Genomic DNA, 144,179 nt, shown 5'->3' on the forward strand with positions numbered 1-144,179 from the left:
AGTAAAATGTCCAAGAGGACGAGCAGCATCACTTTCGCATCCCACAGGTCTGACACGCACAGCATCACTTTCCATGATAGGGGTAGGGGTACTAAAGTTCCCATGATGCTTTACGGCATCGCTCAGGTCACAAGGTACAGCATCGTATCCATCGCAAGGCTCACAATCGCACTCGTCTGCAAACTCCGTTACGCAATTACAATGGTAACCACATGGACAATCGCAGTTTCCTTCCGGACATTTTCCGTCGCAATGCATGGGTCTTATCCATCCAGTATTAGTCACACTAGAGGAAGATACAACTTTTTTACAATCCCCAAACTGGAACGATGTCTTTTTCAAAGTATTCATCTTGTTCGCTCGGTCTTGGTAGTCACAATGAACTATCGATCTTGACCATAGCCCCCTTTTTATACTAGTCGCAATGCAGTCTCCAGCTTGTACATCTTTCCTTTTTTACGTTTTTTATGTCTTGTTTCGGAAGGTACCGTCTCTAAGGTACCGTCAACATTGTACCGTAGTGTAATGGGTGGAAAGGCCATAGAAAGGTAAGGGCAGTGCGGAGACCATCGAGTATGTTCCAGAATAGCTGAATCTTTATAGATACATAGATCCATTCGTAACTTCAGTCCACAAGCGAAACACTGTACCTCGTATCCCAATCCTGACTCAGGTCCCAAGTAGACAAATCCTGTTCTAGCTAAAACATGCGAAGAAGGTAATCCTTCCCTATCCGCAGACCATTTCTGAAACGTGTCCAATCGACGGGCACAATCACAATAGTCAGGTAAGAAGACTGAAAAATAGTAGGGTTTGAACTTGGAGTTCTCATCGGGTTTCTCACTCGATTCTTGCTGTGGCGAAGTCATCTTTCTGGTGAGTGGCTATCCTCTTACAACCAATGTTTTATACCAACGTGTCCATACGGTAAGGTGAAATGATTGGGAAGTCGAACTCGCTTCTGGTATACGATTTGATAAACTTTTTCCAAAGGTCGACTGACGATGTGGTGAGTGGGTAAACGTACAATCTTGTTCGGTTGGTAGGTGGTCACTTTAAAGTTTCCATCCTCTCCCGATTGCAAGGCTTCTTTCAATACCCCAAAGTTGACCACTCGACTGGTACGATAATTCAGAGTCAGTCCTTTCACTTTGCACGTCGTGTGCACTTCTCCTTGTTTGTCCCGGTATTCGTAGCCGTAATTTTTGGGACCACCACTGACGAAACTTAGAATCTTGTCGTCGGGATGCTCGTCTGTCCAGGCTCCTAAACGGTCTCCTTCGATGTTAGGGTGATGTTGAATCGGGGGATGGATGTAAATGCAACTGTCCGTGTCAAAGTACAGGACGCGTTCTTCTAACAGTTCTAAAGCTTCGTACAATTTTAAGCGAGCATGGGCTGTCACGTAAGCCGCAATGATGACATTTCCAAAAGGGTCGTCTTGTACAAAGTCCAGATCTTCTTCGTAATTGACCAAGATCAAATTCTCTCGAACGACGTCCACGTGTTTCATGTATTTGGTTTTGTCGTGAATCATCTGGAAGTAGCGAGAAGGTTCTGTCAAATATTCCGTCTTGGGTAAACACGGTCGTTGTGCCATTTTACCCCACAAGCAATTTAACATCACTTTGGCAAACGATCGCCTGCCTTCGTTTTTCTCGATGTGGTCTAAAGTGATGCCCTCTTGTTCGTAGTATTTCTCTTTGAATTTTATTTGGTCTTCGGGAGTGTGACACCAGGACGGATAGCCGCTGGCTTCTTGCTTCAGTTTCAAAAAGGCATCCACGTAGTCTGCGAAAATGCCTTTCTGCGTGGGGTCACCCTTGCGGTATTGTTGTGTCTTTGGAAAGTGGCAAATTTCGTACACTTCTAACAGTTGGTATCCCATGTCCAGAGCTTTGAACAATTCCACGCTGACCCAGGTTCCCGTCAAGGCCCGTTCTTCTTGGGTGTGCTGACAAGGTTGGTCTTGGTTGCACGTTTCGGCACAAGTACGGCACAAGGGAAACATCAGTTTGCCTTGACAATGGTGAGGTAAGACGGGATGGTACAGGTTCGTGGGAGGCAAAACTTTGCACTTGATCAAGCCTTCGTATTGTCGAATGTTTTTCAGGTCGATGTGTTCCGTTAACAATTGCGGGTGCCCTACAGGAAAGCGACAATATTTGCACACGTAGGGATACAGCGAACACACGTCCAAGTATTTGATTTCTTCTCCTTTCTCTTCGTCGGCTTGGTACAGCAAACAGGTGGCATTGGTCCTTCCTCCGTACAAACTATCCCTCGGGTTCAGCGGGTCCATGAACTGGTAACTTTCCACGAGGCGTTTAAACTCGGGATCGGTTTTCATACGGTGATCGTACTCGTGTTCCCACATTTCCACCACTTGGTATCCTTGCTGTTCTAACTTTAGGCGCCGCTGACAAGTGTCCTGGTACAAGTCTTCCATGGTTCGTTGTAAAAACTGATTTTTAGTGCCACGGTCAGGGTAACAGACGGGACATCCGTGAAATAAGCAACCGTTAAACTCGTACACGATCTTGGGGTTTTCTAAGTCCCAGCCATCGACCGAATACGTTCCGATGGTCTTTTCGCCCCCTCCGTTGCGGGCATGCTGAATCCACTTGTCTTCCTTGTCGCACAAGTAATGTAACCAACGTAGGGCTTTGACCGAGTACTGACGTTTGACAAAGTGGGTCGTTTGAGGGCTGATGACAGCCACGGTGTTTTCAGGCATGAATCGTTGTCGATACACTAAGGAACACGCTTTGGCAATGGTGCAAGCTTCTTTCAAAGGATCGACCCCTCCGTGTTCCATGAACAGTTCTCGAAATTTTCCACAGCAACGCCGTAAAATGTCCACGTCGGAACGACAATACTTTAACATTTCTTCCTGAAAGTCGAAAGGGTCCGAAGCGTGAGCCTGGTACCAAGCGTAGAAAGCTTCTCGTTGTTCGGTACGCATGTTGTCGGGGTCGTAATAGTGAGCCTCAGGTAAATGGGGTAGAACGGCGTGTTGATTGGCTTCCGTATTGAAAAAGTGTGGAAAGTACCCTTTAGCCATTTCTGTCATTCCAAACGTTTTAGGCATTCGACTCAAAGGCATGGCCAAATAGCTCATCGAATCTTTAAACTGCACTTGTCCCACTTGCATGAAAATGATTTTGGCTCCGTTCAAAGTCACTTTAGGACGCTCGGTGCCATGTTCCGTATAGTATCTGAGAAGAAACTGTCCATCGTATCCGGAGAAATTGTGAGCCATCACCGTGGCATGACGATGACAATCTCCGTAACGTTCGATGTCCTCTTGGCTCCACGTCTTGTCGACGGGGTCTAAGACCCATTGGGCAAAATCGGCTAACGTGTTCGGTCCCCGAAAGATTTTTTCACGCCCTCCGGGAATCTTGCTGCAGTGAGGGCAATGACTGAAGATAGGTTCTTGAATGCACTTCTCGCACGCTCGATGAGCCACGCAAAAATTAGGAATGTGAATGCCGGTTTCTTGCATGCATTCGAAATCGAAAAAGATGAAATTGCCTTTCTTCTTGTGACCATCCTCTTTCTCTGGTGGGGGTTGGTATTTTTGCACGTAACATTGGTGTTCCAAGTCCACGATGTGGTGACAAATGTGACATTTTTTCTTTCCTCGACATACGTGTGCCTTGGCAGCATTGGTACATATGACTTGTTCACACGTAGGGCACAATCTCAGGAGTTGACAAGCACATTTCTTCTGTGAACCTTGCGTTTTCAGATGTTGTTGGTAACAGGTAGGGCTGACAAACGTGCGCAGACAAGTGGAACAAGGCACTGGTTCTTCGCTCAGACAGGGTGAAGAGGCCAAACATCCTGAGCATTTCAATCCACAATGCTTGTGTTGCTCTCGATTATTATAACCATGGTCACATTTCTCACAGTAATAACCGTATACTAGGAATCCGGTGATACTGGTAATGGTATCGAAATGGTCATCGTGATGATAAACATGAATGTATTTTCCGTCCTTAAAATCTTGGCCTCGAAACAATAGAGGTCCGCGCATTTCTTGAGGGTGCACTTTCAAGGTGTATCGTGGAGCTAGGACATCTTGCAATTTTTGCATCTCAGGAATGCCACAGGGTGTGTCTTTGGGCAGTCCGGCTTGTTGTAACAGGAGTTCTGCTTCGTTTCGTTGTTTGGCTCGGTCGGAACGTTGAATAGTGTCCCAGGTTCTTTTCCATTCTACCGTGTCGTTCTTGTTGGCATAGGTTCGTCCCACCACGATGGCACGGGCTAAGCACATCTGGTCATGAGGGTTGTCAATTCGGACGAGACTCTTTTTGGTGTTGCGAAGGTCGTCCACCAATAACATCTTTTTGCGTCCTGTCCCTTGAGGAGGAGAGACGTGGGTCATGTCCAGTGTGGCTTTACCATCGGTGATGTCAAACTGATCATTAGATTGTTGTACGTGTTGAATCTTGTCCATGACTTTGGAAGCAGTCAATTCTGCAGGGGTGCTAAACTCGATCCAAACAGGGGATTTCAAACCGTCGTGTTGTATGGAAAGTCTCAAGCGATCGTCTTCTTTGGGTTGACATTGTCGCTTGAGTGCGGTGAGCAAAGAATCCCACACTCCGGTGATGAACCCTTCTGCTTTCTCTAACGGTACTTCGGACTTGAAATCTTTAAACTTCACCGTGTATTTGTAAGCCGTGGTTCTAAATTTTCTAGAGGAGCGCTTTTCCGTCTCTCGAATGGAATAGTATTTTTCAGGGTTGACTAAGGGTGGTGAACTTGGTTTAGAGGTTTCAAATTCTGGTTCACTCATGTCCTCTTCAAAATCACTGGCATGAATTTGTGCCAAGATTTCAGCCCTGGTTCGAGGCGATAGATCACGTTTCTGCCTCTTACTTTCTTCTTTCTTCTCGAATGAATGGGATCGTTTCATCTTGAAAGCAAAAAGTCAAATGACTCAAGTTCAAACACCATGAGCTACTTTATAGTCATAGCAGACCAGCGTATATAAAAGGGTGTGTGTCTTGTCCTTTCACTATTCATTTCACTCTCAAGCCGAGCACAACGATGGAAGAGACTAACCAGATGGAACGTTTCGTCAGAGCTTTGCGAGGGGTCATTAGAAAATTCTCTTCAGACCAGCCGACAGACTACTCTCCTTCCTTTCGAGATAAAAGTCAAGATACTTGCTATATCTGTCAGAAGAAAGGGCATTGGTCTTCAGAGTGTCCAGACCGTGAAAAAAGAACAAAAACAGGGACTAAAAAAGACAAAAGTCAAGATACCTGTTATTATTGTCAAGAAAAAGGACATTGGTCTCCAGATTGCCCAAAAAAGAAACAAGAGGAGTCAGAAGAAAAGAGGGATTCTTCAGAAGAAGAGAGGGATTCTTCGAAAGAAGAGAGGGATTCTTTAGAGGAAGAAAAAAGACAATTCTATTTACAAGAGGCAAAGAAAGAGGAGAAGAAGAAAAGAAGAAGGGAAGAAAATGAGGAAAAGACAGTGAAGAAATTCAAGAAACAGAGAGACTAAACAAGGAGAAAGAAGAAGTCAATGAACTTTTTATTAAAGTGATGTGTTGTGAATTGTGAATTGGATTGTAAAAAATGGAGAAAAGAATAAATGAATGATAAAAGGTAAGTGTCTTTGAGTTGTGATTTTAAAATAAGAAGCTACACTCACGCACTCATACACAGACACGTACTATAAGGGTAAAATGGGTGGGGTTTATTTTTTTTTTGAGTTATTGGCAAATTGAAATTGTATTTCTTTTCGAGAAATGTGGGTGGCCCTGAAAAGGGCCTTTTTTTCTTCATGGTGAAAGGGTGAGTTTAAGCAATCAACTTTAACTGCCTTATGCCTTTGCCACGGCCAAGGCCTACTTCTGGACTGCGTAATGTTGATGATGATTGGGTTGAAATCACTAAGGGTGGTACGGTAGGCTTAGTCACAGGGTTGACGTGTTTAGCTCGGGAAGGTCGTATTCTCTTCGGTCGTGATAAAGAAGTCTGATACATTTGTTTCAGACTTCTTAACTCCGCTAAAATGTCCAACAGTACCGTGACCGTTTGATTTTCACCCTCTTGTTTCTTTGCTGCTACTTCTTCTTGCTGTTGCTGCTGTTGTTTTTTTCTTACCTCTTCTTCTTGTTGCTGTTGCTGTAGGAGAAAAACCTGTTCCGCTTCCTTTTGTCGTTGTATAAATTTCTCCAATTCTTCTTTCTGTCTCTGTCTAAAATTTTCCACTTGCATTAATGAAGAAGGTAACGAAGGTTCCGGAACAAATTCTTGCGAGGAGAGAAAATCCACAAAATCCCAATTCACCTCTTCTGAAAGTAAGTCCGAGTTCCCTTGGGCAGTCTCCCCTGCTGGTGCACCCCAATGGATCGTTTTCTGAGTTTCCGTCATGTTGAATCACTGTCGCATAGATTGACTGCACACAAGCGCTAGCGAATTTATATAGACTACGTGACGTCACAGACTACTCTCTTCGGATTGGATGCGGGCTGACTGAATTCTGTAACGCGTGTTCGGATTGGTGAATGAACTCAATCCGTTTCAATCCTTCCTGTCCCTATAAATAAGCGCCGTTCACTGCATTGATTCACCTATTCTCGGAGCCTCAACATGTGGACAGACGTTGAATCTTCAACCCTTGTGTCGACAATGATGTTCAGGACGGACATGCTCATGTATGTCCGATCCAAGTGGACCGTTGTCCACAGGACCAACAGCAGCCTGTGGATAAGAAGAGTCTATATAGAGAGACAAGGTTGCCTCAAGAGGACTCTGATGTATGGCCCTGCTGTAAGACGAAGTTTGAGGAAAAGAAGATGTCGCAAATGCCCTTTATGTTAAGGGCATATTAACATAAACCAAAGGCCCTTTTCAGGGCCAGCCATATTTCTCGAAAAGAGATAGCCTTTCTATTGCCTACCCCTTTTTTAAAAAAAAAATCCCATGTTAAATTCCCCTTGTCCGTAGAGTGTCCCACGATTTATTCCCCATGTTAATTCCCCTTGTCCGTAAAGTGTCCCACGATTTTTCGCCATGTTAAATTTCCATTGTCCGTAAAGTGTCCCAGGGGTGTTTTGACTGGAATTTCCATTGTCCGTAAAGTATCCCTATTCACTACTCACGTGGTTTCAGATTTATTATAACACTTATAAAAGCATCTAGATTGATAGCAGTTGCTAACCATGATTACGAGCTGGAGCACATTCGTCTCTTGTATGGTACGATTAGTTCAGAATAAATTGCCTGAGCGATAAATGAAAACAATGGAAACAATTGCTTTCATTTATGACTCTATTACAAGCGAGAGAGCGAGAGAGAGAGAGAGAGAGAGAGAGAGAGAGTGGAGAAAAGGTTCATGAAAAGTTGTACAACTAGGCAATATAAAAAATACGAACCACTTTCGAAGGTCTACAAAATACAGCTCATTCTTAAGGTGTTTAATTGTGAAAACAAAAATCTGCAAAGTATTTCCTAAATGGGTAACAAAAGCACACATGAGTTAGTTGCCTAAGAGTTAACAATTTTTCATTAATTACCAATTTATCTAACTTTATTTGAAAAGCGTACATCTTAATTAATTGCATGGCAATGGTTATAAAAATCTGCATAAGTGCAAATAGGTATCCACCTGCTGATCCACATGTAGGTATCCACCTTTAGATCCACATATTAGTATCCTGGTGCAAATCCACATATAAATATGCACCTGCAGATCAACATATAAGTATCCAGCTGCATATCCACATATAACTTTGCACCTGCAGATCCACATATAAGTATGCACCTGCAGATCCACATATAAGTATGCACCTGCTGATCCAAATATAGGTATCCACCTGCAGATCGAAATATAAGTATCCAGCCACAGATCAGCATATATGTATCCACCTGCAGATCAACATAAAAGTATCCACCTGTATATCAATAGTCAAGACAATATTCATGCCCACGATATGAATATTTATTTCGAATCTGGTGATCGGGTATTTTTGTAATTTGAAACTCGGCTAAAATGATGCAATACATGCAATTTAAAGATCGTGATAACATGACGATATATGGAGTTAGAAAGCGTGACAAAGTAGTGTTTGCACAAAAATATGTTAGAAACTGCATACAAATCTTCTTTTATAAAGTTAATATTCAAGGCTGGGAATATGATTTTGATAGAACCCGATGATACTTAGAATTTTTCATTTCACATTTATCAAGAAACTGATGCCCTATTTATAATTGATGACGTCACAATTTTGACCATGTAAAACAGAAAACAGATAACCAAGCTAACGTTTAGTACTTGACGTTTTGACATATTAGTATGGGTGACTAAATAACTGTACAGAAGTACAACTGAATCAAATGTTTCAAGGAAAATACACTTTTGCTTTTTCTTGTGCTTTCACTAAGGAGAACACATACTGGAAATTCTGTTTCATAAAGACGAAATGAAAGGAGAAATTGTAAATGTTCAGAGGCAGATTTGAAAACTGTTTACGGTTTACTTTTTAGTACAAGATCCTCCCTCTACTTCCGGTACGTGTGACCTCTGACGTGTTTACATATCCGTAGAGTAATATAGTTATGTTGTCAAAACAAAATACTGTTATCGTTATGTATAGGTAAAGCAATTCAATTGATTTAGATGATATTTATCTGATGATTGACAGATCAGAGTTGATTCATTTCACGTTTAGTTGATTATTGACAGATCTGAGTTGATTAATTTCATGCTAATTTGATTATAAACAGATCTGAGTTGGTTCATTTCATGCTAAGTTGATTACAGACAGATCTGAGTTGATTCATTTCACTGCTGATTTGATGATTTAAAGGTGTGAGTTGATTCATATCGTTGTAAGTTGCTGACTGACACATCTGAGTTGATTCGTTTCATGGTAAGTTGATTGACAGATCTGAATCGATTCATTTCATTTATAAATTGATGAATGAAAGATCTGAATGAAAGATCTGAGCTGATTCATATCATTGCAAGTTGATGATTCACCTATCTGGGTTTATTCATTTCATGGAAAGTTGATGATTGACAAATCTGAGTAAATTCATTTCATGGTAAGTTTCATTTTTGTTAAGAAGGCAGTCTTAGTAGTTTTTCTTCAAATTTAAAATCTCTTTGGATCGCACGTTTATTTATTTCCTTACAACCCGTTTCTTCTTCTTTGTCAGCTGCAAATGAACAAAGTTGAGACCTCAGAACAAACCTGGTGAATATGTACACTATTGTGAATGTATGTATGTATGTATGTATGTATGTATGTATGTATGTATGTATGTATGTATGTATGTATGTATGTATGTATGTACTATTGTGAATATGTACACCATTCATCACACACTCAGTACATTAGGAACGTCTTTATTCATTTTTGGTAGTGTTATTGATGCCCTGATGTCGCTGTAAAAGTTGTCTTTCTTATGACTCTGAAACAGCCATGAGCACTCTCACACCATGACACTATTTGTTTTTCGACTTGTTGTTGTAACATTTTTATGTTTAATTTACGTAGTTTGTTAGTTTTTTTTAAATACTTTTTTATTTTATTATATGCTCCAGTAACGTAACATTGTATGTTTGACTTGACCTTATCCAAAACTGAATTCATTTCTGCCTGACTTGATTGACTTTTTAATAAAAGAATTATTCTGTATAAACAACTAATACATTGCTAAATTATTCTCTGTGTGTATGGGCTTAATATCATGATCATTATTAATAGAAGAAGTAAATATGTTTATTTGGGTCGAGGTTTCAGAATTTCCTGAGTGTAGTCCAGGTTATGGTTTTTATTTTGTAAACGTTAGGATCATTTTTTAAGGACATTTTCTATTAAGTAATGTTTTTTTAGACAATGCTAATTGTGACCTGAGGTCCAGTAGAGAATTAGATAATCTTACAGCTGAGAGGATTGTTTCATTCGTGCTTTAAGTATTAGCACAAGCAAGTTGTATCATATGTTGTGACCAGTAATTTTGGGCTGAATTTTATTTCTTTAAATTATTGAATTCAGTTGATTATTTTCTCTGGAAATACAAAAGTGCTCTGATAAAATTATTGGATCGGATATTCACTGGAATTGATAGTGAATTAAAACTTGGAATTATATAACTGTGATTAAACAAAAGTCTTATCACATCAACAGTTTATAAGCTACCGCAGGCACATCATCACCTTCAGTTTTTGGATATATTCTGGACTTTGACTCAGTTTTAATCGGGACTTTAAATTACTTGGACTTATGTCTGTAATTCTTGGATTATTTGGGGATTTAATTCGTATTATCGTAAAAAATATTTCTCTTTTCCACTTTGTATTCTAGGGATATTAATTATTTGTTAAATTTTACAAAGCTTGTTGTTTTTCACTCTTTTCTGTTACTTATTTTAAGAGCATAGACTCGCAACAGAAAATTGGGCGCTCGTCCGGGATAAGAATTTCTCTAAAATATGTATTTTATAAAAACTTTGTTTTTGAACTTTTGATTCCCCTTGAAATTTCTGTTACATTTGTCAACGATGACATGGATACAATCATACCGTTGACCGCGTCGAAGACAAGTGTGATAATTGTCTCGTGTATACCCACTCGGATTGTTTTGTTGTAGTTTGTCCACGAGGGGCGGGTAAAATAACAATCCAGCGCGATGATTTCAGCAAACAAATTGATTTGTATTTACGAGGAGAATCAACTAGCGTTGCGATTGGTGTCATCGTCGATGATTTACCAGAGCGTCAACGAGATCCTGATTATATCAAATATTTAATGTTAGCGAAATACCGAAATAATAATTATCCTGGAGTGTTCGTTGGCAGAATCGCAGATCATCATTACACTACAACTCCTGCACATGAAAACTGGCCCGGATGTAAAGTCGTCGTTGACGGAGATTATATTGATGGAGCAGTTGTGGCATGGGAAAATCTAACACTGCAATAAAATCAATAAAACCGCATCAATCAGTGTTGTATATTTCTTACAGAAAAACCTTCACGTGGAAGATAAAATCCGATTACTCGTTTGAATCATATGCCGACATCACCGGGGATATTATTTTGAAACCCGACAGCGGCAGAAACGTTATTGTGCAATGGGAATCATTACACCGTGTGCGGGGAATTCCAAATGTTGTCATCGTTGATGAATGGCATGGAATACGCCGGTAATATTTCTCGTCGGTTAAACACAGCCGAACGCGATGGGAAAAATTTGCTGGGGTTGTTATGGCAGCTTCCCGAGTAATCGTCCTCGATGCTGATGCTGACAATGACGACCTGATATTATTTCGAGATCAATTAGCGCTATCCGATATGAAATTCATCATCAACGATTACAAACCCGATCATGATAAAAAATTAATTGTTGAACAATCCCACAAGGACAACTTTGCTGGATTGTTGGATTGTCTCTCTCGGGGAAATCGCGTGGCAGTGTTCACACACAATACATCTCAAGGGGTTTATTCCGTTGAGAGCTTAGCAGGACAACTACAACATCGACGATATCGTGTGATATATTATCATGCTGATACTGACCTGACTCAAAAAAATAAAGATTTCTCTGACATCGATAACGCTTTCGCTGATATCAATGTTGTAATTTTTAATCTTACCCTGGAGACTGGAGTTAGTATCATTGATGAGCGATTCCAACATTATTTGTGTTTTCGGAAGAATTAGGACCAGTCTCAGCAACAAAGCAAGCGTTGCACAGATTTCGCTGTGTCGCGGAGATCCATTATTCAGCGACGCAACGACGCCGTGATAATCTCCCACTGACCCAGAACGATATCATCACGACGATAATCAACAATAAAAAAAATCTCTCCGCGACGGAGAAATTATCGAGAACTCCTATTCTTGGTGAGATTAATACAGCGTTCGGACACGCATTTATCTGTAATATCATCGACGAGAATAATTCTAAGTGTTATTTTACTCCGCGGTTGATCGCAGTGATGAACAACACCGGATATGAGACAATTTAGATGGTTCCAGATGAATACGAAATCTGGAAAGCAAAAAAAGATTAGAAGAAACCATCCGCGGAAGAAATTAATAACGATCCAGCCGTTGATGAGTTCTTGAAGAAGAATATCGGCGAACGAATAAAATCCTCATCGGGCGAAGAATCATCACTCGCCGACACATTAAAATACTATCGCTGGGATCCTGATGAACAACTGGAACCGTATCAGAAAAAAATTAAATTATCTTAATTGGCTATTTCAGTGCAATGTTAGTAAATTACACGCGGGGTACATTGAGAAACGCCACAAGAAATCACCCCAGATGATAAGAGCTCAGCGAGTTATCGTTGATTAGTTTAACAAAGGCCGTGCCACAGAAACATTATCATTCAGGTCTGATAAAATATCTCCGCGAGAAAAATTAAAAATAATCAGAGATGTGCTAACGATGTTAAAACTCCCTGATATCGTCCCGGATAATCACAGCGAGATCACAACGACGATATTCCGCGATGAGCTTGTGATGAACACCGCTGCGATGTTGCAGAATCCCGATAAACTAGAAAAATATAACACGCTGATGAAGCATTTCATTACGATCTTCACTGAAGCACAAAATAGAACAAAAACACTAACCTTGAAAAATATCATGGAGAAAATTAAATCGATTTATAAAGGATTTGGTGCAGAGCTAAAACCAAATGACAGTAGAAATGCTAGTAGAAACCATTACACGTTATATTATCCTGTCTGGCCCGAGTCAGATTTCATCAGCGATGAGACATGGCGGAATACTTTTGTGACCGATCAAGGATTCTTCGGTGGTGATGATATCATCGCAGCAGATGATCATACTCGTTGGTTAAAATTTCATGTTTGGAGTATTAATAAATGGTTCAGTCGATATGATAACTCAGATTATTGATATGAAACTGTTATCATCGTTGTGGAAACTTACATAAACAATTATTATATATGGTTATGTAAGTTTCCACAAAACTATATTGAAATTTCATATTTGGAGTATTAGTCGACGGTTTAGTCGGTACGATAACTCAGATTATTGATCTGAGACCGTTATCATCGTTGTGGAAACTTACATATATATGATTATGTAAGTTTCCACAAAATTATATTGAAATTTCATATTTGGAGTATTAGTCGACGGTTTAGTCGATACGATAACTCAGATTATTGATCTGAGACCGTTATCATCGTTGTGGAAACTTACATATATATGATTATGTAAGTTTCCACAAAATTATATTGCAATTTCATATTTGGAGTATTAGTCGACGGTTTAGTCGGTACGATAACTCAGATTATTGATCTGAGACCGTTATCATCGTTGTGGAAACTTACATATTCATATATATTTAAGTTGTCCCAAAATTATATGTTTGGAAGCTTCAGTCGATACGATAACTCAGATTATTGATCTAAGACCTGTATCATTGTTGGGACAACTTACATGATCATTATTATGGAAGTTTCGCCAAAATTATATTGAGATTTCATCATTGGAGTATTGTTCAGATTAAACAACCAAACGATAACTCAGTAATCTGAGACATTTATCATCATTGGGGAAAGTATCATATATATGATTCTGATAGTTTCCTCAACGATATTGAGATTTCATGTTTGGAGTATTATTCAGATTTAACAACCAAACGATAACTCAGATTATTGATCTGAGACCTGTATCATCGTTGTTGAAAGTGTCATAATCATATCTTATTAATGTTTATGATACTTTCGCCAAAATTATATTGAGATTTCATCATTGGAGGATTCAGTCGGTATGATGGCTCGGATTAACGTGATCTTGGTTGGGGAAACTATCATGATTATATAAGTTTCATCATTGGAGGGTTAACTCAGAGACCTGTATCATCGCTGTGACAAACTATCACACTATTGCCTAATCAATTACCTTAGCAGTGGCTAAAGTATTTAAATCGCCGAGGAAAAAAGCGAAGATATAGTATTACTTGACAAAAAATAATTTTGTAACTTTGAACAAAATAAATATTTTATTTCTTTTAATTTGCACGGAATAATTATTTTATTTTGACGATATTTACTTTGTTATTAATTTCTTTCGCGGATGGTTTCTTCTTATCATATTTTGCTTTCCAGATTTCGTATTCATCTGGAACCGTCTAAATTATCTCATATCCGGTGTTGTGCATCATTTCGATCAACCGCGGAGTTAAATAACACTTAGAATTATTCTCGTCAATGATATTACAGATAAATGCGTGTCCGAACGCTGTATTAATCTCACCAAGAATAGGAGTTCTCGATAATTTCTCCGTCGCGGAGAGTTTTCATTGTTGATTATCGTCGTGATGATATCGTTTTGGGTCAGTGGGAGATTATCACGGCGTCGTTGTGTCGCTGAATAATGGATCTCCGCGACACAGCGAAATCTGTGCAACGCTTGCTTTGTTGCTGAGACTGGTCCTAATTCTTACGAAAACACAAATAATGTTGGAATCGCTCATCAATGATACTAACTCCAGTCTCCAGGGTAAGATTAAAAATTACAACATTGATATCAGCGAAAGCGTTATCGATGTCAGAGAAATCTTAATTTTTTTGTGTCAGGTCAGTATCAGAGTGATAATATATCACACGATATCGTCGATGTTATAGATGTCGTGCTAAGCTCTCAACGGAATAAACCCTCTAAGATGTATTGTGTGTGAACACTGCCACGCGATTTCCCCGAGAGAGACAATCCAACAATCCAGCAAAGTTGTCCTTGTGGGATTGTTCAACAATTAATTTTTTTATCATGATCGGGTTTGTAATCGTTGATGATGAATTTCATATCGGATAGCGCTAACTGATCTCGAAATAATATCAGATCGTCACTGTCAGCATCAGCATCGAGGACGATTACTCGGGAAGCTGCCATAACAACCCCAGCAAACTTTTCCCATCGCGTTCGGCTGTGTTTCACCGACGAGAAACATTACCGGCGTATTCCATGCCATTCATCAACGATGACAACATTTGGAATTCCCCGCACACGGTGTAATGATTCCCATTGCACAATAACATTTATGCCGCTGTCGGGTTTGAAAATAATATCCCCGGTAATGTCGGAGTATGATTCAAACGAGTAATGGGATTTTATCTTCCACGTGAAGGTTTTTCTGTAAGAAATATACAACACTGATTGATGCGGTTTTATTGATTTTATTGCAGTGTTAGATTTTCCCATGCCACAACTGCTCCATCAATATAATCTCCGTCAACGACGACTTTACATCCGGGCCAGTTTTCATGTGCAGGAGTTGTAGTGTAATGATGATCTGCGATTCTGCCAACGAACACTCCAGGATAATTATTATTTCGGTATTTCGCTAACATTAAATATTTGATATAATCAGGATCTCGTTGACGCTCTGGTAAATCATCGACGATGACACCAATCGCAACGCTAGTTGATTCTCCTCGTAAATACAAATCAATTTGTTCGCTGATATCATCGCGCCTCATTGTTATTTTACCCGCCCCTCGTGGACAAACTACAACAAAACAATCCGAGTCGGTATACACGAAACAATTATCACACTTGTCTTCGACGCGGTCAACGGTATGATTGTATCCATGTCGTCGTTGACAAATGTTACCGAAATGTCCTGGTCGTCGTTGAACCGTTAGTCTGTTCCAGCCTTTGTTAATCACACCGGTGAGTTGATCGGTTTCTCCAGTTAGCGCTTATGATATTGTAGCGATGTCGTAGCTGGTGAGATCACCGTGGATCATAACAACATCGTCGGAGGTTTCTTCGATTTTTATATAACGAGTCTGAATTGATACAGGACAAATTAACAACGCAGACGCGGTGAGATTATCCCGTGAAATTAATTTCTTGCATCGTGAAAAACTATTCGATCTTGTCCCGTTGAGCTTAATACTGTAAAGTCCGGCTTGTTTATCCACGTTCCATGTGGGTGTTTCCTTAGCAGCAATCTTAATTAATTCTCGATGTTGTTCAAAATTAACCGGTGTTGACTTACATAACACATGATATCCGTGAGTTGTTTCCGACAAAAATACACTTTGAGTATCACACAGCGTCGAAAAATAATCGATTATTTCATTCACGGGCACGGATTTCGAATCAATATTAAACACAGGGTATCTTGATCGTTCTTTAGGGATTATTTCTGTTGCGGCTGATTGTCCGCTGAATTCATTCATGATCACATCGAAATCCTCATCGGATGCAAACACATGAAATTTACCGAAGCGCTGAATTATTATTCCCCGTGTCAGGTAACTTTCTGTGGTCAAGTAAAAAGCAATCCTCCACTCTACAGACAAATTCAAGTTTTCATGTTACTAAGAATTTTAAGTTAGTACCCCTTTCTATAGAAAAAAGTAGATAAATATGCAGCTCATTTTGAAAAATAAATTGCTGAAAATTCGAAATGGCCAAGAGCGCATTGAACTCTGTTGTTACATTTTGCACTTTTTGGCAAAACCCGAGAAAGCTACGCTTCCCTGTCAGTACAGCAAAGTACTCATTTGATCTGGTTAAGGAATACATCTATAAGGGTTATGAGTTAGTCCCTGAGGCGTATCGAGAAAAATTCAGAACGTATAAAAATGCTGGACAAACTTATGTCAAATTTGCAAGAGAAAAACATCATGTTTTTGATAGGTGGTGCTTAAACAAGAAGTTGATAAAATAAATGAAAAAATCGGAGACAACTCCTATTTGTCGAAGAGTTCAAGAATTTCGTCCATAGTGACGTTAAGAATGATCTTGATAAGCATAAGGTCGAAACTTGACAATGCTGCTCGTACTGCTGACGAGTATTCCTTAGCTCATAAAATTTCTGTTGTCAGTAAGTCTTCCAATCAGCAGTCGTCTGGTAAAAATATTTCAGCTAATACGAGCCCTTCCAAATCTCAATCTGGCACAACGTTTTGAAATCAGGTTTCTTATAAAATTGATCAGGGATCCTTATCTCTTCCTACGTTTACATATTGTAAGAAGAAAGGACACGTTATTTCTGATTGGTACAGTTGAAAAAATAAGCAACATAATCAAGACCTATTCCAAGTGTTCTTATTTGTAAGAGGTCAAGGACACGGTCATATAGTGAAAGCAATACATTTGTTGGGTCAAATAAATCCCAGTCTGGTTTTGTTATTGAGAATTATGAGCCATTCATGTCGAAGGGTTCTATATCACTCACGGGCGACTTGTCCAATCATATCCTTATTAAAATGTAAAGGGACACAGGAGCAACTCAGAGTTTTTAATTATCAGGTACTTTGTCATTTTCTGAGAAGCCTTCTTCTAATGAGCGTGTTCTTATTCATGGAATAGAGTGCGTCTTTGTTAATGTTTTTCCCCATTGTGTAAATTTGTCATCAGACTTAGTCATAGGTCCCTGTCAGTTAGAACAGTGTCGTCTTTACCCACTGAGGGCATTCATTCATTACTAGGCAACGACCTAGCTGGAGATAAGGTTGTGGTTAATGCACTTGCAACTGACAAGCCTTGTTTGGCTCGGAACGTAGACCCTATTTAAAAAGAAATGCCTGATTTATACGCAGCTTGTGCAGTTACTAGAATTATGGCAAAAAATGCGCCTAATAATGGTGTAGATTAGGAAATTATTACTTTATCTGACACATGTATTGGTCAGGCTTTTGATGAGATCACTTTTACCCCTCGTTTGGATCAATCAAAGTGTATTGATCACATTGATCCTTTTTTAACTACTCATTATCTTTATGCTAATCAGGTTGGCAAAGATAATCACTTGTTGTCGAACAGGAAAAAGAGTCTGAGATCTCCTGTTAGTTTCAAAGGACCATTAGTGAAACTGAAGCCCGCTAGGTGTCTATTTGTTATTTTGTTAAAAATGGGATTTTTATGAGAAACTGGAGACCACCTGAGATACCTGCCGGTGACGAGCTGTCAGTGAACAATCAAACTGTTGTAATAAAACTGTTCAGACAGGGAATTGTTAGTCTGGCCCATAAAACTCTTTTGCCTGTTCATTTAGGGATTGATAAAACTCATCACATTATCTTGAACCACTGTTATTGGCCAAACATTAAAAGTGATGTGTGTAAATACTGCAGATCTTGTCATACTTGCCAAATGGTAGGAAAACCAAATCAGAAGATGCCTAAGGCTCCTCTGCAACCTACCTATTCCTGCTTTTGACAAACCATCTAGTAAAATTATGGTAGACTTGTTGGCCCCTTACCTAAGACCAATTCAGGTAACCAATACTTGTTGACCATAATGTGTGCGTCAACAAGATTCCCAAAGGCAATTCCTTTGAGGAATATTAAAATTAAAACAATGGTAAAGTCTTTGATGCTTATTTTGGCCTTCCCAAATCTGCCCAATCTGATCAAGGTTCAAATCTTTTGTCTGGAAGTTTCCAGCAAGTTATGTACGAATTAGGCATCTAACTTTTCAACTCTTCTGCCTATCACCCTGAGAGTTAAGTGGGTTTAGAAAGATTTCATCAAACTTTGAAAAATATGATTTGGTCATATTGTTTTGATACGGGAAAAGACTGAGATGAAAGCGTTCATTTACTATTGTTTGCTGTTAGGGAATCAGTTCAAGACTCTTTAGGATTCAGTCTCTTCGAACTAGGTTTTGAACATACTGTGCGTGGACCATTCAAGTTCTTAAAATTGAAACTTTCTACTGAAGATACTGAAATTAATCCTCTTGATTATGTTTCCAGTTTTAAGTTTAAGTTGTCAAAGGATTGTGAGGTCGCAAGAACTAAACTGCACTTTGCTCAGTCAAAACTGAAATTAAGTTATGATGAAGATACAAAGGAAAAGAGTTTTCTGCCAAGTTAATCACGCAATTAATTTAGTTGTACCTGTCCCACACATTGAGGATTTGAGTGACGGAATGTAGTCGGACTGTATTGACTTTTGAGTAAAAAATTCTTCGAAATTCAATAATTATGAATAAGTTGGACTAGAAACTTTCCCATTTTCCTAAGTTGGACTAGAAACTTTCCCATTTTCATCAGCAAGAAAAGAATGAACTAAAACAGTTATTGCTTGAATATGAGAACTTATATCATTATTAATAGAAGAAGTAAATATGTTTTTTGGGGTCTAGGTTTTGGAATTTCCTGAGTGTAATCCAGGTTATGGTTTTTATTTTGTAAACATTATGATCATTCTAGAAGGTTATTTTCCTTTAAGTAATTTTGTTTTTAGAAATGCTAGTTGTGACCTGAGGTCAAGTAGAGAATTAGATAATCTTGCCGCTTAAAGGATTATTTCATTCGTGCTTTAAGTCTTAGTACAATCAAGTTGTATTATATATTGTGACCAGTAATTTTTGGTTGAATTTTATTTCTACAAATTATTGAATCTAAGTGATTCTTTTCTCTGGAAATTCAAAAGTGCTCTGATAAAATTATTGGATAGAGTTATTCACTCGAATTTATAGTGAATTAAAACTGGAACTATATAACTGTGATTCAACAAAAGACTTTTGACACATCTTCACTTTATAAGCTACCACAGACACATAATCGCCTTCAGTTTATGCATTTATTCTGGACTTTGACTGAATTTTGTTCAGGACTTTAAATTACTAGGACTTATGTCTGTAATTCTTGGGTTATATGGGGATTTAATTCGCAATACTGTAAGTTCTTTTTTCCACCACATTTTCACTTTGTAATCTAGGGAAATAAATTATTTGTTAAATTTTACAAAGCTTATTGTCTTTCACTCTCTTCTGTTACTTTTAAGAGCATAGACTCGTAAGAAATTGCACGCATTAACCAATTAGCTTTTATTCATTTATCAGTTATGGTGTTCACATACACTCGTATACCTTAAGTCTTTCTAAAACATCAATAATGAAAATGTTGCATCCATAATTGACATTAAAGCATATATCAATCAATCATTACTAAATATATGTTACTGCGTGTCCAGTTTATCTTTTATGGTTGATCTAGCATTTGATTAGTATGTTTAACTCGCTTTAGAGTTTTTACACTTGATCCAGATAAAATCATACCGCTACCGTAGCAGTGGACAGCAAAATATGGGAAATGTGAAAACAAAAAATATGATGAATTAGCAGAGCAATAATTTAATAATTTAAAAACTTGGTCAATGTTTGTAAATAATTTAATTTAACTTGATGTTATGGAAAAAAGGGTTTAACATTATTTCAATTCATTAGAGAATATGAAAATTGCATTACTTGTGATAATTTTAATTAATACTAACTTTACTACACATTGTGTCAAGATAATCCTGCCTCCCTGAGTCATAATGACGAGAAAATGACTATGTTACTTGGTATTTGAAAAAGGTTAATAACAGTGTCACACATACAGATGAGCATTTTTAAGGAGTTCTCACCGACGTCCTTGTGTCGATATTTTAAGAAGTTACCGACTGACCTATTATAAATCCCGATTGGCTTTGAATTCCGTTCAAAATAAAGATCTAAAACGATAATTTTTGTGAAGTTTAATATTATTTATGCATTGTTTTGGTTAACATTTACATTTACATAGATATTAAATTCAGAATCATTAATCGATGTATGGTAATCGCAAAGATTCTTGTTTATAACAGTTGTCGTCTGCCCTCTTTCTGCCGCCTGCGATTGAACATTTATCTTTTGTATATAGCCCAAATCATCGTACGTAGCATCGTCAAAAATGACGTTTTCTGAAGCATCTGAACACGTATTAAAGTCATTGGCATTCTCCCTTGATACAAATGTATGGTTATATTCAGGATCAAGAAAATATGAGTTTTTCGACGTACTATTTTTTGTTGCATTATAGAGTCTTGTTTCCGCTAAAGCACTTGCTGTGTGGTTGTATGTCGGGTCTAGGACGATAGGTTTGTCGGAGAAATATATTCTCTTGTAATCATCGGTGTCTTTGCAACGAATAGTTCCATTATCTGATTTAGAGACAACGTTTTGTCTGTGAAAACCGATTCTAGCTTCACCAGGTATACATACTGTTTCGTTAACAGGACTGTTTATATGCCTGACATTCCCGTAGACTTCTTCCCTTGTATCACTTAGGTACATGTAATTGATATTTTCAACGTTTACCGCCTGAATCTCGATTTTTTTCTGTGCTCTTGCTTGCCTTCTCCTGTGAAGATAAAATCGTTAACATTCTGAGTATATTGTGTACATTTTTAATTTAAAAATAAATTATCTAAGTGTTGAGGTTGTTGTGTTGTTGTAGGGTTTAGCGCCATTTTCAGCACAAGATAGGCTATACATGGCGGCCAGAATAACTGGTGGAGGAAGAACCCTGGAAAACCCCGGGATCCACGAAAAGCTACTGGCAAGATTTCTCACGTACCCACGCTGACAGAGGTGAGATGGCGGTGATCCGAAACGGTGACCACTTTAGACCACTCGGCCACTCGGTGCCCCTAAGTGCAGAGGTACGTGTGTACTTATGTATGTCCGTATGTAAGTGTCCATGAACCAGAACAGTGCATATTAAGCGTTCCACTATGGCTTTTATGGCGCCGCCAACGAGACTCGTAAATAAAATTCACTATTCATTGAACAAGTTGGTTTACAAAGTTAATCTAGCAAAGAGATTGTTATGGTATGATTCACCAATCGTGAAATTTATCACAAAACTTTAAAATTCACACAAATTGGAATATGAACCAACGTTTAAGGCCACTCGACTAGGTGCGCTCTCGACCATTTTCGTCGAATGATAGAAAAAGGTAGTGCAGATGCATCTAGGGTCATTCGGCCAGCTTGAGCTTTAATCGCTATGCAATCGAAAGCCAGGCAAGACCTTATGATAAAAGAAAAGGAACGAAAACTGGGGCTTTTGACGGCGCTGTAACCATTGACACAAGATGATTAAATTAACGATGAAAGCTAAAGCATGCCAAATCATACATTTAAGGTAAGATTTATATCAGCCAGGAAAAATTTGAGATCAAATACTTTGTATGTCAGCTCAAAGTTATTCTTTTTTCTTCTTTTATCTCGTGCGCATTTTGATGGCAAAAGTTCTATAATGTCAACACTTGACTAATTATATGATAAAAGTGGATCAGCTCGCTGTAAAAATAGCCCTTAAGGGTGCGTAGTGTTTGTTGTATTTTCCTCGAATTGGTATCTCAAGATTTTCTATGTCTAAAGAGACTGTATCGAATGTAATTAGAAACCATTTGAACTGCCCTCATGCATATTTATTGTTATTTCATAATAACTTCACTAACGTCATAACAATTGGATCACTTTTTGTCACTAATAACAGCGTAATAATAGTTTGAAGCACGAACATTGAAGGACTTCTCCATTTTCTTTTATATCCAAAATTCAAGGAATTACATTAAAATTTCATGGACGGTTGATACGTCATGTTGTTTATGTTGTTGTTTTTGGTTTAGCGCCATTTTTCAGCATATAATTCATGGCGACCAGTACAATTGGTCAAAGAAGAACCCGGGAAAACCCCAGTTAGAACCACCGACCCACGGGATGCTTTCTCGCATACTCACATTGGGCGAGCCTGAGACTTGGACCCCCGCAGACAGAGGTGAGACGGCAGTGATCGGTAAAGGCGAGCGCTTTAGGACACTCAGCCGTCCAGGGCCCATTGAAATGTAATGGAATTATGTTTTCATTTATAATAATATATTCTACGTATCTAGAAGGGTGTCTGTCTGCAAATAAAGCTTACCAATTTAAGAAGTACAACTACTATTATTTCCGAGTCTCTTTCAGGGAGTCGAGGTCCTTACTCGCATTTGAAGAGGGGAATATTTCCAACGGAAGTTTACTTGCCACTAAAGGGATTGTGGTAGGTGGTTTTAAATAATTAGCATTTTGCTGCTATTGTTGGCGGTAGGTGGTTTTAAATAATTAGCATTTTGCTGCTACTGTTGGCGGTAGGTGGTTTTAAATAATTAGCATTTTGCTGCTACTGTTGGCGAACCTTTGATTCTATGAATAATAAGTACTAAATAGTATTACACTTGGTGTGTGGACTGTTTTATTTCATTCAATCTCTCTTTGATCCTTTACCGAAATATTATGCCGATTCCTCTACCACATATTAAAATGAATCTATATGTAGAGATTACAAGTTTCAATATTCTTGAGCACATTTATTAACCTTACATAATATTCGTTGCATGAGCTTGAAAGATTAGAGCGTATTCAGTCTAAAAGCATTCTATTCATGAACATGACTTACTAGATCAGAGACAGTTTATCGTACTATACAAACCTGAGAAAACAGAGTAACGAGGCAGAAAGGACCACGAGAACTATAACTCCAACAGCAATACCAACGTAGACTGCCAGTGCATCTGTAGTGAAAACAATTAGATACATACAGAATGTGATAAGATAAATGTAACCTCACCCCCAAAAAGTGTCCTGAAAATCATCAACTCATGATTGCGCAAAGTGTGTATTGTGTATCCAGATAAATGAACGTGCTTTTAATGGTGTCTAATTTATTTCTTTTAAAAATCAGTGATAAACAATATTGCAACTGTAACCTATGCAAAATAGGATGCTTTTGAATATTTAAATGAATATATAATATACGATAATTTGCCATGTTTTCCAGTTTATCCTTGAATAAAAATGAACTACTGCACAAGTGCCTGTTTTGTCCCTATTCGATTGGGTTTCAATCTTTTTGTCGGCACTGCAAAAGAAATTCAAACAGAGATAATGCGAACATTACTTAAACTAGGAATTCGGCAATTTATTTAAGTATTTTTCGGCCAAAACTCATTCATTTTATTTTCATAAATAAACAAATCTGAGTTGCTCTGAAATCATGTTACCCTTTTGTCTATGAATCTTTAGGTCCTCATTGCTAAACTTGTTTGAAGAATTGTGAGTTATGTTGTCGTAGCTGCTTCTTGGAGTTGATTTGAATACATCTGGGATGGTCTGTATAGTTTTGGCATTCGAAACTTCTGCATCTTCGATTGGTATTGTTGTCGTTATTGTCGATGTAGATGTCATCGTTGTAGTGGTTGGTTGGATGGTATTTGTCGTCGTTTCTACAAACGAACCATAATTGATTATTAATAAAGTCATGGGATTATATCGTTTTCCACTGCAACTTTATCCCGACTGATACTCTCTCCCTTACTTCTACTAGTACTGCTTCTGCTGCTACTAGTACTACTAGTGTCACTACTACTACAATACTACATAGTACTTTCACTTTTACTAGTCCTAGAGTTGGTGCTGCTGTTGCTGCTGCTACTAATACTACTACTACACTACATAATACTTTCACTTATGACCCAAATTCACCAATGAAGCGTAATTAGACGTATAAATATGGAAGAAAAAAAACGATCTAGAAACAACAACTTTATTCGCCTATTTTACAGAGAAATATCTGAAATTTAACTGTACAAATTTCAACAACACCAATTGACCCATATTATGTTTATGTTTACTCACAAATATGGTCTCAAAATCTTAATTCTCAAGCAAAAACATACAATACAAGAGATCTCGTATTTGAAAGTATTTTTTATGATTTACAAATAAAATTATACCGGGAAAATGGTTGAAAATTGTATAATTAGGTATTTTGCGATAATTTAACATAAATTTAATTCAAAACATTATTGCCTTTTGCTATTATGAGTTATGAAAAAAGACAGATAAATGTGCTTAAAGTAAAATGCATCTTTACCAAAATTTCTCGTATCTTAAATTTCATTTAAAATGACAATAATGAATATTCAAAGCATCAAAAACATTTTAAGTTGTCAAATTAATATCATTCTAACCATAACAGCTTCCGATTCAAAATATAATCACGAACGTTTAAAATGTGTATGCCTTCCCAGTCACTCCAAAAATATAACGTATGTATCAGATACACACGACAAGAGACTGTTCATTAAATTTATAATTGTTTTCATTCAGTTTTCTTGGTTCCCTTTTGGTCATGAAAATATGGCATGAAATTATTACAAATATGTTTGATTAACCATATTAAACACGTACATTCGTCATTTTAGTATAAATACTACTACTAGAATTGCTGCTACTACTACTACTACTAATGTTACAATACTACTATATTACTGATACTATTAGGCTACTACTGCAGCTGCTGCTTTCTTCAAACATGTTTTATAACTATTACAGCAAATTACAAAATTATAAATGCTATCTTTGGTCCAAGTACAACTCAATTCACAAACAACAAAAGCTCGAATTCAAGGTGTATATGGTCAAAATATGAGTGTCAATATGAAATTCCAATATTGCTCTATTGCAATGACCTAGATTGTTGTTTTCGTGACACATTTCAGCGTGGGTCTGACAGACTCAACTAGCGACCGTTTACACTATACACACATTTTGTTCATCTCGATGGTCTAGTAAAAAAAGGACCTAATTTTTGGGTACGATGGTAGACATGTAGTGGTCAGCTATTACCTTTTATGGATGTAAGCCAAAACAAGTTTAGAGGTCAAATCGAGGTTAGAGAGGGAAGTGGGACAAGTCCCCCCCATGCACCTATGAATACTATCTTAAATACGGTCCAGTCAAACTAAAATTCAACTTTTCAGCACAGTTGGCGCTATACGTTGTGCGGCTGCCTTGAAATCAGTCAGCTAACATAAATCTTTGAAATCAACCATCCAGTATTATTATAGCCCATGTTCAGCATATAAAATATGATTTCTACTAATTGCTTTGAGACATAGTCAAATTCTCCCTAAATACCTTATTGCGCTTGTTTCTCGGCGATAACATTTTCGTTTAGAATCTGATAGAAATGCGTCAGAGACAACGATTGTACAGGACAACTACCATCAACGTTTCAAAAAGTCTCCATATTCTTACGATGCAAACTTACGTCGCTGATCGTAGTTTAAAAATGTACAAGGCTAGGCATATGAAAAGCGTTGGATTGCACGTTTAAGTGTCTAAGCTAAAACATTTTAACCAGTTACCTCGCTTTAAGCAGAATATGATCCTCAGCTCACATCCACCCCAAACGACGACACTTCCAGATCCCCCTGTGTACCTTTTCCATCCCATAATATCGCACGAAGACGATTCATAAATTGATTTGTGTGTCACTGCGTGGTCCTCTGGGACAGAACAAGTGACAGTGTTGTATGTCCTTCCTTGCCATGTACTCTTGCAATATATTTCTCTATAGTCAGCTTGAATGCACTGTTGACCTGTGATTTAATTAAAAGCGAAGAAAATTAAATAACATGGACTGAACAACTGAATGTAACTATGGGATTACTATTTCTAGCTTCATTTTAATGTTTTTTTTCCTTCTTCTTCAATTATGTTTGTTAAATCAAGCATTTCAAAGTTAACTAATTTATTTTGTTTTATCATCCTAAACCCCGTAGTGGCAATGGTTGCGTCATTTTTGAAACATGATTGAATTATTTATTTCCAACTCTTCCCAAGTTAGCAACTAATTATCCGAAGAAAACTATTTTATAACCAAAGTACTTCGCCAATGTAATCATACGTTGATCGCCGACTTGTTCTAATTATAGACAAGGCTCAACATTTTTATGATCTTTGTTTTCTTTCAACTTCATATTGTTTCTACTAAATATATTTTTGGAAATCAGCATCTTTAACGTACAGACAGATAATAATTTCTATTTTCAACCTATTTCTGTTGTTATTTTTGCCTCAAATATATAAAATAGGTTTCCACTAGTCACAAAAATAAAAAAGGGCGCACACATACTATCTTTAAATTAAGTTGTTTGTTTCGATTAAATTCTCACCTGTTGTTAGGCCAGAAAAATGAAGGAAAAGAAGTATACTCCATGTAAATCCCATAATTGTGACAAAATTCAATGCTTCTGCATTCGAGATTATTTTGACTTGAATTACAATAAAAGTTGTGTTGCGTAGCTAAACAGCCAGCCTATAAATATGTACGCATATTTCCTATTTATCAATTTCCCGTGCCTTCTTCCTGAACAATGGACATCACTACTGTGATCAGTTGAGTCATACATTTGGATGTGACTTACGGTCAGCCGTCTGTACAAACAGGATCTAATCTGCCTTTATTCCAAAGGAGGGGCAGGACAATTACACAACTGACGACGTATTAGAATGTCACTCGATGGTCCATAGCTCACTTGACACTAATCATGCATGCAAACATATGTATGTACGTACGGTACGTAGGCACATACATACATACATACGTACGTACGTACGTACGTACGTACACACACACACATACACACACACACACACACACACACACATACATACATACATACATACATACATACATACATACATACATACATACATACATACATACATACATAGGGCCAGTGTTTCAGGCATTGACGGACTGCTGTTGAAAACCAAACTCAGACGGTCTGCAACGCCATTAAGATGGAGGAGACCAGAATACAGAGACAGATCTTCTGTGGTGAGCTCAAGCGGGGAAAGGGGAAACGACTGCGCCCAAGGAAAGAGTACAAAGACAACCTTTGACCTGTAACTCGAAATGATGCGGAATCCATCCCAGCGAGCTGGAAGCCTCAGCTATGGACATGTCTACCTGGCGCACGATCATCGCAAATACTGTTGAAGTAGTAGAGGATAACTGCAACCATCACCTCATATATATATATATATATATATATATATATATATATATATATATATATATATATATATATATATATATATATATATATATATATATATATACATATCCGTTGTTTTCACGTGACGTCACAAAACTTGTGTACGTCCATATCAGCTATTTTGAGTCCTTAGCCCCGCAAACCGGCACCTAATAACATTGTTCTTCTAGCATAATTACGAAATGCAAGTCGCAATTTTATGTGTAAAACTATAATAATACATCACATTCTGTTGTGCATGTCAACCGCACGAGACCGAATGCGTGACTTTCTACTTGTTTTCTTCAAGTAAAACATTTAAAATTCAACCATCTTTGTTATTCTTTTATAAAGAAATAGATTGATCGATAAACAAATCCATAAACAAATGGATACAAAAACAAGTAGAAACGTGTAATGATTTTCAGTTTTCGTGGGCTGAAATCAATCATTTGGTTATCTTTCAAGTTAAAAAGCTAATTGTTAATGTATAATTTCATATTTCTAAAAGCATTTCAGGAATAATTCGTTTTGACATTCGACACAAAGTCATGTTCCGTTAGGCAAGTGTTTTGTTTGAATACACTGAAGACGAAACTTCTTTGAACGGTTATCGCTTTCATTCGATAACATCCTACGGCCATCATCTCCACCACAAATACAATATCTGACCATACTAATTAAACTGGGTTGTCAACTGTCTTTTGGCACAAACACCTGTTGTTGCGAAAAGTATTTGTACATAAAAGTTCTGACATAAAACACATGCTATGAAATTTTAATTTAGAACCGATATTTGTATCCCGAAAATCATTGTCCGGAAATGTTTTTTTTCAAGATGACAAGCTTGGGGATATGATACGAAACACTTTTAAAAAATGTCAATATTGTCTGTTTGTAAAAAAAAATGATTGCATTTCTATTTGATAGAAATATACACGCTTACGGTTCAAATTCACTATTCTGTCTTTCGATATAAGCAAGGGAACTTCCAGCTTTATTTTTATTTTCGTGCTATAGGGTACTTAATTTCAAGTATAATCTGTGTATCGTTTCGATGAAGTAAATGTCCTTATCGACAGTTAAATCAGATTATTATCTTGATGACTAATGTTGACAAAGGTTTATCAGGGACTCGAAATGTCGGCACAAGGCTCGCGCGCGTTGCATTGTGAGTATTTGCGTACTCAGTCGTGACGTCTGTGAAAACAACCCTATGATATATATATATATATATATATATATATATATATATATATATATATATATATATATATATATATATATATATATATATATATATATATATAGAGAGAGAGAGAGAGAGAGAGAGAGAGAGAGAGAGAGAGAGAGAGAGAATTATAAATATACACCAGACAGAACGGAAAGTGATACCCATGGATTCTAAATAAGAACACTCAATTGATAATAGTAGGCAGAATTAATAGTTATTAAAAATAATACTATCATACAGGTTAGAGAATTTTAATTCGTACTCTACAGAGATTCGAATCCAGGTGCGCGGGTTTACGGCACCCATTGCCTTGTCTGCACACACCAGCCCATATTCCCTCACGACCAAAGACACATAACCAACAGTTGCTACTTAATCGGTCTTATATCCACTCGTGCGTAGCAGACACACTCGCATGACGAACAGGTAATTAATTCTCATCTATCTCTATAATTAATTCTATATACCTTGATTTCTTTCATAGGAATCTGGAATGACTGTTCCCATGAAATAAATCAAGGTATATAGAATTAATTATAGAAATTTTTTTAATATACACCAGGCAGAACGAAAAGAGCTATCCCTGGATTCTGTAGAAGAAAGCTTGATAATAGTATACATAATTAATATTTAATACAAATAATACTATCATACAGGTTAGATTATTTTTGATTCGTACTCTACGGAGGTTCGAACGAGGTATGCGATTAACACATAACACCGATATATATATATATATATATATATATATATATATATATATATATATATATATATATATATATATATATATATATATTGATGGACAAGTTGTTAAGGGTCCGTGTAAGACTTAATCATAATCCACACCTAGTCGGACAAGCTTGTGGATGGGTCTCATGATAGTATTTCATATTTACACTCATGTTACTGTGATAATTATATGGCTATAAGTGTTGTTTCCACATTAGAAGTTGTAGCATGTGAGTGGATAAAGGCGACATTTCCATCTTTAACCGAGGGATTTTTGGTTCATGGATGAGTTGGGGAACGTCACTTAATGCATATTTAGCAACCTACCACTTATTGTTAAACAATTTATCATGTCAACAAACTCACTAAATCTGGAAACAGTCCACTGCTAAAATTTTTGTGTAATACCAAAACAACGAGAGGTCAAAAATACATCTATACAAAATATATACAAATGGAAAATTGCCAATTAATTATCATGGTGCACTTTATGTTAAATTTCTATCAATGTACCCTTTTATTATACTTGAATCATGGTACGCGTTATGTAAAAATTTGTATCACGGTACACTTTATGTTGAAATTATTTGTCACGGAGTACAGTATAATACATTTTAGAACACTATTAAGTAGATGCCGATTAAAACTTCGGTTTCCGAAAGAAAGAGGTGAGATTATATTCGTTTACCATCGGAATTTCGTTCAAGCTATTGATTCGTGTCAGTTTATTTTCCGGAACCTATATAAGCAAATATAAAATCCTTTGCAACAGTGAAAACGGTAAGTAGATTGTACGGTAAGCTACACAATATATCTGAATGACCCTAATGACCTTGTGAACAAGCCTAAGCCAAAAAGAAACTCCTTTACAAAAGTCTGGGCCACAAATATATATATATATATATATATATATATATATATATATATATATATATATATATATATATATATATATATATATATATATATATATATATATATATATATATATATAATGCCGATTAAAAATCTGGTTTCCGAAAGAAAGATATGAGATTATGTTCGTATAAAATAATAATAATAATAATAATAATAATATGTAAATCATAATTAAAGAACATACAATCTAAATGTCTAATTTAAGCAAAATCTGCTTCAAATTTATAACCCTGTAGTGAGTGTTACCTTTTCAAGCCATGGCCGCTGTTCACACACTGGTTTTCTTTACCTTTTTATTATTCGGAAACCCTCGTTGAAAGATATCTGGGATAGAAAAGGCAAGCTTAAACCTTTTTATATAACATGTACTTCTTTTTGTATGCTGTTAAAATAGATCAAATGGAAAATTTAAAAACTGGATCATTTGATGAAAAAGGTTGAAAAAACCCTTTGAAATCCATCACGGTTCTCTTAGGTTTGATATTTTTGTCCTCATTATTATTATTATTTATTTTTTGTTCACATTTTATTTTATTGTCCCCTTAATATGTTGACTGTTTGGTCGGGGAACTATCAGACTGTCATCTTACAAATGATACAGTCTAGGGACAATAAGTATAGTGCAGGGGAAAAAAAACATACATACACACACAAGCAAGCACACGTGCAGACATTCGTATATTACACAATCTCTTATTTGACAATTATAAATATACAGTATCTAAACTCTGACATGACTCTATTAAACATATAATTTAGTTAAACACACCATTCTACTTATTGTGGAATAACTGTTCCCACTGTTCCTAAATCAACATAAATGCTTATTTCCTTAGATTTTATTGCAATATATTATTCCAGATTATAGTGATCTTTAATTAAAAAAACTTTCAAACCATCCAATCTAGGTATATCTCCTTTCATTTTACATATATAGATCTAGTATTTGTCTAAAAGAAAGCAAACATAAAAATGTTGTTTATAAATTCCATCTCTGTTTGTATTTCCTAATTTAACAATTGTTGCACTTGGCACTGTATATTATTCACTTTATTTTGAATCCAATGGATCACTTCATACCACAGCTTCATGATCACATTACATTCCCAAAATAATTGTAGTATTGTTTCCGGAACCTTTTTTTAAACAAAAAGTACATTTGACCAGTGCTGGACGATTTTATTTTATAAAACCAAATTCATTGGTAAAATTCCATGCGTAATACGAAATTGAAACCATTGTAATTTTGAGTTTCTTGTTATTTTAAAAATTTAGTGTATATGTCAGGCCATATATCCAAAGTCAGATTAAACATTTCATTTCATTTATTTTCCATTTATTTTTCATTTATTTTCCCTAGTTGGTTTAGCATCCTTTTTTAAAAGTAAATTGTAATAGTCTTTACTTCATTTATTGTTATGAAATACAGTTTTTAAATGGAAAGGTATAAATGATCTGACCAGTGTTGATTTACCTAACTGTAATGTTTTACACAATGAATAGACACAATGAATTATCCCTTGAAAGGCAAGGAAATTAGCATTGAAACCATATCTAACTTTAAAGTTTTCCAATTCGATCCAAGTCGATCATAGTTCCCTGATCTGTAAGCATATCATCAATATAGATTACATTATGTTCAAACTATATCCTATTGGAAATGGGCACCTTGTTCACCCTTATAAGGGAGTTCATCCATGAACTTGTTTTCATAACATCTTCCCCTGTCCGAGGAATTTTGGTAAAGACATGACTAGAAAACTTGTCATTTATCTATTTAAATATACATTTGTATTCGATTTGATTCTTTGATTGTAATATGGACATCAGTTAAATTTAGCTTTTTCATACATAGACATCATTCTTTGCTGAGACAGCACCACAGCAACCGATTGTTGAACCTAAAACATTGGCTGAGCATTTTCGGAGTGACGCTTCTTTGGTTTTCCCTATCCTCCTGACACACATCTAGGCTGAACTAATGTTAACTTTGCTAAAAGAAAAATTATGAAACTCGGGAGTGCAGCTATTGACGGTATATTTTTAATACTGTTTGGGACCAGCGCTCCATTTGATAATAGTTAGCTGTATATCATAATATTTAGGGTAAATACCATTCTGGTGTAGCCTTTTGCAAGGCTTGTACGGGTTCCAAAGTGAAACTGTTTAGAAACAAATATACAAAAATCGACGTAATCGTCGGAGAGCTCTATTTGCATAACTATTATTTAAATAACCATTGCTTCTATTCGTAACGCTATTTGTTTTACAATTATCAGACACTTGCTGTCGTTTGCCACCGAAGGTTTCGAGGGGGCATGTCCTTCAAATGATCATGCCCTGTCTTTCCCGATGTCGCTTTCAATATCCAAGCAGGTATTTTAGTCTCCATATTCCATTCTTGATCTGGCATTTCTGATGGCATGATGTCTGTAGTATTGTCGATGCATCATTCCGCTAGGATACTTGCTCTGTGGTCATACGTTGGGTCAGGTAGGACAGGCTTTCCAGAAAAGTCTTCTCAGACATCCGATCCATTTGCCTATTCCAATTTGTAGAGGCTCCTTGAATGACGGGCATGGATACTTGCTTACACTCTTTCGTAAACAGGAATGATAATATGGTTGGTGCCAGTAATTTCCCTTGCATCACAGAAGTAAATGATATTATCCACAGTCTACTTCCGTGTTAGTTTCATGTGCTTTCTTTCGTCATTTCCTGTTTATGAGAAAAATATGGAACAATGTTAATATTATTAAAAACATGCATTTGTTCTGTTTTGGTTAATCTATCCTTAGAAAACGTTATTGTGTAAAAGGCTCTAAACATTATTTTTTCACTTCATTCTTAATTCTCTTTATGCTTTGCCTAAATAAATTTTAAAAAAATGAACGAATACACAAATAATATATATATATATATATATATATATATATATATATATATATATATATATATATATATATATATATATATATATATATATATATATTAAATGAATGAATAAATAAATAAATCAAATAAATAAATACATTCAAAGTATAGTTGACAAAACAATGTTCTTTCCAATTGCTGCTAAATGGAGAAAATCAAAGACAAATTTCACCTTCTTTACATTATCACGAGCAGCTCATACTGCTGTATGTATGTATGTATGTATGTGTGTGTGTGTATGTACGCATGCACGTATGTATGTAATGTACGTATGCATGTACGTACGTACGTACGTATGTACGTATATATGTATGTGTATATATCTATGTATGTATGTATGTATGCATGCATGTACGTACGTACGTACGTACGTATGTATGTATGTATGTATGTATGTATGTACGACTGACTTTATTTCCTCTTCAGAAGAGATTTCATTCAGTTAATTTTTCTTTAGAATATATATATATATATATATATATATATATATATATATATATATATATATATATATATATATATATATATGTCAAAAAAGTAAAGGGCAATATCTAAACACAAGAGTGAGAGAACTCATTGCAAACGAGATATATACACAACATAGATAAAGAGAGGAAAATAAAGGAATTGGAATTATTTACATTGGACTGGAACGATTTAAATGGAAGAGCATGTTCTGTTTCACTTTGGACACCTGTAAATAATGTATAAGATAGAAATGAAATGGGAGCATTTCCCCAATTTACTGAACAAGCATAATATCAGATATCGTTTTCAAGTTCATTTGTTCTTCTGTATATTGTGTCTATTCCATCAACCACCACACACATGAATGGCTACCATGATTGATCATCCATAGAATCAAAGATGTCCACTCTCTTGCCCAATAGGATATGAAGTAATGAGTCATTGTCCTGACATAAAAGCCAGTGCGAGTCTAGAATGTCTATTGCATCTATTATTTTGTCAAACATAGTATTACGTTCGTCGTTTAGGGCTTGGCAGTATAGTAACATATGCTTGGCTCTGTCTGTAGTCAATCTCTTGCAGAGTTTACAGTGATATTCATTCTCTGTTGAAATTGAACACATAGCTAAATAGGCAATGTTAACGAAAGTGCGATTTTTATTAGGAAAAGATTTACCAAGCTTACAGACAGCAAGTGGTGGAAGATTGGTTTGGACACTTGCGTAATGTAAACGTTTAGGTCTCATTTCAAGTTTAGATCTCCACAATGATTCATCGTAGCGGTGAACTGCCGTTTCAGTATTCCTCCTCCAGACTGGTTTCGGGACAGAATATAGGGTGTTCACGTATAGGTTAAAAAAAACCCCGCCAAGCTGGTATTCAAAAGAATAAGATATATATCTTTAACAAAACCAACTCTCTCGCTCCCGTGTATCTGGAAGTCAAGAATTCTTCTGTTGAATATAATTTTCCATGCTAGTGAACCATTAGCTCTGCAGATTTTATTGAAGAAATCTAATTTGATTTTATCTGCATATCCCTCAACTGACCACAGTCCAAGACTGCTAATTGTTGTTTCTGTAGAAGACCTATAATTCTTCTGCAGCTTTTCTTTGACATACTTCTAGATCATACACCTGTGACTGGCCCAAGCTGGACCATAATTCGCATCCATATGTCATTGCAGGTAGTACTATTTTTGATCATATTTTAGTACTATTAATTGGATTCATTCCATCCTTTCCAATACCAGTCCCAACAAGTGAATAAAATACTGATCTTCCTTTATCACAAGCATTTTTCACTCCAGCAGTATTAGAAAGATCTGTGGAGAGAGTAACCCCAGCATAGGTTCTAGAAGAAACTATAGGAATCCGTTTATCTCTGAGCATGAACATAGGTTTGTATGATTTTCGACAATATTGCCTTTATTAGCATTGTATCGGAGTCTCCACTTCGATGCATATTCATGAGGTTGCGAAGTAAAGCACACATACCATTAAATGATGAAGATAGCAAGGACGTGTCATCGCTAGTAGAACACAGGGAATACTTAAGGTACCAATTTGTATTCCAGATTTTTTTGACTCCAGCAAGGATATTAGGTCATTTGTCATGGCTAAGAATAGCCATACTGATAGCGTTCTTCCTTGTCCTACCCCTTGATTGACTGAGTATGGTTTCGAATGATGGCCGTTGAACAGAACAAGAGCCCTAACTTCTCGAAAAGAATTTATAATCAATCTCCATAGTTTTTCGTTAACTCCGAGATAGAACAGCTTATAAAAGAGGCCATCATGCCGTACCGTATTAAAGGCCTTCGCATTGTCCAGGCCATCATGCCGTACCGTATTAAAGGCCTTCTCATTGTCCAGGAATACAGCATACACTTTTGATTGACCTTCTAAATAATGGGCTATTCCCTCTTTTATAATAACGGCTGCAGTGATGCCACTGCATTCGCTTCGAAATCCCTGTTGTAATGGGTGAGGAAAATTGATCCTTTCACTAAAAAGAACTAGCGTCTTCAACAATATTTATCAAATACTTTTTGAAAAACAGGAACGATTGAGATATCACTATAGTTATTCATATCTAGCCTGTCTTTTTTCTCACCTTTAAAGATAGGTATAACATTTACAGTTTTGAAGTAGTCATGATACGTTTCCAAGGAAATTATGCTATTGTACACTTTACACAAAATAGAACAAATCGATTGACAGGCAAAAATTAAATGTTCTGCATATATTTTATCATATCCATATGATTTATTTTTCTTCAACTCTCGTACAGCCTCTTCAATGTCTTTCTGTAATATGGTTTCACACATATCCTTATCTGCTCCGTCTTCAATATTTGAATCCTAAATATTCTTTATTGTGTTTCATAATTTCAGCTGCAAACGATTCGTTAAAATGAATATCTGGTATTTCAGTACCTAAAATTTTAAAATGCTGGCGCCACGCGTCACGAATCAAATCAGGGTCCCGTATTATTTATCCCTCCACTTTTAGTCCAGAAACATCATGTCTCTGTCCCTTCGTATAAAGTCTTAATATTCTGTAGAATTTCCCTACATCCATTTCTGTAGCTTTTTCCAACTCATCAAATTGTTCCTGTCCGTACTGGTCTTTTGCCTTGTTTAATTGGTTTCTGAATTTTCTTTGTGTACCACGTGGCCGTTCTCTTTTATCCATAACGCTCGTTTTCTTCTCATCTCTTTATCTAGTTCAGCCACATTAATAAATTTCCAGTAAGGTTTTAAGTGAGGCAGGAAGGTTTTCTTTGGAAGACTTTTGTCAGCTGTATTGCGTAAAACAGTCGCAACAGTAACAGGGGCGTTATGTACATCTGAAATGTTGTGTAAAAATAGCTCCATTGAGTTTAAGTGCTCGTTGGTTTTACTTCTGTACCGCTCCTGCTGTTCCGAAGTAGCTATTCGCCAGTTGATTGTAACTGGATATCTGGATATCGGGTGGATTGAGATGATGTTCATCTTCAATATTGGCACTACGGACTAAATCTATTTTGGAGGCGGGTATCAAAATGTAGTCAATCAAGGACGAGTGTTTACAGTCATATGAGCAATACGCTTATCCTTGTATTACAGAAGGGAAAATATCACATGTTGACATTAGATACATATTTTTAAGAAAGGATTGTTGTATGTAACCATTACCATTATTACTTTTCGGAATCACTTTTTTTTGGTAGCTCCGCATTAAAGTCACCGCAGATAATCACAAAACCTTTTTGACTGTATTCATCATAAAGGCATTCCACAGTTTCCATGATTTCTTTATAATCATCTAATGAGGCATTTGTGGAAGGAAACCACACACAGAGCAAAAACAATTTGATAGCGCGCAGGCTAATTTCAACTGCAGTAACTCTGATGTTCCCGATGTTATTCATAGGACGAACCGGTAATGATTTCCGATAGAAAATCGCAGTTCCTCCAAATCCAGAGGGACGCTTTCTTTCCTATAGACATGTATCAATTCTGTTATCCGGTCTTGAAAAAGCAGTTAATTTCCTGTCAATGCTTTGAAAAAATTGCAGTTGCTCTGGATATAGTCAATGCTCTTGTATGCATACAATATCTACCTTACGAAGTAATGAACAAAGATAGGGCGGTCCTGTCATAAAGCCCTTCGCATTCCAAGTCATTATGCTTAGAGCAGTCATTCAAAAAGTAAACAAAAGCTTTTCCATATGCAATTTAGGGACACTGGATCATTTATCTCTCGTACCATTCTCTGGCTAATACAAATTCCGGCCAAAATCTCTGCTGTAAAGGTTTGGTAAGCAGATTTTCCGGAACAGTGACACGAACGGTATAAGTTTCTCCATTTATATTTGACCACTTTTTAAGAATCCTAATATTTGTGATCTTTACTCCTCGATTGTATGCATGTCTGCGTATTACATGATTTAGCTCTTCTGGGTCATAGTCTGCTTTAATTCGAGATAACACGGAAGATTTTGTTTTCGAACTCTCTTCCTTCCACTGAATGGCATATTACTGATTCGTACCTGGATTGGTTTCGAATTATTATTATTCATATCATTCATGTCATTGTTTTTCAGTGGAGAATTTCTAGTATTCGATACTTGATTTTGATTAGTTTGATTTTCTTTCTCAACAATTTTCTTTTCACATGTTCTTCCTTTATCTGCTTCACATAGTACAGTAGGTGATATAGTGTTTGGTGTTTATGCTACTTGAGATTGCATCAAACCTACAGTACGAAACTTGTATGTTGGTAGCCTGGAAACGCTTAAGCCGGTATTTCTATATTCCTGTTGATCTGACAAAATCCTATTTCGGGATTCTAGATGATGGCTATCACTTACACTTGTATTCGGAACTGTATTTGTTGTACGTATGTATGTATGCATGTATGTATGTCTTAGGGTTAAGTGCACGTCGGAACTATAATGGCTTTATGAAGCCAATTAAAGGTATAGTTCTAAAAACGTATAATAAAGTACTGATAAAAAGACGATAGAAATATAAACCATTCTTAAAAAAAACGGATAGTGAAGTATACAAGTTAAAAGATGAAAGGTAAATTGATAAATCTAAAGAATTGTCATAAAACTCTATATTCATGAAAAATAGTTTGCAAATAGTTCTGTACTTTTAAATTTTAACACAAAAGTACACTATCTGAAATATTACTTGATACTAACCGAGAAATGTGAACGAAGATGAAAATAATCCAAGTAAACACAAATAATATGACAAGTAAATCTGAGATTTCCCAATGTATTTGTGTATTTGGCAAGGTATTAAACCAGTTTGACAATTGTACTAGTACGTAGTCAGTACTTAGTCTGTTTATTTAATTTCTGTATGTTTCTCTGGAAAAGTTTACATTTCTAAGTGATGCAATCATTTATCAGTTGCACCAGTCTAGTGCGAATTGCCTGCTGTATTAATGTCGTGAGGTACTTTTCCAGTACAAGTACATGTAGGATACGAACTCGGTCCAAACTTGAACGTAATCACAATACAACAGAGCGTAATACAAGTTGCATACTATATTCGCTACCGAAATATTTCACTAAAATCAGAAAATCAGACTTACATAGAATTATCTAATCGAACATTGACTTCATAAGTTAATACGTTTTTCACTGGGTTAGAGGTCAAGCACCGATGTGTTTCGTGCCCACTAGAATTTAAAAACGAATATTCTTTTCTTTTGCAGTGTAATATAGACACGTTTTAATTATTTAATTTAAAAGTTAGTTTGAATACTTAAATAAGGAGCCGTCTTGCCAGGATGTAAATTACAACTCGGCGGCATTGTCAAAAGAAAACAATGAACAGCGCATTAAATGTTCATCATTGAAAATAATATTTAATTTACATCTGTAACGAGAGCAATGATCCGAGAAGCAATAGGTAATGTACTAATGTAATTGTTATAATATGTTAAACGGTTTTCCACACTGGCCATATTACAGTCGCAAAAGTCATATGAGTAGGAATATGATACACTCCAGACCCAGAATAAACACTTGAGCGTCAAGAGGAATTTATCCCTGGAGAGGGACATGAGCCTCAAGGAGTTTTAACATTCGAGAGGAATTTGAGCCTCAAGGAGAATTTAACATTGGAGAGGCACTAGAACCTCAAGGAGAATTTAACACTGGGGAGGCACTTGAACCTCAAGAAAAATTTAACATTGGAGAGTCACTTGAGCCTAAAGGATAATTTAACATTGGGGAGGCACTTGGTAGACAAGGGAAAATGAATATGGGGAGTCACGTGGGTGTATATGGTCAAAAAGGGTTGATTGGGTCCAAGGAGAATGGGTAAGGGTTTTATGGTTGAGTTGAAAATATAAACACACACAAACATAGGCTTATACGTACACAAACACAAAGATACTACAACAACAGAGGAAATTAATATGGGACAGGCACTTAGGGGCAAAAATGAACTAGGCGACCCTTTAGGACAAAAAGCGGTACTTGGCGCAAATATGCACTTGGCGGGGACAAAATTGCACTTGATGATTCTTCAGGACATAAAGCGACACTTGGGGCAAAATGCACTTGGTGACCCATAAGTACGCCTAGAGAGCGACGCATGACGTCACATGCAGAATATGTGTGCAAACCTCTAATACAAATAATCATTAGTAAAAGTATATTCTAGTTTCGGACAATAGTACTAGACAAATGGACTGTACGTAGTAGCAAAACAAACTTATGGTTTCCATTTAGAACACAGACTAAAGATTAACGAATTGGTCTAAAATTAATAGACTAAAACTGATTAGGTCATTCCCTTATATATCCGGAATGCTTCGAAGATATATCTTGTCAACAGTTCATGTTTACAAGTACCCACTTAGAATAACTGGATGTGGTTTTGCTCTGTCGTTGCAGTTTATGATGCAGTTGTATTTGCATTACGTTTACATAAATACGTATATACATATATACAGGAAGGTAAGAGTTATTGTCTAAAATATTAATACCGGAACCACTCTCATCGGACCCGAAACCATCTTCCGTGGATTCGAGATATACCTTCCAATAAGGCGGTTAATTGGTTTCAAGTACCGTTGACATAAATGTACTTATATAAGTGCTTCACTTATGCATTGATGTAAGATTTTCATTATATATATATATATATATATATATATATATATATATATATATATATATATATATATATATATATATATATATATATATATAAGTAAAGGACTATACAAATCTTCACAATAAAGTGATAAAAATTAGAAATGATTTTAATGTTACGTTGACTTTTGTGATTCACTACATTAGATAGAAATTCTAAATGATTGCGTAACACACGTTCAACAGTTACATGATTAAACCATTTTCTCGATCAAGTTTGTTGTTGTGATTCAAATGAATACAGTATAAGCGTGTCCCAAGCTCATAAAATGATCGTAATTGGAATTGGATCACAATTAATACTTCCAGTTCAGCACCCGCGAATGTAGTTCTAGTCTATTTTTAGAACATTTTTTCCTCTCTCATTTTGATTGTGATAGAAGAGTTTTATTTATTCATTTTTGGTAGGGATTTTTATTCTTGATAATATGAGCCCAGGGTGTTGTTGTCTGTGTGTATTTCGGCCACAGTGCACAGTGAGTAATAAAGCCTTGGTGATGATCCGGAAGTGAAATCTGTGATCTGTTTACATACTGCTATGTTGACAGTCCAGCATCTCAAAAAAGAGCAGGTCAACCTTTGACGAGAACTTCACCGTGATGTCATCTTTGAAGGTATTTTAGATTAACATATGATTTGTATTCATTGTCACACAGTGGAAAGGTCAGTACTGAGAAACAAATGTAGAGAACATATAGTAAAAATAACTGTGTTCTATGTCCATTTGAAGCCTGGCGCTCTTCGCTCTTTGTTTAAATTGGATTACAACCCCTTCCCCCACCAAAAAAAAAAAAAAAAAATTCTCGCGCAATCGCTCTCGTCTTTTCAGGCATATGCCTACCAGTTTACCGGTTTCAATAGAACTGATTGGTCTTGAACGTTTTAATTAACATTGAATATCAATACCGGTGCACATATTATTCTGTGTACCGAGATATTTAATGTAAATTTTGTGTTTCTTACGGTACTAGTAACCTCTTTTACGACCCTTTTTTGGTCCTCAGTTTCCATACTGTGTTTGATCGCTGCAATCGCTTCTGTACCTGTCATCGCTTGGTAGAGTTCCTAACAGTCAATCAGTCATCTCTTCGTCTCAGGAATCAGTACCGTTTGGTACCGTTCAAGACAGCTTCACAACTTCTTACCATGTGGAGTTATTGAAATTCGGTTTTCCACCCTGAAAGCATGATTCCTTATAAACTCTGTTAAAGCGAAATAAAGTTCTAAACATTGAAAACTACCGTTGATATCATTTTTTGTACTTTGATCGGAGTTATGATTGTTCCTGGTAGCTGTGTATTGACCGAGTGAATGAACGTCTCACCCAGTGAAGTAACTCAACGTGTCACCCCCATTGAACTCCTTCCTGCATAAAAATTCAAAATTTTTATAGACAGTCATTTTGGTTTAACCCCCTCTGATGGTGTCACCCGGTCCGCAACCCCTCCCCTAATGACACCACTGCTCTCTCTCTCTCTCTCTCTCTCTCTCTCTCTCTCTCTCTCTTCTTTGGACGGTCAGTTAGAATTACTTTAGAACCATAGACCTTTCAAAAAACAGTTCGTACCGCTCCGGCGGACTAAGTAGTTAGAACGTCAGCCTCAGATGTGAGAGGGTGCGGGTTCGAACATCGGCCGAGTCATGCAAAAGACTTATAAAAATATTACAAACAGCCACCTTGCTAGGCGCTCTGCATTAAGAGGTTAGTGTTAGGACATGTCGGCCTGGTGTAAGGATATCGTGACTTGGTGGGAGATGATGCTGCATGTCTGCAGCATGATGCCCCCAGTGCCAGACATCATCATAAACTGCCACACTGCAGACATCGTCAAGATATGATCTTATAATTGTTAAAACTACGTTAAAGATCCAAATCACACCCACCCACCCCCACACACACCGCAAACAGTTCGTTATTTGAGTCCTTGTACTAAAATTCTAGATTCATCGACTACGACATACTCTTGATACCATATTGAATTCACTTCTTGTGTACTCAAGGATGATTCATTGATATGAATTCAAAGAGGTATATTAAGAGATATATAATAGCTCAGAAAATCAAGTGAAGTAACATGTTAAAATTGCTTATAATATTTTGTTTAGTTCTAGTAAATCACACGTGTAATTCCTTATGTAAACTTCAGAATATAAACTGCACATATCAAAATTATATACTGCATTAGGTTGAAGGTTAATATTAAATGGACTGTAATGTTTTTGGTTGGGGAGAAGGGATAAGAAGAATTCACCAGTCGGGATGTTACGAGTCATGTTGCAATTGATCTTTGTTCGTGTATGTCCAGTTTCATAGCATAAAGTGGCGTATTGACATAGACTGTACTATCATCAACTTTTACCCATGAGATCTGCTTAATTAGGTAGACAAAGCATCGCCAGACAAGGTCAAATAAAAGCAAGCTCTATTAAGTATGATATTTACATGAATTTCAATCGGAAGCTTTGATCAGCTCCATTTATACCGTTTGGAAAATGCCATTGCAAATCAGAACTGGTACGTAATTGACGTCATATCCGGCCATGATTAAGGACGAAAAGAATGTGGTTTGAAGCTATAAATTCTAACGATTTATGATGACAGTGTACATTTGTAGTGACTGGACTGCAATCGTACAAATCAGACAAGCTGGAGTGCATTGATGTGTGCATATATGTATCCAGTCTAAATTTACGTACTATTCTGACTAAGAACAACCCTTTTAGTTGCACAAAAGAATTAAACACACAAATAGACGACATAATTGCAAAGAATACGCAGGAGTGTTTATTACCTATTATTCGACAGGGTTAAAACAGTGATTATTACGAGACTATTGGATAAATATATGTAAACTGCAAAATCTGTACATACTTAATATGACGAAGAAAGAAGCCGATGAAAGTAATGCATACGAGGTCACACTGAATAATCAAAAGAATAATTCTAACCACAAATACAACTGTCACAGGTTATATCACGTTTCATATTCTGCACTACTTTTCGTTTACAACAGCGATGTAATGTAGTGTCTTCAGATCACTGTAGTTACCATCTACACTACAAATATCATAAGATCCTTTAACAAGAGTGTGGTCATATGTCGGATCCGGAAATGGTGTTTTGGTTCCGTCATCCGCGACACAGTAGACTTCTTCAAAATATGCTGTCTTAGCTGATCCCGTTTTGAGCAATGGCACAGCATATACTGGACCTGGGCTAGATTCCGTCAACCAGCTACATTCTCCTGTGGAGGGCTTCATATCTCTAAACAGCAGCATTTGTCTGCAACATGCACGTCTATCTTTTCTGACAAAAAGGTAAAGTTGCTATTATTGAAATTCATTTAATTCATTTAATTTGAAAAATGAAGAAACAAATTGAATTTTAAAATCTTATTCCAACTGTTATGTAATGTTTAACATTAAAAAAAAATCAGCTTTACATTAGAATGCATTTCTAACCTTGTAACATTTTCTTCGAGGTTTCAGAAAATACAATCGATCCTACCCAAGCATAAAATTCGTATCGGATTTTTAATACGATGAACAAGACAATGTTGCATGTCTGCAATAACCGAATGACTTGTTAAGGACGTTAAAAGTCACGTACAATTTTAATTCTACTTAAATGTCTTGAAAAATGTGCAATAATGGCAACGGATAGTGGAATAGAAGAAAATGGTTTTAAAATACATCAAGACAGCAAATCGTTAGTTCGGACTATTATAGTCTTTTAAAGATAAACATAATTTAATCCATAATGACCTTCATGCTTAGGAAGGTTATATGATAAATTAGAAAAGTCTGTTTCACCCGATCCCCAGTAAGACGAACGAATGTAAGTCCTAGTGTTATGCACAATGCCGGATTAAGGCCTTTCAGGACATAACTACAGAAAATAGTATGGTGCCTCCCACTCAAAATGTGAAGCGGAAAAGAAAAAAATTTAAAGCTAAAAAGGTGTGAAAATATCAGTGATGCAATCATTGTAAATCAAAATAATCTTACATGCATATCGAAATGGTCATATATAATTAATTCAATTTTATTACCAACAATTAATCTGAGTTTTTCTGGTGTCTCTGTTCGCTGGTGTTATATGCACGTGATCAGTGTCCTTAATGGGTAATCCGGCACTGGTCATACTATTAATCACACATAGATCAGTTTTAACACATAGATGACATTATATGAAGTATGTGATCATAGAAGGTTTTGAAATATCTGTGGCACACGAGACAGTCTTGTAGCTTTGTTTTACTTGATATTTGAAGTTATATATATAGTCCTTCGATCTATTTTAAAACTTGCTGCTTTGAAAACCTGATATGTCTACAAACTCTCTACAGGAGATTGTATGATGATTACCTGTGACAAATGATACATGCGAACACTAGGACAGCCACCAGACACACAAAGAGAATAACGGGTATCAAAATAGCAACTGAAAATAGGAAAACATATGCCACATTTGACACTTTCTCTTCAAATAGAGTATAATAGTTCTGACGATATTCATCGTAGCCGTTATCGCCTCCCTCAATCTCCACTAATTTTCATTCTTCCTTCGTTATCTTTCTCATGGACATTAACATACTGCGTATTAAGCACCATTAAGTCAACAATGTTAACAGTAATATAAGTAGCAATAAATATGAATAATTATAAAAGAAGCGGCAGCAGTAGAATCAGCTGGTATTGTTCTAACAGCTAATAGCAGAAATATTCTGAAGTAATATAAATCAGAAATGCTATCAGTATCTGTCTATATATCAATGTATATATATATATATATATATATATATATATATATATATATATATATATATATATATATATATATATATATATATATATGTTTGTGTGTGTGTGTGTTTGGTTTTTATGTTTTTTTTGAAATAACTTTTAATAGTTTCCATGTCTCATGTATAAGAGACAGACAGACAGACAGACAGACGTCGGGAGGCCGGACCCTCGAACCCTGTTTAGTCTGTTTCCAGATGTGATTATTTTCGTATCAGAAAATAACGAAATGACTTTTTAGAGATATGAAATTTCATTTTTTGAAACATTATAAAACTGACGAATATTACCGGAAACACTCAAACATGTATGTGGATATTTGAGAGAGAGAGAGAGAGAGAGAGAGAGAGAGAGAGAGAGAGAGAGAGAGAGAGATTTATAAAAAAGATATAGTGTCTTTGTACCTGGTTTATATGTTGTGGGACTAGGATCCACAAAAGCAGTCAGATTAGGAGCATTTGCCAATTGGGAAAAGAGTTTGCGATCTGCATTATTATCGAAGAAATATATGTATATAACAAAACTAACATGTGATCATGCGTTGTAGCAATTGTAGCAGTTGCAGCGGCAACAAAAACATCATACACAGGATATCAAAGTCAAATTAAACAGAAAAGAAGACTTAACATCTATCTCGTTACTACAATGTAACACAAAAATTATTTAACTATTTTCAAAATTTTAATGTTATGTGAACTTCCATTGACGATCCTTTGTATATAAGACTGGTTATTTTAGCGTCGGAAGAATGTTACCGTTTATAGAAATGTAGGAGTGAAAATGCGGTCTTAGAGTGAAACTTAATTATTCGCTAAACCAAATTTATCCAAAGTTGTGTCGTTTGAAAAGACTTGGAATAAAAAGCAATGTCAAGTTTGCTAAATGAAGATGCTTTATCAGTCCTAGCTCTAAAAATATTTAGTTGTAAAATGACTCAACAGCAACGAAAGTTAGCATTCAAAGAATGTTTCTTCCTTCCTGTCTGCGTTCAGACTGTATTGTATTTACTCCGACTCGTATGTTTGGTAATGTACCATATATTATCATTTGTCTGGGTCTTGAAAAGAAACCTTATTTATGGTTTGATGAACACTGGGTAGAATTAATTAATAGAAGTTATTTGATACTGTGCATATTAAAGTGAGATTTAAGTTATAAATTGAGGGTAATGTATTTTGATAGAAGGTAAGCATTTGGACGAAATTTGAAACCAGTTAAAATATTATAAGCATTTGAATAAAACATATGGCATTGTAATTACCGTCCCTTTGTGTTATAATTATTTCAAGTCAAAGATAAAAACGGCAAACGTGAACTAATATTTTTTATTTCAAATAAAGTCATTTACATGTGATTTAAATACAAATAGAATCAGTAATGAAATTATAAATTATATTTTTTGTAATAAAATTTATTTTTAAAATTGTAAAGACACAGAAGATTTTGCAAAATAAAAAAGAAGTTAAGCTTTAAATTTAGTATTTGAAAAATCAAATTAAAAGGTTCTGTTAGAAGTGAACTTGTAAATTTATTTAAGTTAGAGACTTCAAACGTGACCCGTGACCTATCAAACGATCTGTCTGATGTGAGGTTATAATTAAACAAATTTAAATTTTATATAAATCATTTAAATTCTTTTTCTTTATGTTGCTAAAACTATTCCAATAATTGTACAAATGAGTATTATCATTTTACATGATTTTGCTTGAAACTTGATGGTATCTTCTTTTAAGCGTCGTTACTAATGAGTTACATATTTTGCTCAAAGGATTCAGATAGCGTAAGTTATTGAAGATTTCAATTTTGTATACAGCATTGAAGATATAGTTTAACAAATTAAGATAGCATGAATAATAATGAGTTTGGGAAAAGTTATCTTTCGTGAATTTGAATGAAAATAGATATATCTCGGAAAGTCCCTATGAGATTTTGAAGAAACGTTTCACTGTAATTAACGTGAAGACGTCCCCATTTTTTGAAACATGTCTGATTACAAACTTCTTTCAATTTACTACTTACTATTGTCGACCGCTCCGGTGGAGTAGTGGTTAGAGCGTCTGCCTCGGATGCGTGAGGTCGTGGGTTCGATCCCCGATCGAGTCATACGGCTGTCAATGGTCAACTGACAGTAGCCAACCAAGCTTACGATTGAAAAGGTACTATCTGATTAAAATCAGATTTCCGCTGTCCTACTTGCCAGATTGAAAAAGGCAGGAAGTATTATTGTTTCTAGTTCCGGACAACAGCACGGATTACTAACACTGTACAATAATTGTATTAACTTAACAGACAGATGTGTAAATTACGCGACATCATTCAATTATACTATTTATTTTTCCCAATTTTTCCCGGATGTATATAGTACAGGCGACAATTTGACGTCCGCTGTAGAGTCTGGAGCGGTTCGACGAACTTAAAGGATAATATTTCATGGGGGTTACAAAATCAAACTGGTTTTCACCGCTAAAAACCTCCCTGTATCTATATTTTCTTAATTATAATCCAACAAAATGTACAACCTAGACTCAATTAAAATTTTAAAAAAACACCATAAAGAACAAACATTCCACAATGTACATGAAATATGCATACTCATTGATCTATATAACGATTAAATAATGGAAACTATAGAGAATGGTCAAAAATGGGTAACTGTGTATTTTTCTATATAATCTGCGATCGAGATGGAGATCAAAATATTTGTGACAAATGAATCTGAAATTTGCTAAAACTTAACAAGCCAAGTAGGAATCTAACTTAATGCATAGCAAAAAAGAATGAATTGAAAGCATATGCAAGTACAAGAGTACATAATTTTTCACCTTCATATTTTACATATGGATATAAATATATGCATACATGTTAAATTACATTCACACACACACACACACACACACACACACACACATATATATATCTCTCTCTCTCTCTCTCTCTCTCTCTCTCTCTCTCTCTCTCTCTCTATATATATATATATATATATATAAGGGTGTGGGTGGGTGGGTGTGAAAATGCTGATTAAAAAGAGTAATACAGCTGCCTCAATTACTTGAAATGTGCATTTAACAGTAGAATTAATTTGAGGGTGGGTATGGGATTTCCAGACACCCCTACAGGATATCCTCCCACAAAACCGTACACACACAAAATTACACTCATTTGTCAGTTGAAATTTGACGATCGTTTTATTCTTGCTCACGATTAATGGGTATTATGCACACTTGAGTAAATAGAAACAGACTTTTGCTTTGGTGCCCTTTTGAGGAAAGTCAGGACCAATTTTGGAAATTATCCCCCGCCACAACACTTGACTTGATCCGGCTCTTCCTATATCTTAGATGAGTAAATAATGGACATCTGAACAGATAACGAAACTCGTCTTCATAATTATCCCTATATTGTACGGTCGCTATAATAACCCTCAACATGGCGGTCTAATACTTGTAAGATGAATCTGAAATCTGAGTGCTTAAAGAGTGTACTTTTAATCGATATTATTTCAGTTCTGAAATTTTGAAAGCACTTTTCTTTGTAAACTGTCCATTTTTTTTAAAGCTAAGCAGTGGCGTACTAAGGGCAAATGGCGTCTGGGGCCAGTAGCGTACACGGCGCCCATTCCCACCAGCTAGAGGGTTTCGGGAGCAATTTGAGCTCTCACAGCAGGGCCCGTGGTGGAGCCCTGGTCGCCAATGATGTTCCTCCAATTTAATGCCATTTTGTGACTTTTAATGACATTTAAATTCTATCATCTACAGCTTTGGACGCCTCACGACCTCTGGCGCCCAGTCCGCCCCCTCCCTCCCGGTTTGTACGCTACTGATGGTAAGTTCCCATGGTTGCAACTTAAGACAACACTACACTTAACACCTGTTATGCAACCAACATTCGTCCACAGGCCTCATTATATGATGTTGGCGGTAAATAAATAAATAAATAAATAAATAAATATATATATATATATATATATATATATATATATATATATATATATATATATATATATATATATATATATTTACGAATTGTGTAAATTAGTTCTAAATGTAAGTCATCATAGGGTGTGAATATACATTTTGAAGGTCCGCGATAATTTCAAGATTTTCTAAATATATCTAATTATCACGACGGAAACGGAACGTTTCGTTAATAAACAAAATGCAAATACTCTTTGAAAAAGCACGGAATAAATTTAGAAAGGGGGGAAAACTAATGTCGACAGTTACATTTTGTGTCCATTTATTAGGCTGTCCGACGGCAATGGGTGAGGTTAGCTGCGTAACGAGAGAGTTGAAGACTGGAAAATAAGTTTTAGGTCATGCGTTTTTATTATGTAAATTCAATGTGTATTTTGTGCTTGACATTTGTCCGTAATTAAAGGTAGGAGTTTGAGCCTACCTGACTAATGTCATTAATTAAAATTATGTTTACTTGGATTTGAATTCAGGACCTTTGTATTTTCCTTCGGAATTCTATTATCTGCCTGAGTTCTGTCCTGATGTTTATTTGAATTTAGGTTCAAGGTCTGACCTTGTTGACAGTTTGGTGTAATTTCTCATTAAGATGCCTGACCTTGTTGACAGTTTGGTGTAAGTTCTCATTAAGATGCCTGACCTTGTTGACAGTTTGGTGTAAGTTCTCATTAAGATGACCTTGTTGACAGTTTGGTGTAATTTCTCACTAAGATGCCTGACCTTGTTGACAGTTTGGTGTAAGTTCTCATTAAGATGCCTGACCTTGTTGACAGTTTGGTGTAAGTTCTCATTAAGATGACCGTGTTGACAGTTTGGTGTAATTTCTCATTAAGATGCATGACCTTGTTGACAGTTTGGTGTAATTTCTCATTAAGATCATTGAACTTTTTTTCCCGAAAATACACTTGCGACATAGGTCGAGTGGGGATGTATACAAGAATGAAGTAAACAAAATTATTCATTCCTATTTAAATATCAGTCTAGTGCAATCATATTGAGTTGTGTTCAGTTATAATTTGTGGATTAATTAGTTAAATTAATATTTCTATAGACAAACAAATTGCTCATAAACACTTTGGACTATATCACTATTTTGGGATTATTTGTAATTCATTCAAAAACGTTCTTGATTATATCATAGTGATACAGCAAGACTATATGTACATTGGCACATTCAAGACTACTGGTACATGAACACATTCAAGATAGGAATTCATTTATATTTTTGGACTTGTCATAGAACTTGTAGGATTATTTGGGTGTTAAGTCACTATGCTTAAAGTTTAAACTTTCACTTTGTAACTTATAGAATCAAAGTAGTTATTAAATTTTACAAAACGTGTTGGTTTTGCTTTTTTCAGTTTCTTAGTCTAAGACCATAGAGTCGTAGCAGTTATCGATATGCTAGTGTGACTGTATAACGCATGGCACCATAATGGGTTTAGACAACATCTATTCAGTTTTATTTGTCTTTCCGTTTCCAAAGCTCCAAGGCGTCTAACTAGGATTAAATAAAACTTGTGCAGATTATAATTTAGTTTTTAATGAACTTTAGTTATTATAGACATGCATTAGTAATACAGTGAGTGCAATTAGTAATATCATGAGTGAAGTTAGTAATACAGTGAGTGCAATTAGTAGCAAAGTAAGTACAATTTGTAATACAGTGAGTGCAAGTAGTAATACCATGAGTGCAATTACTAATACCGTGAATTCAGTTAGTAATACCATGAGTTCAATTCGTAATACAATGGGTGCAATTACTAATACACTGAATTCAATTAATAATACCGTGAGTGCAATTAGTAATACCATGAGTGCAATTAATAATACAGTGAGTACAATTAGTAACAAAGTGAGTGCAATTAGTAATACAGTGAGTGCAATTACTAGTACAGTGAGTGCAATTAGTAATATCTTGAGTGAAGTTAGTAATACAGTGAGTGCAGCTATTAGCACAGTGAGTGCAATTTGTAATACAGTGAGTGCAAGTAATAATACCATGAGTGCAATTACTAATACAGTGAATTCAATTAGTAATACCGTGAGTGCAATTCCAAATACAATGAGTGCAATTCCTAATAGAGTGAGTGCAATTAGTAATACAGTGTGTGCAATTAGTAATTTAGTGTGCTCAATTAGTAATACCGTGAGTACAATTAATAATACCATGATTGCAATTAGTAATAACACGAGTGCAATTACTAATACAGTTAATTCATTTAGTAATACAGTAAGTGCAATTACTAATACCATGAGTGCAATTAGTAATACCATGAGTGCAGTTAGTAATACCATGAGTGCAATTAATAATACAGTGAGTGCAATTAGTAACAAAGTGAGTGCAGTTAGTAATACAGTGAGTGCAATTAGTAATGCAGTGAGTTCAATTAGTAATACCGTAAGTGCAGTTAATAATACAGTGAGCTCAGATATTAATATCGTGAGTACAATTATTAACACAGTGAATGCAATTAGTAATACAGTGAGTGCATTCATTAATAAAGTTAGTGCAATTAGTAATGCAGTGAAAATAAGTTTCAACTTAAAATGATATAATAATTTGGTTTAGTTTGACCTTTATAGGTTTAACGCCATTTTTCAGTGCATGATAGGCTTTACATGGCGGTCAGTACATTTAGTGGAGGAAGAACATGGGAAAGAACCACCTACACGCGGGAAGCTACTGGTTAACTTTCTCAGATACCAAAGCTGGCAGAGCCGAGACTCAAACCCACGCAGACAGAAGTTAGATGTTAGAGATCTGTAAAAGCGAACGCCTTAGGCCCCTCGGCCACCCAGGGTCTCTATATACTAGTATTCCTGCTGGCAAGTGAGGCCATGACCTAAGATTTCTTTGCAATGTTATTTTATTCTGCTGCGATTTTGTACAGCGTCATCAGTTCTTTTCTTAAGAATAATTAGAATTAACTTGAAACTTCAAAGTTGAGATTTTCCTCCAAACATTTAAATTATTGACACTTTGGTTTCACCTATTTCGATCTAAGAGATAAGCTATATTATATAGAACTGAGTAAACTTGTATGAAAAAAAAAAACTTTTTAATGTTCCCTTTGTGATTTAATTTTCTTTATTTCCTTCTTACTTACCTTTCAAGACAATAGTCTTTGTTTGCACTGACTCATCGGACAACGTGACGGTATCTGAAAGGATTTTGTAAATATACCGTATTGATTTTTCCCCAAATATTATCCTAAATAGAAGTCACATAAAAATATATGAACTGGACCAGTTAATCCATAACATTGCATGCTTTAATACATGATCAAAGAGTGGACCTCAAAAATTCACAGTATTGTCCCCATATTCTCTTTGACTTTGAGATCTGATTGTACAAGAACTGTATATATAAATATTTTCGCTATGTTGCAATATAGTGGATTCGATCCCCGGCTGAGTCATATCAAACACTGTCAAAAATGGCACAAACAGTTGCCTCGCTTGGCGCTCAGCACTAAGAGGTTAGTGTTAGGACTGGTCGGCCTGGTGTCAGGATAATGTGACTGGGTGGGACATCATGCTACATGTCTGCGGCATGATGCACCAGTGCTAGACATCACTATAAACTGTCGCACTGCAGACATCGTAGCGATATGACTGAAAAATTGTTAAAGCTACGTTAAAAATCCGAATCGCGCGCGCGCACGCACGCACACACACACACACACACACACACACACACACACACAAATATACACACACTATCGTGGCTTTCAAAATGATCAAGGGCTTCAGCACTACCCAATAAAATGTCATTTGAAAAGCTAATATTCCTGTAAAATTACAAACAAAATCAATTTCTAATATTATTTTATAACGACTTCCTCTTGGGAGCGTCTATTATTGACATTATTTTTGCTTTCCTTTACTAATATATTTTAAATTAAAGAAAGAAAGAAACAAATTGAACAAAGTTGAACTTTCAAAAAGAATTCCAACAATTTTTGCCGGTTTGGATAACCCATGCTCAAATGAAACCATGAGAATCATACCATAAATGAGATAATACAACTATGTTCATTCAAAATCTCTTCAAGATCTATTGTGTTGTAATTCCAAAATATGTCTCATTGGTTAGACCCCTATTCAGCATCATGAATGCAAACTCTGAGAAGAAATATTGCACTCTAATCTTTGAATAAACGTTTCTTACCTGAAACATTCTTGCACATTTCAGCTATGACCAAGCAGCCATTATAAACCGTCAGACGAAGTTTCTTATCATCAAAACTATAGTTCCCATTTGCCTTGGAGCATCGCGAATCAGAATCATTAATCCTTAGCTTAGTAATGATACTGTTGGGATGTTGGAGAAAACAGGTTTCGAATTCGCCTAGGGAACTTGAGCAGACAAGGCTATCATATGTCCCATTGTCGCTGCATCTGAAGACCCCATCTGTGCAAACGAAATTTGTTGCGTAGATGTAAGAAAAGAAGAAAACAAAAGAAGTTGAAGGTTGAGAAGTAGGCTAATTAAAATACAATACGAAGAGCAATAAGATTAAGAACAAGATAAGAAGACGGGAGAGGGTGCTCGGATGTGGGAGGTCGCGGGTTCGAACCACGGCCGAATCATACCAAAGACTTAGGCGCTTAGCATTAAGAGGTTAGTGCTAGGGATATTGTGACTGGGTGGGACATGATGCTAAATGTCTGTGGCATGATGCTACAGTGCTAGACATCACTATAAACTGCCACACTGCAGACATCGTTGCAATATGACTGAGAAATCCAAATCATATATACACACACTCAAAAGAAGATAGCAGGACGAACATGAAAACAAGCATCTCTTTAGGCCTTTTGAAACTTGAAATATATGAACCTATTTTAAAACTCCTTTTCTAAAAATTGTGTCATAAAAAGGAACATATTCTACTTTTACCCGTTATTGAGGTCTTGCAGGAACTTCATCGTTGTAATTAGTTGAGTGTTTTTTTTCGAGAACCGCAAGCTTAAAAATTCCAGCTAATATGGCTAAATGGTTGGCGTGCCCGGCTTGCGAAGGAAAGGGTGATCGTTTGAATCCTGTCAACGGAACATTCCAGGTCGGCCACTGTGTTATGTCCATGAGCAAGGTACTTTACTACAATTACCTCAATATTAAACAACCTACTTGTGTTGCTGTGTCGTAAAAACACCAAAATCAAATCGAACAGTCTTTTTATCTCAATCAAAAGCATGTCTTAAGCCTTTGTTCGTGCATGTTTATTCACAAGTATCTATTGTGCCTTTTCCACGATCTGTTCGTAGCTAAACATTACAATGCACTATAAGACACATTCAAAGTATACAATGCCAGATACAGAAGGTGAAAATGTACACTTTTCAACACACTAAAAATAAACTTTATATCCGTATAATACGGTGTGTGTATGCATTAATGTATGTACACAGGTACAGAGTAAGTTTTTGCATGCATATATCTGGATGCATGTCTGTGATACGCATCTGTTTGCTTGCCTTCATTTATGCATGCATGTAAGCACGAATATGGATGGACAAGTACACCCATGGACGGAATTCCTTGAGGTGTAAGTACGTGTGTGTGTGTGTGTGTGTGATTTGGATTTTTAACGTAGCTTTAACAATGTTTCATTCATATCGCTGCAATGTCTGCAGTGTGACAGTTTATAGAATGTCTAGCACAGGAGCATCATGCCGCAGACATGTAGCATGATGTCCCACCCAGTCACATTATCCTGACACCAGGCCAACCAGTCCTACCACTAACATTTTAATGCTGAGCGCCAAGCGAGGCAGCTGCTGGTACCATTTTTGCAAGTCTTTGGTATGACTCGACCGGGGATCGAACTCACGACCTCCCTCACCGGAGGCGGACGCTCTAACCACTAGGCCACCGGAGCGGTGAGATGTAAGTAAGCATGTATGTAGATGAATATATAAATTAACGCTTTCGTTTGTATTTATGTATGTATGTAGATATATGGATAGACAGATATACAGATAGATAGATAGATAGATAGATAGATAGATAGATAGATAGATAGATAGATATACATTTACTCGCACCGACCTTCTTTAGCCACTTGAATGTAATCAGGTAATACAGCAACCAAGATAATGTAGCACAATCTTTCCACCATGATATGAGCGTGGCATTTACACACTGCTTCAACACTCGTCACACCCAGTCTCAATGTACATATTATATCCGGTCTAGTCGTTAAAGTTCCAATACCGCTCTGAATTACCGTTAGTAATTTTGGATGAGTACTTATTTCCGTTTTTGTCATTATTTTTAACTTGCTGAATACTTATGTTCGAGTGTAATGTTACCAGACCATAGGCAAGTAGGCTGAAAACAAAATCCACAAGCCAGATTCTTGAAAGAGTTTCACAGCACGGTACAAAGCGGAATAGTTTTTAGACTGTAATTTGAATTGTTTCACTAGAACACTGATTCCACACATATTCCAGGGATATGGGAACTTCAGGGAAATGGTATATGTTCCACTTGTGAAGCTACAGTGCCTGGGCATGCGCCAGATCATGAGAGAGAGAGAGAGAGAGAGAGAGAGAGAGAGAGAGAGATTTGATTAATGAAGTTCAAGAGGAGATCCATGTTTTAGAATATTTGAAAATAATTTATAGGTAAGTTATCTGGAGCATTTAATAACCATTTAAGTTCATCTGTATGCGTCGGGCACAGGCAATCTAAACTTCAAATTTTACACCTAGTTTTCTTTTTACTAGGTTCTGTAGCAATTCGTCTATAATATCAGATACAAAAAGGAGGACATCACGCCTCCCTGTCTAACTCCTCGCTTGATATCGAAACATCTAGACAGGTATTTGTAAACCACGACTGTTCTTTCATATATATTCCTTATTATACTCCAGATTTTCCTCCAAATTCTAATAGTATATACTTTCAAGAGTCGAGCAAGTCGCCAAATGGTGAAAAAACTTTTTGAATATAGAGAAACGTAACATAGGTTGGATGGCCAGAGAGAGAGAGAGAGAGAGAGAGAGAGAGAGACAGACAGACAGACAGAGAAAGATAGAGTCATAATAAAATAATTAATAACCTCTTGAAGATTAAAAGAAGCAGCGAAATAGCTTAGATTTGTTTTGGTAGTCGCTCGTCTGACATCCTGGTAACGTGGCCTGTCCATCTCATCCGTGACGTTATTAGCAGAGTGTGGATGCTTGGAATGACAACCCGTGTCAGAACCTCTGAGTCTGGGACCCTGTCGTGTCATCTTATCATCATCAGATTCCTCAGACAGTCCCTGTGAAAATTGTTCAGCATTTTTCCGGCATGGCGTCTCTACATTGTACCGTGCATACAACGGGTTCGGCAACACAGTGGCTATGTGGACCTTCAGTTTTGCTTGCAGACTGATTCATTTGCTCTCCCACACATTTGTTGTATCATGTAATTACAAAATCATTATGATGAATTTCTCTGGGCATCCATATATTGTTATGATCTATATTTCTCATTGACTGACTGTGTGAAAGGCTTTTGTTAGGTCGATGAACGTCTTGTTTATGACGGAAATCTGTTCCTCGCATTTGACTGTAGCTTGAAAATGTTGCTTAAGTGGTATTCCCATCTTTGCAGTACGCTTTCTTTGTCGATGAATATTGTAGTGCTGTTATATGTTCCTGATGACTGTGGCCTGTATATTGTCTTTTAATCATCACTGTCATTTCTGTTTGCATAGGTCTAAATCTCATCTACTATGTTGCTCCGCCACGAGTCCTTCAGATAAATGAGTTTGCATTGGGCCTCCCTTTTGATGCTGTTGAAGGTTCCTTTTATAAATGATGAAGTGTTGTCTTTTAAATATACCATTTATAACTGATGTTTCTGTCAGTGGTCTCTGTATGGCAGCATCGTTCTCATCAAAATCAATCTTCATATTTATGTGTGCTTGGACCCAGGATTTTGTATGCCGCTGAGGACACGTAATCTCTGAAGGATGGTCAATTTTAGTCAACATTCCCGGTGTTCACATCAATTGGCTGCACAGTTTTAGTCAAATGCCTGTTTCACATACCCATGTTTCGGTTTTGGAGAAATTAAGCTTTTGGGAACTTTTTCTGATTTATTGTGGTCTCTTAGGCTGAATCTGGATATTTAACTTGGGCACTATAACAATGTAGTTAATCCAGCAAATTGTAAAAACAATGTTTACGATTTGTCAAATATAAAATTTACTGCACTGAAGCCATCAGACATTTGCAAGGAATAATAATAGGTCAAACAACGTCTATCTCATCCATTATTATATGCTCATGTTTTCTCCGTTAATTTATTACATTGTCATAATTGTTCAGCATTTTACGATATTGTACTCGCTCTCAACTTCTTATTGAACTCACGTGTGCCAAATAGTGTATTAGGATCTACTTTGTAAACAAATCAGGTACACTCTTGTAGTAGACGCTTTACGTTTTGGTTGATTAAATCTTTTTCTGAATGACCTTAACGAGATGTTTCGATGACTGCCACATACAAGCAGCTTTAGCATATTCCGCGTTAACTTTTTTGATACAATGTTTTGGATTTATGCTAGCTATAGACGTCAGACAGTGTCCTTACAAGCAACACGCAAGTGACAAGGAATACGCTGTCTTCTTTATCTGGTAATAAGAATGGCAAAAATATACTTACAGTTTTACATCCTGAATTTCCTTAAAATTTAATTTCTTAGTTGTGCAAAACCGAATTACATGAGCCATGTCATGAGTTCTCAAGCTTGATTACACATTTCGAAATTGTACTGTAATTTTGACTATATTCCAAGTGCAATTACATCCTCCTTACTACACTCAAAGTTAAAACAACAATAAATTGCAGTTGAAAGATTTCATATTTTTCCCACATTATGATTTCAAATATTCAATGACAGAACATAAACTCACTTGTAGATGTCAACACGCTTCTCCCTATCTGCTTCAATCCTATATATTTCATATAGAATTGGCACTGAGAAATCCAGTCCATAATCACGAAATTTAGTATAATCGACACAAATACCAAACTATTCATTCCAGATCAAATGGAAAAGTTGTTGTAATGCGCATTAATTTACAATATGAATCCAAGTTTAATTTAAAGTAGACTAAAACGCCATTTTCTTTCAAAAGTTATGTCTAGCGCGCGACAAAATTCAAATTTATCTTTGCGGCGTTATGTGCGCATTAATAATGTTGTTCGTGTGTAATGATGACTCTGCGGTTGTGTATGTAGTTTGGAATACAGCATGCATTCAGTTGCTTTGTTCCTTGTAGTGTATTTTTGTTTATATAATTAAGCCTTAGGTAGTATAAGAAAATGAGCATATAATAAAAAAATTACTCCATTTGCATCGGAAAATATGAACTTGTTTTGTCGGATGGATTTACCTAACTCCCAAGGTTGTGCAGTATTTCCATTCGAAAAACTCGTTTATATTTTCCCATACAAATTTAGTAACCTATACGTACTGTTTGAAAAGTGAGAACAGAAGTTCACGCTAGTGCTTCTGAACGCGACACGACTGACTCATATCCAGCACTTTCTACCTCCACTGGAAAAAGATAATCAAGATCGGTTCTGATTAAAAGCCATTTACTAGCTCAGAAATATTGTGTTTCACCCTCCATGTTCCCCCCAAAATGACTTCCAGAACATTTAGACGGATTGCTTAATCTTATACTGTTAAATGTAAGATTTAAGTTTGAATATGTGTCATGTCTTTGCGTTTGCTGTTCATAAATCTGCCAGAAAGAATATCTCGGTAAACGAAAACATGACATCATAAATTCAAGGAATCTGTTCTTCTTGTAGAATCAGATCATTGAAAAGTAGTTGGTAATCCACCAAGTCTTGAACACTGGTATAGCCATAACATCTGATGTGCCAATGGTGACAGAAGTCGTGAATTGATATGTCTTATAATGTCTTCTCAGTTGACCAGTGTCTGGCCGTTTGAATATTTTCAAAGCAGTTATTCTTCTTAAAACATGAAGATACCAATGATGAAAACCTTCGCTCCGTTTCGGACGCACCTGTTTTTGTGTTTCACTTGAATCTGTCTAACGTGGTGTTAAATGCATTCTCTCAGTTCAGGATGTAGAGTCTGAATATGCTCCCTTAATCTCTTTCTCTTCCAAGGTGCAATGTAATGTTAACAATATCCGTGTAGTATATTATGGCTGTCTATGCTCTTAACTGGTATCATAATGTTAAAATTACACTTACTAACCAAAACACCCAAACCCCAATTATCTACTAGCCAATACACAAAATACACCAACAACACTCTATCCATCACACATTTGTCTACTATCCAGAACCCCACATTATATCATGGAGCAATAAATATCCCACACTTACTATCCAATACGTTGTTATAGAAACCAACACCCAGTCATATATTATCCAACAGCTTCACATTTGCTAGGCAACGAAAATATTTACAAATATACTCCAATTTTAGTTAAAAACATACACATATATACTGTTAATCAAGAGGATAGTATGTAAAAGGGGGAAAATTAATTCACACACACACACACACACACACACACACGCGCACATACAAAGACATCTGTAGGTATATATCTTATCGGCACAAATATAGATATATACTATAAGAACTACAACGTAGGAGTTGTTAATAAACTGCACGCATTTTTATATTTGTCATTATAATTGTTATATGACACGTTCTAAAACTCGCAGTTACATTCAACTTGTTTTAGAAGCGAAATATTTGGGTATTTCAATTTTCATTTTCAGACATTTCGTTTCCTTGATTTTCAGTTTCAATTTTCATTTCATTTTTTCCAACTTTCTTTTTCATTTTTCATTTTTGAAATTTAGTTTTTTGAACTTCACTTTCTTAAAAGTTCCTTTACAGTTTCATTTTTAAATTAAGTTCTTTAATTTTAATTTCTTCAAATTGCCGTCTATTCATTTACTTTAATTTCTAAGATTTAAGGTTCTAAATTTCATTTTCAGATATTTGCTTATTAATTTTTTCAGTATTGTTTTAATAATCACTTTTCATTTTCAATTTGCTTCTTTTTAAGTTTTAACTTTTAAATATCTATTTTCAGTCTTCAATTTGAATTTGTCAAGTTTTATTTTTTATTTTGAATAGTCTGCTTTTTTAATTTTAATTTATAATTTTCAATGAATTATTTTAAAATGTTGTCTTTCAGATATTAAACAGGATGAAGAGAAAGAAAATTAAGCATAGCGCATGGAGTATTAATATTTGCTAAGAAAATGTTTTTCTCTTTTTATCTGTAAAAATGCGACCGGGTAATTCTGCTTACAGACACTATAATCACGAAGTTACGTATGGTACAAGTTAAGGTTTGTTCTGAAGACATAGACATAAAAAAAAAACTTTTCAAAACTGCTAACATCCCCCGGAAATGAGACACTACTCAAATGATTCCCAAACAAAAGAAAAACCATATGTCTCAATAATAAATACCTCTTTTGTATGACAATATATAAGTACGTTTGCGTATATAGTGCGTTTAAGCGATGCGATTATTTTGAACGTCCGAAGCATCATTCAAAAAAAAAAAATCTAAACTGAGGAAATATGGTTCTCATTGGTAAAACAAAATTATAGATTGGACGATATGAAGAAAGAACTGTCAAAATGGACATTTTACTTATACTTACCTGAGTTACAGCGAGTAATTGAGATTCAAAACGATGTCTACGATAATGATATTATTGTCAATCAAACACCACGTAAAGTAAGATACGTTAAACTCCAAGAAAGGAAATCTACTCAGTTTCTATTCCTGGATTGCTGCTTAAGAAGTCATCGACTGTAAAAAGCCATAGACATGACAACCGTACCGATAATCATAACTACATTTCCTTCTCTGATTTCAAAGTTTGCAGAAGCATAAAAACAGCAAAAACTAATCTAGATGTGATGTGAATTTGTTGTTGTAGGGTTTAACACCATTTTTCAGCACACGATAGGCTATACAAAGATGTGATGTGGAGAACGTATGCCTAAAAATGCAATTTTCTGTCAAATCTTTGAGGTGTATTTTGTCATTGGGTCAGATATTGACAATTTGAATTCGCAACACGGAGTTAAATAACTGTGGACTATTTTACACAAAAGTTATATTTGATTATCTTCTTAGCAGTCCCTCGAAATGTACTTTTAGTAACAATGGCACTGGTAGTCGCAAGTCAAAATAGTAACGCTTCCAATGACAGTAGCAGTTCTCTTTCGGAACATTTAAATATTAATTCTCCTTTGACAATGAGGCCATAACATTTGAACAATCAATTTATTTTACATAACCTTAGAAACAAGCCCAGGTGGCTGAGTGATCAAAAGCGATCGCCTTTACCGACCACTGACATCTCACATTTACCCACCTGTGTTCGTGTTTCGCGCTCAGCCGATATAGGTATGTGAAAAAGCTGCTGGTAGCTTCCAGTAGGTTGGTGGCTATTACCGGGGTTTTCCCGGGTTCTTCCTCCACCAATTAAAGTGGCTACCACGTATAGCTTACCTTGCGTTGAGAAATGGCATTAAACCAAAAAACAACAACATCAACGACAACAGTTCTATGAATGCTATTCCCAGCAACACATATTGTTTCACAGCTATACATTTAGATCACATATCATGATAACCGTTTGCTCTTGGTACATTAACCACATCTCATTGCGTAATAATAACCTTATACTCATGGTACATTAAGTATATCTCATTGCGTGATAATAACATTACGCTCGTTGTACATTAACATCTCATTGCGTGATAATAACCTGATGCCCGTTGTACATTAACATCTCATTGCGTGATAATAACCTGATGCCCGTTGTACATTAACATCTCATTGCGTGATAATAACATTACGCTCGTTGTACATTAACATCTCATTGCGTGATAATAACCTGATGCCCGTTGCACATTTTACTATACCTATGATAAACAGCTTATCGAATTTTGTGAAAGAGTTTAGGCCAGTTTGGACAGAAGAGATAAAAGTTTAAAGATGTGAAAGAATTACTGACATGCATTTTTCACTGTTACAGAAACAAATTGTTTAAACAGAAAACAAATTACGTTTACCAGGATTTTGTAATGTTTATAAGCTTTAAATCAAAAGACAACGCCTGTTGTATAACATCATGTAATGGCAAAGTCTATAATACGTTAAATTTTCTGAATTACGTTCATGTCATTTTAAATATATTTTGAAAGGAGGCTACAATAGTGATAACGTTGTTTTCTGATCACATGGACACCGTTAGCCGAGTGGTCTAAATCGCTCGCCTTTACATATCATTTATATCTTACTTCGGGTCTCGGCTCAGCTAAAGTGGATAGTGAACAAATTGAGAGTAATTTCTCTTGGATCGGTAGTTCAAGCAGGGATTTCTTGAATTCTTCATTCACCAAGATATACTGGCTGCCACGTATTGCCTATCTTGTGCTGAAAAATGGCTTGAAACCTACAAAAAGGATCATGATGTTGTCATTTCAGGATGAACCTGCTTTTCTTACCAAACACGCAGTGTATGCATCGTTTTATATGAACAGTTCGATATAGCTTTCCTGCCAAAAAATATCATCATTTGTATACTTGTATAATAAAAGTTCAAGGATATTTCTGTTGTTGCTTTGTTTACACTTTTTACTTTTTTCTCGATTCATACCTTGTATATGAAACCAAAGGAAAGAATGTCACAAAACCACTGATGCGTAAGCAGTGGTAGATGAGCCAATCTTATTCTGCACTACATATCTACTGGTTATTCTTCTGGAGAATCCAAGTTTACCAGCCCAGTATATATAAGACAAATCAGAAACGTTTTGACAGTTGAATACATCAGGAGAGTTTAATTCTTCCTCTGAGGTCAATGTAAAATAAAGAAGTGGAACCTAATCTTTAATGGCTAAGAGATGTTTTTGATAATTACTCTAATTAATTGAACTTAATTTGCGCCATAAGACCTTTGCATGTGATATGAGATGAACATATCATCATTGAATTAGAAAATCATGGTAATTCGTATGCTAATTTTAGCGTACAATCATACATTAGCATAGGAAGGAGAGTTGATCCAGTGTATATCAATTTTCCGATCAACAGTGGGTGCTACGTCCACCCTAAGTCACATTCAAAACTATTGTCTTGGTTAGGTAAGTTGATCTCATTCATAATCAATCGAATGGTTGAGACGTTTCTGCATTTCGATTTTATCGCATGAAGCAGGAATTTAAGCGCAAAGCGTCCAGATGTTACGTCTAAATAACATGAAACCCAAATGTGAAAATATTTTTATGATTTCTGGGAAGATAGTAAAGTAATCTGAAGGCATATATTTACCCTGTTCTTGTAGAGGCTTTAAAATCAACAAGTTTGACTTTGTATTTGATAAACACAATTTTGAACTAATTAGAAGGTACTCGTAAAATATCTCTTTGCCGTGAAATAGATATTTTGGGTTTTGTCAGACAGAGGTTCATATTTTGTTCTGCGCTGCAATCGAGAACCACTAAGTTTGACAAGTTAGTAGTTAGTACACTGAGAGTCATAGAACACTTTCAAGGCATATACTACATCACAGTGGTCTTAAATTAGCTAATCTGCGACAAGGTATTCACTTTCAAATTAACCAGAACAAATGTAAGATGCTTATAAAATATATACCATTTCAGAAGATCAGGTTATATTCTGAATAATTAACTCAAATCAGTTATGTTTTAATGATGTTTTGGTTATGTAAGTAGTGAATTTTAATGATGGTTTGGGTATGTAAGTAGTGATTTTATTTGGAATAATATAGACAAAGGAATTTCATAACATAATAATTTGTAGAAACATTAGTTGTGGGAAGACACTGTTATCGCTAAATCTGAGAGAGCCTTAATGAAAAGACATTTCCAATTATATTTTTCAAACTCTTGTTTGCCAAAGAGAAATAATAGAAACTGGTCACTAAATGACAACAAAGTGTGATAGATCCCAATGATACATTAGAGAAATGGTTAGAGTTGTTGGTTGATTTCAATGATGGTACACATACTCTGTGATTGATGACTGTGACAACCTGGACTATGTAAACAAGAACGCACGTACCCTAAATAAAGTAATTTTCAATGGTGAAATTTTTGAATTTGGTATTGGTACAAAAACACCATGCAGTTACCTAAGCTTTTAAAGAAATTACATGTTTCGTCGCCTTCGGTGGCAAGAAAAATGCAGCAACGGAAACCATATTTGAACATATCTATGCTATTCCAGATGAAATGAAAGAAAAAAATCGTACTTACTTTTAAACAAAATAAAAGAACATATTTTTAATTCGATCAACGTTAACTTTAACTAATAGGCGCTGTATTTAAATTAATGTATTTACGTTGTCAATCGAAACATTCTTTTCGCTATATGAACTCAGTCTTACTCTTCTCATGTTGATGCTATGCATGGCACGCATGCGTGATATGAGAAACACAGTTCCTGTAATTGAATAACCAAACATTCTGTGTGATTAAAGAAACAATAATATCATGTGATTGAGTAAGCAATAATTTTTTGTGATTAAATAAGAAATTTATTTACAAACTGAATTTCTGTATTCGTTTTAAATGCACGCATTTCTAAACTCTTCAAAACTGTTACAAGACAATATTGTGTATTTGTTTTAAGAAATGGTAATGAAGTTAATATGAGTGGTTAAATGCCTCAGTATATTACTCACATACACCTAAATAACATTTGGTGTGCTTCAGTCAGTTAAAATTGAAACCAGTTTGTTTCTATCGTCATCATGGTTGATAATCCTTAAGTGCTATCTTTGTTTGTATATGAGTAAATATCTTTCCTTGACGCTGTTACAGTTAAAGTCTCTATAATGTTTCACACAATTTCTGTAAATGTTTCGTTGCGTTTCTGCAATAGTCTTGATGAAAAGATTAATCATAACCAGATAGGTTATGAATGAACAATGGTATATATTTTAGGTATCTAAAATTCAACTTGGATTAGTGATTTGTAGTTTCTCTGTACATTCTAGTTAGTTGATCATAATTGAAAACGTTGCCTTTAAATATTATTCTGTCACCGACCTGGCACACATTCGTTGACTTAAAATGTTTCGCATCTTTATCTTTGAATACAATAAACCTTACTTACTTGTGTAAAAGTGTTAAAATCCTGTCTATTCAACTGTAAAACACATGAATGCTATGAATTTGAATTCTTCCCTCCACCAGACTGTAACATTTATGAATTTTGTTTAAGTATTAATAAAATCATGACGGAATCTATTCAGCTGTTTGCATTGTGCGCGATATATTTATTTGTATGTTCCATACACACTACATGTGGCATCTTTTCTATGTAGCAGTATTACAAATGTGTTTATATTGTTGGCGGCACGGTGACGATTTGTACAGAAAGATGATGTACCCTCAGACAATGTAATTGATGATGAAAACTTCTAAATTGTCAACTGAGCTTTCAACAGGCATCATATATATATATATATATATATATATATATATATATATATATATATATATATATATATATATATATATATATATATATATATATATATAAAGTTGTCTACATGATAACATATTTTGTATTCTGACAATTATGTGCGGTTTTTTTTTTAACGTAGCTTTAACAATTTGAGTCGAATTGCTACGATATCTGCAGTGTGGAATTGTATAGTGATGTCAAGAACTGGGGCATCATGTCGCAGACATGTGACATCATGTCCTACCCAGTCACATTATCCTGACAATAGGGCGACTAATGCTAACACTAACCTTTTAATGCTTAGCGCCAAGATGGGCAGCTGCTAGTACCATTTTTATAAGTATTTTTTGGTATGACTCGGCAAGGAATCAAACCCGCGACTTCCTGCATCCGAGGCGGACGCTCTAGACAATTATCTCGACTATTTATATAATTAAGCATTTTTTATTGATGCACTTCTATTAGTCACGTTTGTTTGCTTGTGATGAAAGAAATTTCAATACAATTTATATCCTAACGTAGTGGTACATTTCTTTGCCGTAGTAGTCTCCACAACAGAGCTTAGTCGAAAATTCAACTTGGAAACAACCAGATTGAAACTGAGTAAAATTGCTTCAGAAGAATATGACAAACATGGTTACCTACAAGACCAAAGAATCAGACATATCTACCCTCTTGACCTAACCACTAGAAACATAGCTGCCTCCAAGACCATAAATCAGGACAAATCTAAGTTACAGATTTTTACCATAGACACATGTACTTATTAGACCGTATACGTATTTCCATTCCAGTAGTGTTAGCTGTATTTCTTCCCAAAACCAAATTTTCAAATTAACATGGTCATAGTTTTTGAAGTGTCTAGCAATGTAATACAAAGGTACTCTCTGAACAATTCAGCTAGAATATCACATTTGACTTGTATTCTTTTATGGAAATCATTTAAGTTGTAATTCAAGAATATACATGATTACATGTGATGATGTGAACCTTTCGAGAAATTAACACGCCATCCCTAAATAGTAAGCATTCGTTATTGCCTTGATTTGCAGTTAGATTGATTACACTTTGATATACATAAAATATCTTGCCTTTGAAAAACTGCATAGCAAAGCCTGGGCTTCGAGTGCACATGTTGTTTAATTTTGACCCTGTTGACCCTTGAGTTAATCATAATTTGGCTGTAAGTTCCACACTGACATATTTGTTAGTTTTATAATGGAGACGCTTAAGGCCATTATGAAACGTTTCACTAATATCTTGCATTACCACATTTTGAATTCGAGTAATCTACTTAGCTTTCATAAGGCAAAGGTTATATATTACAGTATTTACACGAACCGACATTATCTAAGAAAGAAATATTCCAAATGTACGATATAAAAAAGGCATAACTTTGAAAGAAATTAACTTAATCCTTAAAAATAGTTACGCAAAATTTGATTTTTTGTATAAATAAAGATTTGACAATCTTTCACGAAAGGTTTGTAGTTAAGCAGTACACGACATTTACATAACATACTGTAATGGTTAAAATCAACAACAACCTTAAATAATGCATTCTTATTTGAGTTTCTAACGACTCATTAAAAGATTTGTATTATTTTACTTATAAAGAATATTATATTTATATCTTCATGCCCAACTTAATTATCCTTTACTGAATGTTACACTAATCCCTGTCTAGTGAACACCCCAATCTGACCAAATCTAGGTTTCATATCTCGAACATTCCTAGAAGTAAGATTAATTCCTATTACAAAATTGGAGCAGTCATTGCAGATGTGTTAGCTACTTTTGTACCCCATCAAAGTCATTCAACGAATAATGGATGTTCTATGTCTACGATTAAACGCGCTTATTGTTCATGGAACACGGAAGTCCATGTTATTTAGCAGCCTAGCTCATATCTCGGTGGTAATTTGGCACTATCTTCCACATCCAAAGAGAGAGTTATTGAATTTTAGATTAACTGCAATAAAAGCAGACATCAATAGTTTCTGCACAAGTTTAAGTGCATAACTGCTTTGATTGATTTTTAAAAACGGTATAAATTACGCATTTGATCAGCGATCTCTTTCATCTAATTTAGTTTAGTATGATACTTATTAGGAAAGAAAAAATATTATATTCACAAACAGAAATATACCGCCCCATAGTGAAGTATTTCGGCTTCCATCGGTATATCTCAAACACTGGTGTACGAAAACGGTGGACAACGTATGCAAGGTAGGAAAAGTACAAATATATGGGCACTAACATTTTAATATTCTTAAGCTTCCCAACCTTATGATTCTTGTCTCCTTTTTAATTTTTCAATAATATTGAATTTTGGCATGCAATAGCTATTAAATGCACAATAAAACCTGTATGGACAAAAGCATCCGATCTTCCGAGAGGTTACGACGATATGACCAGAAATTAAATTGTAAAAAAAAGTTTCAAATTTCACGCTCAAGTCAGGGTGAAAGATATGTCCTTATGTTAAAGCCAGGGTGGTAGATATGCCCTGGTGGTAAGGACAGGGTAATAGACATGCCCTGGTGGTAGACAAGGGTTGCAGATAGCTTAGATAATAAGGTCTGCAGGCACAGATATTTCCGCTGACTGGGCAACTGCACATCGAGATCTGGTCGAGGGATGGATACGTAAAACCTAATAGCTGACCTCTAAATGTTTGCCACTATCCTTGAAAATAAGTCTGTGGGCGCTCCTGGTACGCTACGAAGGTTCAGGAAATGTATGCATCCGGTATTAAATCTGATAAACCAGATTATGTCCAGTCCTAAAGTTGTTTTAAAGTTAGGGTGGTATAAGTGTTCTGTCGTATGGGCACGGTGGTAGATATGCATGTGTTCCGTGGAAAGGACAGGTATATGTCTCTTACCAAGTGTCAGTGCTTATGTTCCGGAAAGTAGTTATAGCCGGTACTGAGGTCAGGAAGGAGATCTGTGTGGTACCAAGTAGATAGATAAGTCCGATGTTACGGTCAAGAAGGTAAATATATCCAGTGCCAAGCTCAGAAAATATATGAATGTTGCCAAGTTCAAAGAAAAATATTATTTCCTTACATAATAATGGTATATAGTGGCTGACCTGATCTAACAAGGTTAGCAGGGTGGGCAGGGTGGATAAGGCCAAATATATCAAACAAATGAGACATTTAATAGCAGGAAAGGATTATTGCACCTTCTCTTATGTGGTACCTTTGTGTTCATTACAAAAGAATAAAGTTACGAATATATGCTCCTAAAATAAGTAACAGAAAAAGGTAAAAGGTAACAAGTTTCGTAAAATACAACAAATACTTTATTTCCCTAGAATACAAAGTGAAAATGGGAAAAAAGAACATACGGAATTGCGAATTAAATCTCATAATAATCCAGAATTACAGACACAAGTCCTAGTAATTTAAAGTCCGGAATAAGTTGTTAGGAGAAGTCCAGAATAAATCCGAAAATTGACGGCGATGATGTGTCTGTGGTAACTTGTAGGGTGTTGAAGTGCCAACAGTCTTTTGTTGAATCACAGTAATATAATTTCAGTTTGAATTCTCTATGAATTCCAGTAAATGTCTCAGTCCAAGAAGTTTATCAGAGCACTTGTGTATTTCCAAAGAAAATAATCACTTGAATTAAAAATTTGAAGAAATACAATTTCCAGCCCAAAAATGAAATACTGGAATTAAAGCATAACTACAAAAATCCTCTCAGTTACAATATTATATAGTTCTCTACTTGCCATCAGGTCACAGTTATCATTTTCTAAAAAAACACAAAAGCATTTCCTAATGGAAAATAAATTTCTAGAATAATCCTAATGTTTACAAATACAACCCATAACATAAGTATGTCCAATACACAAAGGAAATTTCAAACCCTAGACCCAGACCCAAATAAACATATTTGCCTCTATTAATAATACTACTGATTTTAATCCCATACACACAGAGAATAATTTAACTATGTATTAGTTGTTTACACAGAATAAAATTTAAAAAATGTCAATATGGGTCAAGCAGAAATGAATTCAATTTGGACAAGGTCAAGTCCAACATACAATGTTACATTATAATAGCATGTAATGAAATTAAAGAAAAATAATAAAAAACCAACTAACAAACAACGTGAATTAAATATGCATACCAATACACTGTAATAATGAAAAGCGATTCTGCAGCACAATAATTTTTCATATACATACATCGACGAGTGATACGGGTCTACATCACTTGCTTGAGTTAAATATATTACTAAGCATAGTTTCGATATAAATGTTTTATGCAAAAATGAAAAGCTTAGGTGACTAATATTTCACCAACCATAAATCAAACTTATGCGTCACTATCTAATATCAGAGCATCACTGCACACGCATTGCAGATAAAGAAACTAAAAAAAAAAAGGTGACACAGGGACTGCAAAAGGGTATCTTAACCTGTGTGAAAGGGAGCAGGTTTCTAAAATTCTAGCTGAACCCAACTACAGATTTCCAATATCGAGTACCCGCCTTCACGGATACGCCATCTAAAGCAGAAGTGAAGAGAGAGAAAAAATCATCGACCGCTTAACTCTCCTTAATATATCTAGACTGGCCATTGTACGGATTTAATCTTTGTCTTGCTGTTTTAACAAACTTTAATTCAGTGAACGTTGTTGTTGCATGAAATCACATTTTCTTGACGGCTGTCTCTCATTTTTGGCACATAATTTGGGTATCTTTCGAACATATATTATTAAGATACTGAAATGATCGCTATAATGCATTAACTGTGAATTTTATGAAGGAAAATAAATTAGTCATAAGACATAACATATGGGTTTTTGTTGTTGTTTGGGTACTGCCAGTTAAAAGCCATATAAACTCACAAAGGGTTAGGAGATAGCTGTAGAGTTTTGTCATTTGATAAAGCGCATATTTATGTATTTTATCAATATAGTAAAGTAAGAACATTCAATGTCTCATCCCCACCACATTTATGTATTAGCAATTTCATATCTGTAATCCAATTATGGGGACGTTTTTCTACATATTATATAGGGGGCAATGTTGCTATAATAGTGATTATTCCGTAGCACTGAATAAGGATCCAAGTACCAATGGGTCTTCATATGAGTAAAGTGTTTTTCCTCCCCAGCGTGCATAATCCATTTGTCTTGAGCTGTCTCTTTTGTAGGCCATAAGCGCGTTTGCAGATTAAATTCCAGAACCCGCCTAATCAGCTAACGAGAATTCAGTTAGTCTGTTGTGTGTATTGAGATGTTTAGTACGCTGGAACAAAGGGAATTCACATATTATTTCCCTTAGTATTAACAAAATTACCGCTTTTGTTTATGCTGAATTAGTTACTCTGTTTATGCAACTGCAAAACACAATTTAAAACGGAACGGTAAGTTAGGAATATAGTCATATTTGTGTATATTGGTACATACTTGTGAAAAGAAAGAGAAAAAATCCAAAATACAGTTTTATTAATAATTATATTTATATATGCAAAATAATTCCAATGACGGATTTTGTTTGCAATATTGAAAAACGGTTTGATACCATTTCTGCCAATTTATTAACAAAGATTTAAAGAATCAATCTTTTGAATAATGAGATGACTTACTGTTCAGCAATTGTTTCGGAATAGATAGCTTTCTGAATTAGTTTTTAAAAGATTATGTATACAACGACCTCATACATTTCCTTATAGTTTCATTCTATGTGCAAGAATTTGGGGCAAATGTTAAGAAAAATGCTTAAGTGAATGAATACAATTGCTCTAAACCACACACCTTCTGAATATTCAGAGGATACACATTTCTACAGATGATACTGAAACATCCCTCAGAGATATATTGAACTTATTAGAAACATTTTACCACATTTCCTGATTATAAATTAGCATTAAAAATTCCGATTCGAGCTTAAGCCAAAAACCACATTACAGTAAGGATTGTAAGACAGATTGGGTCCTTGGTAAATTAAAACCTGTATGCGTGTATCTTTCAACTATGGGTTGTGATATTTGGAATATAAATTCAGAGGATACAAAAGATGAAAGAGAATCTTTCCCTACAATATGGAAAATGATAAAAAAAATTATTTTGTGTACAATAACTAAATCCTAACCATTATTAAAATTTTGATATTCACTTCAACCTCGATCAGACTGCACTCAAATTTCATATTATATGATATGGGGCCTGGGGTATCTGGTTAGGACAACATCAAGAGACAGGTTTTTGAGCAACATGGTTTTGAAAATTATATACACTAAAAACTGTTATATGAGTATAGACAATATCTTCCATAAGGCACGGCATTCAAAAGCACACAAATGGATTTCTGTCTAACACTGACAAACGTTGACTTCTACCTAACACTGACACACATAGACTTCTAAAACTTTCATAAAACCAAATAAAGATTTAAATAAAGAATTAAAAAAATTTAACCTTGGAAGAAATGTCAAAAACATGCTGTTCAAGACACAGTATAATAGATTCGTGGAAAAATAAAATGCCCTAGAAGCTTGGAGAGGATTCACACAAATTATATATTAATAGAGTGTACGTTTTATCCACGGCATAAATATGTTCTTTGTTACCTTTGTCTTGTAATACAGTAAAAAAAAGTTTCTGCTTCCAAATTTGGTACGAAAAAGGAATCCACAATAGTATTGGTATACTAGCTAACGATGGTACCTTGAATTCTTTTCAGGAGTTAAACGCGATATATCAATTAAAAGTAAATATTTGGACTGTTTATCAATATTACAGAAAACACACACACACACACACACACACACACACACACATACATACATACATACATACATACATATATATATATATATATATATATATATATATATATATATATATATATATATATATATATATATATATATATATATATATATATATATATATAAAGAGAGAGAGAGAGACTGTCTAAATCTGTACAAGCCTTGAAATTAAGTGCAAACACTCCATACGTTTATACTGACCTCACGAAAATGAATTACATGTTCTTTGGATTTCTGACAGTCGGGTTAATGAACCATGGAAAACGTTGTACCACAGGAAGATAAAATTATGCCCTTCTTGGGTTTTGCGAATGTATACGTTGTCTACCTTGTAAGAATCGTTTAGAATTAAGGACCATATTTTTCATGGACTCTGAAAGCCGTGCACTAGTATGATATTTTTGTCATAGGGACATTATATAACAATGCTGCAATAATGTTTTGTAAATTTGGATACATCTTGTTCTAACGGTTCTGTTTTGCTTAGCTGTTTTCTTCTTCGCCATAGTGTACGTAATGTTTGTAAGTTTCAAATGCTGTCGTCGTAATACACTGACATACATTGTTTCTCGGTAATTTCACTATGGCATAGCCGTGTTATTTCCATGAGATCTAGAAAAACGTCTTAAATTGTGCCGGCACGTCCCTCGTCAATAGTTTGACATGTTGTACTGTGGTCACGGCTGGGAATTTTTATATCAATTTTCTCATACTCATGGTAGTTTGTTCCCGTCTGTGATGCCTTATCACATAAATATATCCCTTGCTCACTATTATCATATTCATATCCTGATGTTGGCTTGTTTCCATACTGTATGTTCTCAAGACCAATCTGCACTTCGTAGATTGGATTAGAGAACATCTGTTTGGTTGCTTTTCCCGATGAAAGTCCATTCGCTACGTAAATAGGAATTGAGTTATCTGGGATTTTGGCAAAGCTCTTTCCTAGTCCTAGTACCCGATCCTTCAGCTGTCCACTATATATAAATAATGGCCACGTAAGTTAGTAAAGATGATGAAAACTGATATTGATTAATCCACTGCAATCAAAACGACACATGCTTGAACACACGTGCACACGCACACACCAACCTGAAGAAAAACATATTCATTATTTGTACCGTTAAAATTTGTTTTCTTTTCTAACAGTACATATGAGAGTGTGACGACCATGTCGGGATGACGTTACAAGCGAAATTGTATAAGGTATATGCGTAATCCTAAATTAACGGTTGGATAATCAAAGGAACGTTTTGTTTTCCTGAGTATGCATCTTTAGTTTTGTTAATAATTACAAGCAAATTGTGAGTTTTAATTTTCGTTACTTTCAACGGAGTAAAATACTCGTGGTGTAAATTCTCTCTCTCTCTCTCTCTCTCTCTGCAAAGACAAACTCACGAAGTCAGAAATGTCATATTTCAACCAACTTGTCTGAAAATGATACCTGAAGACAATGTAAATGACTCCAACAAGCATCACCATGCCAATAAGCGCTACAGGTAGACCAACCTTCAGGGCAACTGAAAATTATTTGCAAATCTCTATTTATACCATTGAATATAAGAGCATATACATAGACGTCTTGTATATTCTATTTTTTTCATTTTCATTTGGTCACGATAAGTTAACATTTACGGCCTGAAGACAATCAAAAGTTGCAAAAACAGTGGAAAAGTTTGTATGTATGTATGTATGTATGTATGTATGTATGTATGTGTATGTGTGTGTGTTTGTGTGTATGTATGTATGTATGTATGTATGTATGTATGTATCTGCATAGAAATCTAGATTTATCAACAAGTTCCTGACCTTAAGATCATTTTTGAAAATGAGAAAAGTTGATAATTTAGATTCTTTGGTTACTGTTTTTTTTATTTCAATGAAATTTACGTGAAATAAGAGCTTTAAAAATGAAAAATGAATGGGAAATAACTTAACATACGGTGTTTTTTTTATCAAATACGCGAGAAATCAGACTGCTTTTAAAACTGTTTCAGATGACAAAAAGGAGAGAGAGAGAGAGAGAGAGAGCACATCACAAGCGAGAGTAAAGAAGTTGCCTATCTTGCTCACTTTGAGCTGTTTCCATTCCATCATGTATGGGTTGCACCAACATCATGGCTGTCATTCCATCCATACCATTGGTCGCATTATTGTCAACTGTGACAGATGTTCCTGTTTCTGAAATTTTAGTTTTTATATTTAGAAAAAATATTTAGCAATTTAAAATTTTGCACTCAGCAGCGCAAAGATGTGAAAATATAAAGATAAATGTGTGCACCCAAATCTTTCTTTCTTCCTTAAACAGACATCAGTGCTTAAATATTTTGCATTAATGTTCCATGTGATATCCACATTGTCACAAAGAAAATACACATTTGATATTTATTATAATGATCTGACACAACACAATACATTTTACATGATAACGTTGTGGTGATACCAGTTTCAGGTTTTGCATAAATCCCAGGTTGTTTGTACCTCTACCGATTTCAGTTACGAACACTTTAATGTGATAAAAAATGAACAGAACTTAGTCATTGCATTCATTGTTTTATAATTTCTAATCTGACAGTGACCAGGGTCCCCTAATATTGTCATCATATGTGCGTATCATGCTCAACGGAGTTCCATACTTTCAAGGCGTCATATTGTGTACACTATGGCGAGTCCATATTCCTAGGACAAAATAGTGATGTAGATCATCCTATTTGGTAACTACCGGGTAATTCCGTAAATTACCACAAGGTTGAGGGTTATTTCCCTTTGAACATATATGCATATAAATTACACAGCTTGTTAAATCAACGTGAAAAGCAAATTGATGGTTGTCATTCTTTTCATTTGCATGATTCGACATTGTAAACATCTGAAGCAGATGAAGCAGTTTTTACTTTCTATGTACATACATGTGTAGTTGCCTATCCACCCTTTCGCTCAAAATGGACTTGACCAGGAACTGGAAACGACCGTCGAGCAGGGTTGTCATTTACTCTTAAAATTTCTGTTTGGTATGAAACGCGTTTACGATAAAGGTGTTAAGGCTACCATGGTCGTAATCAGATTTGAAATTTTAAATCAATGAATGAACAGACTAAGTTCTGTGCATCTTGTGCAAACTCATACGTTTCGTTTTTTTAAATCAGCAGGGATGTACAAACAAACAGGGAGGTATATTCAGACTATAGTTAATAGCATACATGCCAATTTGTACAAGGAATGAAGATTTAGATGAACAAAAAATCTACTGTTTACAGCATTAATACTTGAACGCCTCATATCTTATTAAATGTATAATAAATTGACATTAAAACAGCTGATTGATGCTAATAAAATCATAATTTAATTATATAGTTCACCACCAAATATTCAAAGACACATTAACAGTTTTACATACTTAATAACAGTTGTTGATTTAGTAAGTCAGTCACCTCGATTATATTATGTCCAGGACAGATGGAGTCCTCTTTATACAAAGAGACGGTAGTGCGGGTAAGGCTCGTTGACTCCCATAACAACTATTCTGGGTTAGATTATATCACTTGGACACTTTACATAAAACACATCAGTAGCAGTTTCTCCAATTTGATGGTAGATTCGTATTGTTGACTTCACGATAACTTGAGTATCAATCGGATCGTAGTGCTCCAATTATTTTACAGGAGAGGGGTTATTGTCTGGCGACGTATTTGGTTTTATTATTTAAACTATTTACACTAATTTCTATTTCGATTTCTGGATGGCGAGTTTCTAAACGAATGGTGACACTTTTTAGCTATTAAGGCGCATACTTTGTTGTTCAGGTCTTAGGTGTCAGGACTCGGGTATAGCGCAGTTAAATAAATAAATGTCAGGCCATGCAAGATACACCAAAGTTTCTTGTTTGAAAATTGCTATTCAGATTCTTTTACTTTGTATCAATCTTTTTTTCTCAGTTGGAATTTATATAAATTCGTTCTTCATGGGAAACATTATTCAAATATAGATCCGTTACAAGACTGCAAACGTACGAAGTTATCGTTGTTGTGAAATGTTATTTTACAAATAATTACATCAGAACAAAAATTGTTCAGACCAAAATGATGCCAACTTCAGTCCAAAATAATGGAAACTTCAGCCTAAAATGACGCAAACTTCAGTCTAAAATAATACAAACTTCAGACAGTTCAAGGATGTCGAAGTGTTCCCATGTGAGAGTGTGAGTTAACAAATCCTCTTGTCTTAAACTCATTACGAGACTCGTCTTTGTTATCTTGCTCTTTGGAATCCTCTGAAGATTCTGTATGAGGGATAAATTTTCATAATGTCCGAGTTCAACAGTCGGAAATAAAATTAACTTCTGCAGCACGAGTGTTCGTATAGTTATACATATACATTTTGTATGTTCTTCCCAGATTAAGCTAACGTAAAACATAAGTTACAATATTTGCAAGAAAAAATGTCTCTCCCAATCATAATATCGAGATTCAGAAACGTTATTTGCATTCATTCATATGGCATAGAAATAATACGGCCTACATCATGATATAATGACCACCGCAATATCTACTAAGGACACTAAAAAGTCTCATTTATGCAAAATCTGAATAATAAAGTTTCAAGTAATTTGTATCTTCTGAATTTACATAAATCAAAATGTTCCAATATACTTAAATGGTGTTCAGTATCAACTGTAACATGTTTCTTCAGTGGCGTGTTGAAACTAACCGCATCGTCCTGGACGCCAAGTTAATAAATGTCGATTTTATTCCCGTGTCTCGCTATTGTTTCTTTGCATCATATGTTCGCATTAAAATGACTTGTGTTATACAATGATTGAAGATTAAACATCAATGCATTCTCTGAAAGAGCTGTATTAATTTCGTGCATTTAATAACGGTAACTGTTTTGTTCATTGTCATATACAAAGAGTATCGAGATATCACGGTGGTTTCCGGTATATTTTCTCCAACCGTTCACAACTGAACGCATTCGTACATTTTATTAAAGAGAGAATCTGCCTTGTCATCGTCACCAAACCATAATATCACTCCTGTCAAATGTCCTTTATATGCGACATTAAAACAAGTATTTGTATTCTTTCCACCATTCAAACAATATTTTGTGTAACAAATTATGAAACTAAGATACAGGAAGGAGAAAAAATGTCTACGGGGTACTCGCGTTGAATAGCCGTAAATATGACTACCTGCACTCCGCACTTTTACATTGTGTACGGCAAATAGGTAATTCTCTTGAGTGCTATTGTGCATGATCTCTCTCTGTCTCTCTCTCTCTCTCTGTCTCTCTCTCTCTCCGGCTTAGAAAGAGAAAAATGTCAAGCTTGTTCTTATCCTGGACAAATAATCTGTCATGTTTTGTCCGGATGGATATATTTCAATGATTCTCTTGAATGTCACAATCTTGCATATTTCGTTATCCAGTCACCATGGCAGCTTTGAGTACCGCAGAAGCTGCTAGAGCTATCATAAGTCAAAGTTGGGTGTGCAGGTAAGGCATTTCTATCCCATGACGATACATCTTTTTTAGATTAAAACTTTAGAAATTGTACGATTTTGCAAACTATTTTTATCAATACATATCAGTAGCATGTTGTCCTATCTGTTGGTACATTAAAATGCATTCATATAAGAACTCGAATCAGATTATAGTCTTTCTAAATTGGTAAGGAAAATGGCATGTTGTCTGGCAGCATATCATTTTTATATTTAAGCTATTTTGTTTTATTAACTAATATTGTAGATTTCTAGGTTGTCAGTATCAACTAATCTCGTTTCATTTGAAATGTAACATCCTAATCACGGTTGCCAAGTGCTTTGTTATTATTATCATCTTGTTTAAGTGTCAGTAGTAAGCTATAGATATGGTAAATGAAAGTCAGACTTTGAACCATATACACAGAGGTATATTAGGAACAGGATATATGCATGTGTATAATTTGTTTCCCTGGAATTTCTGTAAATTCTTCCTTCTTTGGAGAGATATATTAAGTGGAAGACATTGCAAGCATTTGTAGTAATTATTGTTGCGAAATGCCGTTTCATAAATAATTGCATAAAAATGCAAGTATAACACATACTATTCTGTAATCAAACTAGTATTTTAACTTTGGAGGGACAAATCTTCAACGTACAAATATTTGAAATGTTGTAAATTTAAAAGCAATGAAGGCCCGTGCTTTCTTATTAAACCGGTCTCGTTAGGTTTCAGTGGTAAGATATAGCAATGGTTAATAAGAGTCAGACAGTGTTCAATACACAAATGGATATGAAAATTATTGTTGAAAACTTTTCTTGTTTATCAGTTGTTTACCTCTTTCTTCAGGAGAGTTTTTATTGAAACATATATCAAATAAAAGACAAAGCAAAAATACGTAGTATTCGTTGTTGCGAAATGCTATTTAACAAATAACTACAAGCAATACAAAGGTAAAACAAATTGTTCCGTAGCAAATAATGCAACTTTCAGACCAAAATCATACAAACTTCGGGCATGGTTAAAGGATGTTAACATGTGCTGATATGATTGTGTGTGCTAACATCTTACCTGTCTCATCGTAATTATCAGACTCGTCTTCTTTTTCTCGCTCTTTGGAATCGTCAGAAGACTCTGTTACAAAAATAGAGTTTTATTTCGAAACGATAAAATTGTTGCCAATCGGCGATCATCAGTCATCTCAAGAAACAAAATACATTAATGTCAGCAGCACAAAATCTTCTATAGCACGAGACATATAAACTGAATACACCATTACCAGCCTTAGCCATTGTAAAGCATAAGTGACACTACTGGCAATAAATAACGTCTTACGCAATCACAATATAGAGATAGCATGCAAATGATATGGTTTACCTCAAAATATAACCACCAGAGTCACTACAGCTGTTTAATGCGCTAACTTCTAATTTACGCAAAACTGAATGATAAAAAATAACGTAATTCGTATATTTGATATTTAATTAAAATCTAGATAATGAACGGAAGGGCAGAATATTGCGGAAGCCATAGCATGTGGGGTGAACGTCTTACCTAAGAGATACTTTATTCTGCATTTGAATTGGCTTTAAAGGTATTTAACCATTTGTAGAGCAGGGCTATTGCTGAATGGGCATTGTCAGGTCGGATACCCCCGAAGGTGTTAAGAAACCTGGACTAAAATTAAACGATAGGAGTGTCGACCATATATAGGAATGAGAAAAACTAAATCTTCCAGTGGTAGGAACTTATGTTTTAGGTTGAAAAATAATGCATAATTCTTAGTTGTAGGCGCACATGGAGACGTTAATATGCTGTTAGCTCCCAAATGGCAGAGAAGTGTCATCGGAGGCAGAGCGGGAAGCCTTTTTTGCACAAGGAGTTTGAGCTGTGAGCCACTCCTAGAATTAACTCGTAAAAAGAAAGGAATTTGAACTGGGTCTGAAATAAAGGCTTCCAATCAAAGCTAACAGGGTGCTCGTGAGAGACGGCACGGAAAGATTCTAAAGTGATGGAAGGAATCGGGAAAACAAGATGGAAGGAAGAATGAAGGAGGAAATAAGAGAAATCAATAGCAGATGAGTACCAGTGCCTAATTACTGCACGGAGACTCTCTCACAACAGGCCACAACTTCCATGTGATGAAGTAAATGTAGTGGCATTTGGTTGACCAGACAATTGTTACGTCTAAATAATATTGAACATAGTTCGAATAATTTTCGAAATAGAAATTGAAGATTTATGTCCTTGAAATTATTCGCATTGATTTTTTTATAATTTATAAAATCATTAGCTATTTAACCTTGAGTTTTTCTGTGTATCTAGAGTGACAGCATTGCTGACTGCGGTGTCAGAGTGATTAAAGGTTATTGCACGCCTTCTACAGTATTATTTATAATACCGTAGCGGATATGGACTATTATTTATAATACCGTAGCGGATCGGGATTATTATTTATAATACCGTAGCGGATCTAGGTTATTATTTATAATACCGTAGCGGATCCGGATTATTATTTATAATACCGTATTGGACCCGGATTAATATTTATAATACCGTAGCGGATCGGGATTATTATTGATAATACCGTAGCGGCTCTAGATTTTTATTTATAAATACCGCAGCGGAACTGGATTATTGTTTATAATACCGTAGCGGATCTGGATTATTATTTATAATACCGTAGCGGACCTGGATTATTATTGATAATACCGTAGCGGATCGGGATTATTGTTTATAATACAGGAGCTGATCTGGATTATTATTTATAATACCGTAGCGGATCTGGAATAATACCGTAGCGGACCTGGATTATTATTTATAATACCGTAGCGGACCTGGATTATTATTGATAATACCGGAGCGGATCTGGATTATTCTTTATAATACCGTAGCGGATCTAGATTATTATTTATGATACGGTAGCGGACCTGGATTATTATTTATAATACCGTAGCGGATCTAGATTATTATTTATAATACCGTAGCGGACCTTGATTATTATTTATAATACCGTGCTTGTGACAATCTAGATATCCCAGTACACTTTGATGTTTGCAGATGTCATCAGCATTAAGTAAAGTTCCTTCAGTGGCTTTCTGCAATTAACTCCATCGAATGAACCATTGTCAAAAATATAATAATCTGAACAATAGAGACAAGATTTTTTTAAAAACAAAACAATTAAGGCAACTTTTTTTTAAAAAAACTTGATGAAAATTTGTTTTCTATGAAATCCTAAATCCTCGAATATATTCGAAAACTATGAGACAACAAGTACATTGTACAAAAAGTATATTGTGCAAAAAACATCGAACCTATTACCTACACTTAGACTTACAGATCGCGCCTCTGTTTTCAACGAGTGGTCCGAAAAATCGTGTGCTGCTGAACTCCTATTTGTTCTGCGTTACTCGTTTAGACAATACCAATAAACAGTAACCTCATTTCGTAAGCTAGAAATCAAAGTGGTATTTCTGTCATCAATATAGATCGGTAAGCAATTATTTATCTGACTTCGCAGATATTGCTGAATTAATCACGTTAAACCTATATATGGAAAGGATTATAAATAATGTATTTGAGAAACTAAATACATGGGCAAAAACTGGATTATTCCTTTTAATACGCTAAAAACCAACATGTTATTGATTACAAACAGGCACACTGGTTTTTCCTTTTGGAAGTTCTTGTTTGATAATAGGAATTGCTTACTCTTAAAATTGATAGACTAATATTCTACTGCTAAATGGGCTAGTCTTATTGATCGGGGCTAAATGGGCTAGTCATATTGGTCGAGAGTGGGTACCCGAGTGACCTAGTGGTCAAAAGCGCTCATAGCTATAGATCACTGCCATCTCACCTCTTACTGCGTGGGTTCGAATCTAGGGCTAAGCAAACGTGGGAACGTGAGAAAGCTTTTTTTTCCCAGTAGATTCTCTTGGGTTGGTGGTTCTTCTCTGGGTTTTTCTGGGTTCTTCCTCCATTCCATCAATTATACTGGCCGCCAAGTATAGCATGTCTTGTGCTGACAGATGGCGTTAAATCCGATAACAACAACAACAACAACAACCATAACAATAACTACAGAATAGCAACAACATATTCATTGACAAATTCAGAAATATTAAAAGTAAAAATTCCAATGGACACTATACGAAACCACTTGGAGATGCGATTATTCATAATGTATTCGAATATAAATAATCACGTACTTTACTACTCATGTGACCTTCTTCCGCAAATGAGTTACGTGGCATCTAGATACGGTGCGTAACTGTGGCATCATTACATCAATTCCTACCAGACTTAAGATTTTTCAGACGTCATTTTCCTAATCAAGGAATGTATGTTGGGGCTCTCTTCCTGACGATATGCAGAAAATTCTCCTAATCTTTCTAGTCACCCCTTCCCCCAGCAAAACAGGAAGAATCTCCTAACACATTTGTGTAATCCAATCAAAAAGCCAGCAGTTATTATACTAACAGCAAACTTTGACAGATATGAATCAGCCTCAAATCCTACAGCAAACTTTGACAGATATGAATCAGCCTCAAATCCTACAGCAAACTTTGACAGATATGAATCAGCCTCAAATCCTACAGCAAACTTTGACAGATATGAATCAGCCTCAAATCCTACAGCAAACTTTGACAGATATGAATCAGCCTCAAATCCTACAGCAAACTTTGACAGATATGAATCAGCCTCAAATCCTACAGCAAACTTTGACAGATATGAATCAGCCTCAAATCCTACAGCAAACTTTGACAGATATGAATCAGCCTCAAATCCTACATTTACTTCAATCCAGGTAAAGCTGTTGCATGCTTACAACTGAACTCTACTTCAAAGAATCTATGGTAATCGATCTGTCTCAAACGCATACGATTGTGATCGTCCACGCATGAGCACGCACAAGAACACTTGTGTCAATACCTGTCTGCTCTTTATCCATGCACACTTTTCCGAATTGATAACAGGACAATTCCTTCACACTTGTCATTTAAGTCTTTCTGTATACGCGTTCGTTCCAAAAAACAATCCATTGCTTGTACATACACTCAGTGGAGCCATATGGAGATCGATAATTCCACGTTCTACTTATGTGCGTTTGTCACGATTAACGACGGAAACAGCAAATAATTCTACAACTGAAGTGTGAAGTTACCTGACTTCAGTGGGAATATGAAAAAGATAAGAAGCAGGAGACTGGTCCATACCGGAAAATCCATCCTTCCGAGCTTGATTGCTGTAACAGAATCTGATTTCCGTTCTCTATTACGGATAATAATTCGTTTAGCTTTATTAAAATGTTACACACGTAACAGGCTGCTGATTATTTGCCTTCATATTCTTTAACCCCTGTCAATTATTACTGATTCATTATTGAATTTAATTTTAAATAGTAAACCCGGCCTTACCAGAATATTCAAGTGTGTAGAAGTGATGCGTGGAAACGTAAATATCTCCGTGAACCGACAAAGCTTGTATTGTATCCTCTCTTGCGTACATTGTCACGTTCACTTACTATTTTTGGGTTTCACGCCGGTGTTCAGCAAACGGTTGACTACATATGGCGGCTAGTGGAGGAAGAATTCGGGAAAACCCAAGTAACAACCATCGAAGCACGGTAGGTGACTGAAACGCTTTTTCATATACCCACATCCGAACACGAGATTCGAACCCAAGCGGAATAAGGAGAGATGTCAGTGATAGGTAAAGGTTTATGCATGTTCATAAGAAACGAGGTTATCTCCACACAAGCAGCCACGGCTGATAAGGGAGAGTAGCAGATTGTTGCCTATGGCTTGCGACCATGATAAGATCCGTATTATTACAAATTGGAATGGAAACAAAACATAAAACTGATTCAATGGACATTTTTACAGTAAACAAAGATTAAACGAACTATCCTGTCATTCATACCAGCATACCGTTCTTGATGAAGGGAAATAACCAAAACACAACATGCTAACCAGAATAGCAGATATATAATCAAAGTCTAAGTTATTCCAACATCACATTTGTATATTTTTTTTTTTTATAACCATTATAACCATTCACACAAAATAGTATGTTGGATACAAATTTGAACATGATCAAGAATTCTCAGGGAAATGAAGAATAAACAGAAAGTAAACTGTGTTTACTTTTTAATGTGTTTGTGTTTTTAATGTAGCTTTAACAATTTGAGTCATCTCACTATGATGTCGGCTGTGTGGCAGTTTATAGTGATGTCTTGCACTGGGGAAAACATGTTACACCGAGTCATCTTATCTTGACAACAGGTTGACCAGTCCTAAGACTAACATCTTTATGCTGAGTGCTAAGCGAGGCAGTTTTAAGTACAATTTTTGTTTGAAATCGTTATTATGACTCGACCAGGGTTCGAACCCACGACCATCCCACATCGGAAGCGGACACTCTAACCATGTAGGCCACCGGAGCTGTTTGTTTTCTATGTGAGTGTTTACGTAAAATTTACACATCTAAAAATACATAACCATGATCATTTAATCATTCATATATATATATATATATATATATATATATATATATATATATATATATATATATATATATATATATATATATATATATATATATGTTGGCTTGAAGCAGTGATTCTGCAAGAGACAAACTGTGTTATACTTCTTGTAGGTATGATATTTTGTTCGTTCTTACACCCGTCGGTAACCCTTATGTGTGGTTTATTTTACTTTTATACGCATTGCCGAATGATTATGCATCACTGTATCTCAATGGGATCTGCTGACGATGAATACATCCGGTCGAAAAGTATGCTAGCGTCACCTACATGTCATGATTTAATTACCTCGATTATATTCTTTGCCGGACAGCTGCGCATGCTCTGTATGTTGTTAAAGTAATCTTAATCCAGTAGGTGGTACATCGAGTCCCATGACAATAGTTCTGATTTAAATTATATCATGGAACACTTTACAGTTATGCCTCGGACATCAATCAAAACACATCAGTAATATTTTCTCCAGTCCAGCGGTAAATTCAAAGACAGACTCTAATGACTGGAATATAAATCTGGTCCAAGTCCTTCTATATTTGTATAAAGTCTCCAGATGACATAATCTGTGGCAGTTTATCACGTTTTTTATATTTGAAATATTGTACAGGCTTCTGTATTTTGAGTTCAAAGAAATGTAGAAATGTTGAAAATGTATAAGTATAAATGCCCCGTGCTTTGTTGAGTAATCTATATTGTATAAAGTCTCCAGATGGGATAGTATGTGGCAGTTTATCACGTTTTTGATATTTGACATATTATACAGGCTTCTTTTAGAATTTCTGTATTTTGAGTTCAAAAAATTTAGAAATATTGAAAATGTATAAGTATAAATGACCCGTGCTGTGTTGAGTAATCTGGGCTTTTAAGGATTGACTAGTGACATGTAGTGTAGTGAAATAAATGTCGGACCATACATAAATATATATTATTTGTATGAATGGAATTTGTATAAATGCGATAGTACTGGAATATAGATGGCTAATTATAAGAAAATGCAAGCATACATCGCAACCATTAGTGTGAAATTGTGTTTAATGAATAATTACCAAAAGATACAAGTTAAACAAATTTATTGTCAGTACAAAATCATGCAAACTTAAGACATGAATCGCAATGTCGAGTTTTGGTCAGTCCAAAATAATGCCAACTTAAGATATCCCAATCACAATATCGAGTTTAGGTCAGTCCTTAATAATGCAAACTTAAGATATCCCAATCATAATAATGAATTTTGTTCAGTCCAAAATAATGAAGACTTAACATATGCCAATCACAATATCAAGACACATAAAGGATATTTACATTCATTCACATATTCAGGGTGAAATGATATTGTTTACATCAAAATATAACGACGACATCTCCAGATCTTTTGAAACGCAGTAAAATCCCATTCATGCGAAACTGAATGATGAAACACATATACATTTGTATCTTTCTAAATTTAATTAAAACCAAGATGCCACAATACACTTTTATGTTTGGGAGTAGGTTCCTAACGTGACATTTTTCAACCAGACCTCATCATCTCAACGCTAAGTTAATAAAAGTCATTTTCGTCCCTGTGTCTAGATTTTTTTTTATTGCATCATAGTTTGCTCCCGGTAAAATTACTTATGTTACAGCTTGACTAGAGATGAAACATCAATGCGTTAGAAAGGGCTGTATGACTTTCATACATTTTATATGAATAACTTTCATGTTCATTACCATTCATAAACGGATATAAAGCTGTTGTCCGGATTTCTTTCTCCAATTATTGACAATTTATTGGATTTGTACAAACTCTTTATTCAGGGTTGCTTGGATCTTGTCACCTTGTACAAACCATTACGTGTTGCTATAAATCTTTTTTTATTTTATAACAAAGCAAGATGTGACATGAAACTATTGTTGCCTCTAAAAAACTCAAACTGATTTTTGTGTCGTTTACGTTACACATTAAGAAGAAAAATACGGAAAGGAGGATAAAAGATTAAGCAGTGCACTAGCTGAAAGGTGGTAAAAATGACGTACATATCTATTTTATACAATGTACAAGTCTTCTTGTCTTCTTGTGCGCGCTCACTCGCGGGTGTTTGTATGCCTGAGACGGAAAGATAATAGCATATTTTCATTGTTGTGCAATTTACTTTTAACCAAGAAACATATATTTATCTTGTCCATATATAATTTTCCCAATATCGATAACGGGGTAGTTCCTCTACAATTGTTGTAATTGTCATTTAGTTCTTCAGATATACGTACGCTTTGGTAAAAATATCTCTAGAGTTTACTGCACTCGTTATGGAACCATATGTAGCTCTTTAATTCTACATTATACTGATGTACGTTTGTCATGATTAGCTACGAGAACAACAAACCATTCTACTAGACTATAGTGAGCTTACCTGATTTCAGTGGGACTATGAAAAGGACAAGAAGAAGTAGACTGGTCAACAGACGAAAATCCATCCTTTTTAACTTCATGGTGTTGCAGAATCCGATTTATATTCTGTGTTCCGATTATAATTCTCTCAGGTTTATTAAAGTGTTGCACTCGTGACAAGTTCTTGGTCACATGACTTCCTATTATGTAATCTGCTTCAGATGGATCATTAGTGGGTTGAATTTTAGAAACAGAGTATTAACAAAAAATTAAAATCTGGCCTTGCACAATTACACATATGTAAAGAAACAATTCGTGACGTAAATGTTATCTGAGAACCGATAAAACCTCATTACAGAATAAACTGTAGTAGCAACACACGATATAAATTATGTTCCGATACATCAATTATATTTGTTTTAGTTTTTCTAGACTGTTGAAAGTACACGTCGCAACTTGGTCTTATCGTGACTTAAAAGTATGTATCACGTCAGATACTGACAAGTTATTTTACTAAGAATATGAAACACGACTTTAACACAAATAGTCATGCGTATCGTGACATTGCTTTTCCTCAAACTTGCACGATTTTGTTATATTCAATGTATGTCATATCCGATTCCAATACTTTTGGACACACACATATACTTATATGTAAATACATATATAGACTAAGTGATGACAACACGCGTTAGGGTTAAGCTATACTAATTATGTTTAAATTTAAGCATTATATCATTTCAAGTATATTACTTCATATCTTGATCTCGTCCATGTATACACTATAAAAGTGTTATTTTTACATTTTATGACTTTATGTTGGTATGGAATTTTAAGAACTAGGTTAATACGGAAAGGGAGACGGATAAAATGAAAGAAGTGAATCTAGGTCTACCGAAGATCTAAAGTTACACCAAAACACATTTAAAACGCTCAATGAAATTCATTACTTCAAACTTCATCATCCAAGCGAAACTGATTCCATTTCTAGAAACTTTGAAACCAGTATTTTAAATTATATAGTCTGTTTAGAACAGTTGGTGAGTTAGTATGGAGATCAATGAATAACAACTTTGACATTGTCTTTAACTTGCCACCTAGTCAAGTACAAGAAGTAGCCATGTTTATCTAATTGTGATGTGATTTTGATTTTTAACGTAGCTTTAACAATTTCTCAGTCACATTGCTACGATGTCTGCAATGTGGCAGTTTATAGTGATGTCTAGCACTGGGGCATCATGCCGCAGACATGTAGCATGATGTCCCACCCAGTCACATTATCCTGACACTGGGCCGACCAGTCCTAACACTAACCTCTTAATGCTGAGCGCTTATATAATTGTAGTAGGCTGTGCATTTGTCATATGTTTGACGAAATACAAGGCGTTTATTTATCGACTTTAACCCAGTAGCAGCCAAGTAGTAAATCAGAATACAATGTGCCAAAAATTTGGCTAGTGAATGTTCTCCTAAATATTTGAAGCACGGCACAATGCTCAGTTTCACTCTTTTTGACTGTATTCATGGTGCATCTAGTTTTACTGCACCATGTGGTCCTATTTTCATGGTACATCTCTCGTCCTAATGTACCCTGTCACCCTATTTTCATGGCACATCTCTCGGATTACTGCAATCCGTGGCCCTATTTACGTGATACATCATTCGTCTTTCTTCTATCCGCGGTCCCATTTTCATGGTACATCTCTCGTCCTAATGTACCCTGTCACCCTATTTTCATGGTACATCTCTCGTCTTACTGCAATATGTGGCCCTATTTACATGGTACATATCTCGTCCTACTGCAACCCGTGGCCCTATTGTCACTTCGTCCCTCATGGACGGGCGGCGGGTTCAGAAGGGGCCCGTCTTATCATCAGCTTTTGGTTCACTTGAGGATATACTATCGTATTCTATGGGAAAGATCTTATTCTAAAGGTGTAATTAATGAACATATGCGCCAAATGAAGGTAACATTATTTAATGACAGAAAATATAAGCCAAATAACTCAAGTGACCTATAGGAGAAGTCTGTGAAATTATAGTGTGACTAACATTATGCGATACAATATATTATGAACTAAAGTGATGTTAGTTTAAGCTGAATCTGTTAGTAGAACACAATTTTTTTTTATAAAGCTTGTTAAAATAAGTTATGACTAACAGGAAGCTGCAAGTAATTACATATGTTTTTCTAAGTGAAAGTACTTTTAAGTATAGATCTACAGAGCTGAAGCATCCGAATCCAGTGTGTCAAGCAACTAATTAGCAATAAAGACTAAAATACTCATGTGTATCATGTTATTTCTTACATGCAGGGTTAACATGGTTAGTACTGAGTCAAGATTGGTTGAGCCATTTTGTATTTAGCGCCTTCGACAAAGAGTAGGAAATGACAAAGGTCGTCATCATCATCATCATTTAAATTATAGACGCTTTCGCCCATATTTACAAAGGTCGTGAACGCTGACCTCTTTTTATACTATTATTATTACTGACCAATCAGAATTAGCACTTGCGATCATCGGGCAAGAAAGAATTACTGACCGATCAAAAAATCACGCATCAAACATTCTATGCTGAAAGTGACGTAATCGTATGAACATGAGGACCCAAGAACACGAGACACATTAAAGAATCAATTCCACACGAATGATTACAAATACAATGCAACTACACAAGACGTCATACATTTAAGATGTAAGTAGATAAGCCGTGTCATCAAAATGTCAAAATACTTTTCTTCCAACATCTGTCGACAACACATCGTAGCGGTAATACACAACATGTGCTCCGCATGAATGAACGTTCAAATCACGTCTGGCGAAATAAGTCTACTTATCTGTGAATTAAAACTGGGACATTTTAAGCATAACAAGTACGTATAACTAATATGGTTATTCCTAGTTGCATGAAATAGCTCAGTTTATGAACAAGATATATATATATTACGATGGTGCAGTGAACGAAACTTGCCATGCTGTAAACATACTAAAGTTGACTTTAAAGTTGACCGGATATACCACCATAATACCATTTACATAGTACATCATTCGTCTTACTGCAATCCGTGGCCCTATTTACATGGTACATATCTCGTCTTACTGCTATCCGTGGCCATATTTAAATGGTATATCATTCGTCTTACTACAATCCGTGGCCCTATTTACATGGTACATATCTGGTCTTACTGCAATCCGTGGCCCTATTTACATGGTACATATCTGGTCTTACTGCAATCCGTGGCCCTATTTACATGGTACATATCTCGTCTTACTGCAATCCGTGGCCCTATTTACATGGTACATATCTCGTAGTACTGTAATCCGTGGCCCTATTTTCATGGTACATCAATCGTCTTTCTGCTCACCGTAGTCCCATTTTCATGGTACATCTCTCGTTCTAATGCACCCTGTCACCGTATGTTCATATGTGAGGATTGCTACTATTCAATGTAACTCCCACATATCATTATCAAGGGGTAAACATGAGAGAGAGAGAGAGAGAGAGAGAGAGATCCTATATCAGATGGAGCCTCCAGCACTTGAGCTACCAACCGTAAGTCAGGATGACCCTCGAATACAAGAAGTGTATATTTCTAGTCGCGATGAGGTCATCAGAACAATTTTTATTTTGATTTTTAAATGTATAATCATGAGCCAGAAAGTTGAAAGGCTCTGATGGTGGTCAGTTAACGATTGCAGCATAAGAATTATATGAAAGAATATGTAAGAAAGATTGTATATAGGTTTGAATGGCCATGGTTGATTTGATAATGAGAAGTAAAGGTTTAGTAAAATTAATCTTTTGAGAACTTATGCTAATTTTAACTGAGAAAAATGCAGACAATATTTTACTATAAAATTTCAGTCCTTTCACAGACTTGATTTGGAAAACCCATTATCGAAATGTACACCTCATTCCTTAGGTGTGAAATTAGAGACACGTATTTCAAAAACGTGTAAAAATGCAACGGGACATATTGCTTTCCCCACATAGAGTCTTGCATCAAGGTTGGGCTGTGCTACGCAGTATATATATTTCACCTAGATCATTCAGAAATTGAAAGTTTCTTTTTTAAATTTTTAATCTGATGGTGTTTCCATCGGGTTACTATAGGAGCTGAAATAGCAATGCGAGTCACTCAATATACAACTGTGCTTACATATATTCAAAAATAAAAAACAGTCTTCTGATTATTGTTTTATTATTGCAAGTAATGTTGTATTCATTTGATGAAGGTGATTAGAAATTGAGACAAAACCCAAGGAACATGACATTTCAGGTTCGACGTATGCTAGGCAGCTGGCCTGTCCATTTTTATGCTATTTTTTTTTAAAATCCCTGGATAGACAATACACCTCTCTAACATTTAAATTCAAGTCGTGAATTTTACGAAAAGCCGCATGAGACACTATTTGAGATGATAATTACAAATGCAGGGCACTTACAGGACAGAAAGATTGCGATCTGAGATCTATTCCATTATACTGTAATAAGATGCCGTCGTTTGTCAGGGGACATAACCAACAACCGATAGGCTAACAAGAATCATAGCAGATACGTAATCAAAGTCTTAGGAAGGTTATTCCGACTGATTTGCATGGTGCATCTAACTATTCACACAAAAAATTGCGCTAGAATACAATTTTATCATTAGCATGAATTGCCAAACAATTTGTAAAAAATATATAAATAGGAAGTGCAACATTAGTGGAGGTTTACTTTTTATTTAATTCATTTTTAAAGAAGTAAATAACCTTTCTCATGAATACAAGATATTGGAGAATTCGGGTCCTCCACGTTGTATTCATGTTAAACGTTGCGGAAGGTGACTGAAAAATAATTAAAACAATCTACGGAAAATCCATCAGGTTCGATACGAACTGCATTTCCCGTTAGGTTATCTTTTTATGCCATAGAAGAGTAAATCCGTGGATGTAATTGATTGAAATCGAGTGGTCGAGTGCTCAAAAGGACTCACCGTTACGGATCATTGCCATCTCAAATCTCTCTGCGTGGATTCGAGTCTCGGGTTCGACCATTGTGGGTATGTAAGAAAGCTTGCCAGTAGCTTCTCGTGGGTCGGTGGTTCTTTCTCGTGTTTTCCCTGGTTCTTCCTACAAAATTTATACTGGCCGCCATGTATAGCCTATCTTGGGCTGAAAAATGTCGTTAAACCCCTAAACAGCAATAACAACAATAATAACAACAACAACGTGGCATCTGGTGTTCTCATAGTGCATATTTGCTCTTGTTTGGAGGGGAATTTCGCCCTGGGTATTGTGGCATTGTTAACTGACTTAACTATTCCTGCTACCTATCTTTTGTTCTGCACTATATAACCAGAATTGTGCTGATTTGCTGCCAGACCCTGCACATACATACATACATACATACATACATACATACACATGCATCCATGCATGCATACATACATACATACATACATACATACATACATACATACAAATAGACATAATAAAAGACAGGCTCATTTCGGAGTTGATGCATTGTATATTCACACAGTATTATGAAAATGAAATCCTCTTTTTTGACGTAAGGTTGCTCGCGTATGGTTAACAATCGAAAAAAGTGGTAACAGTCTATTTGAAAAACTAGAACAATCTACGGCCACAAACTCAATATATAATTATTTACCTTGAATGAATGTGTTAAATATGTTTCGACTGTGGACACCCAGGTGAATGCCAATGTAAAAAGCTGTCACAAGAAATAACCTTACTGGCATTCATTTAAGTCAATGCATATAACTCAAAATCCATACATCAATAAACAAAGAACCTTGAATTTGGTGTCAAGTTTACAAGAAGACAAAAATGCGATGCTTTGCTTTAAGATTAACGGTGAATTCTTTTAACGATGTTTAGTTTTTTACATGTGTATGTTAGCTCTCTTTCAATCAGTACGCAACACTAAGGTCCGAGAATTTCTTGGAAACTGAAATATGTTCCTTGAGTACTCCAGTCACATGGACAATATATTACAATATCACCTTAATGTTTCTATGAATTTGGATACACTTTGTTAGCAACTGTACTAACCATGTTTATCGTGTGTGGACGTCATTCTGCAAAAATTGTTTTGGAAGGTTTATATGTAGGTGCTGTCGTACGCTATTTCACCATATTGTCTCTGTGGCAATGCCAGTGGTTGTCCATTAGATCTGGCAAAATCGGCGAAAGACGGATCTAACTGTCCATTAGTAATGGTTTGATACGTTGAATCTGAGTCATGTTTTAGCACTTATTATCATATGCAAATATTGCTTGCTCCATATTATACTGTCCATCGCCGGCTGGTGGCATGCGTTCAGACTGTATGGTGACATGGCCACTCTGCACTGCGTACGTCGGATTACCAAACATCTCCTTAGTCCCATTTCCAGGTGACGATCCATTCACTGTGTACAAGGGAATTGACTTCTCAGGGATTTCACCAAAGATTATTCCTAGTCCCAGCACTCGATTCTTCAACTGTCCACTGTACATTTATTAAAAATAATAACTAAACAAGTCAGTAGATATAATAATAAATAAAGTATAAGCCATCCGGTCTTAATCTTATCAAAGGTGCTTGTCTTTCCTTTGCATGTATTTTTATTATATTATGTACAAGTAAATTATTGTGTTTTTCTTTATTCATTTCGTCGTTTGTTTTTATATATAAACACATACAGTACCAAAAAAAGAAAGAAATTTCTTAAGAAGGTTCTCCTTGTCGCTCTCTGTCACTGTCTTTGTCTCTGTCTCTCTCCGTTTTTTTCTCACTCTTTCTATATCCCGTATCAATTATCAAATCATCAAGAAGCTCAGACGCTATATTTCATATTTCAACCAATTAGTCTTACAATTGATTTACCTGGAGACAAGGCGAATGATTCCTAGAGTGATCACCAGACTAAGAAGCGCTACAGGTACACCAACCTTCACGGCAACTAAAATCATTTTCGAATCTTTATTTATGTTGTTGTTCAGAGCATAAGAATCTATACATAGATATTTTGTACATTCTATTTCATTCAATGCCATTTGGTTATAGTCTGTTCTGTTAATAGTTATGCTTAGGAGATACTCAAAGTTACAAAAATAGTGGACAGGTATGAATCAAAAATGAAAATGTTATTATTAAGCGAAAAATCTACGACTCCGCTAATACGTTCATATGATGCATCTATTTATTTGCAAATAACCATGCTATTAAATTTATTAACATTTTGATATGCTGCTACTGAAAATCGTTCCTTTAACATAAAACCAGTTCAAATAAAAAAACGTTTGATGATTTACTTTTTCAAAAGATTGTTTTGTTATTTATATAAAGTTTATTTGGAATAAGAATCAAAATAAAACGAATAAGGATGGGAAATAACTGGCATAGACACGTATTGGTATCAAGTACGCGTAAATCAAAAAGCTTATAAAACCGATTCATAAGGCAAGAGAGAGAGAGAGAGAGAGAGAGAGAGAGAGTACATCAAAAATGAAATAAAAGAAGACTTTGCGAGAATGAACTTACTGTCATTTTCTTTCTGTCCATCTTTTGCTCCATCTTGTACACTTTGAGCCATTTCCTTCCCATCGGGTCTTGTTTGTGTCGTCTTTATGGTTGCAGGTTCGGTTTGATTGACAGGTATGACATATTCTGTTGTATCTGAAAGTTCACATTTTATTATATTGAAAGGGAAGTAGACGCCATGCAGGCTATACGATCAGTCAACATTTTAGTCAATTTGCCTATGTGTACGCAATTTCGATCATTCGAATTATAATTTCAACAATTCAAAATTATTCATATCTGCATTATCTCTTTATATTTTGTTGGATTCTACCACTGAAACATTATTGTTTAAATAGCGAGTTAAGATACGGCACTGTGGGTGGCGGGGTATTTTAGTCCTATAACAATAGGCTTGGGTTAGATTTATCACTGGATATTTTACGGTTGTGAATCATACTTGTACCAATCGTATCAGTTGCGTTTTCTCGAATTTGATTGTAAATTAATTACAGACTTCATGACAACTCGATTATCAATTTAATCATAGTCTTTTCATTGTCTAACAGGAAATGGCGTATTGTCTGGCACCGTATTTATTGTTTAGTATTTATACTAGCGTCTATTTGGATTACTAGATAATAAGTTGTTTAAAAAGCCGAAACTTTTTAAGTATTGTAGGCGCGTGCTTGATGATTAATCGTAGCTTTTAGGCGTCTTGACTGAGATAAATAAAAACTATTCAGGCAATGAAACAGCATGCGTTTTCTTTTGAAAAAGATTCTTTTTCAGAATAATATCCAAATTTCAGTTTTCTTTCCCTCAGGAAGAATTTGTTTAAATTCTTATTTCACGTGACATATTATTCCAAATATCGATCATTATAAGACAAATCAAGCATACATAGTAATTATTCTTGTGAAATATGATTTTGTAAATAATTATATGAAATAGAAGTGCAACACAGATTGCTCAGTCAAATATTATCCAAACTTCAAACATGGTTATAGGATGCTGACGTGTGCTTTTTGTGCGAGTTTTGTTAACGTCTCATTTTTGTCGCAAAGTCATTAGGATACTCGCTTATGTCTTGCTCGTTGGGATCTTTGTGAGATTGTTTAATGGTATTTTTTTAACGGGATAAATTTGCATAATATCAATCAATGCAATTTTCAATAGTCTGAAATAAATTTGCGTCAGTAACATGATAATTTGTATGGCAGAACGCATATATGTTGAGAATACTATTATCAGGTGCACCTAATGAAAAGCACGTCACAATATTAGCAACAAATAATGCTTCACGCAATCACAATACTGAGATACGTAAAGTAAATTTGCATTGATTCACATGGCATGAAAATGATATAGTCTACATCAAAACATACGCAATAGTATTTTTTTTGTTTTGAAGTTTAAAGCCATTTGTCAAAGAACGATAGGCTTTACATGGCAACCAGTGCAAGTTGTGGAGGAAGAACCCAGAAAAATATAAATGTACCACAAATTGCTTAGTTCAAAATAATGGAAACGTGAGAGCGAGCAAAATAATGCAACCCTCAGTCAAGGTTTAAGACTATTACTGTGTTCTTTCATGAGAATGTGTTTCAACATCTTACTTGTAGCGGAGTCATTCTCTTCGTTATCTTCCTGGTTGCTATCGACTGGAGATTCTGTAATTACAATATATTTTGTTATTCAGAAGGGATAAGTTTACATAGTGTAAACCGAAGCAATTTTCAGTGTTAAAATATTTGAAATTTAATACATTTATAGGCACGGAAGACACGTGCTATCTTTTTAATCCGAGCTCGTTTGTTTCAACAGCGAGATACATCGCAATTATATAAAAGTCGGACCGTGTTCTATACACAAATTGATATTAAGATCACTGTTGAGAACCATTTCTTGTTTATCAGTTGCTTACCTCAGCTGGTATTTGTATAACTTCTTTCACCTTTTAAGATAGTATTTGAAACTACATTAATTAGAAGACAAAGCAATCATTCCTAATAATAATTGTTTCGAAATCGTTTCTATAAAAAACTGCATAAAATGCAAGTGTAGCACAAATTATGAATATCAAATGTATGCAAACTTCAGACCAGAGTAACAGAAACTGTCCAACTTAGTTTACAAATGTAGCAGGGGGGGGGGGGCGAATCGGACATTTTGTCCATACGTCATTTGGCTTAATTAATACTTTCTGCACTCAGCGGATCCGGTGTCGTCAGCGCCTGGTAAAAAAAAAACGACGTCGTCGTCGTTGTCATCGTCGAGGGGCCAAATCGACAATTGTCCGGACGTCATTTGGTTTAATTAATACCTTCTGCGCGCCGATCCCAGCGTTGTCAGCGTCCGGTAAACACAGCGACGACCGCGTCGATGTCATCGCCCCCCCTGCTGATATGATCTTACAAACAGAGTGATCACTAACTCCTCCTCTTGTAGGTCAATTAGGTTATTTGACTGATCGGTAATTCTAAAATTAATTCTCGTTAAAAACCGATTATGGCATCGCATATAGACCGGATTAATCGGACTCTCAACGATTAAAAATCCCGGAGGGGCTGTTGGTGAAAACGAATAAAGGATATACCCCTGTTGAGCCTGATTTGATTGCTTGGTATCCACCTGGTAACTCCCTTCGATAACATCACACACTAGATTAATCGCTATCACCGATGCAATATTTACGTTGTATGGAGCAATATGCCTACCACCATCTCCGTTATCGTGTCTGAGGACAGTTGATGGGGGGGGGGGGGGGGCGTCCGCGGGTGGATTCTTAGGCCATCCTAGTATGGTTCTTATTGAACTGTTATAAATATCAACCATATACCCCGGTGTGCTTATTTCAATCGTCGACGATAACGTTGGTTCATGAACCGTAATAGCGATTTTTGATTCTTTTCCTGTGATCGATTTTATCCTGCGTTGAAATTCTTTATTGATTTGTTCTATTTGGTATGACCCAGTTGGTATTGTAACCTCATTCCAGTCTGGGGTCCCATCGAGCTTATTTGTCCATGCAAAAACCAGCGAGTTGTTAGGTTGTTGTCCGTTAAATGCGTCCGCTCGGATATTAGGCCAACTGTGATATACTCGCAATTTTGCCAGCGCTATTTCCTTCACTGGAACCGGTGATGGAAAGTTCACACTGAATTCGGGTTTCGTTGACGTTATCGATATCATATTTGTTTGTACCGGAGTGGTGTTCTCCGCGATCCGCTGAAGTAATTGAGACCCTTCGGGGTTCAGCGACATTATTATTATTCGTTGTTTTTAGTGTCTAATTTCAACAACCAGGTGGTTCCGGCTTCCAGTTGAAAATCCTCGATTTTTGACATCGCGGAGCTATACAACTGGACCATCGTGGAGAATTCAACATCGGATATGAACAAATTATCAATCGATAACGAGATCAACCCGGATAATTTCGAGTACGCGTCGGATACTATTTGATGTTTTACTGTATACTCGTCGAGTTTTTTCTGAAAACACGATGATATCTTTTTAGTGATTGCGTTGGCGACTCCAGCAACTGTTGTCATCGCGGAGATAGCGATTGGAACAGCGATCGGGGCTATCGTGGTCACCGTGGATAAAATAACACCGGTACCGGCTACTATACCCGACACCGAGTACACGACCGCGTCGATGGTGGTTATTTTTCTGCGGTATTTTTTTATTTTTGCGCGGTATTGTTCGGAAAGCGTTTTCAAATTCGCGGTGAATTCTTTTGCGGTATCGAATCGATATTGATGTGACGTCGGTGATACCTCTGATTCAATTACCCTGGTGGTCATTTTATTCTAAAAGAGCTAGTGTTTTTAATTACTTAGATTCGCTACAAATTCCACATACCATGTGATGTTTGCCCGGGCTAAATTTCCATCAACGGCATAAATTGTGAACTGTTCAGTTGCGTTCTTGTCTATAATTGTTGATATTGTATTGTTAAACCCGGATGAACTCGACGATAATATATTAAACTGCATCATTGAAACCAGTGTCAATCGATAAATGCCCTTAACAGTTGCGGTAGTATTTACTGTATTCTGTGTAGGAGTCCAATCGAATGATCCATGCCGAATTGTGTATACTGTGTTGATGATGTTCTCATGAGGGATTTTTATTTTTTCGAATTGCTCTGCTACTCTCGGTAGTCCGTCTTTAATCGCTTCAACATCAGTTCCGATTATTTCTATTCTCCGCAAATTCGCGTCTGTATTAATCTTGTTCGCTGCAACCCTAGTAATGAGTGTATCTATTTCCTGTATATGCGCGTCCACATCTTTTTTGTTCGCTGCAACCTTAGTAATGAGTGTATCTATTTCCCGTGTATGCGCGTCCACATCTTTTTTGTTCGCTGCAACCTTAGTAATGAGTGTATCTATTTCCCGTGTATGCGTGTCCACATCTTTTTTGTTCGCTGCAACCTTAGTAATGAGTGTATCTATTTCCCGTGTATGCGCGTCCACATCTTTTTTGTTCGCTGCAACATCAGTTTTGACTGTTTCTATTCTCCATTCATGCGCGTCTATATTATTCTTGTTCGCCACAATATCAGTTTTGATCGTTCCTATTCTCTGTTCATGCACGCCTATACTTTTTTTATTCGCTACAATATCAGTTTTGATCGTTTCTATTTCCCCTGTATGCGCGTCTATATTTCTTTTGTTCGCTGCAACATCAAGTTCGATTGTTTCTATTTCCCCTGTATGCGCGTCTATATTCCTTTTGTTCGCTGCAACATCAGTTTTGATTGTTTTTATTTCCTGTCCATACACGTCTATATTTCTTTTGCTCGTTGCAACATCAGTTTTGATCGTTCCTATTTCCCCTCTATACACGTCTACACCCCTTTTGTTCGCTTCAATATCAGCTCTGATTGTCATTATGTCCTGTGTATGCGCGTCTATATTCCTTTTGTTCGCTACAATATCAGTTTTGATCGTTCCTATTTCCCCTGTATGCGAGTCTACATTATTTATGATCGTTGCAACATTAGCGTCGATTATTTCTATTTCCCGTTCATGCACGTCTACACCATTTCTGTTCGTTGCAACATCAAATTTGATTGTTTTTATTTCCTGTCCATACGCAGTGATATCATTTATAGTTATTGTAATCTCATCCGGTTTGACATTTTTTTTACCAAGGAATTTATCAACGGCGCTATCAACCCTGTTAAAATTTTTTCGTAACGTGTAAAATTGGCCCGACAGCGTTGTAAACTCCGAAATAGTATTTTTTATTGTTGCAAGATTCGGTTCGGTTACCGTCGGGGTCCCGAAAAAACTAGCGGTAGTGAGTTGTATATCGGTGACAGATTTTTTCACCCGCGCGTCAAGTTCGGTCACCAATTTATCCAACCTTGTAAAACCGTCTCGGATTAATGTTATCGTCGATAGATGTTCACCCGGTTTGAGTCGTCCGTCGCTGGTATACAGCGCGATAGCGTTCTCGGCGGCATCACGCTGTCGTGTTAAAACGTCATCCAGCGACACATTACTGGATTTCAATTTACCCTGGCGGTCTTGAAATACAACTATTTCACCTGGGTCAACACTTGTTAAATTCAACGTATCAGCGATTTCATCCTCAATTAGTTTTTTTATGTCATCGGTGGCGGGCGTTTCCGTGGACTTTTTCAGCGCCGAAACCGGTCGTCCCCAGATATCAATCATCGTTATTGTAAAAAAAACGGCGTTTCTAATTAACCCGCCGGGCCTCTACGACCCCACTAGTGTATTCGTTTACAACCACATGGGGTGGTTTTCGCGATGATGAAATCGCCGCGAGTACGTTCAATACCTCACGGCCGCATATCGGTGGGTCGCTTAATTGTTGTGTTGGCAGCGTGGAATAAAAAACCCGGGCTGAACACGCCCGGATATACCGCATGAACTCTTTCGGCGGGGCTAACCCGTATGAATCAAAATAGACGATCGCACGCGGATCAATCGCGTATGCAACCCAATGAGTTCCCGCTCCGGAGGACCCATCGAGGTTAATTATGCCTGTTTCAATATTCCTTGGCGCCGCCGGTAATTGATCACTCATAAAAACACCTTTGAAGTTTTTTATCGCTAGCGCGTTTGCGGCGTCTATTAAATCAAAATTAGACATGGGGGTCAATAAACGGTTCCCGGTAGTCTTAGACCCTTTCCCGAGTACCATGAATACGGGGTTCCCGGTAGTCTTAGACCCTTTCCGGCTACGGATCGTTTTTTTTTATAGCCTTTCCCGGTTACCTTCTTCAATGCCATCCCCGCCGCGGTACCAACGGCCCCCAACGCCGCCGCCTTAGCCACCGCTGGTGCGGCCGCGGCAATTAACGCTGCAATCGCAGCTAACAGCGGAAATATCCCACCGGTCTTTTCCATGTTTTTAATCGCTGCGGCTGAAAAATCTATTTGAACACCCTTTTTATTCTTCATCGCATTATTGAAATGTTTTATTTGACGCGCCGTCAACGATATCTTATGATTACCACCCGCCATCTGCGACGGCTTCAGCGTTATTGTGGTTCCGCATTGTTTAGCCGACTTTGATCGTAATTTCTTGACTTGACCATCAGTCAACTCTACACTGACGACACTATACGACATTTTATTGTAAACGTGTTTGTGCTTTCAATTACATGTTTTCCACTGGCGCATCAACGATTCTCATTCGTCCGCCAACACCTTCCAGCAGCATTGATTTATCGCTGAGAATGACAGCAACCGCTCTGTAATTAACACCACCCGGGGCTATACGAGCTCATAAGTGTATATCAACGACGGATTGTCTCGTTAAATCAAGATGCTCCAACGAAAAATAATAAATCGGATACAGGTTTTTAAAATCAAGTTGCGATATTTGCAAACCGGTGTCGACGTTTTGATCACGACCCATATATGACAGCAATCGATGGTACACACGTGCGACATGGTTGTCGCCGTAATTAAGCTGTATATCCTCGGATGGTTCCTGTTGTCCGTTTATTCTCAGCGAAACATCCCTGACTCCTAATTGATCAAATATCATATGGCTGCGTTCTTGACTGCCCAATCGTTCCCTATTCTGTAGCGCTATGAATATATGACGCGGGGCTGAAACACCCTGTTTTGATGCCAGGTGCCATGTAAACGTATCGGCGACGTTATCCTCTTTAGCATCAGTTGTTACCGCTAGCCAACTCAACAACGATTTCCCTCCCTGTTCCATAAATGCTAACAATCGTGCTTCCGTGGTAACTGATGGAGTCAGCACCGGCATCCACAATGCCATTTTAGTTAAAACAACCTTACCGGCAGCGACGCCAGCAGCATGCCATATTGCATTGTTATCATCGCCCCTTCGCGTCAGCGCGATTGTATGCTTGGCCCCATAGATGACTTTTCTAACATTTCTGCAGAATCCAAATATGTGATGGAGTGGAATCGCGCATGAAAACTGCCGGCGTGGTCTTTTTAGCATCAATATTCGTGCTGCGAATCCCATATTGTAATTATCGTTAAGACTTTTTATAACAGTGAAATTAGCGCCTGGTTTTGCTCTGCGATCTGGATTGGCTGCTTCAGCCTGGTCAACTGCGGTATCTTTTTCCACCAGCACGTTGATGTACTGAAAATGGTCAGCGTTATCGGCGGAGTCCTTCGCAAACATCATAGATGGACCCGCCGATCTTGTATAATCGTCCGAATATCTCGCTAACCCAATTATCGTCGTTGCAACATCAACCTCGCGTTCTATTGACTCAATTTCTCGCCCGTCAATAAGATATCTGGCGCTCTCAAATAACGCCATGATACCGTTGTTGACGAAACCAACTCGAACATGATTGTCATCTGCGTATGGTGCATTATCGGCGGCATTTGTCACGAGTTCTCCCTCAATTTCGATAAACGCTTCACACGGCAGAAAATATTTACTGGTATTTTGGACTTGAAGTTCAATTCGCGATCGTAGGTCAGGTTGCGCTGCATAATAAGAATAATATTGATAATCACGGACAGAATCATCCCTGCGCACTGGGGCGTCCATATCAAACGCGGGATCAGCGGTACGCGCAAACATTTTATTATTTATCATGTTGATGTTTTCAATTGCGATGTTTTCGTCGTAAATTCTTTGAATTCTGTTTAAGACCACTCCCCCGCTATTGCGTTCATGGGCGCGTTGGTGGACGACTGAGCCGCCAACGACTCTAGTTTTTCTTCCACGGCGTTATTTATTACTTTACTGACATTTGCAGGCATCACCGTCGTTGATGGCATCACCGGTGGTTTTTGTTTTTTTCTCCTCACCAACGACATTAGTTTGTCCTTTGCTGCAGAAAGCACCTTTCCGGCAACGTCTCCAATAGCACTAATACCCTTATCACGAATAACATCAATAGCCTTCATTCCTAATTGTTTGGCTAACGGCGCTACTTTTGGAGCCATTCTTGTAAATAACCCCGCAGTGGTGCTACCGAGACCATCTCCATAGTACGCGCGGTAAACAGGCAATCGCGAGTTTACCACGTAGACGAGTACTGGTTTATCGTGGTTGTAGTGTATAATCATCTTTATTATAAAAACACCGGCTTTTCAATTAGTGATTGTGATCACCACCCCCTTCCCCCACCGCCGTGTGGAAAACCGGAATAAATTTTATCAAAATTTCCTTGGGTTTTTGCCCTCGATAAAAATCCGGTTTTTTTCTGGTTTTTTCTTGATTTTTAGTCATTTTTGGTCATTTTTTGTTGCCTATAGTCGTTTTTTTTCGATTTTTCAGCAAAAACATCGATTTTCTCTAAATGATTTCCTGGGGTTTTTGCCCTCGAAAAATTGCCAAAAACCAACCCAAAACGGTCAAAAAATGGCAAAAAACGGTCAAAATTGACGCGGATTTACAATATTATATAATTTTGCAAACGGTTGACGTCAGTTTTGCAAAACAAAATCGATCATCAGTATGGAGGAAATGTCATAATTCCTATAAAAAATTAATACTGACATTTCCTCCATTACTCTGTCATGTGGAAAACCGGAATAAATTTTATCAAAATTTCCTTGGGTTTTTACCCTCGATAAAAATCCGGTTTTTTTCTGGTTTTTTCTTGATTTTTGGTCGTTTTTTGTTGCCTATAGTCGTTTTTTTCGATTTTTTCAGCAAAAACATCGATTTTCTCTAAATGATTTCCTGGGGTTTTTGCCCTCAAAAAATTGTCAAAAACGACCAAAAACGACAAAAAAACGGTCAAAAAATTAACAAAACGATAATTTTTTTAATCATCCACGAGTTCGTCTATGAGCGTTCGATACGCACTAACGTCCATGATACCGCCCGTAAATAACCGCTTGCAAATATCAGCGGCCTCATTGATTATTTCCGGAGAGTTATTTCCGGCTCGTTTTCCTCCGATTAGTACCTCTAGCCGTGATATATCACTGAGAACACTGTTAGGACAGGTAACGCCGTAGGATTCTTTACCAACAGAGTATCCTTTTCCTTTTTTTAGTTTTACCCTTTTTTCAACTTCTTTGTGGAATGCGTCGTAATCGGGATCACCACGATGTGGTAATGCATTCTCGTGTTTACTCGCTAAATACACTATTCTTGTCCAATCCTTTAACGTCTTTATATTTTTCTCGTAACCGCTATTGATATGCTCCTTATCTCGTATGCTCTTAGCAAAATTAGAGGCAGTAAAATCAACTAATTCTTCCCTGCTGCTGAAGCCTCTAATTTGATCTATTGTGCTCTTCTTGAGTACATTACGGGGTATATTCCCCCTTTTCTCTTTTTCTTCCGATATTTCTTCCGGTATTTCTTCCGGTATTTCTTCTTCTGGTTCTCTTGCGGTAGCACCTAGTTCTTCTTCGTCGGCCATTGTAACATAAGGTTCTTGTGGTTCCGTTATAGCGAGTGGTGGTGACCTCCGTGTTGTAGCAGCCGCTATTTTCTCAGGAAGTGTTTCTAAAGACCTTTTTGTTTGTTCGGTCTGAGCCGCTATCTTTTCAAGCGCATCGAGAACGGGTACAGTTGCCGCCGTAACATCTTTGGTCGCTTTAGTTACCGGGGCAAAGAGTTGTTCGCTTCCAACAGTAAAATCGGTTTGTAGTTGCTGCCGCGTTTGAAGTTGCTCTCGGACCCTGTCTCGTAACGGTATGAACTTTTTAAGCGCCGCCAGCCGCTCTCTGGCTAGCCGAGTAGTAAGTGATTCGCCTACCATTATTGCAATTGCGAAGCAATTTTTAATTTCTCGCCGGAGTTTTCGTCTATAATCCTTCTAATGTTTTTGATCTTGCTAGAAATCTCCCGGCGTCGTTCATAAACACGTCCGAGTTTTTTTCGTATTATTTCAACGGCAGTAAATAGTCCAATGAATGCATTTGCGTCATTGTGGTACAAGTTTTCATTAATCGTATGTTGTAATCGTTTTATAAAAAAGTACTCGCGGGCCAGGGTAAAACGCCCCCGTTTTGATTGCTCGTTAATAATCTCGTAATCGGATAATATTTTTTCACTGTCGAGACCATCAGATAATTCAATTCCTTGATTTTTTAATTTTGAAATCTCGGCTAATATATTATTGATGTCTTCGATATTCATTATTCTTATAAAACATCTTGTTTTTAAATAAAAAAAAATGAAACCCCCGTGTATCAATTCCGAAGGTGTTTAATAATTCGTTTTCTTCCGGAACAGACAATAACGTTTCACACTGTCATGGCGACCTCGTCAGCGCCATGGGCGCCGGTGGCCTTATTTATACATGAAAATCGAATTCTGTGCCCCGTCTTTTTTGAGATCGCTGTTTTAGTTATATTCTCTGCAACATCTCGAACTGAGGCTCTACAAATATCGAAATATTTTCCTGCCTCATTCATCGACTGAAATATTTTTTCCTCGTGCGTTGACGTATCAAACGATTTGACACCCCTTGCTTGCTTTGAAAACTTGCCAGTTTGGCCTTTTTTATTGTTTTCACTCTGAGAGATGGCTTGCAGGTTTGTAAGAGAATTATCAGTCTTATTATTATTAATATGATCAATAACGAGACCGTCGTTGATCAGTCCGTTAAATGCTTCAAATACCACCCTGTGAACAAGATAAATTTTCCCCCGGGCACCAAATATCAAATACCCGTGATTATTTACGGTACCAACCGGCTTCTTCAGTCCACGATTTCTAACAATGCCGTCGCGAGATGCCTCGTAATTGACGAGCACAGGATGCGGCTGAAATTCTTGGTCCATTTGTATAATAATACTATTTGTCTAATTTATTATTTGGTTTAATTATAAATCTTTCAACGTAGTCTTGGGGGGTTTTGATGACGAAGTCAGCGGTGGGGTCAATGACGGCGTTTTTAATTCGTTTGTCATAATAGCGTTTTAGTTCCCTGTATCGCTTTCCGCCACAATTGATACACAACTGCAATTTTCCTCTTACACCAACGTGACAAACCAAGCACGGGAGGGGGCCAAGAGAACCATTACGAACGCTTTGTAAATGGTACCCGCAGAATTCACCTCTACATGATTTATTGCACGGGGTTGTCGACCCAATCATCAACCATTTGCAGTGATTCATTATACTATATTCTTTCATTTAAATACTTGTTTTAATTATATGGATGAGTTCGAGAGATTAGCAGCAATTAAGCCCTGGAAAAATATTAAGTTCAATCTCGATAGAGTCCTCAAGGACGCACCAAAAGCGTTAATAAACGATAGAACCCTGTTGAGTAAAATACGCGATTGTATCAATGAATTCAAGCGTGATGGTGCATCTCATAGTTGGTCAACATTTCGAATTGATGGCGTTGTTGATGCTACCATGAACGACAACCGCGCAGCAACGATAATATCACAACTTGACGGTAAAAAGTATTTCTTCAGAGTAAAATTCATTGTCCGGGTGGAATCAGGTGATTGGATCATACGTGATAAATTTGAACCAGTTCTCAGCGACAAGAAAACAGTCATTGTTAGCCGCGACTCCAAGCCGGGGCTGTTAACCGGAATTGACAGACCATACTATGAACGAGCGTATCCTGAAACAGCAGTTGTTTATGGAATATACCCGTTAAATAAGAAACCTGATATCGGAAAACTAGCGCCGATGAAACAGTCAACGGGGATAAATTGTGTAGCAGAACGAATAATAGAGCATTTTACAAATGCGTGTCGAGGAAACAAATTGACTGATTTACGACGTAGCAAAATCAACCAGTGGGAGGAGACAGTGCGCGAGCGTGGAGCAACCATCAGCGACATAGCGAGATTAGAAACATCGCTGAGATTTCCAATAACCGTTACAACGATAACCGGTGAAGTATTACACGAATCAAAGTACAAATCGAAGGGAGCCCCAATCAAAATTATTGATCATAACGAACACGCGTGGACGCCCGCGATCACAGTGTTTCCACGGGATAGAACAGTAAAGTATATACCCGAAGAATTTATACAGGACGGTTTTCTCGCGGAGAGGAAACTATTTGATGCTATTGCCTACTTGTGTAAAAACGACCCTGTATCAATGTGGTTACTTCGCAGCGCTGAAAACGATGCGGATACCTTTGATCAGTTTGTAAGACCAAACGGTGAATTATACCGCACTGAAGCGTTTCACAACAAGATGAAAAAAACCGCCATAGAATTTGAAGAGCATGATGAACAACTGCTAACAAATTGTTTTACGATTTCATCGGTTGCGGCTCATGTTGCAGCAAAGAAAAATGCGTGGAGTCCAACGCGCAAGGAATTTCTACCGGATGTACAATCCAGTTGTTTGGAATACTATCACGGTGGACTATGGAACACTGAATACAACCGCGACGCTATGATTTCCGTTGATATGGTTGCCTGTTATCCAGCGAGTTTTCTCGGGTATGGATCCGCCGCTGAGTACTTTAGACGATTTGGACACCCCAGACATGAAATGACTCGTGTTGCTATTAATGGACCACTGCCTGATTTTGATTTAACCGGATTCGCTCGCGTAGTATCATTTGAATTCGCAGCAGGACTTCATCGCTGTTGCTATATTTGGATCGGTAGGCACATGTCTGAAAAAAAGTGGTTGCCAATAGCGCTGCTACGGTATATGATTGATTGTAAAATGCTAATTTCGTTGATTGTCAGTGACGCGATTATATCATACCGAGCGCAGACTGAAGTCTGGTTACCAGAACCAGAGCGTCTAGATAGCATAATTGACGAGTCCAGAAAACACATCGATGCCGACGAGGAATATATCGTCGAATGGTCCAGGAGGATATTCAACCAACGAAACCGCGAGGCAAAAGATCTCGGTAGAAGAATAATTGGTAAGTTCACACAAGGTGGAAAAAACTGCGACTACAAACGATATTGCTCACGGCTGATTATAGATGACGCAGAATATGATTTCGTAATCAAGGACGCAGTGGCGAAAAATAGATACGTGAACTGCGAAACAGCTTTCTTGTCCAATGGAACAAGGTTGGGTACAGTTGTTACCTACAGCGATGGAGACAGCCCAGCATACCCGCATTTGAGGGCATCTATGCTGGGTTACGCCGCTATCAATTTATTCTCGATGATAAATAGATTCCCCGACACCGCGGTTAGAGTAGCCGTTGATTCATTTTATGTTGACGTAGCGTATAAGGAAAACGTAGCCGAGTTTACTAGTCCGGACGAGAGTTGGGGTACATGGAGAATTAAAAAAGAAATACGACGCGATTATTCCCCGTCAGCAGATGTCACCGTTGAAAACAATTACCTACGCGGTGATAAATTGTCAGAATGGTCTAATGCACCACCGTGTTCTGATCCAATTTGTAGACACAAAACAGTTTATTTAAGCGGCTGTGGCGGGTCAGGAAAGACGACTCGGGCAATTGAATTATTTCGAACGCGGGCAAGTATAATCGTGCTTACACCGACCCATAGACTAGCGCGAGAAATAAAACAACGAAATGTTGACGCCGTTACTTATCACAGCTTTTTTCGATACAGCGGCGGTGAGTGGACTCCTGATCGAATGGGTGAAAAATTTATTCCTGAGGTTATCATCTGGGATGAAATATGTACTGTTTCGTTAGATGTTTTGCAAATGTTTCTTGAGTGGTTGCTGCGCGCGAATACAGCGGTGATCATGTGTGGCGACCATGGCCAACCACCACCATTTGTCGGCGAGGGCCCACATGATTGGTTAAAGGGTTTTGTGGACTATTATGAAGAAACCGATACTGATTACCGGGCACTTGATGAACAACTGCGCGAGGTTAAAAAATTAATCAGATTACAACCGGATAGAGTTCAGTGTGAAATAGTCCGCGAGGTAATTCCGGAAACGCCGTTAAATGAATTCTGGGAAACATGGAGACCAAATGATTTGATTGTAGCGAGTAGAAAGATAGTCAGAGACACACTTCAGCGGAAGTTGTTTGCGTTGCATAAGGAAAAGTTTCCAACGCGTCCAGTGCCGTTATGCTATAGACCCGCGGATACACGGCGGCAGAACATTGAAGTTGAAATCCCGGTCCCGACAGCGTCAGGGACAAAAAAACAAATTCTCGTGCTGAATGATATCGTGCTCGTTGATATCAGCGTCGTCGAGGACGCGCTACGTGCTGATAAATCCCCGTGGACGCTAGGATACGCAACAACAATACATTCCTCGCAGGGACTGACTATCACGGATACAATTGTTTGGATGGTTGATAATCGCATCGAATGGTCAAATCTAGTCTATCTTGCAGTGTCCCGAGTACGGAGGATAAATCAGCTTCGAAGAATTGTTATTGACGGAGTCAGTGACGAAGCCAGTGACGGAGTCAGTGACGGAGTCACCATCGATGCAAGCGTCATTGATAGAAAACTCTCGGGTTACCGCCAACAGGATAAAAAAAACAGCGGCGTTTTGATATCGATGCCGAATTAATAATTGCGTTACGACAACAACAGAATAATCACTGCGCGAGTTGTAATTGTATAATGAGTTGGCGCTATTCGGATAAAGACGCTCGCCAATTTACCGTGGACAGGATCGATAACAGTCTCGGTCATGTCAAAAACAATGTAAGGTTGACATGTCTTGAGTGTAATAGACGCAACGGCGCTAGTTAAGACCACGCGGGGGTAATTGAGTATCGTCAGGTATCACTTGTAGTTGCTCGTGTGTAAATCCGCGCTGAGGAGCAGTTGAATCCAGTCTATAGATCGGTGGCCTACCAGTTGATCGTGTTATCGTTGATATGTAATGTGTGGTAACACTCCAAATAGGATCAGTAGCCCTTTTTTTACCTCCTTCAAGCTCTCCTGGTTCATACAGATATCTCACGGTAACATCGCCGAAAATCGGCTTGAAAACGCTATCTATTTTTGATCTTCCGGGTATATACTCGTATTTAATCGCGTCGCTGGGCTTCATGTTGATTGCTCGGGTAATCTCGTTATTTAACGCGGCAATTACGCCTGGCAACCTTTTGACCCATTCACGAGATCGTTTTTCTTGGATGAATTCCTTCGCGTACTGATATCCAAATAACCGTTCAGCGAGAGTCCGATTGAATCGTTCAACAATTGCCTGATCACGATGTAGCGCAGTATGACCTCGTCGTACCGCGACGCTATGATGTTTCAGCGTTGATAAAACAGCGCCGCGAAATTCATTGCCAGGATCAACTTGTAATAGATTTGGCCAGCGCAGAGGACCTCTTCGATAAATCCGCTCAAACGCACCGGCTACTTCAGTTGCTGACTTTGTTTTTAACGGCTCCGCTTGTTTGTATCGACTCGCAACATCAACTACGGTTAGCGCGTATTTGTAACCGTTGTCATGCGGCAGAAATAGTATATCAGCCTGATGAACTTCATTAGGTACGCTGACATCAAAGCGCGAGAAGTAGATTTGTTTAGGCGGTGGTAGATAGATTTGCCATATAGCCTGTTTGGATAACCAATTAGCCGCAGTGGCCTTTGTTACCTTTGCAGCGCTTGCAAGCTTACCAATTGCGGCCTTCCCCTTCCAGTATCCTCTCGGAGAATAATAGATGGATTCCATGTTGTTATTATAAACGCTAGCGTTTTCAATTACCAGCGCGAGAAGCTCCGCTTCCAATCATTAATTTACCTTTCATAGCCGATTTTACCAACCATGAGGCCAATTTTTCTTTGAATGATTTATCAGGAATAGCATTTAACGCGTGAATTAATTTTACATCCGCGATATGACGCTGTTGCAGATCGCTACTTTTGTAGTAAGCAACATCATGAGCATGACACGCCTTATCGATAGCGTTTATTGGATACTCACCGGGTTTGGGCTGATTTTGATCATCGAGTCTGATATCTAATCGCGTTCCGGGGCCACAGTAGCTATATCCTGGGAGGTGCTTTTCTCCTGGATACTTTGCCCACGGGGTTCCGGGGAGTTTTGATAACTTGGCTGCAATATCACCTCCTCGCTTTTTTTTAAAACATCCCCGGGTCTAATAGAAATAAATCTAAATTTCTTTGTACCGCATTGTACACACTTACCAGTAAGCGCCGATCTGTTATTTCTTGTTGTAACGGTTGTCATATCATTTGTGCCAGTACGCACTCTACACTTTACACAATATAGATCCATAATTTATGTATAGAGACATGAATATAATTGACTTTTCAGCGACTAAAACAAGAGAACCAGTTAAGCATGTTGCAGCGTTACCAAACTCGATCCGGATGATTATCATCGGACCATCTGGATCCGGCAAGACGCAATTGTTACTTAATTTAATAATGAGATGGATGAAGTGGGATAAGTTGTATTTGGTTGCTCCTAGCGTAGATGATCAACGATGCTACGAGGTGTTGAAAGATTTCAACGAGAATGCATCAGCGATCGCTAAAAAAAATGTTATTGAGTTTATTACAGATATCAATGATGCACCAGGTATCGATGATATTGATGGCGACGTTAACAATCTAGTCGTGTATGATGATGTTATGTTAGACAATCAAAAAAACCCAGCTAGGATATTTTCCAGAGGCAGGCATAAAAACACTGACGTGATATATGTCACTCAACGATACACTCAGATTCCAAAAGTAATCAGAGACAACTGTAATATTCTTGCTGTATTCAACGGCGTTGATACACACACGCTACGAAATATTTGGCAGACATGGTGCGGCGGTGACATGGACTTTAATGTTTTTCGAAACTTTTTTAGTCATGCTCAGTCGACCCCACATGGATTTGTAACGATAAATTTACATGATCCTCGGACACGATATCGTATCGGACTTGACCAAATATTCGGTTAAATTGTAAGCAGCAGGGGGGGCGATGACATCGACGCGTTCGTCGCTGTGTTTACCGGACGCTGACAACGCTGGGATCGGCGCGCAGAAGGTATTAATTAAACCAAATTACGTCCGGACAATTGTCGATTTGGCCCCTCGACGATGACAACGACGACTACGTCGTTTTTTTTTTACCAGGCGCTGACGACACCGGATCCGCTGAGTGCAGAAAGTATTAATTAAGCCAAATGACGTTTGGACAAAATGTCCGATTCGCCCCCCCTGCTGCTAATGTTAGTGTGTGCTCGTATAATGGTATATGCTACTATCTTACCTGTCACATCTTCATTATCAGACTCGTCTTCGTTGTCTTGATCGTTGGGACTCTCAGGAGACTCTGTAAGCAAAATATATTTTTATTTAGAAATGGTACAATAGAATGTTTCCAATCGATCTTCAATCTCAAATAACATGTATATGAGCTGCACGAGAATTATATAGTGCGAGACATGTAAATTGAGAATGTTGTAACCATACTATGGCAGACGTAGATATTGGAAAACATAAGTCACAATACTGGCAATAAATAATGTCTTACGCAATCACCATGTCGAGACACAGCGACCATATTGCTATGTATTGACATGGTATGAATGATGCCTTACGCAATCAGAATATCGAGACGCAGAACACATTTATATTTATTTATATGGCATGGAATAACTATGGTCTACATGCAAACATAACCATCAGAATTGTCATACCTGTTTAAGGACACTAAAGTGTCATTTAGGTAATATTGAATGATTAAAGATTAAGAAATTCTTAGTATTCTACATTTAATTAAAATACAAATTTCCCAATACACCTTATTTGTATCGGGTTTTGAAACTAGCACATCGTCTCTGTGCCATATAGGTTATAAGACATAGACTAATTTTACAAGTTTTCTTGTGAGTGCTAAAGAGCTTTGTGTTCTCTCTCTCTCTCTCTCTCTCTCCGACTGAGACAAAGATTGAGTCGGGGGGATAATGTGTTAAACGTGTTCGTATGTCGGGCATTTTTTCTGCCAATGCGTCTTGATCGACGTATTTCGATGATTCCAACCTCTCATTTTGATTTCCGGATTGTCAGTCTCATCATGTGTCGTTATATTTGAAATGTTGTAAATTTCTAATCACGGTCGCCAAGTGTAAATAATCTCATGTTGCAAGGTTTCAGTAGTTAGGTATAGCGCAGTTAAATAAATGTCAGATCATGTACCATGTACAAAATGGATATTACGGTCAGAATCTGTTCTTCTGTATCTACTGCTTTCGTCAGTTGGAATTTGTGTACATTCTTTCTTCATGGGAGATAGTATTCAAATATGGACCAAGTATATTACTAATTGCTCTGTCCAAAATGCAAACGTCAGGCCAGAATAATGTCAACGTCAAACACGGTTAAAGACTGTTAATGTATCTTCATATGTGACTGTAGTTTAGTATCGTACTTGTCGCAGGGTCATTCACATACTCCTCTTGTTGTCTTGATCGCTGGGATCTTCAGGAGACTCTGTAATCAAAATATATTTTGATACGTAGAAACAATACAGTTTCATAATGTTAATCTTCAGCATCAAAATATTTGAAACGTTATCAATTTGTAATCACGGAAGGTCTGTGCTTTCTTTTGAGCCTGATGCTTTCTGGCTTCAGTCATGAGATATAATAAAGGTGAATAAAAGTCAGACAATGTTCCATTCATAAATGGATATTAGGGTTATTGTTAAGAATCTTTTCTTGTTTATCAGTTGTTTACCGTACCTGGTTTTTGTATAAATTCTTTCTCATTAATTAGATGACAAAACAAGCATACCTAGTAATAAGGTTTGTGAAATGCTATTTTATAAATAGTTACATATTACACAAATGTAGCACAAATCAAGAATTCTAAAATAAGGCAAAACTGAGACTAGAATAATAAAAACTTTGAGACTTAGTTTACAAATGTTGGTATGTGCTCATATGATGTTGTGTGCTAATATCTTACCTGTTGCATCGTTATTATCAGACATGGCTTCGTTGTCTTGCTCGTTGGTATCGTTAGGAGACCCTGTAATACAAATTTAGTTTTATTTAGAAAGGATAGAATTTCACACTGAAAATCGGCACAATCTTCAATAATCTGAAATAAGACTTATCTCAAACGTAAAAGAATTTCTATAGTGCGAGACATATAAATTGAGAATGTTGTAACATGACTTTGCTAATATAAAGGATCAGTCACAGTATTGGCAACAAATAATGCTTGACACAATCACACTATCGAAACAAAGAAAATATAGTTCTATGTATTCTCATGACACGCAAATGACATGACTTACATCAAAATATAACCATCAGAATCGCCACAAATGTTTAAGGTCACTGAAGTCTCATTTATGCAAAATTAAACGACAAAAAATATAAGACATTTTCTTATCCTTGTACATCCGATTTAAATCAAGATGTAATTTTTTTCTCCCAATATCACCCGCATTACGTTTCGTCAGTAGAGTTTTGAAAAGGACCACTTCTTCTGATCGTCAAGTCAATGAAAGACAATTTTATTTTGGTGTCTCGATATGTTTATATGTTTATTGCATCATAATTTATTCATATTCAAAGTACTCAAGTTGCACTATGATTGAAGATTAAACATCTATACATTATTTTAAAGGACTGTATCATTTTCATACATTTAATTAGTGTAACAATATGTGTTCATTACCACAGATAAATAGTTAACGAGTTGCTGTCTTGGATCGTTTCTTCATTCGTTCATAATTTGAATGCATTAGCACAAAGTCTTTTTTAAAGGGAGCTTCTATCTTGTCGATGTCTACAAACCATGATTTTATTCCTGTAAAGCTTTCTTTAGCCAAGTACACGCAGATGTGACATTAAAACAAATGTTTACATTTCAAACATCCCTATGTATGTTGCAGTCACCTATATTTCTTAATTCAGTCACCTCGATTATATCCAGGACAGATATGTATAACCTATAGGCAGCTAGATGCATTGTAATTCAAAGCGGGTTGGGGCGGTAGGTCATGCAATTTCATGACATATTTCTGGTTTGGATTATTACTCCAGATAACATACGAATTTGCCTCAAACCTTTCTTAAAAAACATCAGCATTTTATCCTGTCTACCGGTAAATTGAAAAATTACATAGGTTATACTAACTATAATGTGAAATTGCATATGTTATAATAACTTGTATGTGAAATTGCATACGTCATAATAACTCGAATAGGAAATAGCATACATTATAATAACTCAAATGTGAAATTACGTACGTCATTATCACTCGAATGTGAAATTACATACGTTATAATACCTCGAATGATCACTTGTGCATCACTTGTTCTCAACAGCTGATGCATCTGAAAATATTTTCTTCATGGGAGATAGTATTTAAATATAGATTAAGTACCAGACAATGCAAACATCCGTAGTAATCCTTATTGCGAAATGCATTTCATAAATTATTGCATACAAATACAAGTGCAATACACATGGCTCAGTCCAAAATAATGCAAATGTCAGACCACGATAATGTAGACTGAACATCAAAATAATGCAAACTTCAGACCTAAATAATGCAGGCTTCAAACCAAAATAACGCAAATGTCAGACATGATTTAAAACTGTTAATGCGTACTCATTTGATACTATGGTTTAACATCTTACTTGTGGCAGATTTATTATCAGTCTCGCCTAGGTTGTCTTGCTCGTTGGGATCTTCAGGAGATTCTGTAACCAAAATATGTTTTGTTTTCTAGAATGAATATATTTCAATAATGACTATCTTCAGTATCTAAATCTTTGTACGGTTGTAAATTTCTAAGCACTGAAGGCCTGTGCTTTCGTATTAATATGAGCTCTTTGGGTTTCAGTAGAGAGATTTAGCAAAGGTAAATAAAAGCCAGAGCGTGCCCATTTACAAATGGATATTACGATTGTTATTGAGAATTCTTTCTTGTTTATCATTTATTTACCTCACCTGGTATTTTTAATCACTAGTTTCTTCAGGGGAGATAATATTCGAACATTTATTAATTGCAAGACAATGCAATCATGAATAGTATTAATTGTTGCAAAATGCTATTTTATAAGTATCTATATATACATGCAAGTGTAACACAAATTATTAATTTCAGAATAAAGCAAAATTCAGACGAAAATGATGCAAACTTCAGATATGGTTAAATGATGTTAACATGTGCTCATATGAGAGAGTGTGCTAACATCTTACTTGTCGCATCGTTGTTATTAGACCCATCTTCGTTGGCGTGCTCATTGGGAACATCAAGAGACTCTATAACCAAAATATATTTTGATTTAGAAAGGATAAAATCACATAATGCCAATTGGTGCGATCTTAAACGATCTGAAATAATATTTATCTCAGCAGCCAGATAATTTCTATAGTGCGAGACATATCAATTGAGAATGTTGTAGCCAGACTTAGATATTGTAAAGCATAAGTCACAATATTGGCAAAAAAAATAATGCTTTACGCAATCTCAATAGCGAGACACATAAAATATATTTATACTGATTCATATGGCAATCAAATGATATGATCTACATCAAAATGTAACCATGAGAATCGCTACTTCTTTTTAAGGGCACCAAATGCTCATTTACACAAAACTGAATAATAAAACATAAAGTAATTCATATCCTTTTGAAACTTAGCTCATCTTCTGAACGCCAAGTTATCCACGGGTCTCGAGATTTTGATTCCATCATACTTTGTTCGCGTTAATATAGCTTGTGTTATAAGACGATTGAAGATTAAGCATGAAGACATTATCTGAAAGGGCCGTATTATTTATTTTACATTATTATATTAATATATGTAATAAGTGGAAACGTTGTATTCATTACAATATCTAAATTGATATTAAGTTGTTTTATGGATATTTTCCCCATGGTTCAAAATTGAATGCATTTGTACCAATACTTTGTTAGTGAGTTAGTATCATTTTACAGCATACTAACCATAATCTATTGCTATAGAATTTCTTTAAACGATGCATGATGTGACTTGGAATAATTTTTTGTCGCACTCTGTGAACCGCAGTTTTGTGTTATTTACATTACAAATCAAGAAACGAATTTGGAAAGGAGGACAAATGTACACACGAGAGAGAGAGAGAGAGAGAGAGAGAGAGAGAGAGAGAGAGTCCTAAAAATGACATAAAAGTATATTTTTATTTTTATTTTTTATTTTTGGAAGATAAACAGTTATTGGTATTGTCACGATGACTTTACTGTGCGCGCTCATATACTGTTGTATGTGTGTTGTGTGTAATGCTTGAGTGTGTGTATGTTGGTGTGTGTGTCTGTGGGTGTGTTCCCGACAAAGAGATTGCGTCAGAGACAAAAAATTTGATACAGTTATCTAGGTCGGTCGGACACTTTGTCCGTGCATGCACCAGTCCGTGACCAATATGTGTGACTTATGTCACTGCATTGCAGCATGGACTACCACAGTGGCGTAGTGGTTAGAGCTTCAGATGCGGAAAGTCATGGGTTCGAACCCTGGTTTAGTCATAACAAAGACTAATAAAAATGGCACTAGCAGCTACCTTGCTTGGCGCTCAGCATTAACAGGTTGGTGTTAGGACTGGTGGCCTTAGTGTCAGGATAATATGACTGGGTGCGACATGATGCTACATGTCTGCGACATGATGCCCAAGTGCTAGACACCCGTATAAAATGTTACACTGCAGACATCGTGCTGACTGAAAAATTGTTAAAGCTATGTTACAAATCCCAAATACACACACACACACACACACACACACACACACACACACACACAGAATAACACATTGCAAAATGATCACGCAGCAATATATATCAATGGTTCCTTTGACGATATGACCTTCCGGTCCCGAGCAGGCTGCAGTCATCAATATTTGCTTATTCAGTCAGGGCGATTACATTATTTCCAAGATAGCGTCGCATGCCCTATAGGCTGTTACACCCATCTACAACGATAATAACTCTGTGTTTGATTAAATTATTGGACTATTTTTAGTTGTGCCTCCAACGAATCAGTGTCACATGTTCTAGTCTGCTGGTAAATTAAAATTACAGACTTTAGTTAAACTCCAATATCAATCTGGTCATACTAGTCCCATATCTCTAAGCGAGATGGTGCAATATATGACAATATATTCCTTCTTGTCATACTTGTCATATTTCAATAATTTGTACTTACTTCTCTCTCTCTCTCTCTCTCTCTCTCTCTCTCTCTCTCTTGTTTATGGGATATATACTTTGAATTTAAATTAATTGCACATAATTGCAACCATACGTAATAATCGTTATTGCGACAGATAACTTTGCAAACAATTACATCAAAATATAAATAGAGCATAAATAGGTCAGTCCAAAATAGTGCAATTTTCCGACATGCTTAAAGGATGTTAATGTGTGACCATGAGAAAGTGTGTGTTAACATCTTACTTGCTGGAGAGACATTATCAGACTCGTTCTCGTTCTTCTGCTGCCTGGGATCTTCAGGAGATTCTGTAATAAAATTATTTTTAGAAATGATAAATTTATATAATATCAATCGTTATGCTCATCAGGAATTTGAAACAAAATGTAGCACGAGCATTTCTATTTGGTCCACTCTTGAACGTACTCTTACTGTAGCATTATAGCATTAGATCAACACTCTGGTGGCCTAAGTAATTAGAGCGTCTACCCTGGTTTCCGGAGGTCGCTGGTTCGATTCCCGGCCGAGTAATACCAATGACGTATAAAATGGTACAGAAATAACAGTTGCCTCGCTTGGCGCTCAACCTTAAGAGGCGAGTACTATAACTGGTTGTTCTTGTGTCAGGATAATGTTACTGGGTGAGATATGATGCTACATATATGCGGCGTGATGTCCCAGTTTAGTCATAACAAAGACTAATAAAATGGCACTAGCAGCTACCTTGCTTGGTGCTCAACATTAACAGGTTAGTGTTAGGACTGGTGGGCTTAGTGTCAGGATAATATGACTGGGTGAGATATGATGCTACATGTCTGCGACATGATGGCCCAGTGCTAGACATCCGTATAAAATGTCACACTGCAGACATCGTGCTCACTGAGAAATTGTTAAAGCTACGTTAAAAATCCCAAATACGCACAAACACAATCACACACAGAATTACACATTGCAAAATGATCAAGCAGCATGGTATATCGATGGTTCCCTTGACGATATAACCTTCCGGTCCCAAGCAGGTTGCAATCATCAATATTTGCTTATTCAGTCAGCGCGATTACATTATTTCCAAGACAGCGTCGCATGCCCTATAGGCTGCTACACCCATCTTAATTCAACGATAATCACTCTGTGTTTCATTAAATTATTGGATTATTTTTACTTGTGCCTCCAACGAATCAGTGTCACATGTTCTAGTCTGCTGGTAAATTAAAATTACAGACTTTAGTTAAACTCCAATATCAGTCTTGTCATACTAGTCCCATATCTCTAAGCGAGATGGTGCAATATATGACAATATATTCCTTCTTGTCATATTTAAACAATTTGTACTTACTGCTCTCTCTCTTGTTTCTGGGATATATAATTTGAATTTAAATTAATTACACATAATTGCAACCATACGTAATAATCGTTATCGCGACATATAACTTTGCAAACAATTACATCAAAATATAAATAGAGCATAAATAGGTCAGTCCAAAATAGTGCAATTTTCCGACATGCTTAAAGGATGTTAATATGTGACCATGAGAAAGTGTGTGTTAACATCTTACTTGTTGGAGAGACATTATCAGACTCGTTCTCGTTCTTCTGCTGGCTGGGATCTTCAGGAGATTCTGTAATAAAATTATTTTTAGAAATGATAAATTTATATAATATCAATCGTTATGCTCATCAGGAATTTGAAACAAAATGTAGACGAGTATTTCTATTTGGTCCACTCTTGAACGTACTCTTACTGTAGCATTATAATATTAGATCAACATTCTGGTGGCCTAAGTAATTAGAGCGTCTACCCTGGTTTCCGGAGATCGCTGGTTCGATTCCCGGCCGAGTAATACCAATGACGTATAAAATGGTACAGAAATAACAGTTGCCTCACTTGGCGCTCGACCTTAAGAGGCGAGTAGTACAACTAGTTGTTCTTGTGTCAGGATAATGTTACTGTGTGTTTCGTGATGCTATATATCAGCGGCGTGATGTCCCAGTGCTAGACATCACTATAAACTGCGACACTGAAGACATCGTAGAGATATGAGCTAAGTAAAAAATCCTACAAAAACATGCAAACTTCGCATGATATTATAGTTGATGATTCAAATGTTATGTTCCAAAACATGTTATCGCTTCTTGTGTATGAAGTATTAACCATGAAAAGACCGCAAAGCATAATTTAACGAACTCGCTGCAGTATTACATTGACAGAGCATGGATCAAAGGGTCATTGTATACATTTTACAAGTTTCTAGCAAAATTCCATCTTAGTTCAAAGACTACTTCAGAAACCGCAATGCCGTATCAGCAAAGTGTAGATTTAATGTAAGAGTTCACAAGGTTCCATTGAAGGACCTTATTATTTGAAACTTATATCAACGATAAGTAAACAAGGTGAACTCCCTTGTGATGTTATTTGCGGATAATGCTACATATAGAACATCTTCAACATATCAGATACAAGTACTAAAGATTATGAACAATGATTTTGAGAAACGTAATGCATGGGCAAACAACTGGATTAATATTTCAATTATCAAGAAAGCTACATTTAATCAAGTACAAACAGGCAAATTAATTTTTCCTTTCGGAAGTTCTCATTTGATAAAACAGATTTGCTTCCTGTTAAACATCACAGACACATAGGATTACTATTCCCATGCCAAAATGGACTAGTAACAGTCGACGGATTATTCAGAACACACAACCAAATAATCGTATGCACTGCTCGCGACTAAAATATGTTTTCGCTGAATAACACAAACGCTAAACTGTTGTTTCGATTCGTGTATCCAATGTTTGAGTATATGTTTGTGAATTCAGGGATAATTGAAAGGACCGGCAAGATTGGAGAAAAATTGAAATGGAATCGTTATAGTTCACTTTATGCAAATCCAGTTGAAAAACTCCTGCACAATGAAGGAAAAGAAAAGATCGTGCCTCTTGTATTTGAACATAAATAATCAAGTAACTAACTATTTCAATGACCTTTCTCAACAGATGAGATACAAAGCATATAATTACATCTGAGTAATTGTCACAGTATCACACCAATCGCAGCCAGACTTTAAGATTTTTTAGACGTCATTTCCCCAATCATGGGCTGTATGTTGAAATCCGCTTCCTGGCGATATGCCTAAAAATCTCCTAATCTATCTGGTTACCACCAAACAAAACAACAACAATCCACAAAAAACGTTTATGTAATCCAACCAAAGAGCCACTAGAGTATTATACTAATTGGAAACATCACATTAATATTCTACACATTAAAACTTAGACTCGCATCAAGCATATTTAAATCCCAAGGGAACGTCGAAAGGAATAAACTCTGTAATATTACTCAATATTCAGAAATACATCCACAAAAAATAATGGCGTATTGACTAGTAACCTATTCCTTTTTACAAATAAATTATTTATTCTAACTTTTCTTTGGGATTTCTGGATTCTCAGTTTAAACAAATGTCCTTATGTTTGAAATGTTGTACATTGCCAGTAACGGTAGGCTTTCGTATAAATCTCATCATGTTAGGTTTCCGGAGTGAGATATAACAAACGTACATAAATGTCAGACCGTTGATCATACAAATATAAATAACGGTCAGAATTTCTGTAAATTAATTCTTTATATTTGAATATAGATAATTGTTAGACAGTGCAAATATGCATAGTAATTACTGTTGAGAAATGCGATATGCTGTGTTATAAATAATTATCTATAAATAGAAGTGATGCAAACATTGTTTAGATCAAAATAATGTGATCTTCAAACATGGTTTAAGAATGTGCGTGTGATCATAAGAGAAATCACGCTGACATCTTACTTGTCGGAGAGTTATTACCAGACTCGTCTTTGTTATCTTCCTGGTTGGGATCTTCAGGAGATTCTGTAATCAAAATATATTTTTTTATTTAGATGGGATGCATTTGCCACTATAATCTTCACTGTCTAAATAATTTGAAATAATGTAAATTCTAAGCATGGAAGGCGTGTGTTTTGTTATTACTTTGAGCGTTATAGGTAGAGTCATAAAGTCAGTCCATTTACCATAAACGTACGGAAATTAAGATTAATATTTATAATCTCTTACCGTGTATCAGTTGTTTCACTCATTTGTAATTTCTCAAACTGCTTTCTTCTTGGGGGATTACTTTCAAGACAATTCAAGCATGCGTAGAAATCACTGTTACGAAAATGCTGCTTTATTAATAGTTACCAAAAGATGTAGTGCAACCTGAATTTTTCAGTCCAAAATAATGCCTACTTCAAAAATGATACAAAAATCAGACGAGAATAATGTAGACTTCAAGAATAGTGCAATCTTCAGTCCAAAATAATGTAAACGTAAGACAACAAAAATACAAAATTTAGGCCAAAATTGTGCAAACTTAAGATAAGAAGAATGCAAAGTTCACTTATATATATATATATATATATATATATATATATATATATATATATATATATATATATATATATATATATGTGTGTGTGTGTGTGTGTGTGTGTGTGTGTGTGTGTGTGTTTCCTTATGAGAGTGTATGCTAACGTCTTACCAGTCTCAAAGTCATAATCAGGGTTGTCTTCGCTGTCTTCCTGGTTAGGATGTTCAGGAGAGTCTGTAACTAAAATATAATTATATTTAGAAGGAGTTAATATGCATGATGTTAGTTAATACAATCTTTAATAACCTTAAATAACCTTAAACGACTTATGTTAGCAGCACGAGACTTTATATGGTGCGACACGTGGTAATATTGGCAACAGCTAATGCCTAACGCAATTAGAATAATGAGATACCAAAATATATAGACATTAATTTACATTATATGCAAATGACAAGGTCAACACCATAATTTAACATTAGAATTTCAGCATCTGTGTAAGGACACTATGTAAAGTAAAGTAATTAATTGTCCTAAATTTAATTAAAATCAAGATATCCCAATGCATTTGATCTTTACGAATACCACACGCGGTAATTTTCATCCGTGATACTTTGAAACCATCTGAACTCCAAGCTAATGAATGTAAATTTTGTCTCCGTGTCTGGCCACTTTCCTACATCATATTGATTTCGTAGTAAAATGATTTATTTTATAAAATGATTGAAGATTAAATATTAAACATTCTTTGAATGGTACATACCATTTTGTTAGACTTTCATTTTCTTCCATTTAATTACTGTAAATGCACATTGTCAAACATAAGAGGACATGCCAGGATAATGTTGCTCTAATCGTGAATAACTGAATGCATTTGCATTATCGCATTATTAAAGGAAACTTTTATCATATCACCTACTAGCCATACTATTTTGCTGTAAAACTTGTTATCGCTATACTGGATGTGACACGAACAATTTTATCTTTCCAATCACTCCAACGCATATTTGTGTCATTTATATTTCAATAGTAAGAAGGAAAAAAATATATGGAAAGTAGGATCCAAGCACAAAGAATACTAAAATTGAAGAGATATCAAAGTGATTACACGTCTACTTTTCACGATATTTGGTATTTGGCACAAGTGTTCTTGTTAAGCACAATCGTATGTGCGCGAGACGGATAAATCACCATACTTTGTTTAAAATAGACCTGAGATGTAACCATGCAACAGCTCTTTGTCTATGCATAATTTTCCCAATATATCGATAACAGGATGGTTTTATTACCGTTGCCATTTAAAATCTTTGTATACTCATGTGCTTCAATAATAATACCCCTTGCTTGTACCACACCTGCTTTGGAGCCAATTGTGGATCTGTTCTCCATATTTAGCTAATGTGCATTTATCACGATTAACTACTAACACAGCAAATGATTCTACAAGAAAAGAGCGAGCTTACCCGATTTCAGTGGGAATATGAAAAGAACAAGAAGCAGAAGACTGATCCATAGAGGAAAATCCATTCTTCCTAACTCATTATTGTTGCAAAATCCGGCTTCTGTTCTTTACTCAAGATTATAATGCTTTTAGATTTATTAAAGTGTTAAACGCGTGACAAGTTGCTGGTTATTTGCCTTCAGATTCTTTAATCTGTGTCATGCATTACTGGGTCATTATAGGATCAAATTTAAAACAACTTCACCCGGCCTTACACAAGTATTCAGGTGTAGAGACGTGATGCGTGACGTGTCTTTGTGAACCAACAAAGACGATATAAAATCCTGTGTTCAGAACATTGTCACGTTCACTTACTATTTATGGAATAGACTGTAGTAATACCGAGAACTTGGGATAAAATGAATGACACCTTGTTAAATGTTTAGGTACATATAGCTAGATGTATGGAATTTGAAAAGCCTTCCTTCTATATCTATAGTATTCTATCAAGCTGCGTCAGTTTTATAAACCTGAGTATAAAAATTCACCAATAATGATATCAAACTTAGAGCATTCTAGTAATATAGAATAATGCAAAGTGCCAAAGTAAGCGAGCAGTAAATGCTGCGATAAGTGTTTTAAGCATGGCAAGATGTTCCGATTACAGTAAAAACTGTGTTTATCCACCAACACATCTTTCGTCATACTGCTCCACGTTGGCATCTTTAATGTCAGGATTGTAAACATTCAATAGAACTCACATATCTCTGTAAAGGGAGAAACATCAGCGGCAGGGTGTTGAACCAGAGACATATATAACGGCATATGAATGCTCTACCACCTGAGCCATCCGATGTTTAAGGCTGTTCGTAATGCACAGTTTAGTACAGACGGATGTGAATGGTACTCTGTGAGAAAATGGCTACACTTTGTGGTAATAGTGATGTCCCATTTCAGTTACGTATCTTATAACATTTATCAATGAACGTTTGAAAGAATAACTTTTAGTTAAAAAAATTCCATACCATTTTATCCACAGACTGTGATGCAAGACAGCAATATGGATTATGAATGTAGTGAAAATGAAATGCTACTGACAGTTTTGAATAATCCATTTAGTTTCAAGGAGAAGCGAATTTCGTATCAAACTGAAACTAAACCTGAGCTGTTTTTCTGCACACCAGCTGCAATAGTTCTCATACTTACATGACAATTCAATATATATATATATATATATATATATATATATATATATATATATATATATATATATATATATATATATATATATATATATATATATATATATCCCTTTTATGCATACATCTAATCTAAGGATAAGGGGCCGGGAGGGCCGAGTGGTCTAAAGCGTTCACCGTTCCGGATCACTGCCATCTCACCTCTGTCTAGGTGAGTTTGAGTCCAAGGCTCTGCTAGCGTGGGTGCTTGGGAAAGCCTGCCAGTAGCTTTTCGTGGGTCGGTGTTTCTTCCCTGGGTTTTCCAGGGTTCTTCCTCCACTAGTTATACTGGCCGCTATGTAGAGCATATTTTGTGCTGAAGAATGGCGTTAAACCCTAGAATAATAACAAGAAAATAAGTCATTATATAGTATGCATTTCAGGAATGTTTCCGAATTCTCTTTGCTATTATCAGTACCTATTACAATTGTACTTTCAATACGAAAACCTGATAGCCATCGGGTTTCAGGTGCGGGTGTAGTATGACTCTACGTCAAGGGACCGAACTGACTAAAAGAAGGCCAATAAGGCATCCCCCTTACCTGTCATCGTGAAAATTGCCACGCCCATTGCACGCAAATGCCAATTATTACGATTCTGTGGTCTTAAACTAAGTGGCAAGAAAAGAGTGAAAACCAAGAAGTTTAGTACAATTCAACCAATAATTTATTTCCCTAGTACACAATGTGAAAATTTAAAAAGAACTGAGAGTTTTGCAAATTAAATCCCAAACGGTCCTAAAATTTATCACAAGCCCAAATGTATAAAGTTCCAACTGAATTCTAGTTTTATTCGAAATACATTCCAGTACTGAATGTGTTGGTGTGATTGTAGTCTCCATTATGCTAATATGCATGTGGCCTCTATTGTGATGATGGGACAACATTCTTTGAAGTTTCAAAATAATATAAATCCAAAATGTTCTACACTGAATTCTCTACGATTCCAGATTAATGTTCCAGTCGAAGAATATTATTGATGAGCGTTGTATCTCCAGTGAATAATATTTTGAATGAATAATTCCTCCCAAATGAAATGCTGAAACTGATTCTGCCTCGGATGTTAAATCCATGAATGAGAAATTTCCCAAGTAAAGATGATATAAAAAAATAAGAAACAAACGTATAACCAGGATGAGGGAAAAAGTTTATTTGTAGAAAATTGTAAGTTGTCAACAGGATAAAACCTGTAAACATCAGGATGAAATGGTTATTCCTTGGCAGAAATCCAATGTCATAGACTCAGATTAAAATAAACATGTATACATTAATATTAATCAAAATACTTAATCCACTATCATAGAAAAAATATTAGCTATATATTTTGTTATCCACAAAACAAACGTTACTGGCCAGGTGTAACCTGAACTTGATTTTGAACGAGGTCAAGTCCAAATGCAATTATACATAACAAATAATCACTAACAAACAATACAAAATTCAATATACGTAACACAATGCATATGAAAAATTTAACGCTCGTTGATCCTGCTTAGTTAGTCTCAGTGCAACGAAATAATTACAGTGAAATAAGTTAATACTATCTCCATGCCGGGATCAAATGCACGTAGCATATAATATTACATTGCTTAATTTAGCTCATCCATATTCCTTTACAGTAAAACATTTAAGTGACGGTTTTTAAGATAATAATATATTAATTTAAATTCATTACGCATGCGTGTAATTTAACTATATCACACTGAAAGCCTTTAAATCAGCACGACTATGTGTAAAAGGAAGTGTCTATTTCTATCGCTAGGTGGAGGATGCTAATAGCGAGTTCTAGCATAAACATTTAGCTAGTGGACTGTCTAGTGATTAGAGTCGGCAAAGTGCTGCATTATAAGCACAACTGACTCAACACAGTCTATATAAACATATATGTATTGAACTAGAATAAACCCAGATTTCTCAGTAATGTTATATTGGTGTAAATGGTGCAAAAATCTGAGGAAAGCGATTTAATTGAAAAATGAAAAACGTCCCCACCCAAATACCCCCCCCACCGCAAACAAACCCACCTACGCGTTCGACATAAGCTAACCAGCTGAACTACCTGGTTTTATTCTATTTTAACTGTTGAATAGCAAGTCATTGAATGAGTAGCATAACCTAACATTAATCAGTACAAGAAACTAGCTGAGTTATCTTTCCTTACAAAATTTCACATCTTATGTCGGACTGGAATCGGGTCATAATTAATACTTCCAGTTCAGTACCCACAAATGTAGTTCTTGTCTATTTTTAGAACATTTTTCCCTCTCTCATTTTGGTGGTGATAGAAGAGTTTTATTTATGCATTTTTGGTAGGGATTTAAAGATAATTGTTTATTCTTGAGCATATGAGGTCAGGGTGTTGTTGCATGTGTGTATTTCGGCGACAGTGCACAGTGAGTAATAAGGCCTTGGTCATGATCCGGAAGTGAAATCTGTGTCCTTTTTGGATGCTGCTATGTTGACAGTCCAGCATCTCAAAAAGGAACAGACAAACCTTTGACGAGAACATCACCGTGAAGTCATCTTTGAAGGTATTTTAGATTAACATATGATTTGTATTGATTGTCACACAGTGGAAATGTCAGTACTGAGAAACAAATGTAGAGAACATATAGTAAAATTAATTGTGTTCTATGTCCTGTCAGGGCAGCATTGATTCAACTTTAAATTGCTATAAAATTTGTATTTTTAATGATAGACACATGAGATTTTCACACAATGTGTATACTGACTGAATCAGAAGATATAATTAGAATTTAAACAATTTAATTAATTTTGTTTTAAAGTTCATTAAATATATTAAAAAATTTAAAAATAAATTTTTCCCTATAAATTCACATAAATAGTATCTGTTGGAGATGACACTCATTATTATTAGCAGCAATGTATTCCTACACCATATAGGAGTTGCAATGGATGATTTTGTTCAAAGCCTGTCAGCGAAAATCTCATTAAATTATGTAATAGCACATAGTGTTTGTAAAACATGGACAGGAAATGTAACAGCTAATGGATTATATGACCTATTGTCATATAAGGATCCCGTGACAAACACATAGAAGAAAAACATGTTCACAGACTGGCACTGGTGGTGAAGTTGAGAAGTCTAACTATACCAAAGGAGCTAGATGCATCCCATTTATGCCATAATAGTTTGTGTGTGAATGTGGATCATCTGATTCTAGAGCGTCATTCCGTATACAATAATAGGCAGTATTGCAAAGGTTATGATCATTGCATTGGCCATGGTGACTATCCAGACTGCATGATGAAGTTGAAATTGTAATATGGAATAAATTCAGGTATCATGATATATCCTTTACAACCACCCACATCCATATCAATTTATGTCTGGAATGGAAGGAGGGAGGGATGGATGGAAGTGTTGAGTAACAAAGAGAAAGGAAAGAGTGTGGTCTTTATTTTAGTAGACCATGCTGGTATCACAGTGCTTTCTTAAATACATTACTCCATCCCTTCTTTCCATCCTTTATTTTATTCATTCATTCATTCATTCATTCAATCAATCATTCATTCAATCATTCATTCATTCATTCATTCATTCATTCATTCATTCATTCAGCTAATCTAATAAGTCATGTATTGTGTTGTCATGTTATTTTAATTTTATTTTTTTTATTTTTTTTTATTTTGCTTTTTAATTTCTTTATTTGTGTCTTCATATTCAGAGAAAACTGTTTCGACCTCTCCATAGGTCTCATCAGGTGGTAGTAAGCAACACCCCACTACAGTTTTCCCTTCTGTACAATGTGTTCTTCATGGTGTCTTTGAGCACTTTCATGGTTTCAGTTACAAATAACTGCATGTAAAATACAAGAATTATCCTCTCTCACTCACGTATATAACTAGAAGAAGGCATGCTAGCTTGGTTTCAGAGAACTTCACTAACTCTTCAATACTACTGGAAGCCTAACATCTGAAGACTCCTTCCCTTCATATGTGGAAATGATGTCATGTACTTGGTTAGACCTAGCTTGCGTATTTAGATGCTACCAGATTTCAGGTGTTACCTTTCGTTGACAAGCTCTGGTTTAATTGCTTCACACCTGATAAGGAAAACCATTGATGTTTATGACAAAGGAATGGAGAGATTTTGCCATAGAAAAAAATTTGTCAACTTCAGGTTTTACATTTTCATTAAAATTGAAGTTAAATTTAAATTTTCATATAAAAATATGTATCATTTTTTAAAATTGAATTTTCTAAGAAAGTTAAACAGTCAAGTTTAATTTCTAGCAATTTCCAGGTTGGTGTTAGAACTAAAAACTAATTACAGTTTATTTGAAGTGTTTTTCTTGATTAGAAAAATCACAATTAAACTTTAAGTTTTGTGCATTTTTTGAAATTCGGCCATTTGGAATTGGCTTGTGCTTGTGTTACAGTGGTGTCAGCTAAAAGCCTGTAACTGTTCTATTCATGGATAAAATTCCTTAAAACTTTGCAGCAGTATTTAAGAGACATTGATTTGATCACGGATGGAAGTTTTGTCCATGGAGGTGAAATTGTCCAACCCTTTCAGGAATCAGGTCACAGTTAATACTTCCAGTTCAGTACCCACGAAAGTAGTTCTAGTCTATTTTTAGAACATTTTTCCCTCTCTCATTTTGGTGGTGATAGAAGAGCTTTATTTATGCTCTTTTGGTAGGGATTTAAAGGTAATTGTTTATTCTTGAGAATATGAGGTCAGGGTATTGTTGCCTGTGTGTATTTCAGCGACAGTGCACAGTGCGTAATAAGGCCTTGGTGATGATCCGGAAGTGAAATCTGTGTTCTGTTTACATGCTGTTATGTTGACAGTCCAGCATCTTAAAAAAAAGCAGGTCAACCTTTGACGAGAACTTAACCGTGAAGTCATCTTTGTAGGTATTTTAGATTAACATATGATTTGTATTAATTGTCACACAGTGGAAAGGTCAGTACTGAGAAACAAATATAGAGAACATATAGTAAAATTAATTGTGTTCTATGTCCAACTGGCCAAAATTACGGCAAGATACAAAACCTGAACGTCAGTTTTACCTAAAGTTGTTTGAGACACTGTCCAGAAGATCGCATGACAAGCCACGGGAGACAACTCTCTCACTCCTCTATCGCCAGTGGATGCTTGTTCCGAGATTTCCTTTTTATCCTTCTCATAAGTTCACATACATGACATACTTTATCAACAAAATAATGTAATAATCTCCAAGAAATAAAATTTCCCGTTGTATCAATCCCGCTTCAAAGACAAAGGTTCGCTGGCTCTTTCCAACAGCGTGGTAGGTCATGTTGGGTCACAACAGCGAGAAGATTGTACGTCGGCTCGCAATGATTTGTTACGCAGGTTTATGCCTTTTCATGGGAAAAGAAGAGATATCCACATAAGCAACTATGAGTGACATAGGAGAATAACTTTGACTCCAAGTGTGAAGAGCAATGTGCACTCAGCAAGCGCGAAGAGCAATGTGCAGTCATGTTTAATTTCAGATTGATTCGCACACACACACACACACACACACACACACACACACCCACCCACACACATATATATATATATATATATATATATATATATATATATATATATATATATATATATATATATATATATCCGAGTTTCCCAGAGTTTGCCTTAGATGTTCTGGGCATATGTATAGTACGTATGTGTCCTAAATTTAGCATAGTTCCAAATTTACACATCTAATTAACCTTATAGTAATCATATCATTGGTAATTTCAGAGATATATGCATTTTAACCTGGAATCAGCCTCTACGGACACAAGAAGGTAGAACAATATTCGTAAAGAGCAAACTCTAATTTGCGTTTTAAATTTACAACTGTCAAAGAGAAATACGCATGTTATCAACGCTGTATATCTATTAAACTGAATTTACATAGGTCAAACGTTATTCCCACCATGAAATTTAAAATGAAATCAAAAGCGAAATGAATCTTTCTATTCGGGAGTCAAATACAAGCAACAAATAGATCACATGACAGAAAAAAACTTGCTTTGTATACAATTAAATGTTGATAAATTGTTTTGTGTATTCACTGTTATTCATATTCTGATTTGAAACAATCTGAAGATTACAATCGCAATTGATAGATACTTGTAATATAAAAACTTAGGAAACTGCCTATTATATGCACGCGCCATTTGGTGTTGAAACCAAGGAAGATAACGTTTCAAAGCTCAGTTTTATAGTCAATAGAAAAGAATAGCAATATCAAAGAAGGTGGTCAAATCATTTCTCAGGGCAAATGTAACAAATGTGTTAATAGAGAGCAAACACTGAAGACAAAGTTGTAAAACTGTTTAATAATAATGTCTTCGAAGGTATATAAATGTATCTCAAAATATTATTATTTATTCACTTTTTATTGAAAATCAATAAATAATATATGTACCACACATTTTTATGGATGATATATGAACTATGGTGAACAAAATTATAAATACACACATTTACACTGTATTATATTTAGAACATTACACGCCAAAAGACACGTGCTCAAAATACTATAAATGACAATATCGTTCATTTCATGAATTACAAGAAAAATAATAATATGACTTTCTTTCAAGGCTCTAAGACCCGTTAGATATAATAATAGCAATTACTTAATGTATGATTTTATGTTTTATAAGCGGAATAATCCTGAAATGGTCTATTGTGTCCCAAATGGATTATCTTCACTTGCATCAAAATAATATTGGTTTCGACAAGTCTGCAGCTCTGACCATTATGCGGGCAAACTCCAGCAAACAAAGGCTAAAGTTTTACAGCAACCAGTGACTAAAACAGCTAAAGAAGTGTACAAGAACAAATGACTAAGTGTCCTAAGGGCAGGGATCATAAAGCTTCGTTAAGACTAACATTAGCGGAGAATATCACTAAGAGAGTAAAGGAAGGTCTAAACTCAAAACTAAATCGATGTTATAAAGTTGATGCCTATCCATACCGGCTCAGTTTCGATCATCAGGTAAACAGATGGCATGGTGCAGTGGAACAAATAAGAATAGGAAGACATAAATATATTATACAGCCAATGTCCATCCATAGCGCACTGCATCCAAGATGATGTAAGCAGCCTCTACCATCCACAGAAAGATAGTGGACTAGTTTGAGGTTTGAGGGGATCATATGATAATAAGCCAAGGAAGTGATAGAGAACGCCTAACTTTTATTAAAGAAACATCGTTCAAAAGAGCATTACAATTCCAGAAGTGGACGCGCACACGGGTAAAAGACTATTTATATTATAATGAAAGCAGGGAAATAAGCCAGTGTGAACAATTGACGAGGAACACCCGAAGAACTAATGAAAGAAACGAAAGGCCTTTTATTTCATGCACATGAGGAAGAGCCACATGTCGAGAGGTGAATCCATATTTTTAAAGTCAACACATATCGCTCCGTAAAACGTCAGAATTAGTCAGACAGCAACCCTATCAGTTATTGTATACGGCTACTCAATGTTTAAGTACTAACCCAAGGTAGCTGTGTGACGAGTGTGAGTCTGAGTTCCTAACAACAATCAACCGCGAATAGTAGGCTGAAAATCATGTACGATGACAGCATACGGCATGGAACGTAATACACAGTAATTGTTTGTAAAATGTTTGACATTATATATATATATATATATATATATATATATATATATATATATATATATATATATATATATATATATATATATATATATATATATATATATATATATATATATATACACACACACACGCACATACGTAGGCTCTCACCTCACATGCTATAGCGAAATAAACAATAAACGTAAACAAGTACGTTGACATGACCAGTGATGTGAAAAACTACGATATAAATCTTTTCATACTAGAGACCATCTAAAAGAGTAAAAAAAAATCATAAAACGAGACCTGATATATAAAGCAGCACCATTAAAGAAAGCATGAAATTCAGAGGGAGTTCGTTTTGATTACGGCCATTGTAAGTGTTACAATCTCAGGAGAAAACATCAGACAAAAGGCTTTTTACTGCTACATCCAAAACAACTACTACTACTACTACTACTACTACTTATAATTATTATTATTATTGTTATTATTATTATTATTATTATCTGACAACGAAATCCAGCTTCAGGCCTTCACGAGTAGCGGAACCTGTTCAAACTGACTGCAGAAGGGATGAAAGGCGAGTTTCTGGCGCCTCAAAACCAGATGCTTCGGACAGATTGGGCTCGTTAACCTTGGGTGGTCGCCCATCTAGGAGAAGGTAAACTCCGATTTCAAACTTTCGCTGTCTTGCGACTATACCCTCTCATGGGAAAGGCTAAGGGAGTAAACCCAGCAGAAAATCCGGAGACGGAGTCCCTTAGGCGACTTGATTAGGCATTGATTTCAGTGTCATCTCGGCAACTCCTGCTACGCAGCTGGTGCCATGACGTATCGGATTGTCCTTTCCCTTGGATCCATCAGCTGCGTGGAGATGGGGGATCAGCTGCATGGGCAACAGTTGATACTCCATATCACCCTGCCCAGGCTTGCGCCCTAGAGAGGACACTCCAGCTCCCAGCCACAGCGTCGACACAACACGGGAAACAGCAGTTTACCGGTTATAAGTCACCGCTCGATTGGCGTAGAGCCAGACGCCAGGGGTTGCTTCTGACGGTGGGAGAGACCACCATGTTTCACTGGCAAGCTACCGCCCGCCTCAAACTGGGCATCCCCCAGCCAATAAGGTGCCGTCCCGCCACAGTTCGCCTGCCTTACTAGGTGCGTAGCTTAAGGTACGCGAGTACCTGGCAAACGCACTGCCACTACTGCACCAAGAAATAACAAAATAAAAATAAAAAACAAGACTTCAAGCCTCAAGCTAGGTACCTGGAATGTCCGGACCAATGCTGACTGGGCTTTCAGATAATCTCCAGACAATCAGTGATGTTCGAAAGACTTCAGTCATGAACGAAGAACTTGCAAGGCTCAAGGTCGACATCGCCTCACTACAGGAGGCACGACTACCAGATTCCGGGTCCCTCAGAGAAAAGAACTACACCATATTCTTCTGGCAAGGAAAGAGTGCCGATGAAGCCAGAGAGTTTGGTGTTGGATTCGCTGTCAGGAACGCTCTGCTGGGGATGATAGAACCCTGCCAACAATGAAATGGAAGACTGCTATCCCTCCACCTCCACACCAAAAACGGGCCTGTAAATCTCATCAGCGTTTACACTCCCACACTAATATCCTCCACAGATACCAAGGATGACTTTTACGATGAGTTAAACTTGCTCATCGACAAAATTCCCAACGAAGAGAACTTGATTTTGCTGGGCGACTTCAATGCTAGGGTGGGTGCCGACCATGACTCTTGGCCCTCCTGTCTTGGCAAGTCTGGCGTTGGGAAGATGAATGAGAATGGTCAGCGCCTTCTAGAGATGTGCTCGTACCACGACCTCAGCATCACAAATTCATTCTTTCAGACAAAGTCACAGCACAAAGTGTCTTGGAGGCATCCCCGGTCTAAACACTTGTACCAGCTGGCCTTAATCATTACAAGACGGTCAGCCATGAAGGGTGTGCTTCTTACCTGTACATTCCACAGTGCTGACTGCGACACCGACCACTCGCTGGTGTGCTGCAAAATGAAACTTCGGTCGTAGAAGATCCGCCGCTCTAGGCAAGAGGGTCAACCACGCATTGATGTGAGCAAAACATCATATCCAGACAAAGCTGAGGAATTCACCTATGCTCTTTCCAAGACGTTTGATTCAGAACCCCACAACGGCAGTGCCAAAGAAAGATGGGATCACATCAGAGAGACTGTATACAGCACAGCCACACGGATCTTTGGTAAGAAGCAATCAGAGAACAATGACTGGTTTGAGGCTAACTCTGCCACACTCATGCCAGCCATAGAAGAGCGTCGCAGTGCTCATCTGCAATAAAAGCGATCCCCCTGCCAGAAGACACTACAGGCATACAGGTCTAAAAGAAGCAAAGTGCAGAGATTAGCACGACAGTGTTCCAATGAATACTGGCTTCAGCTCTGTCAGAGCATAAAGTAAGCAGCAGATATTGGAAACATCAGAGGCATGTACGATGGCATAAAGAAAGCAATGGGTCCCACGAAGAAACTGACAGCACCACTGAAGTCTGCCACAGGCGATACCATCCACAACAAGGGCAAGCAGATGGAGCGCTGGGTGGAATACTACTCGGAACTGTACTCCAAAGAGAACCACGTGACCAACGATGCCATCAACGCCATTGAAAACCTCCCTCTCATGGCTGAACTGGACGAGAAACCTACTGTAGACGAACTAAAGAAGTGCTGAGACGAGGGTGCAGTGCCTTAGGACATGAGATACGCTAACATCATAACCCTGTACAAGAATAAGGGGGACAGAAGCGACTGCAACAACTACAGTGGCATATCACTTCTCAGCATCGTGGGTAAAGTTTCGCACGCGTCATCCTGAACAGACTGTAGACGCTTGCTCACAGAGTTTACCCAGAGTCGCAGTGCGGATTCCGCGCAGAGAGGTCTACAATCGACATGATCTTCTCTGTCAGGCAACTGCAGGAAAAATGCAGAGAACAACACAGATCCCTCTTCCTGGCCTTTATAGACCTCACCAAGGCATTCGATCTGGTCAGCAGATACAGACTCTTCACAATCCTGGCGAAAATTGGTTGCCCTCCAAAGCTGTTAAGCATGATCCAGTCCTTGCACGATGACATCAAAGGCATAGTGCAGTACGATGGCTCAACATCCGGCCCCTTTGACATCCGCAGTGGAGTTAAACAGGGCTGTGTCCTTGCCCCCACGCTCTTCGGCATCTTCTTCGCAGTCCTGCTCAAGCACGCCTTTGGGACGTCCACAGAAGGGATTTACCTGCACACGCGATCAGACGGCAGACTATACAACCTGGCACGACTGAAGGCGAAGAGCAAAGTGCGTGAAGTAACCATCAGGGACATGCTCTTCGCAGACGATGCTGCTCTAGCCACCCACATACATAAATAATATCAGTTTGACGCCATATATACACAATACTACTTTGTCTAGTGAATAAACAATACCACTATGTATTAATACATGGACAATGTCACTTACTTTATACACAGACAATACCAATTTTGCAGTCGATAAAAGTCAATGCCATATTTTCCTCATAAAAAGACAATACCACCTTGTTGTCATATTTAGACAATGTTTCATTTGTCGTCATATATCGACAATACCAATGTTTTCGTTATGCACAGACTATCAATCTGTTGTCATACATAGACAAAGTCATTTGTCGTCATACATAGACATTACGAATTTGTCGTTATACATGAACAATACAATTTTTTCGTCTCACTTAGACAATTTCATGTTGTCGTCATTCAGAGAAAATACCACTTTGTCGTCATAAATAGACAATACCAATTTTGTCGTCATACGTAGACAATATCACCTTGTAGTCATTCATAGACAATGTCAGCTTTTCGTCATCCAGAGTCAATAACACTTTGTCTTCATGTTGCATGCAGTACATCTCAGTATTGTATGTTCTGACATTTTTCGTTGTAATTTGCATTGTGACTGAGTGAAAATAGTCGAAATGTATCGAAATGTCAATTCTTTTAATCTCCGACTCTGATTTGATTCCCTTAAAGTTGGTGTTATTTTTCATCTTCTTCTGTCTTGAAAAAATAATTATTTTAGACCTAATGCACTAAGCTTTGACTGGGACACAAATAAATTCACTCTTAAAAGGTCCAGGAACGTTCGCAGTCATTGGTGGGTTACCAAGTATGTTTATCTCTGTAAAGAGAATCGTGTCATAAAACGATATTATCCACCACGTCTCTAAAAGTTTTCTGACTCTACATAGATAAATAATGAATCTATATTAGCCAAGAGTTGTCTGGTCCTATCATCGTATAGTTGTCAACGTTTTGCAATGAAGTGTGTACTTAAGTTATTTATGTAACTATACCACTGTATCATATATATTACAAATTAAAAACCAAACATACAGTAAGGAAGCAATATGTACTATATGTATCGTGCATTCTTGCACAAGTGAGTGTGAGCTTGTTTATATATTGGCCTGAAACAATGATTCTGTCAGTGTTATACGTCCTCGTAGATCGGACATTTTGTTCATTTACGCATACGTCGTAACCTTGATGTGTGATTGAGGTCTTTTTTTATGCACATTGCCCTATGACTATGCATCAATGTATTTAAATGGATCTGCCCAAGTTAAAACGTATGTTAGAGTAACCTATATTATATCAGTCAGTCACCTCGATTATGCTTAGTTCAAGACAGATTCGCATGCTTCAAAGCCATCTTAAGTAAAAGGAGTATCGCATCATGACAAGAGCTCTGGTTTAGATTATATCACGTGATACTTTAGATTTCTGCCTCGAGCTTCGATCAAATCATGTCAGTAGCATTTTCTCCAATCTGCAGTTAAAATCCAATTACAGACATTATAATAACTTAATTATAATTCGGCTCATAATCTTCCCAGTTTTGTATAGGAGCTGTCGGATTATCTGGGAACATGAACATTTTTAATATACAAAATATTTATACTACGTTTGAAAATGTCTGGATTGTCAGTTCATATAAATATCACTATATATAAAATTTTGAAACTTTACAAGCTCGAATGGCCCGTTTTTTGTACATAATCTGGGCTTTCTAGGATTCAGTAGTTATATATATATATATAGTGCAGTGAAATACCATACACAAACAGAGATGAAGATTATGGATCAGAACTTCTCTTGTTTATGGGTGGTTTCCTTTGGTTGGGATTTGTATAAATGCTTTCTGAATGGGAGATAGTACTTGGAGATAGATGATTAAATACAAGGAAGTGCAAGCCTACCTAATACCACTTACGCGAAATAATATTTGGCAATAAATACCAAAAGATACAAGTGAAACAAAATTTATGGCAAGTCCAAAGTAATGCAAACTTAACACATGCTAATCACAATATCGAGTTTTGGTAAATACAAAATAATGCAAACTTACCACATGCTAATCACAATATCGAGTTATGATAAATACAAAATAATGCAAACTTAATACATGCTAACCACAATATCGAGGTTTTTCACACATTTAGAAAAAAATGCAAATGTTATGGCCTACATAAAATTATAACAATGACAATCTCCAGATCTTTTCAAAGACAGTAAATCTAACTGAAGAAAAATTGAATCATGAAACAGAGGAATTCGTACCTTTCTAAATTTGACTAAAATCTAGAAGTCTCAATATACATTCATATTTACGAATATCATCTTTCATACTTCCAGAAGTACCATGTTTCAAACAGACCAAATCATTTTGCTATTTTTATCGCATCATAGTTCCTGGTAAAATGACTTATGTTATGACAAGATAAGAGTAACATCAACAGACTGCTCTGTTATTTTCATACACGTATTAGCGTAATGGTCATGTCTATAAAGTGGTTGTCCGGATTTTTTCTCTAATTGTTGAGAGTGGTTAGATTCATACAAACACGTTGCTAAAAGGTAGCTTGTCACCTTGTTCAAAACAATAATGTATTGTAATTAAACTTCTTTTCACCATGCAAGATTTTACATAAAAATTGCTTCTTGCAAGAACTCAAATGCAGTGATGTGTCTTTGACATTAAACATTAAGACGAGTGATACAGAAAAGAGGATAAAGCTACAAGGAATACACTAGCTGAAAGGTGATAAAGTAACGTACACATCTATTTTATACGATAGTCAAGTCTTCTTGTCTGTATGTGCTTGCACTCTTGCTGGTGCGGGTATGGCTGAGAGGGAGAGAGAATAAAATATTTTCTGAGTCACAGACTATAATTTAACCGCGAAACAGTTTTTGTCCATATACAATTTTCGCAAAGTCCCCATCGGGGCAGTTTCTCTACAATTGTCTACAATTGCCTTTTTATGTCCTTTGTATATACGGATGCGTTGGTAATTATACCACATGCGTTTACAACTCACTTTGTGAAGCCATATGTAGCCCCTTTTCCCCAAATTCAAATATCAGGATTAAGCGAATAATTGTATAAGAAAAGTGAGCTTACCTAATTTCAGTGGGAATACGAAAAGGATTAGAAGCAAAAGACTGACACTTTCACGAAAATCCATCATTCCTAACTTTATTGCAGTAGCAGAACCTGATTTTTGTTCCGGTTATAATTCTTCGGATTTTTTAAGATAAAATGTTACACGCATGACAAGCTTTTAGTTACGTGACTTCCGATTCCGTAACCGGTTTCAGATGAGTCATTAATTGGTTGAATTTAAGTAACAAACTATAATCTAAAATTAAAATCTGGCATGACAAAAATATTGTCACATTCACTTACTATTTATAGAGTACATGACAGATGTTCCGATACAATGATTAATATTTGTTTTAGTTTGCCTGTATCGTGATTTACACCAGATAAGTCATTGTATGGTTGGATAACTAAGAATATGAATGATGACTTTGATTCAAATAATCAAGCGTAGAGTGGTGATGCATGTCGTTACGGTCTCCTTGTGCCAACAAAACATGCATGGTTTTGTTATATTCATTGTATGTCATGTTTACATCCGCCAATTTAGGAAATACACATACACATATGTAAATATATATACATCCACCCCATTTCATCCACTATACTATACTGGATTTAATTAGTACTGTAGACGAACCGGACGAATAAAGTGAGTACAGAGTATAAAGCCACAACATTTCCATTTTTATTTCTTCTCTATCTTTCTCTCCGTATGTCGTCTATACATCATATATGGAGAGTCATATACGCTGATCGAGCTATTATTCCCATTTCTTCTTCTTAACTGTCTAATCTTTTTTGTGTTAATAGATGCTTTATTATAAGCATATAGCCAAAGAGAAATATCATCGAAAAGCAAAACAAAATTAAAACATTTTGACAGATTTGTTTTAATATTGGGCTCGATATACTTGGCATACATAAAATTGCAATATAATTTCATATTCACTAATGTGAGCCATGGGAAGCAGAACTATGATCACTATTTACTTATGCATTATATTGTTGTACATAATTATATCAAGTACATTATGGGTGGATATAGAAATGATGGGACTAATTATATAGAAGAATCGGAAAAAGCCTAAAGAAGGATAAAAAGTAACATGGAGTATATATGGGTTTGGCTAGCCATGATTGGTTGATAATGAAATGTTAAATTTTGATAATTGAAATCTTTTGAAAAGCTTATCCTGTTTGTAAATGAGGAAAGCAGACATAATGTTTTGTTGATGGAATTTTCACTCCTTTTACTTAATTGAATATGGAAATCCCGTTAATTTTATTAACACCTGATTATTTGGTGCCAAATTGAAAACACATGTAAAATAGAATATGCAGCGGGACATATGACTTTCTCCTCACAGAAGCCTGCACCAAGAATGGTCCATACTTAGAAGTATTGGTATTATCATGAGCCGTCAGATATTTTACGTAATTGAATTTTTAATGCCATGGTGTTTTCATAGATTTACTATAGGAGCTGAATTAGCACTCTGAGTACTGCAAGAAATGATACGCATAAACATCAGCTAGTGGAAAGGAGAAAGGCTAGAATCTGTAATTTGTTATAATGAAAGCAAAACTGATGTCACAAGATAACAAGTGGCCTATGCAAACATATAATCAAATAAAAATAAAATCAGTTTTCTTGGTATTCTTTTGTTCATGCAAAAGGTGTGGTATTATGATAAACATTTGATGAAGGCGATTGAAAAGTTAAACAAAGCCAAGGACAATGAGACTTCAGATTCAACATATACTAACAATCGGAACTGTTCGGTTTTATCCTACATTAATCCTTGAATATATCAGGGGATGTAAATTCAAAACATAATATCAAGAAGTAAAATTAACTAAGTTATCTTCCGTAACCAATCGACTTTTAGGTACGACTTATAATTACAAAAAGATATCATAACATTCTAAGATTTACACTCTGAGTGTCAATTTCACAGGATGTCGGCAGGATCCATATAATTACAAAAAACTTGATGAAATAAAAAAAAATAAAAAAAAAAAAATCAAAACAATTCACGGGCCACTTACAATACACAAATATTATCATCTGAGATATATCCTGTCACACGGTAGAAAGATGCATGAAAATACCATCGTTGATCAGGGGACATAATCAACACTAAATTGCTAACACGAATAGCAGTTACGTAATCAGAGGTTACATATGGTTATATCCCAACTAATTTGCATAATGCATCTAATATTCACATTCAATAATGCGCTGGAACACAATTTTAACATTAAGACGAATTGTCAACAAGAAAAAAATTGAAAATGAAATAAATGGGAACGCAGCACCACATATCGAGGTTTATTTTCATTTAGTTTGATTTTTTAAGCCGCTCAGTAACCTTACTCAAAGTTTTATATAAATTCGAGATATTTAACAATCCGAGTTCTCCATTCTGTTGTATGTATGTTCCTTCCGTTGAAGAGTAAATCAGTGGATGCAATTTATTGCAACCTAATATTTGGTCTAGTACCTAGTAGTGGTAATTTACTCTGTCTGTGTGTCTGTCTGTCTCTCTCTCTCTACACACATATACACGTTTTACCCCGTTTTATGTTCTGCATATATTAATATATCTTACACCAACGGTGCTCTATGTTTGCCATGTATATTTTGCATTGGTAATGTTTTAAACTTTTATTTTATGCTCAGATTAGTTTGCTGACACAAAATTATGAGAAAGTATATATTCTACTTGAATTCAAAGTGTATAATTCAGAGAAGTTTTCAAAATTGTTGAATTTTACTCAGTTTTGTAATTGGTATATTGCTTGTTGTATACAATATAGATGTACTGACTTCTATTTTTTTTACCTGAGCGAGCATCCACGTCGTAACCATGAATCCATATCATGAACGTTAAGTTGTTCTGTCCACTAAACATAACACATTGCACTTGCAGTTGACTTTAGTTTTCAAAATTAAAAATAAAACTGATGCTCATGAAACAAAAGTTTCGGCTGAAACTGTTAAGATTTAAAGGGATGAAATAAGATTCAGCTAGATTTTATTTTGCCAGGGAAAAACTTTCTAGGACCAGATGTGGGGTACGATTCATAATGGACCGGAGGCAGACTATCGTCCCAAAGATGGATTTGGACCTGAACCTGAGGATAAAAAGATTAATCAGAACCCCGTTACCACCAGATAGGATGTGATACAACATCCCTTTATCTTCAAGCAAACGAGTCCAGTAACACGCAATGTAAAGTCTGTATTGATTCAAAATTGTAACTTTCAAACCCTTATGTGGGTGAGAACAGAAGCAGTAGCATAACTTCAGGTCTTGCTTGTCACAAAGCTAGCAGTGATCACAGGTACGCTGAAAATAGTCTGAAAATACAGTCAGATATACTGTTAATTGTCAATCGTGTGCTTACCAACAGAGAGGAAATCGTGACCAAATCCATTAGAATTGTATATAATACGGCAAATGAGGAAATACATATGAGTATTATTAATCTGATAGAACATAACGGTTATTATTTGCAATGTTTCATCGTAGACTCAGTATATATCATGTGGGTGACCTGCGGAGTTTTCGACTGTTCTAAGCTAATTTGTGAATGATGCAGTTGAGGAAAATAAATTTCGAAAGAAATTTCTTTTCCGTTTTATGTGTTGAAACCAAGTAATGTTATGTGACCAGCAAAATATCAGTGTTTGTAAAACTCTTAAACCTTGCTCACTTTATTATGTCAGTTACTTTCTTGGGGACTAGGACAAGTCTGATTCAGGTATCACTGAGATATTTGAAGAGTGCGAAAGATCAGGAAACATTGACTAAGCTAAGGTAATGTCCTTGGGGACAGAATGAACCTCTAGTATGGTGGGGAAACATAATGTTGGTGAAAAACTGAAGAAACAAAATTCCATTGTAATTTAAATTTCCTTTGCTGCTCATAAGCTGCCGATATGTTCTCAGCATGCAACAGAGCAGATCAACACCTCGAGATCAAGAAGTAGAAAGCAAATACATTTCGACCTCTCCTTACTCCTATTTTCAATACTCATCATTGAGAACAGATGGACAGATACAATAAGTTTTTAGAGTCTCCTTAACTTAATATGAAGGGGATAAAAGAAATCGAACTGTTTACCGTTTTTGACGCGGTGAAATCTGTATATGCGTGATGGTAAGTCATTGCGTATTGCAAAGGAAAATGGCCCGTTAAAAGCAATCACACAGTACACATCTTTGACTGTGACAATTCCTGAGAGGATATCATTTCTGTTATAACAGTTTTGAACGTAAAATTTCAAAGAAAAAATCAACATGTTGCTATCATCATTCCAGTTGTAAAATTTACTTTGTATCAACTTAACGGTGTGACCCGTCTGAAAATAATAAATTATAACAAGTTGATGGGAAATATTTTTAAGAGGACATATAAATAACCAGTTTACAAGACGAGAAAGCTTAGCTGAACACTGCAAGTGCAGAGTTAGTTCCGAACCTGAATGAAAATACTGAAAGAATATTTTCTGCAGAGACATTCTACCTCGTATCGGCGGGGGAAGCATTTCTTAAATGGGACAGATCCCGTTTGTTCCAATTATGATTAAGTATATCATGGCAATGACAATTATTGTAATGGTTCTTGATCATTATGGTTACTGTAAAAATAGTAGGACAATTTCAGTACAAGCTAGTGCTTGATGCCAAATTGACACTCGAGGAAGAGAAGTTTGCGACAGAAGTTGTTAGAGGAGATAACCATTACAGTTCTTAGCCCCTATGGAAAATGCCTGCAGCCAATCATGCTGAAAGTTACAAAATCTAATGAAGTTAATACAGTTTGTTTTTGTCTTTCGTCTCCAAATAGATAGTGGTGAATGTGGATGCAGC

The 144,179-nt window shown here is 36.3% G+C and overlaps 6 protein-coding genes across 15 annotated transcripts; 1 reads left to right on the forward strand and 5 right to left on the reverse strand.

Moving 5' to 3' along the window:
- Positions 1-20,146: 20,146 nt before the first annotated feature.
- On the reverse strand, positions 20,147-33,269 carry LOC149780521 (uncharacterized). Of its 3 annotated transcripts, none has more exons than XM_089937519.1 (5): positions 30,798-33,269; positions 25,991-26,224; positions 23,843-24,064; positions 23,272-23,353; positions 20,147-21,153 (listed from the first exon to the last, which is right to left on the reverse strand). In XM_089937519.1, exons 2-5 carry the CDS (start codon positions 26,076-26,078, stop codon positions 20,520-20,522), a joined length of 1,026 nt encoding a protein of 341 aa, XP_089793645.1. In that variant the 5' UTR covers positions 26,079-26,224; positions 30,798-33,269; the 3' UTR covers positions 20,147-20,519. The 3 variants fall into 3 exon arrangements, with proteins under 3 accessions (XP_089793645.1, XP_089793646.1, XP_089793644.1); XM_089937520.1 differs by lacking the exon at positions 30,798-33,269 and adding an exon at positions 27,359-27,501; XM_089937518.1 differs by lacking the exon at positions 30,798-33,269 and adding an exon at positions 26,801-27,197.
- A 10,122-nt stretch (positions 33,270-43,391) lies between these two features.
- LOC149780522 (uncharacterized) lies at positions 43,392-55,686 on the reverse strand. 5 transcript variants are annotated; one of them, XM_089937521.1, is made up of 6 exons: positions 55,452-55,686; positions 53,568-53,810; positions 52,504-52,557; positions 45,827-45,907; positions 44,988-45,063; positions 43,392-43,926 (listed from the first exon to the last, which is right to left on the reverse strand). In XM_089937521.1, exons 1-6 carry the CDS (start codon positions 55,669-55,671, stop codon positions 43,614-43,616), a joined length of 987 nt encoding a protein of 328 aa, XP_089793647.1. In that variant the 5' UTR covers positions 55,672-55,686; the 3' UTR covers positions 43,392-43,613. The 5 variants fall into 5 exon arrangements, with proteins under 5 accessions (XP_089793647.1, XP_089793651.1, XP_089793648.1 ...); XM_089937526.1 differs by having other exon boundaries at positions 43,783-43,921; XM_089937525.1 differs by lacking the exon at positions 53,568-53,810.
- Positions 50,499-52,495, forward strand: LOC149780523 (uncharacterized). The gene has a single exon (XM_089937527.1). The coding sequence runs from the start codon at positions 50,997-50,999 to the stop codon at positions 51,945-51,947; it is 951 nt and encodes a 316-aa protein (XP_089793653.1). The 5' UTR covers positions 50,499-50,996; the 3' UTR covers positions 51,948-52,495.
- Positions 55,687-69,212: 13,526 nt separating the features above from the next.
- Positions 69,213-87,601, reverse strand: LOC149780524 (uncharacterized). 4 transcript variants are annotated; one of them, XM_089937531.1, is made up of 5 exons: positions 87,134-87,600; positions 79,268-79,330; positions 74,795-74,902; positions 74,166-74,241; positions 69,213-71,196 (listed from the first exon to the last, which is right to left on the reverse strand). In XM_089937531.1, the coding sequence occupies exons 1-5, from the start codon at positions 87,210-87,212 to the stop codon at positions 71,163-71,165; spliced, it is 360 nt and encodes a 119-aa protein (XP_089793657.1). In that variant the 5' UTR covers positions 87,213-87,600; the 3' UTR covers positions 69,213-71,162. The 4 variants fall into 4 exon arrangements, with proteins under 4 accessions (XP_089793657.1, XP_089793655.1, XP_089793654.1 ...); XM_089937528.1 differs by lacking the exon at positions 69,213-71,196 and adding an exon at positions 72,817-73,698 and having other exon boundaries at positions 87,134-87,599; XM_089937530.1 differs by lacking the exon at positions 69,213-71,196 and adding an exon at positions 73,561-73,813 and having other exon boundaries at positions 87,134-87,601.
- Positions 87,602-92,605: 5,004 nt separating this feature from the next.
- Positions 92,606-94,085, reverse strand: LOC149780525 (uncharacterized). The gene is made up of 2 exons (XM_089936392.1): positions 93,991-94,085; positions 92,606-93,612 (listed from the first exon to the last, which is right to left on the reverse strand). Exons 1-2 carry the CDS (start codon positions 94,074-94,076, stop codon positions 93,369-93,371), a joined length of 330 nt encoding a protein of 109 aa, XP_089792518.1. The 5' UTR covers positions 94,077-94,085; the 3' UTR covers positions 92,606-93,368.
- A 2,157-nt stretch (positions 94,086-96,242) lies between these two features.
- On the reverse strand, positions 96,243-124,105 carry LOC149780526 (uncharacterized). Its single transcript, XM_089936215.1, has 10 exons — positions 124,014-124,105; positions 122,722-122,790; positions 121,989-122,051; positions 119,721-119,783; positions 116,182-116,244; positions 115,617-115,679; positions 113,928-113,990; positions 113,389-113,450; positions 112,228-112,290; positions 96,243-96,299 (listed from the first exon to the last, which is right to left on the reverse strand). The coding sequence occupies exons 1-8, from the start codon at positions 124,075-124,077 to the stop codon at positions 113,404-113,406; spliced, it is 495 nt and encodes a 164-aa protein (XP_089792341.1). The 5' UTR covers positions 124,078-124,105; the 3' UTR covers positions 96,243-96,299; positions 112,228-112,290; positions 113,389-113,403.
- Positions 124,106-144,179: the final 20,074 nt, after the last annotated feature.

Source organism: Sinohyriopsis cumingii, chromosome 16, assembly GCF_028554795.1.
Source record: "Sinohyriopsis cumingii isolate HCF-2022 chromosome 16, ASM2855479v2, whole genome shotgun sequence".
NCBI classification, from domain to species: domain Eukaryota; kingdom Metazoa; phylum Mollusca; class Bivalvia; order Unionida; family Unionidae; genus Sinohyriopsis; species Sinohyriopsis cumingii.

What these genes read in the sequence shown, in the direction of transcription:
- LOC149780521 (XM_089937518.1), bottom strand. Translation starts at nt 26,855, where the DNA reads ATGGGATTTACATGGAGTATACTTCTTTTCCTTCATTTTTCTGGCCTA. An exon ending in CATATTCTGCTTAAAGCGAG is followed by an intron (nt 24,065 to 25,990) that starts GTAACTGGTTAA and finishes GTTCGTTTGTAG; the next exon opens with AAACGACGACAAATACCATC. An exon ending in TCGTTACTCTGTTTTCTCAG is followed by an intron (nt 21,154 to 23,271) that starts GTTTGTATAGTA and finishes TTATCTTCACAG; the next exon opens with GAGAAGGCAAGCAAGAGCAC.
- LOC149780523 (XM_089937527.1), top strand. Translation starts at nt 50,997, where the DNA reads ATGAGTGAAGTTAGTAATACAGTGAGTGCAATTAGTAGCAAAGTAAGT.
- LOC149780522 (XM_089937521.1), bottom strand. Translation starts at nt 55,671, where the DNA reads ATGACAAAAACGGAAATAAGTACTCATCCAAAATTACTAACGGTAATT. An exon ending in AAAGACTATTGTCTTGAAAG is followed by an intron (nt 45,908 to 52,503) that starts GTAAGTAAGAAG and finishes ATAATAATGCAG; the next exon opens with ATCGCAAACTCTTTTCCCAA. An exon ending in TCCCACAACATATAAACCAG is followed by an intron (nt 45,064 to 45,826) that starts GTACAAAGACAC and finishes TCCTATTTTCAG; the next exon opens with TTGCTATTTTGATACCCGTT.
- LOC149780524 (XM_089937528.1), bottom strand. Translation starts at nt 87,212, where the DNA reads ATGAAGTTAAAAAGGATGGATTTTCGTCTGTTGACCAGTCTACTTCTT. An exon ending in CATAGTCCCACTGAAATCAG is followed by an intron (nt 79,331 to 87,133) that starts GTAAGCTCACTA and finishes TTTTTGTAACAG; the next exon opens with AGTCTTCTGACGATTCCAAA. An exon ending in TGGAATGGAAACAGCTCAAA is followed by an intron (nt 74,242 to 74,794) that starts GTGAGCAAGATA and finishes AATAATTTTCAG; the next exon opens with TTGCCCTGAAGGTTGGTCTA.
- LOC149780525 (XM_089936392.1), bottom strand. Translation starts at nt 94,076, where the DNA reads ATGATTTTAGTTGCCGTGAAGGTTGGTGTACCTGTAGCGCTTCTTAGT. An exon ending in ATCATTCGCCTTGTCTCCAG is followed by an intron (nt 93,613 to 93,990) that starts GTAAATCAATTG and finishes ATAAATGTACAG; the next exon opens with TGGACAGTTGAAGAATCGAG.
- LOC149780526 (XM_089936215.1), bottom strand. Translation starts at nt 124,077, where the DNA reads ATGGATTTTCCTCTATGGATCAGTCTTCTGCTTCTTGTTCTTTTCATA. An exon ending in TGATAATGTCTCTCCAACAA is followed by an intron (nt 116,245 to 119,720) that starts GTAAGATGTTAA and finishes TTTTGGTTATAG; the next exon opens with AGTCTCTTGATGTTCCCAAT. An exon ending in TGATAATAAATCTGCCACAA is followed by an intron (nt 113,991 to 115,616) that starts GTAAGATGTTAA and finishes TTTGTATTACAG; the next exon opens with GGTCTCCTAACGATACCAAC.